We start from the raw sequence: 121,896 nt of genomic DNA, 5'->3' as shown, positions 1-121,896 counted from the left end.
CAATCACCGAGTTAATATAGATGTTATAATTGGTGCGTTCGCAGCCCGGGGTCAACCGTGCAGGAGAGAACCTGCTGCTAGAAGATGGCGGCACTATATGGCGGTATAAGTGAACTCAGTGACTTCACTGAGTCGCACTGAAAAGAACACGCTGTGCCCTGTTAGCATCACAGAGGAACACAGCTAACTGCTGAGCTGATGGCAGTCAGTGGTCACGCACACAGAGAAGCACACAAACACTCCTCTCCGGTGGAACCGGAATTCTAGTGGCTGTTAGCCAGCCCTGAATACATTCATACAAACTCCTCACCGGAGGTGCTGGTATTCTAGGGGCTTATTTCAGCCAAACCCTATCCACATACAGGCGCGACCACAAATAGCAAGCTCATAACATGAAGTGATACTAGCGCTGGGACCGACGTCGAGCAGGCTCCACTGTGGCTGATGTAGAATGGGAGACCGCAGCGGAGATGGTTCGAGATTCCCCCTGTGCAGAGGCGGGAACTCGACCCCTAGCACTTAGGCTGTGACTATGTGGGTTAGAGATACCAAAAGCTGTGGGCCAACCAAAAGCTGGGAGACAGTGGGAATCACCTGGTACGGGGGTACGGAACTACCGATCCAGGGTTGGGGTCTTGTGGACTGAGGTCATTGTATTTTGGCCTAGAGTTGCAGGATGACCGTGGACGGAAGAAATAAAACCAATTGCATCGTCAACCTGCCTAGGTGATTAATATAACCCTCAACCTCACATCTTCAGTCATATGTGATTTTTTTTTACAATTTTCCACACTTGATGCAATTTATGGGGGAAATGTGCACATAAAACTCACTGAAATTGACAGGTTGTAGGTCTGATTACACTGCGTAAAATAAAAAATAAATAAATCAGCACAGTGGGCATGAGTGGTCTATAAACCCCATACGCTCTGCTGGGACTGGAAGACCATGATTTTTTATTTGTTTTTTTGCACAGAAAAAAAACGTAGCGTCAAAAACTCATCGTGTGAACGTCGCCTAAGAGGTTGGAAGGGGGATAAAAATCTAAATTCCGAGTCGCTGATTTCTGGTTAAAGAAATGTAATAAAAACCGCCCAGAAAATCGTATAGACGCAAAGGACATAATTCTATGGACTGAAAAGAATTTAAAAAAAAAGTTAAAACTGGAGGAAAAAATAAAAGTGAAAAGGAACCAAAATAAAGCTCTAGAACAGTGTCCTGACAGGAATCTCTCCATAATCAGCGCCCACAGAGCTGCACAACGCGGAATGCGCAATTGCTGCATGAGCGCGCATAGACTACAACTCCCGGCATTCCATCCGTGCTTTGTCCCGAGTCACTTCCGCTCTGCCGCTTTGCATTCTGGATCACCGAGTTCGTCCTTCGTTAGTTACAGTATTCTCGTGAGTATAAAAAACTACATTTCCCGTCGTACCTTTCGTCTAGGGGCGAGCCGGCTGGTGTGCGTAGGCCGCGGTGCGCGCTGGAACTTGTAGTCTTTGACTGAGCTGTGGCTTCCCGACCTACGCAGTGACCGTCTACGCCACAGGACTACAACGCCCAGCATGCCGTGCGACCATTAGGACTCCGCTGAAGGCAGCGGGGTAAGATGGCGGCCGCTGGAGAGATGGGGAAGCTGTCTTTGTTGTAAAAGCTGGGAAATCCACCTAGAAATCGTCCTTGGCCAGTGCGGGCCGTCCTAGCTGAGGCGGATTGTGAGCGGCAGGCGCCTGTGTGAGTCGGTGGATCCGGGGAGGCGGCGGCGGCGGTGGAGGACCGGGGGAGAAGGCCGGGGGGCAGGGAGGGGTCTGCTGCCGGGGATGGAGCTAATCGATGGCTGCAGCCGATCTGTGCGGCCTGCAGAGGCAATCACACCTCCACTGCAGGTATATGCTGCTCGATATGGGACATCTGTGTGAGATCGCTGCAGACTACAGCACAACTACAACTCCCAGCGTGCCCTGACAAGGCGCTGACAGCTAGGGCATGCTGGGAGATGTAGTTTTACAGCAGCTGGGTGCTGATCCCCCAGAATATGGGCAATATCTTTGTCATATCACATTACAACAGCCGGAGGGAAAAGTGTTGGAAATCGCAGGATCTGCAAATGGTGACCACGTATTTTCCAGACTCGGACGTCAGTGATTACAAAGGCGCTGCCAGCAGCGGATCTTGATGATTTGTGGCAGAACCTTCCTCAGACGACCATTAATGACCCCAAGGCTGGAGGTGCCAGGATTTCTGCACTGACAGGTCTCCATCCTGAGAATTCCATCATGCCATGACTTGTCGTCTCCTTGTTGAGGAGTGGACATTGCAGATTTCGGCCTTCGCTTAGGTCTACGATGGCGGGAAGACGTAATTCACACTTGGAATCTCCGTAAATGAAGGATTTCAGGTTCAGATCGTTCTCGATATAAATTGGGTCAGTGGAAACTAAACTCATCAAAGTGAGAAATTGAAATTTGAGGAGGATTTTCATGATGTGATCAGTAGTGTGTGCCTCCTACCATGTCTGGGCAGGCTGCTGATGGGACCATGGATGGTGACCTCCTCCCAGACCTGGAGCAGATGGGTATCCGTGAGTTCCTGGACTGTCTGTGGCACTGCTAGGTGGCGTCTGGACGTTCTCAGTTGGGTGAAGAGCAGTCAATGGCATCATCCAGGAGCTGCTCCCACCGTCTGACCACATGAGGCCAGGATCGTCCTGCACCAGGAGGAACCTCTAATGGTCTGACCCATCGTGGTGGTTGGTGCGGCCTCCCCAGACCATCACTGTCCCACCACAAACCATTCAAGCTGGATGATGTTGACGTGGACCTTGTCTTATCATGAAGACATTCTGGAGGTCTCGGGGCCACCATCGATGACTCTGAGAGACTCTGGACTGGAGGTCATGTCGTACATGTTTCCCCTCACACAATGGAGCAGATATTGCTGTGAGGTTGATGCTCTCTTCTTAACATGGCCCATGTCCTGATATCTGCTGATCTCTCTTGAGACTTTCCTGGGAGACGCAGCAAATCTTGTGACTTCTCGTATAGAAGTCCCGTCCTGGACGACCTGGGCAACCCGGATGGGCTGCAGGTATCATCTCCTTCTACAAGTATGGACAAGGATACTGACCAAGTCCAGAAGGCTAGCGAAAGAGAAACTGGGGGTCGTCTTGCTGTTGATTTAAAGGGGTTGGGACATGCCCTTTAATGGGTAAAACGGGAAGTGACATCATAAGGCAGAGAGGGGTCGCCGAGAACGATCGCTTAAAATACAGCTGACGGCATCAAAGCTTTTATAAGGAAACCCGATCTAAAACCCATACCAGGCTGGTGAGACACAGTCATTAATTGACACTTAAAGGGGTTGTCTATGACCTGACGGTAGATCGATGGAAAGTAATACTTTTAATTAGCTTATTGTTCAGCTCCCGCAAAATTAAGAATCTTTATCATTTACTCCATGACTTGATTTTGCTTCCTTTTCTCTCAAACACCTTGCTGAAAATGTTCTCTTAAAGGGGGTCTCCACTTTTATAAAAAAAAAAAAAAAAGTTTGCAGCTATTTAATACAACAAGCACAACAGGTGCTCATTGTCGGCTTACTGCCGCTGCGCCAATCTCTTCTGTATTGGCTGCAGCCAATCTACGAGCTCAGCGCCTTGTGCCTTCTACACCAGCAGAGCTGCTGGAGCTTAATGATTGGCAGCAGCAGTGATATGATGTGGAGCAGCAATGAAGAGCCGACACTGGAGTACCTGTTGTGTCAAATGCCTGCAGTCATTTGGGGACCATTTTTGTGACAGTAGAAGTAGATCCTGCTTAGTTCATGCTCCTTTACAAGCTGCTTTGAACCGCTGCTCTGGGCGGAATCCATTCTCAAGCACTATTTACGAACACTTGTGACCTTTGCTGCCTCCCTCATCATGCTCAGACAGGGACTGTTTGTAAATAGTGTTGGAATACCAATTCTTTCTAGAGCAGCAGTTAAAAGCGGCTTCTAAAAGAGTCTGAACTAGGCAGATAACACAGCACTTTCTGTATGGTATTTGAGAGAAGAAACCAAAATAAGGTCATGGGAGTTTATTACAAGGATTCTTAACTTTACAAAGACTGATCAGTAATTATTTTTTTTTTTTAACTCTATCATTAAAATGTTAGCGCCACTCACGTCCACGTCAAGGGCTGAGAGTTGCTTACGGCACTACATCTACGTGTGCCAGCCAAATACTTTGCTATCGTCCCAGAATATTCCCTAGGACCCTCCAGTTACTCCCATCATCTCCAGGAGGGCATTGATCTATGTGCCGATGTATCCCACCATGTTTGACCTCCTAAGTCATCATCCGTAGCCCCCATGTATTTTTTTCTGCCCTTATAGGTGTGTAATTTCACACTGCAGTAATGGCCGAAGACCACCCGGAACAGAAACAAAGCAAGGAAGAGGAGGTAACGAGAGAACCCACAATATCAGAGGATGAAGACGAGCCCCCCGCCGACGCCACCGAACAGGATCCTTCCGAAGTGCTCTGCCCCGGACACATTATTCTGGTAATCATACATGGGTCATTCCTTATTAGTATGCTTTTCTTATATAGCGCCATCACATTCCATAGCGCTTTACACACACTTTTATTTCCAGTTTCGAAAAAACCTTCAATTACGCTTTACTCACCCTCCCCGGGTCCAGCGCAGAGTCTCCTCCGCTGCTCCTTGTGTCTGTTACTGCCTGCAGCTCTGATGTTACGTCGACAGCACTGCGGCCAATTGGTGAGCCATCGACACGACGTCAGCGCTGCAGACAATAACAGACACTTGACAGTGCTGGACCTGGGGAGGGTGAGTTTGGCGTTTTTTTAAATCAAACTGCAGCTGGAGGACAGAGGTTTTTTGAAACCAGAAATGTAAGACCTTGTCAAGAGTGGGAGCACCACGGTGGGACCTCCTGAAACTCATGTTTTGTTAGGGGTCTTCAACCTAGTGATGTGTAGTCGTGGATCATCCAACGTACCATCTCGACATCTTTGTAAAGGATTTTTTTTATTGCAGAAAGCTTTGCAGCAAGTCGTCAGTGAAAGCAAGAAGTCGCTTCGCAGGGTTACAGGTATGTTACCCACAGTAGACCCCTGAAACCCAGTATGAGGGGCCAGCTGAAAGCACAGGGTGGATGGCCTTGTAAGTTTGGCCCATAACTGCCCACTATTGCAAGGGAACATCCTAGAGGGACTAGGATGCCCTACTATAAAGAGGTCATTTTCTATTTATTTGGGGTATTATACCTTTTTTTATTTATTATTATTATTATTATTATTATTTTATAGATCTAAAAAAATCCAAATGTTCAAAACCGAAAAAGACTTGTAAGAAGAAACCATCGAAGAGACCCGTGGATGCAGAAGAGCCCAATAGTCTCTGTGCCGAGAACGAAAACTCTGTATGTATGATGGGACCTTAGTTATTTGCATATTATATGCATATTGTGTTGGAAACCTGCGACACTCGTCGTAAGGCTACACTATGCCATCCAAATCTGACATTTACCTTCCAAGTGAGCCTTAGTTGGCGGAATTGGGCATCTGTAGTTACATTTTCACTTTATCACCTGTAATTACTGTGATCTTAGCGAAGCCGTCATGTCAATGCAGCTGCTCCTCTCAGATAACTGTAATTACCAGGTCCGTGCACTAGTGCTGCAGAGGTGACTTTATCAGCTGTGATTACGCGTCACTGGATGAAATTATCCCTGCGGACCTGGTGAGGGCTTTAAGGTAATTACTGTGATCTTAGCGGAGCCGTCATGTTAATGCAGCTGCTCCTCTCAGATCACTAATTACCAGGTCCGTGCACTAGTGCTGCAGAGGTGACTTTATTCAGCTGTGATTACACATCACTGGATGAAATTATCACTCCAGACCTGGTGAGGGCTTTTAGATAATTACTGTGATCTTAGCGGGGCAGTCATGATAATGCAGCTGCTCCTCTCAGATCACTGTAATTACCAGGTCTGTGCACTAGAGGTGACTTTATTCAGCTGTGAATTACATACACGTCACTGGATGAAATTCTCTCTGCGGACCTGGTAAGGGTTTTAAGGTAATTACTGTGATCTGAATGGTGCAGCTGCAGTGGCATGATGGCTCCTCTCAGATCACAGTAATTTTCCTCTGAGCTGCGTGTCTACTTTTATCATGTGTGATACAGTCTGCTGAACTGTGAACTTACTGTCAGCTGCAATGATATGACTGCTCCACTCAGATATCTGTAGGCATCACTGCCCCCCTCCCTAACACCTCCTCCTGTTGCAGCAGTTGAAGATCCCAGTGTCTGTTCCCGGGACCAGCTTTCCTGACATGTATTTATAAGGAGAAAGAAACGTGGCATCGCTGCACCCGTAAAAGTCTATCAAAATATAAAATGAATATCCCCCCCCCCGTGAGAAATACCATTAACAGAAAAATAATCAAAATTGTGTCTTTTTGGTAAAAAAATTAAAATTGAATAAAAAAAAAAAAACATCACAATCTCTTTGCAGTCACCTGTAATGTCTCCTCACTGTGATCCTAAACTCAATCCTCCCTTATCCTTTTGGAAACGCCCAGAAGGGGAGGAGTGACGTCAGATGCATGACCAGATCCCGCCCACTTTTACTGCAGTCGTAAAGCGAGCTATCAGTACTTTAGCTTTTCATGACAAATGTCAGCGGCTGCTCCCCCTAGTGTTGAAAATATCACTTTTTTTAAAATTATTTTTCAACTTTTAGACCATTTTATACATTTTTTATATATATAAAAAAAAAAAAAAAAAAAAAAAAATGAATAACTGTAAACTGGAAGGTGAACCGTGACTTTTGGCAACTTTTCCAACTCGTGAGTTAAGATCGCTACTTACACAGTAATAAATCCTTTTCTGCCATGTTTTCTTTTCACTAGTAGGTAGATTTAGACTTTACCAGTGTTTAACCCTTGTTGAAAAGAATAAGGCAGTGACATTTTTGCCTATTTTGTCTTTTTTTAGGTTCCTGAAGCCACGACAGATCCGCAGTTTAGTTTGTCTAACGCATTGGAATATGCTCAACGGACTTGTAGTACAATCGCCGCACCGGGATCTCGTCTCCAGTCTTTTGTAGAGGAGAGTCTAGAATATGAAGATTTGTAGTGAGTATCTGCCGCAATATAATAAGTCAACTGGATCTACTGTAGCGGGAAATCTTTGGTGATAAAAATTATGCTTGTCTGTTTCCAGAAATCCGTCAGCAGGGGTTTGTTATGAAATCCGAGAATAGCATGATGTAGAGGCAGAGACCCTGATTCCAGCTGTGGGCTGTATTTTGTTGTTTCAGTACAATCAGTGTTTTATCAGCAGGAGATTATCACTACAGGACTAGGTGTCTCCTGCCTCCTGGTCCAACTACACCCTCAGCACCGATACAGTGTACACAGAAAGCAGCCAATCAGTGGTGTGGGCGGGGTTATACACAGCTCAGCATTCCGAGCTCTGCTAGATATGTGGTAAAAAAAACTGTGATTCTATCACAACTGCTGCACCCAGTAAACTAAGTGATACATTGCTGGAATCAGGGTGTCTGCCCCTATGTCAGATTACATAGCAAAAAGCTGCTGACAGATTCCCGCTCCACTCACCCGTAGCCCAAAGTGTGACGTACGTTTACAGTGCATCGGCAAACAGTTAAACAGGTGCTATGTAATACTCGCTGATGTCCTGAGAGCGGATTATTGGGGTCTTGTCCAAGTAGACACCCCCTTTTTATGGCCACACTTCTTCAGAAATAATGTTTAGACACCCTTGATCTTAGGATAACCGAGAATCCAATATGTTATCAGCGGTTTCTAATTTAGGCAGGGTCTAACATTTAGTCGCACACGATCTACTGCAGTTTTTATCAATTTTAATAACCGTTTTACTTGTTTTCCCTCCCCTTTAAGTTCGATGGAGGAAATGGACGAAGTCGAATTTGTGGCGGAGGTCAGACTCGGAGACGTTGAAGCTTATTCAAGTACTCGTTCAGGAATCTTTAGAGGAGACAGACGCTGGAGATTTCAGAAATCGGGTGAGTGTACACGGTGATGAGGTTTTATTAAAGGCCTTTCCCGTGGTCTTCTGATTTCCGATTATTGGTGAGTTCCACCTGTTACTGAATGGGACAGCGCTGCAATCCCCTGCACGTTTCTGTATAGTGACAAAAACCATGAAGGGGACGCACCACCCGCACTAAACGGCAAGCGATAGGCCATCAATATCAGGATAGTGAGGGCCAATCTCAAGTCTAGGCTTTCAATATTGTGATCCTGGAAAAGCCTATAAACGTTTTACTGTATTGTGCTACTTCTTATATCCTGCTGATATATTTCCTTATCTTTTTTTCCCCTGTGCTTGCAGTGTGCCTAAGTACCTCAGGGCTGCAGCTCACAGAAGGACAATCAGCAATCAAAGAGACATTATCCGGGCCCCCAAGAACTGGAGAAATTCTGGAACCCCTTAAATGCCCTCTAAATCTAAAATCTTGCACGTCCAGGACATTGCACAGAGCCGGCTGGAGCGCAAAACGGGATGTAATACAGATCTCAGAGCATGTTCAACACAATGACCTGGACAGGACTTTACAGCAGAAAAGTCCTGCAGTACCGGGATTTCTGTGGCCTGACAAAGGTCCATCAGATGCCTTCTCCGGGTCTAGGGTACAAAATAAACTTTGCTCAAACAGGACTAATCTGATTAATAGCAATAATCAATGTATGAAAAATCAACTTGATGCTTTAGTGTCTTTAGGATTAGCTCTAGGAAATGGCACTGGGCCAACTGGCGGACAAGAAAGACCACTTGGTGGAGAAGGGTCCACGTCCAATGACCAGCATTCACAACCTGCAGGCGCTTTGGAGAAAACAGATTCAAGTTCCTCCTATTCATCGTCCTCCTCACAGAATCCCGCACTTTCCGCTGGCGACAGCGGCGGCACGCAGTCCAATAGATCACAAGACCTAGATATTTATGACCCTTTTCACCCTACAGACGAGGAGAACGTGAACGGAGATTACATTTATGAGGACTCACCAGAGAAGGAAATGGAGGAGCAGGAAGATCAAAAATATGATCCTTTCGACCCCACCGGCTCTAATCCAAGTTCCTCTGAACGCAGCCCTTCACCTTACGAGGACGACGATGATGATGACGAAATAGGCAGCGAATCCCATCCTGAAGGGCGAATATCGGTAGCCCTGGCTGGTATTTACAATGAAAATAGCTTAAGCCAAGAATTTCCTGGCGTTGACAAAAACAAGGAAGAAGCAAATTCTGCTGAAAGTGAAAAATTGAAGGCGGTTGACGGGGATGAGGGTGGTAATGAAGTGGACGATAATAAAAAGGAGCAAAGACTTTCCAAAGATTCCTCTGATTTGGCTCCCAGAAGTGTTTCCAAACTAGATTTTGAACCTTATAGTCCTAGCTCCAGCATAGATCTGGACACCACAGATGAAGTGGAGGTAAAGGAACCTTCACCGAAAGTACCCGAGGAAAATACTGTAGATGAAGCACCAGCTGCAGATTCGACCCTGAACGAAGCCAGTTCACCAGATACTTCTGTGGAGCCAATAAGACGAGTATTTACTGTAGATGTTGGAAAAGACTTCAACCGTAAAACAGACTTCACGTCCGAAGCAGAATCCATATCTAAGGTCGAAATTAAAGTATCGCTAGAGTCTTTAGCAAAGCCAGACATGAAATCCTACTTACGGTTAGAAAAAATTGCCAAACTCGGAAGCGAGTCGAGATCACGCCACAAACGCAGGCATTCCTCCGAAAGGAGGGATCGCGATGACGACTCGGATCGGAAATACGATTCCGAAATCGAAGAAGGAGAAATTGTCCAGCCGGATGAAGATTGTTTCAGTCCATTGCCTTTGTTCCGCAGCCGCTGTCGTGTCATGGAGAGACCACTCAGAATGGTGGAAGGAGATGACTTTCTATCTTTGCATGCAGATTCAGACGAGGAAGGGGCACTGCAGATCGATTTTGGCGAAAATCAAATGGATAACCGATGGAAAGGGCTGGACCTGAGACGAAAGATCACAAATCAACGAAGAGAGAGGTATCGTAAAAAATCAACATCGCCCTCGAGGCCTAAAAAGAAGTCAAAATCGCGTTCGCCTTCCAGCTCCCGTAGTCGTAAAAAAAACAAACGAGAGCGAAAGCGATCAAGAGAGCGGAAAAGATCGAAAGAACCAAGGACATCAGTTTCCTGGTCCAGTACAAAAAAACTGGCAAAGGACGTGAAGGAGCGGAAACATTCTAGATCGCGCTCTTACAATAAGAACAGTAAGGTTTCTCGATCTCGGTCTAGAGATCGGAGGAGATCACGCTCTTGGTCACCTTCTATTAGCACCAGCTTATCCGCTGTAGGGTCTTCTCGTATGTCAGCTGAGAGGAGGAAAAGTCGGAGGTCGAAATCAAAGGAGAAAAGGCGTCGGTGGTCCCATTCTGGTAGTACTGATCGGTCTCGAAAAGATAAACACAGGGATAAACATCGGTCAGAGGTGAAGAAAAAGAAAAAAAGATCACGTTCGAAATCTAGAGAAAGGAATAGAGACAGACGGACTTCCCGTCACGCTAATGAACGGAAGGATAAAGAGAAGCCAAGATCAAGGCACTCATTGGATGAACCCAAGATCGAAAATCCTCCGCTGTTAGAACGGAGGAGGCGAGACAGTCGATCAGTAGTGCCTCCTTCCATACAGGAGCTCAATAATGCCGATCTTTTTACTATTAAGCGAACTATCACAGTCAACCCAGCAGAGAAATTGGATAGGGATGAAATGCTTCACACGCCTGAGCTGTCAGGAAAAAGAGAAGTTCTCTACGATTCTGAAGGACTAAGCTTTGAAACCTATTCTGACCGCGAAACTCTCGATGACCGAGATGGTAAATGCAGTCAGCCTTTTCACAGGCATTCGGGGAGATCAGATTCTGGCAAAAGGAGGTTGCCCATGGAGTTTGACTCAAAGCGGGTAGAGGTAGATCGACAGAGTAGGCAGAAAATATCGAAAGAACGGGATAGGAAGCGGGATAGATCCTACACTGATGACAGTCGGGAAAGGTATAAAAAGCGATTCAAAGATGTCCCTGATCCAGAACCAGAGCCTATGAAGTTAGACCGAGAAAAGGTCCGCTCCGAAAAGGATAAGACGCCGAAAAAAATTAAGACCAGTCATAAAGACGGCAAAGGAAGTTCCACCAGGAAGGTCAAACTTCAGTCCAAAGTGGCTGTTTTGATTCGTGAAGGAGTCAGCAGTACAACCTCTGTGAAAGAGGCCGGATCCATCGGGGTGAAATTCAGTCGGGATAGAGAGAGCCGTTCTCCGTTTCTTAAATCGGAAGAAAAGATAGCTGAGATCAAGCACATTCGGCCCAAGCCTGAAACGGAAGACTTAAAAGAACCTCTCTTACGGCCGAAGAAAATTAAAGGCTTAAAAACCAAGACCGGTATTAAGAAAGTAAAGACCTCGGGAGCCGTAGGAACTATGGTAAAAACCAAGGGGACACTAGAGAAGAAGAAAAAGAAGCTGAAAACAAAAGCCTCACTGAAGAAATCTAAGGCAGATAGCTGCAGTCAGGAGATCCTAAGCCCGATTGAAGCCAAAGATGAACCAATCTGGTCTGACACTGAGCAGACAGAGATGAAGGTGAAGCCCCCCAGTCCTCCCAAACTGGCCAACGAGCAGGAGCTCACTCCTGACTCGCAGACTGTAGACAGTAGCTGCAAGACTCCAGATGTGTCCTTCATGCCAGAGGAACTGCCTCCAGACCCGGATAGAAGTACCGACCTGGAGGTTGACAGTATGTCAGAACCTAAAGAAGAAACTCCTCGTCCAGCCCCTCCACCTCCGCCACCTCCTGCGCCAATGTCGTGGAACCTGCAGTCAGGAGTGGACTGTACCACCAGTGGCGTTTTGGCATGTAAGTACATTTGCATTACTCCAGTTCCCAACCATCGATCTTGTGTATACAGGTTTCTAGAGGGGTTGCAAATATGTGCGAGTTATGACCTAGTGTCCCCAAAAGGCTGGCGTAACCCCATGCTGGCTGATGTTTAGCTTCTGTGCACGGCCGGCTTTAAAGGGAATCTGTCACCTCAAATTGTTGGGCTATGTAATTGCCCTGTGTCCGGTCCGATGGGCGGCGTTTCGTCTTCTTTTCCCATGGGTCTTGATGCCCTTTTATCACTGCGTCATTTTATCGCTTAGGGATATAGTTAGTTTGGGGTGATAATTCCTGTACAAATTCACATCAAGGATCTTAGTTTCCACCCAACATCCCCTGAAATAGGGGACGCTGCGAAACACCTGAGCTGACATTTTGGTGACAAAACTAAGAAAAATAATAAATATCAATGTATTTGTATAAGGGTTACGTGCTGCATCTCCCACCAGTTATCCATTTCACTGAATTTTTCTAGTAGTATAGAGTGGGTTCAGTTTATGAGCAGTGGGGGGAGGATCCTGCTGCAGCCAGTTGTTTTAGTCTGGATTTTTTACAATGAGGAGTTTTTGTAGGGAATAAAAAAAAAAAAACTTCTACGGATAGGGGAGCAAATATTACATTATTGGAGCCCTTTATTCTGTATTTGATGATATGATAAAATCTAGAAATGTTAGGGGTTGTAGTGAAGTGTGTGTATATGAAGTAATTTTATTGTGTCCTGCTTTTTCAGTGACAGCTTTGCTTTTCAAGATGGAAGAAGCTAACATGGCGAGCAGAGCCAAGGCACAGGAGCTAATCCAAGCTACCAATCAGGTAGAGATGCATGTCGTTTTTGTTTTTAGATTTTTTTTTATCATTTTTTTTTATATGTATGTAATTGTGGCTGTGTATATATATATCTCATCTTTATTCTTCTATATATAATCTGATGTATGTATGTGTGTAGAGAATATATACAGTGGGGCAAAAAAGTATTTAGTCATTCAGCAATAGTGCAAGTTCCACCACTTAAAAAGATGAGAGGCGTCTGTAATTTACCTCATAGGTAGACCTCAACTATGGGAGACAAACTGAGAAAAAAAAATCCAGAAAATCACATTGTCTGTTTTTTTTATCATTTTATTTGCATATTATGGTGGAAAATAAGTATTTGGTCAGAAACAAAATTTCATCTCAATACTTTGTAATATATCCTTTGTTGGCAATGACAGAGGTCAAACGTTTTCTGTAAGTCTTCACAAGGTTGCCACACACTGTTGTTGGTATGTTGGCCCATTCCTCCATGCAGATCTCCTCTAGAGCAGTGATGTTTTTGGCTTTTCGCTTGGCAACACGGACTTTCAACTCCCTCCAAAGGTTTTCTATAGGGTTGAGATCTGGAGACTGGCTAGGCCACTCCAGGACCTTGAAATGCTTCTTACGAAGCCAGTCCTTCGTTGCCCTGGCGGTGTGCTTTGGATCATTGTCATGTTGAAAGACCCAGCCACGTTTCATCTTCAATGCCCTTGCTGATGGAAGGAGGTTTGCACTCAAAATCTCACGATACATGGCCCCATTTATTCTTTCATGTACCCGGATCAGTCGTCCATGGCCCCTTTAAAACAACACATATGAGACTCATTGGGAATTCCCCCAGGCTCCAAAGAAGAGGACCAAGATTTTTTAACAATACAAATCAAGTTTTATTAGAACATGTAAGAGATAAAAAATACAGGACATAAAATCCAAATAATACCCAGGGAAACAATGAGTCACCACCCAAATATATATTCTATAAAGTATACTGAAAAGACACAACATATCATAACATGCAGTATCCCCTTGTTTATCTTCGCTGGTTATGTAGAGTACATATGCATATATTCATTTAATGTCCCATTCGGGTATATTTATAAAGATACTCCCATATAACTCCCAGCAAAAGTTACAAAAGGACACTGCATGAAAGGCAAGACTAAAGTAATGGAACACATGAGCTCCACAATGCAACAAAGTTAGCAAAACTGGTGCTGCGATGGTATATCATATGAACTGATCTAATAAATAAGGTAGCGCTATCAAAGCATCCATTTAGTACGTGGCATCAATTATTAAAGACATACGAAGTGCTCCCAAAATTATCCACATGAAGCCCATGTAATACACAGTTTATGAAGTCAAATTGCGCTTAGCATATTACCTGATATCAGTGACTCAGCCGGTATAAAGATAGAGAGTGGTGGCGTGTTCCCCTGTTCGCCCCGACGCGCGTTTCGCCCTTAGCTTCTTCCGGGGGTGTGCTCAAAGGATGGAAGGTATGATTATTTATATCCATGGCTACCAATAGACGCCCGGGGGAGAGGTGGATCTAATTCCCTGTCAGTATACCACCGGATGTGCGTGTGTTGTGAGTCCGCGCTAAAAGGTGACCTCAGTGACCCGCTTGTGGAGCGCATAGCATCTTGCGTCTAAGGAGTGGGCGGATCCAAATCCCAGCCGGTATTCCACCGGGTATACACGTATATTATAGGTCCGCACCAGATAGTGACATCAGTGACCCGCTTGTGGAGCGCATAATGCGCAAAATTATATATGATTAATACAAAAAAGAAGAAAGAAGGAAGAATGATAACATCGGCGCATGCGGTGATCATCACCAGACCATATAAGCGCATTTACACATCGGCGCTCCTTGGGCTCTGCCTGACTTAGTGCAAGAACCCGAGGCAGAGCGCCTATGTAAATGCAGGGTGATGTGATACACCACGCATGCGCACTACCATTCCTATGCAGAAAGCTCGACTTATAAAGATACTATATGGTATTGTCTAAAATATAATGTGATTATTATATAAACGTGCTACACTTGTGGAGAGTGATACCATATATTTAATATAAAGTAATTATAAATAGTGATGAATATGAGAGACCCTGATAACCCGTAATAATAAAGCTGGCCAAGCGTAATACAGCCCAAACATATTGGGTTTGCAATCACAATGCAATATTTCCGTGACCGGGTGAGTTAATTAACCGTGATAGAGAAAGTGCAATAGTGATAAATATTTTAATTATAAAATTATAAAAAGTACCTCTATATAGGACCATAAATATACCTGTATAACCGAAGGAAATATCTCCTATATATAAACCCTAAACCACAATATACATCTATAGCTGGGCCAGGGGCAGGGAGTGATCCAACATCATAATGGTAGTGATTAAAACATGAATAAATATTATAACCATAAAAATATAAAGTGCAAGAGAATCTAGTCCATATGACAAGTTACTCCCCATCAAATAAGGGTTTACACAATCCCATAGGAATCTTGACCAGACGCTTGGTCTTCAGTGGCTCCTTCATCATTCACAGCCACCCTTTGTATTTCACACGACTTCCAGGAATGAGATACTGAAAAGAGCATCCTCCAAAGCATCAATGGAGCCATGGTATTAGGACCGATATTAGGGCATAATAAATAATCTGATATCAGTGACTCCTGGCCCCTTTGCAGAGAAACAGCCCCAAAGCATGATGTTTCCACCACCATGCTTTACAGTAGGTATGGTGTTTGATGGATGCAACTCAGTATTCTTTTTTCCTCCAAACACGACAAGTTGTGTTTCTACCAAACAGTTCCAGTTTGGTTTCATCAGACCATAGGACATTCTCCCAAAACTCCTCTGGATCATCCAAATGCTCTCTAGCAAACTTCAGACGGGCCCGGACATGTACTGGCTTAAGCAGTGGGACACGTCTGGCACTGCAGGATCTGAGTCCATGGTGGCGTAGTGTGTTACTTATGGTAGGCCTTGTTACATTGGTCCCAGCTCTCTGCAGTTCATTCACTAGGTCCCCCCGCGTGGTTCTGGGATTTTTGCTCACCGTTCTTGTGATCATTCTGACCCCACGGGGTGGGATTTTGCGTGGAGCCCCAGATCGAGGGAGATTATCAGTGGTCTTGAATGTCTTCCATTTTCTAATTATTGCTCCCACTGTTGATTTCTTCACTCCAAGCTGGTTGGCTATTGCAGATTCAGTCTTCCCAGCCTGGTGCAGGGCTACAATTTTGTTTCTGGTGTCATTTGACAGCTCTTTGGTCTTCACCATAGTGGAGTTTGGAGTCAGACTGTTTGAGGGTGTGCACAGGTGTCTTTTTATACTGATAACAAGTTTAAACAGGTGCCATTACTACAGGTAATGAGTGGAGGAAAGAGGAGACTCTTAAAGAAGAAGTTACAGGTCTGTGAGAGCCAGAAATCTTGATTGTTTGTTTCTGACCAAATACTTATTTTCCACCATAATATGCAAATAAAATGATAAAAAAACAGACAATGTGATTTTCTGGATTTTTATTTCTCAGTTTGTCTCCCATAGTTGAGGTCTACCTATGATGTAAATTACAGACGCCTCTCATCTTTTTAAGTGGTGGAACTTGCACTATTGCTGAATGACCAAATACTTTTTTGCCCCACTGTATATAATATAATTTTTATTTTTTTCCTGTTGCATTTTACTGTATGAAGAATTCTTCTTCCCCAACAGATCCTCAGTCACGGCAAGCCTTCTACCTCATTGATGAACCAGCCTCCACCCATCATGGGTCATTCGGCACCTCCGTATCTTCTCGGCGGTCTACCCCTCAGTAGTAGCTCCAGCCCTCCTACCCCTACTGGAATCGCAGGCTTAAACACGCAATTATTGCCCGGCCCGACCTGCAGCTCCTTCTTCAACACTACTTCCATCAGTGAGCTGGGAAAACGGGAAGGCAGCACAAGCTCCGAAGGCAGAGGAGACACGGACAAGGTAGTACCAAGCACTCATAATTTATTTTTATTTTTTCTTTCATTTTATTGAATCCTTTTTTTTTTTTTTTTTTTTTTTTCTTCTTTTCCCAATCAGTATTTGAAGAAGCTGCATACACAGGAGAGAGCCGTGGAAGAGGTGAAACTGGCTATTAAGCCGTATTACCAGAGGAAAGAGATCACAAAGGATGATTATAAAGATATACTAAGAAAGGCCGTACACAAGGTGGGTTCATCTGTTCTTCTGTAAGTGCAAATACTCTAATAATCTAATTATATCAAGACGCGCTGGACGACGCCAGCTTAACTAATCTCCTAACTATATCTATCTATCTATCTATCTATCTATCTATCTACTTCACAAAAGCAGGCAGCACTCCATATTCTCAAGCTTGAGAAAGGCTCATTCAGAGCTGAAACGTTGCACGGAGATGTGGGTTAAATAAATTCCTGCACATTATCTTAAAGAATATGGAGTGCTGCCTGCTTTTGTGAAGTATATGGACTGAAAGCAACCAGAGGACAGGTTGTTTGGGCCTTGCACCTGAAGATAAGTAGAGGATTTGTGCTGTTCCATTTTTTATACTATTATCTATCTATCTATCTAATGGGAAAATGATTCTTACATGTTAGTAGCTAGCTGGGTGTGAGCTCTGTGTATATCCAACGTGCTGCTGTCTTTTAGCTAATATGTCAGCTCAGCTTCTATCCTCTGCTTATTTTCCTGTCACATACACTTATCCTTTACTCTTGTGTGAGTGTCCCTCCCAGTAATACAGGCTGGATGTGAGCTCTGTGTATATCCAAGGTGCTGCTGTCTTTATTAGCTAATGTCAACTCCTCTTCTATCCTCTGCTTATTTTCCACTCATGCACATTCATCCTTTACTCTTGTGTGAGTGTCTCTCTGAGTAATACAGGCTGGATGTGAGCTCTGTGTGAATCCAGGATGCTGCTCTCTTTATTAGCTAACATGTCAGCACAGCTTCTATCCTGCACTTATTTTCCCAACATGTACACTAATACTTATTTGTATTCTGTTTTCTCTGTCGTCCATAAGACAGTAGGTATTTACCCCCCATGTTTCAAGTGTGGAGATCTGTGTAGACCCCCTCTCTGAAAGCACACAGGACTGAGGAGGAGCACTTCAGATTCGTACCAGTTTTGTAAAAGCATTCAGCTAGAAAAACTACAGCAGCAAAATAAAACTTGCTTAACTACGCATTTATGGAACAAATGAATAATTGCCGCAAATACTGTGCAAAGCCCTTACAATGTTTCTCACCTTGGCTTTTTTTTTTTTTTTTTAATTCTTCCACTTTAGGTTTTTTTTTTTTTTTTTTCTTCCCTTCTTCTAAATTTTTCCATCAGTGTAATCAAAGGGTTTTTTTGCCGGACGACAAGTTGTAAAGGGGAACAAAAATGCAATTCCGCCTTTTTTTTTTTTTTTTTTTTTTTTTTTAGGTTTTGTATTTCTGGCGTTCATTGGGGTGGTAATAAAAACTTTATAGTGTTTTTTAATGTACTATTTAAAAAAAATATATATATTTTTTTGTAAGTCCCCCCCCCCCCTATGGGGGACTTGTTCTTTTATAGTGTGATACTACCGTATTGCAGTATGTAGACAAAACAACAATCCTCTTTAGCTGGGCGTCTTAGGAGCACAAAGATGGCGGCGATGGGGAACTTTCAGGATTTGATTTAATATCTGCATGTATCAGTAGAAGTCATGTAACTAATTGTTTTCGGCCCTTACAGATCTGCCATAGCAAAAGTGGAGAAATTAACCCGGTGAAAGTAAATAACTTGGTGAAAGCCTACGTCCAGCGGTACAAGTACTTCCGGAAACACGGCAAGAAAATGGACGATGACGAGAGTTACCGTAGCGGAAAGGATCCGGGGGGGGCCATACTCCCGTTACCGTTAATTTGAGCTGGAGAAGACTATTATAACTTGTTGAAATATTGTCAATTTAAATGAATTAAAAAGAAAAAGAAACGAAGGAAGAAAAACTTTTATGCAAATATTTGTGGAATTTAGAGATCCTTATCTTTAGAAATAAATCTATGTGACTCCTGACAATTCGTCCCCCCTCTGCTCACAGACCTGTCAGAGCCGGAAACTCCTAGATAGCCGTGCACAGGCCACTTGTTTGCTGTGCGATCTCGTTTTAAAAAGTCGTCTCTTGTAAATATATTTTTGCTTCACAGATTTGCAGCTTTATTATCCATATTCTCAGTGGGATTTTAATTTTTAACACCGTTTATCCCCCCTTTTCCTCCCTCATATTACCCATTATTATTATTTTTATTTTGCATGATTTTACACATCTCCACGGTTTCATCTCCAGGGTAGTAAGATCTTGTTAAAAAAACAAACAAACCTCTTCCTGATAGCTGTATTAAAATGCCATCATGTACGCCTCTCTGCCTGATTCTTCATATTGTCTGTGTGTTTTCTTTCCTCTTGTCTGTGGGTTCTGCATTACAAAGAGGAGGGATATGACTTTTTTTCGTTAATGCATTTTTTAAAGTAACCGATTAGTGATGAGCGAGCATGCTTGGGTACTAACCGAGTGTCTTCGGCGTGCATGAATAAAATGTCAGAGTCCCCGCGGCTGTTCGACAGCTGCAAAACATGCAGGGATTTCCTGCATTTGTTTAGAGACAACTTCTATGTCCTATTGCAGGGTACCGCTATGGGTACCAATCTGACGCCATGCTAACATTGTTGCGTGCCCTTGAGGAGGACTTTGTCTATGTGTCCCACCACTTCAGCAATGTTCTGATGTGTTAAAGGTGCCGGCTTGTTAGGCAATCCCTTCGTGTGTTTCGACTGTTGAACATATTATTCAAGCACGTCGAAGACACTCGATTAGCACCCCATCATGTTCGGATAATACCTTATCCCAGCACGTTCGCTCATCAGTAGAACCTGTCATTAGATTCATGCTGCCTGAACCGCTGTGCCATTGCAGGGTAAATATACCTTTGAAAAATTGGGCTGCGACTATATGTCTTAGGGGATGGTGGCTTTTCCTTACCCCCATTGCAGTTCATTGACAGGAATGAAGAGAAGACCTGTCAATCAACTGGAGCGTTGCAGATGGAAGACTGCATCAGCCAAGACATACAGTCTATGGCATCCGTTCCAAAAGCGTAAACCCAAACTTGCTGCAATTGCACAGGCAGCATGAGTCTAATGATAGGTTCCCTTTAAGTATGTAATCCAGAAATAATGCCTATAATTTTTACATGTAACATGGCATGAGGATGTTGAGCTAAGTCCAGAATCCTTGATTCATTTATGTAAACAAAAAAAGCCTGGTAAATATTCCTTTTTTTTTTTTTTTTTTTTTTTTTTTTTTTTAACAAATTCCTGATAGCAGTATGTAAAGGGATGCTATCATCAGAAAATTACCTATTTTTTCATATCATGATGTTTATTGAAAACAAAATTAGTTATCTTTCAATTTTCACACTGGCATTGCCCCCCCCCCCCCCCCCCCCCTTTTGAATTCCTGAAGAGTTTTCAGCAGAGGCATGTTTACTGTTAAGCTAATAAAAATAAGCAATGTCATAGCTCCCCCCTCCTTTTACAATGGTTTTTGCACACGCTCATTAGATGCTTCAATACAAAATATGGGGGCGGAGTCTGTTCACTGTGGCTAATATACATGTGTTGTTTCCTGAAACAGCAGGAAGTTAATCTAAAAAAAAAAAAAAGCCCCATTGGCGAGTGTGAAAATTGTAACGTTTCTATTTACTTTTAATACAGATTGTGATACTTTGTCATTTATACAAAACGGTAAAAATACCATCCAATGAAAAATATTTGAAATGCTTTTTTCATTTTCATTCCACACTATTCCCAAACTATTAAGCTCCCAAAAATATATATATAGGACTGTTTTTTTTTTTTCCCAATCCAGCAAAATCTGAGCTCCAAAATTATGATTCTTCCATTCTGAGCCATCATGTGCCCTATCAGTAGTTTGGCATACTCAGAAGAAATTACTTGACAAGTTATCCCGTTAATAAGAAACTTGGAGCTGAAACAACAACTTATTTGGAAAAAAATAGAAAAAAATGTATTTTATGGGGTCAATGGTCCAAGATAAATTATCAGAAGGATGCAATTTCCAAATCTTTCAGAGGATGTTTCTTATGTCTTGGCAAATTAAGGCTTCTGCTAACTTATACTAGTGCCTAGAAAAAAAAGTCCAAAGCTTCTTCAGTCATGTGTTTGAGTCGTAACCCGTTACATTTTATAAATATTCCGTATCGGGGGTAATAAATCTGGAGTGATGTTACTCTGAGCACCTGCTGTGTTACTGAATAACATGGATTAAAACTGAATTTGCAAAAAGATGTGAACATTGGAATTTTTATTTTACATTCAGATGTTTTTTCCCAAATAAATGCAAGACATATCGAACCAAATTTAATGCATAAAGTACAATGTGTCACAAAAAAAAGACCCGAACAAACTCAAAATCAGTGGCTTCGTAAGAAGTATTTCACAGTTATTAAAGCGGTATTAGCATCTCCCAAGATCCTATCCCAATATATAGTAGGTGTAATAATATTAGCAATTACCTCCAGTTAGAAATGTATAGTTCCTCTGATTTGTTATGTCTCTTACCCCATGTTCAGGGCACTGCAGTACCTTAGATATCCATGGTTACGACCAGTCATATGGTTGTTAGTGGTAGTTACCATGGATACCTAAGCTACTGCAATGCCCTGCACATGGGAAAAGTGACATAGTGAATCAGAAGAACTATACTACATTTCTAATTAGAGATATTTGCTAATATTATTAGTATTACACCTACTACATATTAGGATAGGATTTTGGAGATAGGAATACCCCTTTATCACATTACAGCCATTTATGGACTATTTCTAAAAATGACAAATCAGGTATTAAATCTGGAGTGATGCTACTCTTATCACCTGCTGTGTTACTGAAAAACCTGGATTAAAATTTAATAACTGTAGCAAAAACTACATTTATGAAAATAGGACATTTTTCTACATTAAATGCAAAACGTATCAACCAAATTTTAATAATAACATAAAGCACAATGTGTCACGAAAAAAATTCAAACTCCGTGGGATTGTAAGAAACGTTTCACAATTATTAACCATAGTTATTTTTTTTTTTTTAAATGGGGCTTGGCTAAAAATGGCGGTGGATGGAAGGGTTAAGGATGCATGGATGTGGTTAGTTCTCAGTTTTCCCAGTCCATCATGTCCTCGATGCTCCTCAGAAGTGAGAGCAGGTCGTTTGTGGTGGGTAAGGAGGTTGAGATTTCCAACTTGATGTCGCTGTTGTGTAGAGAAGAGGCTCCGGTGCTGTAGCTCATCTCATGCAGAAGTCGCATTGCCACAGGGGTCACCTACCATAAAGAAAGGAAGGACTACTAATACAATATCGGATATTCACACCGTGCAGTACTCAGGGCTATATTCCCATTGTTTTCTTAGACCCCAACTGGAATAAGTAAGAAACGGGGATACCAGAAAGTGTTTTATTTCTATGCTTCCTGCAGGGATATCTTATCATATCCAGAGGAAAATATGCAAAATAACTCCTCCAGAATACTACTTCATATAATCCAAACCAGAAACTTCATCAAAAGAAAAAAAGATCAATCTGTTTTAAGTTCCATTTAGGGGACTTGTCACTTGCTCCAAAATTTTGAGTTAAATACCTTATACCTGAGCACCACCGATTCTGCTGCTGTTTTCCGTTTTGCTCTGAGTCGCTCCATTGCTGAGATATTCATGTTTGTTGCTTTTGGAGCGCAGTATGCGAAATCTCTGCTCGTAGTGCAACTGGGCATCTCTTCAGAGTCTTCTCGGGGTCGTGCGCTTTTACCCCTCCCAGATGCTGCCAATCATATCTCAAGTGTCTGAGACTGATAGCTTGCTAGATCAGATGCTGAGCTGTGATTGTCACCATCTGGGTGGGAGGGGTGAAAGCGCATGACCCCAGAGAAGACTCTGAAAAAATGCCCAGTTGCACTATAAGCAGAGATTTCAAATACTGCGCTCCAAAAGCAACAAATGTGAATATCTCTGCAATGCAACAACGCAGCGCAAAACGGAAAAGAGCGTCAGAATCAGTGGAACTCATGGAATTTTACAAGATATTTAAGTCGACTTTCTTGATCAAGATGCTTTCTTGGACATGATGGATTAGAATAGACTAGAATGGATTATATCAAGTATGATAGTTTTTTTTATTCTTGTAACTAATCTATCAATCTAATATAATATAACTCAGGAAAGTATACACATTATTTGCCCTCCAGCAGAAAGAAATCTATCTCATGCCAGCCAAACTCATCACCACACAGAAAGGAAGAGAGACCGATTTCCTTCTGGAGGAGAGCTGCTTTGCATACTTTTTCCCTTGGAGCATTGTTCCATACTCCTGCTCGGTTCCTCCTAAACTATATGCAGGAAAAAAAAGTAAAAATCTAACCTACTCCAGAATTGTTTTTCCTGAGAGCAGAATTTCTATACAATTTTAGATTTTCCATTCACCTGCACCATGATGAGCTTCTTCTGCCATGGTTTGTCATCCGGCCATTGTTCCCCGAGACAAATCCAGATGGAATACTGTGGAGACTCTGTTCTCCGTCGTTCCACAAAATCAATCAATTCTGACCCAAGAAACGAAGAGAAATAATGTAACATACAGTGGCCTACACACTTAAATCATCTACTTAAAGGGGTTTTCTACTACTGTAAAAATTAAACTTAACGAGCACAGGGTTGTTTAAGAAAAAGAAACCTACTGGACCGGCGCTGCTCCTCAGCAGTCTTCTGACATCAACCTAGGGTGCAGGGGGCATCATGTGACCGCTGCAGCCAATCGGCATATTGCCAAACAGGCTTGGGAGACAAAATACAAGTGTGGAGGAGCAACGTTGATCTAGTAGATGGGTATAGATTTGTTGTGTTTGTTTTTTTACATCATTGAGTTTAACTTTTATAGTAGTGGAGAACCCCTTTAATATGGTATTGTACATGGATTCAAAAGTAAGCGTAATCTCTAGTAGATATTCCCTCCAAATGTGGAATCCAATTTCAGGACATCAGGAAGAACAATCATCACAGAGATCAGGGCTCTTTGGGGGCCGGACCATCACTTCCAGGACTCCTTGTTTTTCTTTACACTGAAGATCGTTCTTAATGACATTGACTGAATGTTTGGGGTCATGTAGAAAAGAACAAGGAGTCTTGAGAGTGATGATCCGGCCCCCACAGAGCCCTGATCTCACATCATCCAGTCTGTCTGGGATCACATGAAGAAACAGAAGAATTTGCACAAGCGACATCCACAGAAGATCTGTGGTCAGTTCTCCCAGATGTTTGGAACCACCTCATGCCGAGATCGATCAAAAACTGTGAGTAAGTGTAGCAAGGGAGGTCACAAAATAATGATTTTGATTTATTTTTTGTTCATTTACTTTGTTTCTTGTTATATGATAAAAACAAACTTCTATTTATTTTTTTTAAAGCATTCTCCCTTTGCAGCTTTTTTTCCACATCTGCCTATAATTTTTGCACAATGCTGTATACTTCTCGTTTAAACATTTTTTTGTCTAGATTTACTGTTCCTTTAATTCAAGATAAAAGTTGAACAATCAGAATTGATTACCGGTAATAAACTGATGAATGCTGTACAGGACCGAGTACTCTCTTTTGTCAATCTGATTCGATATTTTTGTTTCTGGTGTGTTTGTTAAACTCCAATAACTTCTACAAAGGCCAAACCTCTTGGCACATATCACTCCTTCTCGGACTTCCACAAGGGTCCCTTCTTTCAGCTTTGCCAGGAGGAGTCCGACAGCCTTGGTCAATAACTGATCAGTCACTACTGACGCTGGCTGGGGCAGATAGACTTGGTCAACATAGCCATCGTGACCCGGCTGTTGGTCAGTGGTGATGTAGAATCCATGTGGGTTTGTCACCACTGATGTTTGGACCAGCTTTCCCCGGTAAAAAATGTTGACTTCAAAATCTGTTTCTGTAGTACAAGAACAACGAAAAAAATATTTCATAGTATTGTGCTTAATGCGGGAAAATAATAATTATTATACATGTTGCAGCAAGTTTTTGTAATCTGAGAACAGCATACATTAGGAGCTGAGAGTCTTAAGGTACCGTCACACTCAGCAACGCTGCAGCGATATAGACAACGAGCCGATCGCTGCAGCGTCGCTGTTTAGGTCGCTATAGAGACGTCAAACACAGCAGCTCCACAACAATGCAGGAGCGATCCTGTGACATAGCGGTGACTCATTTATCGTTCTCACAGGTCGTTAGCTCCATGTTTAACATTGCTGACATCGTTGCTTTTGCTGTCAAACACGACGATACACGCCGACCTGACGACCAAATAAAGTTCTGGACTTTAAGCTCCGACCAGCGATATCACAGCGGGATCCAGATCGCTGCTGCGTGTCAAACACAACGAGATCGCTATCCAGGACGCTGCAACGTCACGGATCGTTGCCGTTCTCGTTGTAAAGTTGTTTAGTGTGAAGGTACCTTTATGTGTCATTTGCTCAAGTAGCTTTTGTGAGTTTCAATACAATCTGTTTTATCAGCAGGGGATTATCACTGCTGACTAGGTGTCAAGTGCAAGCCAGTCCAGCTAATTTGTATAACCCCGCGCCCACCACTGATTGGTAGCTTCCTGGCAATGTAATCAGGAAGCTGCCAATTAGTGGTGTGGGCGGGGTTACACAGAGCTCAGCACTGCTACACCTACAGCAGAGTAACTAGGGATTTTATCAAAACTACTGCAAGCAGTCCAGTAAGTAACGCATCACTGAATTCAAGCTCTCTGCCCCTACATCTTGCTCCGTATGAATTCCCTTTAATGAGCTTTCAAAGATTCACTTTCTTGGCCAACATCTGGCAAGTACCACCTACTGCATCCCTGCCGACTTGTAGAGATGCTCCAGTCCAGTCTTCTAGCCACCAAAGTTTTTCCTTTGTCAGAATAGATCGGATCATTTTTCTTGCCCGTTTTTCCTGCTCCCAATATATCAGTTTCCAGAATTGACTCTCCAATGGCAGCTTTATATATCCCAGCCCTGCACGGGTACTATTGTCCCGAGATGATCTATTTTCTTAAACTTACTTGTGGGTGGTCTGATTGGAGAATTAACTGGACGTCTTGTCATTGAGTGACCATTGAGTTTTTCTTCAATGCCCTCTAATTCTTCCACCGTTACAATGAGATACTTACGAAATGAATTGTAGCTGAAATGTTTAAGTATCTTCTGTTGGAAAGTCTCCTGGTCTTCATCTGGCTGGGGCCAAACTTGTCCTGCAAAATATAATATATATATAAAATGACAAAAACATTCTAATTATTGTTGTCTGAGCCTGCAGATCCTACTGGGATCTAATGTGTTTTGGGAGCTTGCAAACATCACCCGACAGATGAAAACACATGCACACTTGGCTAAGTCGAGCGTTCATGTGTATGGGTTTAAGAGATGTAACTGTTGATTGAATGAACCTTCATCTGGACACCTGAAGGCTATGGGCACATATGAGGATGGAAGTTCGGGTTGGGAGACCCGCAGTCTGTATACGAACCTTGAAATATGTCCGCCTATTGGTTGTAGTTTTGTTTAGCCAGATGTCTCAGTCCAAATTTTTATAAACATTTTTGTGGAGTACAAAATCCATCCAATTTTTCTTTTACGCAGTTGAAGATTAATGTGCAAAATTTTAAGGCTTACTGAAAGGATTTTGCGATTTATTACCCTAACGAGCCCCCCAAAAATTAGCCTCTTTGAATTTGTGCCAAATAAATCACACATTGAGAGCTCGTTTGGATGGATTTGGTGGAGAACCTGCCAGGGAAGAACCTACCAACATGGACTCCAGGATCTGTATATGATGGAAAATCACTGTAGATTGCATGAGCACCTTCTGGAAAAACAGGGTTGGCCGAAGGGGCGGCTGCACCCTCTATTGGGAATGTATCATTGTATGACACTTGTTCCGCAAACAGTGACTTATCGGGATCCATCTCTTCCGGGATGAGCTTAAAATCTTCATAAGGACGGTACAACTCTGTAGAGAAAATAGAAAGAAAGGACCTGTCATTTATATAGATCCCAATTCCTACCAGTAACAGGATTCAGTTCTTCAACATTTTCAAGATCTCCGATTGTTGTAAATAAATGGAATTTTCTTATTAAAAAAACAGAGGTTCAGAAATCGTCCCCTGCAAATGAGCAATGGTTACAATACAGTGCAGGCGACAATTAAAAACAAAATGCTACTTTTATAATATAAAACAGAGTCTATTGAAATCATATTCTTAATGGGAAAAAAGTGATAAACCAGTACCTTCCTCGTCTTGGTAAAGATCCAGATGCTCCAGTTCTTCAAAAAGAGTTTTCTGCAAAAGAGAGATAAATATCTTTGTCCCGTGATAGCCAGTAGATAGAAAAATATTACGATTTAAGAGTCCTCAGTGGTTGTTACCTTTAAATGGCTAACTGAAAAGAGGGTAACAAACACGGCCCCTGAGGAAGCGATAATAATGCGAAACGCGCGTCGGGGAACGTGACCGTGGTCTTGGCAGGATCTACACAATACATTTCTTCAGGAGCGCACTACTTCCCTGCCTCCCGGATTCCTGCTTGATGGTAATGGTGTGCTGCTGATGGTTCGGATCGGGGCTGTGCTGCCGACCTAGACTGTTTGCTTTCCAATGCTGCGAGCAGAGACAGTTTTATCTCCGCAGCACCGGAGGCTACAGAGGTAAAGCAATCCAGTGATCCGGAGTCTCCTCTACCCCTAGACAGAAGTCCTCTCCATCGGTCTCAGATGACCGAATCAAAGCTAATAACATTACTCATAGGTGGTCCGCTGTCTCTACATGCCCTCCACTTCTTACATGGCCTCCCCTTAATAATTCTTCCCCAACATGGCGCAATACTTAGAGCTGGAATACCGCCCTTGCTTTACCAATTTCTAATGGGAGTCTGGAATCCACCATCTGTCTGCTCAGAGGCGTACATATTCCCTCCATGCTTTACACAGCAGCTCTGCTTGTTTAGATCGGCTGCTACCAAAGACAAGCTCCGTAGGAAGTCAGTACCTTATGAGATGATTTACATTACACACAACTAAGCAACCAGTGAGAAAAATATGATCACCCACCTGCATTGAGGTCAATGAGGAGGAATGCTCCAATACGCTTTAACCTATAAACTCACCGTTGCATCTTGGTTATTGGAAGAGGCCGGAGGTAACGTCGGGTTTGCAGAAGCGGTGCTATATTGGCCTCCACAAGATTGGTCTACGAACAAGAATAGGATGTAGGATAAAAAATATATATATATTAACAATATTTCATGATACTACCACTAGGGGGCAACAGACTAATGATATTAATTTTTTGGGGGGTTGCACAAAGGCCTGGGACAACTTAATGGACTGATGTGGTATCAGGTCACATAAAAGAAGAGGCCCCATAGCAAAGATCAAACTGGGCTGTCCAATATAGTGGTGGGTTTTTGCCACCAAGAATAAAAGGGTCTAGTTTTTGTTTCCCCTTCTCCAACTTTTCGACCATGATTGACAACTGCAGGGACAATCTAAGAAGTTAGTCCCAAACATGAGTGTCAGTTCTTGACGGTCTAAGAGTCAGGGGTAAATTTTCACAGGTTGGGAAATTGAACTACTGGTAGATATGTCTTTGAACCATTATTCGCCCCCTAACACAGCTCCTCAGGGGCGGGAACTACTTTATAGCAAACGTTATGGGGGTGACCAGGGCTGGGTGTCCTCCTCTTTCCTCTTAGCCCCTCCAGGATATACTGCCTCGTCTTTAGCTACAATTACTAAGTAACACTGAAGGATGACTTACTGGTGAACTCATAGATTTTGTACGGATTGGTATGATCTGAGCCGTGGTTTTGAATCATGCGAATTCCTTCCTTCCGAATCAAAGCAGAGCGAAAATTCCTTTTCCATCGTGCTGGATCAGGGTGGTCCTTCAAGGGATCGTAGCAGCCGCTGGCTATGGCCCATTCCTGGAGAGACAATAAGACTTGGGTCACAGTACGGTATTAACCACTATGTGATGCAAAGATTTGGCCCTCAATGGTTATTATTTAGCACTGTATGGTGGTATTATTTTTGGACTTAGTATCATATGGTGCTGTTATTTGTCAAGGTGTAAAATGGACACAATAAGATGCTGTGCTATAGATTCAGAACATACTATGGGACTAGGTTCTGAATTGCCATATTATTTGGCACTGTATGGTGGTATTATTTAAGCCCAGCTTGCGACAAAGTAATATAAGGTACTGTTATTTATCAAGTTGTAAAATGGACACAGTATGATACTGGGCTATTGTTTCCAACCATTCTATGGGGCAAGGCACTGTATGGAGGTATTATTTGGCACTGTATGGTGGTATTATTTAGGCCCAATTTACGAGTAAGTAATATAAGGTACTGTTATTTATGAAAGTGTAAAATGGACACAGTATGACACTGGGCTATTGTTTCCAACCATTCTTTGGGGCTAGGCACTGTATGGAGGTATTATTTGGCACTGTATGGTGGTATTATTTAGGCCCAGTTTAACACTAAGTAATATAAGGTACTGTTATTTATCAAAATGTAAAATGGACACAGTATGATACTGAGCTATTGTTTAAGATCATACTATGGGACTAGGCACTGTATGATGATATTATTTTGCACTGTATGGTGGTATTATTTGGCACTGCATGGTGGTATTATTTAGGCCAAGTTTACGACTTAGTATTACATGGTACTGTTATTTATCAAGGTGTAAAATAGACACGTTATAATACTGTTCTATTGTTTAAGATCATTCTATGGAGCTAGGCACTGTACGGAGGTATTATTTGGCACTCTATGGTGGTATTATTAGGCACTGCATGGTGGTATTATTTAGGTCAAGTTTACCATTTTTAGTATTACATGGTACTGTTATTTACCAAGGTGTAAAATGGACACAGGTGTAAAATGGAACAGATACTGTTCTATTGTTTAAGATCATATTATGGGACTAGGTTCTGTATTGCCATATTATTTGGCACAGTATAGTAGTATTATTTGGGCCGTGTTTAGGACTTAATATTACACGGTACTATTATTTACCAAGGTGTAAAATGGACACAGTATGATACTGTCCTATTGTTTTGAAATTATACTATGGGAGTAGGTTCTATATTGCGATATTATTTGGCACAGTATAGTAGTATTATTAGGTCCAGTTTAGGACTAAGTACTGTTATTTGTCAAAGTATAAAATGAACACAGTAATATACTGGTCTATTGTTTCCAACCATACTGGGACTAGGCACTGTATGGTGATTTTATTTGGCACTGTATGGTGGTATTATTTGGACCCTATTTAGGATTAAGCTCCATATAGTACTCTTATTTGGGGGCACTGTCTACTATAGGCACAGTGTGGGACTACACTATTTCTTTCTATAGGACTATACAACGAGACTGGGCACTGTATGTTACTGTTATTTGTCACTATATAGTGGTATTATTTAGGCCTATGCACTACATGGCACTGTTATTTCGTAAAGTATGAAATAGGCACAGTATACGACTATTATTTGGTCAGTATGTTCTCCCCGTGTTTGCGTGGGCTTCCTCCGGGTTCTCCAGTTTCCTCCCACACGCCAAAGACACACTGATAGGGAATCTTTATTGTGAGCCCCAATGGGGACAGTGATGATGATTTCTAAAAAGCGCTGCGGAATATGTTGGCGCTATAGAATAATAAGTACTATGGTGGTATTAAACATTATTGCCCTTCTTAAAATAAAAGTAGCGCACAAGAGTACACTGTTTAGGCAACGTGTTTCTGACCCGTGCGGATTAACATTGCCTAAACGGTGCGCTTTTATTGATGAATTTTGCATGTATTTTTTATGTTTTTTGTAGCCTGGCATAGACTAAGGAACACAAAGATCAGAAATGAATATAAATGTTTAATATGATCACAGAGTTAGTTTCTTACAGAGGAAAATAAGTGTTGGCTATAACTTTTCGCTGTATAAATGTTGGTTTGAAGTCCTTTTTGCCTTGAACCCCCCCCCCCCCAAAAAAAAAAAAAATGTATTGTCAATCAAGTTAAATTTCTATATACAAAATTATAACAACACACGTCTGTAAAAAGAAATGTAATCTATAAACTATCAATAATCAGTAAAAAATATTTTACCTTAAAAATTTTAAAATCATCATCCAAATCCAGGTCCTGCCTTAGTCCATGCTTCCAAGGTACCTGGAATTGGGTATGCTCCCTGTTTAACCATTTCAACCCTGGGTATGTGTTGCTGTCAATCTGACTGATGAGCCAAGGGATAATTCGGGGCTTATGGGAACTCATTTTCAGACGTTATGGGGAGTGGAGTCAGACACTGAAATGGAAGGAACGACACGTAAGGAGATGAGAAAATAAATCTTAACAGGGAATATGGAAAACTAGCAAAAAAAATAATTAAAGGAAAAATGAAAGTACAGCTCAAACAATAAAGGGGACTAAAGAAATGCAAATAACATATGTCTATAAAAATAGAGACAGACAAGAGTACTCTACATTGTCCTACCCTATTAAGTAAAATTGTGCTTTTCCTCACCTTTCCTTTTCTTTTACATCCCTTTAATTATTTTTACATTTTAAAATTGTTGTCAACTACTTGGACAGTGTCTTCTCATACCCCATGCTTGGACCCCATAAAATAATAAAAGCTATACTCACCTGTCATGACAGCGACGTTCCTGTGGTGTCGGCACTCGCGGTCCTGGGGTTACCATGCGGTTGTTGTGACGCGTGATGCCGGCGCCCAATCAGCACTGGTGTCACTGTCCCCGCCTCCTGTCGAATTGAGCAGGAAGAGGAAGTCAGAGATCAGCTGTAGCCCGGACTTCCTTTTCATGTTCGGTTTGTTTGAAGGCGGAGACAGTGATGACAATGCTGATTGGGCACTGGGGTCACGTGTCACAACAGCCGCATGAGAGCCCTGGGACCACACATGCCGACACTACTGGAATGGCACCGGCAAAGGAGATGAATAAAGGCATTATTATTTTATGGGGGCCAAACATTTTGATCAAGAAGGGGTTGTCCTAGTAGTGGATAGCCCAAATAAATAATAATAAAAAAATATTATATATCTACAGTACAGACCAAAAGTTTGGACACACCTTCTCATTTAAAGATTTTTCTGTATTTTCATGACTATGAAAATTGTACATTCACACTAAAGGCATCAAAACTATGAATTAACACGTGTGGAATTATATACTTAATAAAAACGTGTGAAACAACTGAAAATATGTCTTATATTCTAGGTTCTTCAAAGTAGCCACCTTTTGCTTTGATGACTGCTTTGCACACTCTTGCCATTCTCTTGATGAACTTCAAGAGGTAGTCACCAGGAATGGACTTCCAACAATCTTGAAGGAGTTCCCAGGGATGCTTAGCACTTGTTGGCACTTTTGCCTTTACTCTGAAGTCCAGCTCACCCCAAACCATCTCGATTGGGTTCAGGTCTGGTGATTGTGGAGGCCAGGTCATCTGGCGTAGCACCCCATCACTCTGCTTCGTGGTCAAATAGCCCTTACACAGCCTGGAGGTGTGTTTGGGGTCATTGTCCTGTTGAAAAATAAATGATGGTCCAACTAAACGCAAACCGGATGGAATAGCATGCCGCTGCAAGATGCTGTGGTAGCCATGCTGGTTCAGTATGCCTTCAATTTTGAATAAATCCCTAACAGTGTCACCAGCAAAGCACCCCCACACCATCACACCTCCTCCTCCATGCTTCACGGTGGGAACCAGGCATGTAGAGTCCATCGTTCACCTTTTCTGCGTTGCACAAAGACACGGTGGTTGGAACCAAAGATCTCAAATTTGGACTCATTAGACCAAAGCACAGATTTCCACTGGTCTAATGTCCATTCCTTGTGTTCTTTAGCCCAAACAAGTCTCTTCTGCTTGTTGCCTGTCCTTAGCAGTGGTTTCCTAGCAGCTATTTTATCATGAAGGCCTGCTGCACAAAGTCTCCTCTTAACAGTTGTTGTAGAGATGTGTCTGCTGCTAGAACTCTGTGTGGCATTGACCTGGTCTCTAATCTGAGCTGCTGTTAACCTGCGATTTCTGAGGCTGGTGACTCAGATAAACTTACCCTCAGAAGCAGAGGTGACTCTTGGTCTTCCTTTCCGGGGGCGGTCCTCATGTGAGCCAGTTTCTTTGTAGCGCTTGGTCGTTTTTGCCACTGCACTTGGGGACAATTTCAAAGTTTTCCCAATTTTTCGTACTGACTGACCTTCATTTCTTAGGCTATGTGCACACGTCAGGATTTCTGGCAGAAATTTTCCTGACAAAAACCGGACATTTCTGCCAGAAATCCGCATGCGTTTTTAGCGCGATTTTTTGTGCGTTTTTCCCCAATGCATAGAATAGCGGGAAAACGCGAAAAAAACGCAAAATTAATGAACATGCTGCTTTTTTTAGGCTAGTTTCACATTAGCGTTTAAATCTGCAGCGTTTAAAACGCATCCGCAAGTGGTGGAAAAAACGCATATAAACGCGTTTTTTAGACGCATGCGGTATCGCATGGGGTTAAAATAAAACGCTTGCGTTTTTGGTGCGCATGATGAGAAATTTCACAAGAGAAAAATCAAGATAACCAGACACCGCCAATGGGACTACAGAGGGCGTGTATTATGGTATCTCTATATATAGACCCTAGGGCTACTGAAATCTTAACAGTTTGCTATTGTATCCTGTGTCATGATGGATCTTCGCATGGAGAGCTTTTATTTCAACCTGGATTTAAGCATCAAGCTGTTTCTTGCCTGTGCTTTTGCTTGGGAGCAAGACAGAAATAGCGAAAGATGGAGAAGGAGACAACGTAGGTGTTTTTGCAGGCACCCCATTATCGAACTACGTGAGAGCCGTGGAGCCTATCACACGCTGTATGGCGAGCTTAATGTCAACCCGGAGAAATTCCAGGAATACACAAGGATGTCGTAAGACTCGTTCCGGGATTTGCTTGCTCGTGTGCAAGGAGCCATACGGCGACAGGACACCCAGCTCCGTAGAGCGATTCCATCAGAGGAACGTCTGCTGGTTACATTAAGGTACGTTCCAAATCTAAACCAATGACAGTCCAAATTTTTTGTTTTCTGACATGTATGTTTTGGGTATTTTCCTTTCTTTCTTTAGCGTAACCACACCATAAATAGAATAATTTGTAATTTTTTTTGGTTTGTTTTTCTTACAGATTTCTGGCAACAGGAGAGAGTTTATCATCCCTCCACTTCCAATACCTGCTTAGAATATCCACCCTGTCCGGAAGAGTTGCGGACACCTACCGGGCTTTGTGGAATGTACCCCGGGATGAGTTTATACCCCTACCCACCTTGGACATGTGGCTTGAAATTGCGGAAAAATTCTGGAGTGTGTGTGATTTCCCCAACTGTTTAGGAGCGGTGGATGGAAAGCACATCCGCATTATCAAACCTGCCAGAACAGGATCGGAGTACTTCAATTACAAAAAATATTTTTCTGTTGTGCTCATGGCAATAGCTGATGCGGACTGTCGCTTCATCGCCGTGGACATTGGAGCTTTTGGCCGTGGCAACGATTCCCAGACTTTCAAGAACTCGGATATGGGCCGCGTGTGTATGGCAAAAATTTCAATTTTCCCCTGCCACAACCTCTCCCCAACACTCAAGGTCCACCGATGCCATTTGTTATGGTTGGGGATGAGGCCTTTCAGATGTGTGAAAACCTACTGAAGCCATATTCCAGTCGGGACTTGAACCACACTAGAAGGATCTTTAACTACAGACTGACCAGGGCCCGAAGAACAGTAGAGTGTACCTTTGGCATTCTGGTCGCTAAATGACGCATTCTTGCATCAGCCATAAATCTAAAAGTGGAAACAGTCGACGAGGTGGTCAAAGCCTGTGTGGTTCTGCACAATTATATAATGGCTAAGGAGCAACCCAACATTGAACTGGATGAACCAGTTGCACACCCACTGCCCGATTTCCAGCATCACCCGCTGCGGTCAACTGCAGCAGTTGGTCACATGCGGGACCAATTTGCTGCCTTTTTTGATTCAGATATTGGACGTGTGTCATGGCAGGACAATGTTGTGTATGTAAATGTCCTGTTGTAATTAGATCTGTATCAGTAATTTTCTGATATGAAAATAATATTTCTCATTAATAAGCTTTAGTTTTGGTTGTGTTGACCGTGTCTCCTATGTTTTTCCTCTACAAACCAAGGCTGTCCTAAAACTGGCAGTATTTGGTCTGTATTTAATATCAGTATTTGTAATCCAATCCAGGAGTGGGTGATAAAGGCAGAGGTGCTAGTTATTATGTTAATATCATAATTTACCTCTAATTGTTCCACTCCTTGTTTTGGCTTACAAATACTGATATAAAACACTGGCCACATACTGCTAGTAATGGCAGCCATGTTGCTTTATTGGTAAGCTTGTTGACGTCATTGCGTCCTGATTCTGTTCTGCAGTATCCATTGGACACAGACTGAAGAGACAATGATTGTCACACTATCTATACTCATCAAGTCAGGTGTCAGAAATAATGAATTCATGATGCACATATAACAGCCTCTATTTCTGACACCTGTGCAGGTGAGCATAGATATGCAATGTGTGACCACCATTGTCCCTTCAATTTGTGTGTAATAGATTATGTAAGAAGAAGAGAAAATGGTGGTTATACAAGGCAGTTCTCTACTCACCAGGTCAGGTGTCCTAACTAATGAGTTTTTTGACACCTGACCTGTTCAGTAGAGTTCTGCACTGTATTTCCACCATTTTCTCTTCAGACTGCCACACTAGTCACAGACAAGAAGAGATTATGGAGATAATACATCTAATATTTTTTGGCCCACCTCATATCTGTATGCTAGACACACAAAGCTGCAGTCTTTTTTTTTTATAACTACTGGAGATATGATGTGGCCCAAAAAGTAAGTGTGTGGCGAAGTTTCTTAGTTGGCGCACGGTGTGTGTTGCCAGCGGTGGAAGACACAATAAACCAAACATAATTGTGGCAAATCAATTTTTTTTTATTGTTTAACAACCCAAAAATGTATTTACTGCGCCGGCTTGGGGTAGAGTGATGTAAACGGGGGGTGTGAAGCACTGAGGCCTGGCTAACCGTGGACGACGCAGAGGTGGCAGGAGAAGGGGCAATGAAACTAGAAGGGTCTGGAAGTTCGGGGATGGGGCTTGACACATGAGAGGCTTGAGACGCACTGGAAGGGTGAGACAAACCTGACATTACAGACAGATTGGGAGGTGAAGGGGGAGGAATGCTAAGAGTCCTCTGTTTGTTTTTTTGTGTGTGTTTTTTTTGGTTTGCCTGGTTGTGGGAGGTCTTGGTGGGCTCATATGGCGTGGCGTGGTGGTGGGTGACCTGTCAGGGTCCGGCTGCACTGTGTCAGAGTCCATAGTGCTTGTAGATCGTGCAGCCATGCCAGAGTCCATAGTGCTCATAGAGCATGCAGCCATGCCAGAGTCCATAGTGCTCGTAGAGCGTGCAGCCATGCCAGAGTCCATAGTGCTCGTAGAGTGTGCAGCCATGCCAGAGCCCATAGCACTTGTAGAGCGGAAGGCCATGCCAGCGTCCTGCTGCATCGTGGTGGTGGCGGTACGGAAGGCCATGCCAGGGTCCTGCTGCATCGTGGTGGTGGCAGTACGGAAGGCCATGCCAGGGTCCTGCTGCATCGTGGTGGTGGCGGTACGGAAGGCCATGCCAGGGTCCTGCTGCATCGTGGTGGTGCCGGTATGGAAGGCCATGCCAGGGTCCTGCTGCATCGTGGTGGTGCCGGTACGGAAGGCCATGCCAGGGTCCTGCTGCATCGTGGTGGTGGCGGTACGGAAGGCCATGCCAGGGTCCTGCTGCATCGTGGTGTCAGTGGAGGAGGTCCAAGCAGGAGCAGCGGTTGTCATGGTGGTGGCGGTGGGATGTCCAACTGCACTCGGCATGGTGGTGGTGCTGTAGTGGTGTCCGGCTGTGGAAGGAATTGAGGTGGCCGTGCAGTGGGATGCAACAGAGGTCGGCATTGAGGTAAGTCGTGACAGTGAAGGCACAGGTGGATATGCCGCCACTGTCTGCTGGAAATACCGACTCTGCTGCATAGCCTGCATGTAAGCAGCATTGCAGGCCTGCATGACACTCAGCTGGAGATCAGGAGTATGGTGTTCCGACATGCCCTGCTCAATTTGGTTAAAAAAATGATGTGCTGGCCTCTGGAGGTCGGCTTTCACTTGATCAAGGCTTTTGCTGACCTCCTGGATACGTGCATTCAAGAGGCTATATGAAACATCCATTCGGTCACCCAAAGCCTTGATTGCTTCGTGTAAAACCGAGCTCAAGTGCAAAAACTCGGGCATGAGTGACCTGTCCGAAGCCCTCTGCCTCTGCCGGGAGGAGCCCCAAAAAAAAGGGGCAGTGGAAGAGGACTGGGGAAGGGGATCACCTGATGGACCAGCTCCCTGGTCTCCAGTTAGTGTGGAAGGCCCACTTGCTGCTGCGCTACTGGATGGCTGGGATGGGTCCGTGGCTGTCGGATGAAGGACCGCTCCAGAACCTGGGCCAACAGTAGAGCTGTATGTGCTGTGAAAAAAGGAAAAAGAAAATTAATACCAAATATTAACCAGACGCAAAATCCTGTGGAATATAAAAATACAGATTATGGCAATACAATACAACCTAATGCACGTGATAAATACTTACGTTCTCTGGGCAAGGACCGGTCTTAAAAATGCCAGAACTCGATGGTATTTGTACTTTCTGATCCTCCTCCTGAACCACTGGGAACACGGCTCTCTTGACGCAGGTCCTTGTTGAAGCGGTCCTTCATCGAACGCCAACGTGTTTTGACTTTGGCCACTGTTAAAAAAAAAAAATTGTGGTCAGAAAAAGGACTTTTGGCCGTGCTCACACAACTGTGTGTGATGACAGAAACTCCTGAGAGTTTCTTTCATCACACACAGTCGAGTGAGCACAGCCAAAGTCTCAATAAGATCATCCTCCCGTTGTGAAACCTAAAAATTAAATAAAGTCATTAAAGTTTGCTCAATTAACATAAGGAAAAGATAGAAAAAAGATGCTGAGAAATGGCATGAATAGGAAAGTCAACATACAAAAGGATTCCAGAAGAAAAAAGTAAAGAAATACGAATGGAAAGAAAGGAAGATTCCAGAATATTACACTGAGGATACAGTAAACAGTCAGCCTTGTACTAGTACTCGCTGCCGTCTTTCCACCGGACCTTGACTCCGCTGCTCCTGCCCTGTCTCTGCCGCAGTAGAAGAAGAGCTCTAAAAAAAAGAAAAATTCAAATTGTAACGTGTAGATGTGACAGTGAATACTTACCAATCTGACGAGGCAAGTACTCACCTTACTGACATGCTCGACTTCTGACGGCCCAGGACGAAACTCCTCATCAGAAGAAGAAGAAGAAGACATTCTGATGCATGTAGAAAGAAACAAATGCAAGAAATTAGGACATGTAGAGAAAGAAAATAGAAAATAAAGGCATTGGCTAGGATATACTCACATTGTTCAGAGGCTTGTTTTCTCAAAGGTGCTGTGGTCTGTATGCTCTGCTTGGCTGTCCGCTGTGGTCCGTCTGCTCTGCTTGGCTGTCTGCTGAGAAGTGACCTGCAAATGTCCCCTCCCTCCCTTTATCACCTTGTATGTGGGGGGTAGCTTATCAGAGTCTAGACATGTTTTTCTCTTGTGGAACGCATGCGTTCATGAACGCAACCAAACGCATGTGCTTGTAAACGCATGCGTTCATATAGACAGCAATGCGGTTTTTTTGTCGCAATCCATGCGCAATCGACCGCATGCGTTTCCAGGCGGCAAATTGATGCCTCTAAAAATTACTACATGTTGCATTTCCGCGCCAAGCCGCAAACGATGAAACGACGCATGCGTTGTCAAACGCGGCAAAACGCGAACAAACAAAAACGCATGCGTCCCTAATGTTAAATATAGGAATACACAACGCATGCGGATATATGCAGCACAAACGCTGCGGACACAACCGCAAATGTGAAACCAGCCTTACCGCGATGCGTTTTTTTTTCGTGGAAAAAAACGCACCATGCACAAAACATGCAGAATGCATTCTAAATGGTAGGATGCATAATGTATGCGTTTTTAATACAGGAAAGAAATATATCTTGGTACCGTGTTAGCCAGTAGATAGAAAAATATTTAGAATTGAGAGTCCTCAGTGGTTGATACCTTTTAATGGCTAACTGAAAAGATGGTAACAAATTGCAAGCTTTCGAGACTACACAGGTCTCTTCATCAGGCAAAGACTAAAACAAATTCTGAAGAATCACATATTTATGCACAACATAGTATATACTATACTATGTTGTGCAGAAATATGTGATTCTTCAGAATTTGTTTTAGTCTTTGCCTGATGAAAAGACGTATGTAGTCTCGAAAGCTTGCAATTTTCTATGGTAGGCGAGAGTCTGATGTGCTGGGGTAGAGAGTTCCAGAGTATGGGGGAAGCACGGGAGAAGTCTTGGATGCGGTTGTGGGAAGACAACTTGATAACCCGCAGCACTATGTTGCCCTGCCTTTTGACCCAACTCTAGTCTTTAAGGCCAGCTTGGATAGACTACTCAATTGTGCCTATGATAATGGTATTATCAGCAAAAAGGAACTGGACTTCCTGACGGTGGGACACCCAGTGGTTCCGACGTTCTATATGTTACCAAAAGTACACAAATCTCTGTCGGAGCCACCGGGTAGACCCATCGTATCGGGGATTGGGAGTCTGTATGAAAAGTCATGCATTTATCTGGACTTTTTCTTGCAGCCCATGGTGTTAAAATTGGATTCCTATATACGGGATTCGTCATTTCTTATCCAACAGTTGGATCCCTTGGTCTTACCCGATGACATTATCCTGGCCACATTTGATGTGGAGGCGTTGTACACCAACATCAACCATGACCTAGGTATCGCAGCCGTGGGATACTTTTTGGATAAATTTACAACCGGAAGCAGGGGTCATGACTCGTTTGTTTTAGACCTTCTCAGAATTATTTTGGAGAAGAATTATTTTGTTTTTGATAGGGTCTATTACAAACAGGTGTCTGGTACAGCTATGGGGGCGAGGTGTGCGCCCCCATATGCGAACCTCTTTATGGGGTGGTGGGAGGAGACCCAGGTGTATAAGAATCGTGATTATCGGGAGCACGTCTTAAAATGGTACCGCTTCATTGACGACATTGTTGTCTTATGGACAGGTACAGCGGAAGCTCTGGAAGACTTTGTTAAGGATTTGAATACCAACCAATGTGGTATCCGGTTGACATCATGTCATTCCAGTAAGACGGTGGACTTCCTGGATTTAAGGATCATGATCAAGGACCATCGTATTACCACGACTCTCTTCCGCAAGAAGACGGCCACTAATAACATCTTGCATTACTCCAGTTTCCATCCACACCATCTACGCAACAGTATCCCTAAGGGCCAATTCCTGCGTGCCAGGAGAAATTGTAGTACCATGGGATGCTTTCAGGAACAATCTAAATTACTTACCAATCGCTTCCGGGAACGGGGGTATCCACGGAGAGTGGTGTCAAGAGCATATGAGTTCTCTCGGCAAAAACCAAGGGAGGAGGTCCTCAGGATGCAGCAAAGAAGCAACAGGAATCAACTTAGCCTGATCACGAGGTATAATAACCAGTGGAAGGACGTGTACCGTATAATGGAGTCCAACTGGGGGATTTTACTTAGTGATATGAGACTGAAGACCATTATCCCCAACAGGCCAAGTATGGTGGCAAGGAGAGCACATAACCTGAAGGACAACCTGACCAGGAGCCACTTCAAGCGACCCACGACGAGAACGCTTACAGGTAAAACAATTATTGGGTCTTATCCGTGTGGCAGTTGTTCGGTCTGCCCCTTTATGTTGGCCGAGGTGGGGATTCATATTCCATCTTTATCTTTTCGGGTTAAGTCAAAATCATATTTCAACTGTCGCACCAGGAACTTGGTGTATGCCCTTATTTGTGGATGCCAACAAATTTATATTGGTCAGACCACTCAAGAACTACGCCGTAGGGTACAAGAGCATATTTCAAATATCACCACGGCCAGGGCGGATGGGGCGAAAGGGAAACAGATCACCTTCGTGGCAGCTCATTTTTTAGAACATCACAATGGCAGCCACAGGACCCTCCGGGTGATGGGCCTCGAGGGGGTGACCCCTAGTATTAGGGGTGGGAGGCTGACAGATGAACTGTTGAGGAAGGAGTCCCGCCTGATTTTCGAACTGTAGAGCCTAGCACCGGGAGGTCTGAACGAGGAGTTGTTGTACACGGGGTTCTACAAGAAACTATAGGTCCTACCTGTGGCCTTCTTGTGTTCTCCGTGTACTGTGGTTTATCGATTTGGGTGTACTGTGGGCACCATTATGTGTTAAACTTATTCCTGGTTTTATTATAGGTGTTATAGGTGATTCCATTAGCTGTTGGCGGCCTGACCGGGTTCTATGGACGTCTAGTTCCATTCCTCATGAGGATCTGTTGGAGATGAATTCCTGAAGTTGAGAAAAACTGTAGAAGAACTAAAGTCCATTACCGCTGGATTCGAGGGCTATATCATAGTGGTGATGCCACTATTCTGATGTTTTATCATCTGTCTTCTATGGCCTATGAATTTGCACCATAGTCACTCTCTTCCGCTTTGTAAATAAGGAAATTAGCTCTTTATTGATTTTTTCTTCCCATATGAGATATAACATAACTAATAGGCTAGTGTTACTTGGTGGGTTGTCTATGGGGCTGTAACTGTGTTGCAGCCCCGTACTTATCTTCTGAGTGGGGGCAGTGGTTTCACCAAACAAAGTGGGGGTATCCTTATCCCGGGTATGCTGATATGTATGTGGTGGAGTGTGTACCTTGGCCAGGGCTATTGCATGGTTAAATGTGTGCATCACTCTGCCTTTGTACATCACATCTGTCCGTGTATTGCTGTGTTGCTGGGTAGATTGAGTTCCCCATGGGTCTTTGGATTTAGATCACTAACTTGCCTGAGGACCGTACTTTTGTTATTATATACACCTAACCTAGTGTTGCAGTGTCATTTAGGTGCACGATATAGATAACTGGCACGGACGGTGATCGGAGAACCATGTAGTTATCAGGCACAGGCATATTACCGAGCCGATATGTGCCTCAAGCATGGGGTAGATTGTTCCCCTTGTGGGCGCATGCGCAGCTCGCGGTGAGTAGGGATATGAAAAATATCCTCACACCCTGGTGGGCTATTTGCCTACATGTCGGAATACCGTACCGGTGCTTTCAATGCCTTGTGGCCTGTTCATCTGATGACATTCTACTTACATTTGGTGCTGGCGGTTTCCATGGTCACCAGACCCGGGGCATGGCCGTACTGCGCATGTCCTGATGCTCACGCACAGCATTCTGGGACTTTGCTCTGCCAGCGCCTGCGCACTTTATCATCCACAATGCCGGGTGGAATCTCTGCCACCGCCATGCCCCTGTACAGCTGATAGGCGCTCCCCCCATTACCTGGGACTTCAAATATCGGGGAAGAACGTGAGTAATATCACATTGACCTTGAGAAAGACGCCGTGTGCGTCGATACGCGTGGGTCTTTCACCCACACAGCTTTGCTGATTCTGACATGCCTGTTGATTGAGGATCGTTTTCCTGAGGGTTTGCACTAGGGCTGGGTAAGAGTCATTCGAGACTACCAAGTAGGTTATAGGTTATTGGGGATTTTGGTGTTATATTCCCACCAGTTATCAGTACGTGTGGCGTACCAGTGCCTATCCAATTGCCCAATTGCCCAATATTTTGGTAAAGTAGTTATGGTGCACTCATGTACAGGGGATACATTGTCAGATTCAGTTGCGATTTATGCTAAATGTTGTTAGAGGATGTGCATTAGCTGTGTAAGGTGTATAGTTTTTGCAGCATTTGTCTGTTAATTGGTTGGACCCATTATTTCGAATTGTGTTTTTAGATGTTTTTAATTGTCTTTGTGTACGTTGTTCCTTGAATAAAGATTTTTTCTACCATTAGCTATGTTGTGGTGATCCCTATTTCTGTGCATACGCTTGCTCTTGTTTGCTGTTATTGCCTATTGGTATGCACATGGTGATCCCCTTTTCGTATGAAGATTTGGATGGTGCCCGCTCAATAAAGTATTTATATAATTTCATGGTTCCTGGGTATATAAAAATTGGACGGCATACGGATGGTCCTTATGATGTCCGATATTTTTCTCGCACCCATTGACTTGAAAACAATTTATCACCTATTCACAATATAGTTGATCATTTGTTGATCGGTGGTGGTCCAACCGCTGGGACTTGCACCGATCTACAGAATGGCGCACTTTTACCTCTATTATACCATAGCAGTGCGCATGCTCCACCACCACTCCACCCACTCTCTATGGGGCTGCGCTGCTCTCTGCTTTTTCCGGCTGCCCTGTAGAGAATGAATGGAGAGGCAGATGGGCGTTTTGTAACAGGGATACAAAGATCCCTGTTCTACCAATCGATACGGATCAGTACGTTATCACCTATCCTGTGGATAAGTGTTATATTTTTCAGAAGACCACCCCTTTAAATACATTGAGGAATATTAGGCAGAAAAACACGTATAGGCAGATATATTGATAAGGTAGAAACATGACCGATATAACACAACCAGCTGTAACATCCAGACCCCTGTTAACGGGATTCTACTGAACAGGACTTAGATAACCACAGAACCCTATGGTAAGTCCTGTCCAGAAGAACCATAGCATGATCTGTAACTTTTGAGCAAAATACACACCCAATATATGTGGAACTGTACTAAAGCTTTCACTTCTGTTTTTGCCTTTTTTTTTTTTTAAGAGCTATCAACATATTCTAATGATTTGGACCTTAATTCTACAAGTTCAAAACAGAACCTTTTGCACAGTCAAATATCGGAGCAAATACTGTTTTTGTAAATGTTTGAAAAACTAATTAACTAATTTGTATAACAAAAGAAAAAAGGGATACAGAAAATGATGGCTAATAATTCATGCCCCCCCTCCGCTAAAGAAGCTGGACAATACTGACCCCAATATATTGTAGATGGCAAGATCTTCGAGCCGTATCCTCTAGCACAGTCTGTATAGGTTTCAGATTCTCTGAGAAGTGCCTTCTCTTTATATCTCAAGCCAAGTTTCATTTTCCAGATCTCATCCTCATTATCGCTCCACCCTCTCCTCTTCTTCTTCTAGTCCAGTAGGTTCTTTGCACCTGTAGATGGCGCTATAGACATTAGATTTTTTTTTACCATGTTCATTGTACAGCAAAAATTACCTATGATTACGGTAATACCAGTTCGTTTTGTTGATTTTAGCGTTTAGAAAAAAAATGTAGGGCTTTGTAAACGAAAAATTGTAAAAGTCGATTTATGTCGCCATTTTTTGAGACATGAGATATAGAAAAAAAAGATGATCCCCTAATAAACCCATCCCCAGAAATTTGCAATTAATGATCCAGTGGAAATACGTGGCAACTTGAATCAACTTGTTTGCAGCCACACCGCTATCCCCGCCAGATGCTACGTGATACCCTAGAAGGCCTCATTCAGATATCCTTTTATTTATCATATGTGAAGAAAAAAACGAACCTCTTTAAATCCGTGTGCTGGATCCGATTTTTATCCATTTTTGTAATGTAAAAAAATTCAAAACTTTTCTTACACGTTAATCAGTAAAAACTGAAGAGCACTCGGATGCATCACAGACAGTATCTATGAGCTACGGGTGTTTTTGAAATTTTTATGTATTTTTTTACAGTCTCATTCACTCGAGTGGTTGATTTTTGATCTGCAATTTGGATCAAAAGTGGGGAAAATGAACATATCTCTGGTATCTTTTGTGTGAAATCGGACCACAAGAAAATGGACTTGTGAGCAGCCTCATAGGCTATAACGGGTACATCATCTATCCTTGAAAATTGATGTTTGAATGGGGCCTAATTACAATTTAGGTTCAGTACTGCTCTTTATATTCAGCAAAAATATTTTCCTACAAAATTTAAAGGGGTTGTCCACTACTCAGGCAACCTTTTTTCAATCACTATATTTCCCCCATTTTATAATCTATATAATTGTCTAAGGGGTACTTCCGTCTTTCTGTCGGCAGCTTCCGTCACGGAAATCCTGCGTCGCTGATTGGTCTCGCCAGCTGCCTGTCATGGCTGCCGCGACCAATCAGCGACGGGCACAGTCCGATTAGTCCCTCCCTACTCCCCTGCAATCAGTGCCCGGCGCCCGCATACTCCCCTCCGGTCACCGCTCACACAGGGTTAATGCCAGCGGTAACGGACCGCGTTATGCCGCGGATAACGCACTCCGTAACCGCTGCTATTAACCCTGTGTGACCAAGTTTTTACTATTGATGCTGCCTATGCAGCATCAATAGTAAAAAGATCTAATGTTAAAAATAATAAAAAAATAAAAAATCATTATATAATCACCTTCCGCCGCCTTTCCCGCTGCTCGCGACACTCCGGTGACCGCTCCATGCAAGCGGCAGGTTCCGGTGGCAAGGATGGTATGCGAAAAGGACCTGCCATGACGTCACGGTCATGTGACCGCGACGTCATCACAGGTCCTATGCGCCTGCGCGAGAAGAACCTGCCATGACGTCACAGTCATGTGACCGCGACGTCATCACAGGTCCTGCGCTCATACCAACCCTGGGACCGGAAGCTGCCGCGTGCACCGCACACAGGGGACAGGACTACAAGGGGCCCTCGGAAGGTGAGTATATGTTTATTTTTTAACCTGTGACATACGTGGCTGGGCAATATACTACATGACTGGCCAATATACTACGTGGCTGGGCAATATACTATGTGGCTCTGTGCTGTATACTACGATGCTGTGCAATATACTACGTGGCTCTGTGCTTTATACTACGTCACTGGGCAATACACTACGTGGCTGGGCAATATACTACGTCACTGGGCAATATACTATATAACTGGGCAATATACTACATGGCTTGGCAATATACTACGTGACTGGGCAATATACTACGTGGCTAGGCAATATACTACGTGGTTGGGCAATATAGTACGTGGCTGGGCAAAATACTACGTGGGCTGTGCAATATACTATGTGGCTGGGCAGTATACTACGTGGGCTGTGCAATATACTACGTGGCTGGGCAATATACTACGTGGGCTGTGCAATATACTACGTGGACATGCATATTCTAGAATACCCGATGCGTTAGAATCGGGCCACCATCTAGTCTATATATATAATTGTCTAAGGGGTACTTCCGTCTTTCTGTCCTCATCTTCAATCACGGAAATCCCGCATCGCTGATTGGTCTCGCCAGCTGCCTGTCATGGCTGCCGCGACCAATCAGCGACGGGCACAGTCCGATTAGTCCCTCCCTACTCCCCTGCAGTCAGTGCCCGGCGCCCACATACTCCCCTCCAGTCAGTCAGTCACCGCTCACACAGGGTTAATGCCAGCGGTAACGGACCGCGTTATGCCACGGGTTACGCACTCCGTTACCGCCACTATTAACCATGTGTGACCAAGTTTTTACTATTGATGCTGCCTATGCAGCATCAATAGTAAAAAGATCTAATGTTAAAAATAATAATAAAAAAAAAAAAACCTGCTATTCTCACCTTCCGTAGTCTGACGATGCGCTCGCGCCTGCAGGTTCCAGTGCTAAGGATGCTATGCGAGAAGGACCTGCCATGACGTCACGGTCATGTGACCGCGACATCTTCACAGATCCTGCGCTCATACCAACCCTGGGAAGCTGCCGCGTGCACCGCACACAGGCGACAGGACTACAAGGGGCCCTCGGAAGGTGAGTATATGTTTATTTTTAATTTTTTTACCTGTGACATATGTGGGTGGGCAATATACTACGTAGCTGGGCAATATACTACGTGACTGGCCAATATACTACGTGGCTGGGCAATATACTACGTGACTCTGTGCTGTACACTACATCACTGGGCAATATATTACGTAACTGGGCAATATACTACGTGGCTGGGCAATATACGACGTCACTGGGCAATATACTACGTAACTGGGCAATATACTACGTAACTGGGCAATATACTACGTGGCTGGGCAATATACTACGTGGTTGGGCAATATACTACGTGGCTGGGCAATATACTACGTGGCTGGGCAATATACTACGTGACTGGGTAATATACTACGTGGTTGGGCAATATACTACGTGGCTGGGCAATATACTACGTGAGTGGGCAATATACTAAGTGGCTGGGTAATATACTACGTGACTGGGCAATATACTACGTGGTTGGGCAATATACTACGTGGCTGGGCAATATACTACGTGGGCTGTGCAATATAGTACGTGGACATGCATATTCTAGAATACCCGATGCGTTAGAATCGGGCCACCATCTAGTTGTCCATACTTGCCTCCACTGCCGGCTCCGTTTTAGTGATGTCAGTGCTCCACTCACATGTCATTATGATGTCCTCTGAACCCTGCAGACAATCAGTAGCCGCCTCACACTCATTTCTTTCGGACAGAGCTTGGTAGTTATACTACAGTGGCATGGAGCTTGGTGATAACACTACTATATAGTGGCATGGAGCTTGGTGGTTACACTACTGTACAGTGGCATGGAGCTTGGTGGTTACACTATTGTACAGTGGCATGGAACTTGGTGATAACACTACTATATAGTGGCATGGAGCTTGGTGGTTACACTACTGTACAGTGGCATGGAGCTTGGTGGTTACACTACTGTACAGTGGCACGGAGCTTGGTGGTTATACTACTGAACAGTGACATGGAGCTTGGTGGTTACACTACTGTACAGTGGCATGGAGCTTGGTGGTTACACTATTGTACAGTGGCATGGAGCTTCGTAGTTACACTACTGTACAGTGGGATGGAGCTTGGTGGTTACACTATTGTACAGTGGCATGGAGCTTTGTAGTTACACTACTGTATAGTGACATGGAGCTTGTTGGTTATACTACTGTACAGTGGTATGGAGCTTGGTGGTTACACTACTGTATAGTGACATGGAGCTTGTTGGTTACACTACTGTAAAGTGACATGGAGCTTGTTGGTTACACTACTGTACAGTGTCACTGATCTTGGTAATTTCACTACTGTACAGTGACACAGAGCTTGGTGGTTACACTATTGTACAGTGGCATGGAGCTTGGTGGGTACCCTACTGTACAGTGGCATGGAGCTTGACAGAACAGTGGGGGGATTGATCAAACTAAATGCTCCAGAATTCTGGCACAATTTGAGCCAAAACCCCGTCTTTCATGTTTGCAGCATATTTATTATGTGTTTTAGTCACTTTATGTGGCTTACTTGAAAAAGGTCAGTTGCCTCACTGGCAGTTGTCGCCTTATATGTAGTTGTCTGGGAGTAGTCCGCAACCATATGTTGTTTCAGAACCGCTTTATGATCTCCATGTATCTTCCCAGCAGATTCTACCATTGCAGAATCCCCAAGTGGTCTCAGGAAAGATATATATTTTGGTACCGTGTTAGCCAGTAGATAGAAAAATATTTAGAATTGAGAGTCCTCAGTGGTTGATACCTTTTAATGGCTAACTGAAACGATGGTAACAAATTGCAAGCTTTCAAGACTACTCCGGTCTCATCATCAGGCATAGACTAATAGAAATTCTGAGGAATCACATAGTGGTTTCAGAGACTCTCACTGTGTTAACTGCCATCTACTTTGCCTGACCACCTGATACAATCGCTCCCTTGTGTTATATTCCTCGTTTTCCAACCAGCCTGCGTACCTATTGTACACAATATGCAACAAAGTGCTCAGATCTTAGATTTATATAAGCATGGCTCCCTGTGGGATGGGCACAGTATTTGCGCGAGTCATTGCTTATGTAGGTTTATGTAGGCAGTGTCTGCCTGGCATTGTTATTATAGTCACTGCACTATTAACGAGGGCACTCTTTACCATCACTACTGATGGCGGTGTTCTCTACATGGCAGTATATATGTATGAGCATTCTCTGACTTGCATTGTTAAGGAGGACATTGGCAATGGGGGCATTCTCTGTCTGGTGCTGTCAATAGTAGAGATGGTAGGAATTTGCATGTTAGTAAATGGGCGTCCACGGAACCATGGCTCGACATCATTGTTGCGGCGTGACGCAAATGTGATGTTGCCCCAGGCTGGCTAATAAAAAAAAGAGCCACAGATGCCGTAAGGTAGGTGGAGGTTCTCCAGTCCAGCGGCCACAAATTACTGTTCTGGCCAATGGACCATGTCCTGCGAATTGGTTTGCACCAACTCGAGTTAGCAGGGATAATTTTTTTGGCAAGGAGTTGTCCACTACTGGACAATCCCTTATTAATGGCCCCATGGAGGTGAAAAAAAAATAAATTTTCACTTCCCAGACCATTGCTGAACTAATCGCTGCCTTCTTAGAGATTAAATATAAATGCTGTGACCGATCAGTACCACTGATTGGCTGCAGTGTTCACGTGATGACCCACCAGTTGTTGATCCTAGGAGACCAGTGAGGAATGCAGAACTTAGTATGGAGGAGCGACACAGTTAGTATCGATTTGTTTTATTTTTTCTTCACCCTTGGCCCATTAATAAGGGATTGTCCGGTGTTGCACAGCTCCTTTTTATAAGGACACACCATAAGAGGTACTCCGTCTTTGAACTATAATTTCTCTGGCTCTGGTAATGAGAGCTCGCTATTGTTTCCGAGAAATAAGTAGCTTTTAAAGATATGACCTGAAACCTGTTCTTGAAAGCATATTTATTGGAAGAAATGGAAACAGTTTCTCCTTTAAATATCTTTAAATTCATGGCACTTTGAGCACCGTCGATAAAGAAGAAATTGGCGAACATCACATAGATAAAATGAACATAAGTACACAAAGAAGGGGTTGCATTAAGTTAGGTGCGAATCTTTTGGAACCTGAATTCACAAGCTTCTACCAGGAAATTTTTCAATTCAATTTTTCATATCAAAAGTTCTCCAAAACCTCAAATTGTCCTGGAAAGATCTGCGGTCTCCTATCTCTCTCCATATCATCAAAATCTGCATTATTCTCTTTTTATTACACAGTATTTTTCTTCTCTGCTGTCACACACTATCTGTACAGTTTCTTTAGTAGTCTATAGCTTTCTCTCTATTTATATGGTTAACCTGTGACGTCCTCTCACTGTTCAGATTCACCACAAAATTACTGCTGCATTCCCTGCTTTGGCTTTTATACATTTATTGTTCAAATTCACTGGGTTTGGCAAGTTTCAAAAAATTCAGTATAAATTAATTTTGCATCCACTCAATTCGCTCATCTCTAGTCGATTCACATGCTTGATCATGGCAGCCATGTTTGTTCATGTTTAGTTGATTGTTCTTCGGTAACATACAAGTTCCTCAAATATTTCAGAAATGGCGGAGAAGAATGGTGAACATGTCCTTAGACTACCTCCACTGGAGTAGGCACAGACATAACTAAATTAATATGGCGTACGTCTTCAGGATCTAGTCTCGTGTATCTTCTTACGGCTCTTCTTAAGGTTACTGTGACTTCAGATTGGCTCTTAACTGAACAAGAACATGTATACAAGTCATTACAGCACATTCTATGTGCTATACAGCAGCCTGCCTCTGAGTGCTGCACAGATTTGAATTTAGAACAAGCAATAAATAGGTTGGAGGGTGCAGAACCATGAAATATATACTATGTGCTTCCTATGTATTGAAAGGGAAGCGGGGGGGAGCAGCGGCGTGACATGATAGTCAGCAATGAGTGATGCAAATCATAGTTGTCATCCGCGCGACGGCCCGTGTAATCAGAGGATGCGCTGTTGACAACATGCACGCTATATTGGGACACAATGATATGTGAGCCTTTAAGAAGCGCTCATTTATGGACAGAAATTAAGACAAAACCAAGGCAGGATTTTCGGAATGCGGGGGACCACCCTGAAAGTAACATTATAGCTTTGGGTGGGTGATCTCGTCAATGGGGTTGACCGACGAGCAGCATTTGCCGTCTGCCCAAGTCTCTCGATGGAAGATCAAGCTTGTGCGTTTCTAAGAACATTCCATCTTTTCTTCAAACTCTTTAAGAAAAGTCAGCAGATCACTAGTACTGTGCAGAGACAGCGAGTCGGAAATTTGCAGGTTGACCTCACTGCTGCGTAACGACGAGGCGCCGATATTGTAACTCATCTCATGGAGCAGTTGCATCGAGGTTGGTGTGATCTGAAAAAAAATAAAATAAGAGAGTAGTAAAGTACATAGAAATCATGAGGCTCCATAGAAGAAGTCTTAATTGAGCAGCCCAGACCTCCAAAAAAAAGAAGAGCATCCCATAATTTTGCCCCTGTTAAAGCCCTTCACACTAAGATAACCCTTTCATGGTGCCCATAAAGTAGGATGCCAACAAATGTTCCCCTCAAACACAGTAAGACACCCCCACAATGAATTCCTCCATGGGACCTTCACATATACGGTATGATGACCCTACAGTAACCCCTACAAAGTATGATAACTCCACAGTGACCCGCACACAGTATGATAGCCCCCACAATCCCCCCCACACATAGTACGATGGCCCCCAATATGGCCCTTTACACAATATGATGGCCCCCACACAGCCCTCCATACAGTATACTGACCCCAACACAACTCTCCAAAGAGTAAAATGGTCCCTGTACAACCCTCCACACAGTATGATGGCCTACATACAGTATAATGGCCCCCACTAGCCTTCAAACAGTATAATGATACCCCATACATAGCCCTCCATACAGTATAATGGCCCCCACACGGTATGATGGCTTACATACAGTATAATGACCCCACTAGCCTTCAAACAGTATAATGATACCCCTACATAGCCCTCCATACAGTATAATGGCCCCCACATGGTAGGATGGCTTACATACAGTATAATGACCCCACTAGCCTTCAAACAGTATAATGATACCCTACATAGTTGTCCATACAGTATAATGGCCCCCACATGGTATGATGGCTTACATACAGTATAATGGCCCCCACTAGCCTTCATATAGTATAATGATACCCTACATAGCCCTCCATACAGTACAATGGCCCCCACTGGAATTCAAACAGTATAATGATACCCCACATAGCCCTCCAAACAGTATAATGGATCCCACACAACCCTCCAGTGCATAATGGCCCGCGTATAACCCTACACACAGTATAATGGCCTACATACAGTATAATGCCCCCCAGTAGCCTTCAAACAGTATAATCATAGCCCTCCTTATAGTATAATGGCCCCCACATAGTATGATGGTCTACATACAGTATAATGGCCCCCACTAGCCTTCAAACAGTATAATGATACCCCATATATCCCTCCAAACAGTATAATGGATCCCACACAACCCTCCAGTGCATAATGGCCCCTGCATAACCCTACACACAGTATAATGGCCACCACTAGTCCTCTAAACAGTATAATGATACCTCAAATAGCCCTCCAAACAGTATAATGACACCCCACACAACTAGAGTATAATCCATCCTGTGTTTCACGGCTGCCATCAGTGAAGAGGTGGTCAATGCATGTGGAGCTCTCTTCATTGATTTTTATGGGAGTTTTATAATACAGCGCCCAAAATAGATTCAAGAAGTCAATTAAAGGAAAATAATGGCCGACATCCAAATTAGGTTAAATTAAGATGGTAAAACTCATGTATAGTAAATTACGACACATTTACAGGTTTCACAGATAGGAAACTCACTTGCACCATAATTAACTTCTTTTTCCATGATTTTCCATCTGGCCAGGATTGCCCTAAACAGATCCAAATGGAGTATTGGGGAGATTCTCTCCTCTTTTTTTCTATGAACTCAATTAGTTCTGAAAAGAAAAAGACAATTGAAGTTAAAAAAAAAAAAACACTTAAAGGGGTTTCCCAACATCTAGGTGAAACTTGGAAATCCCCTTTACTGTGCACAAGAACAATAACTAAAAACTTTTTTTTTAAATAATTACAGTCAGAAAAGAACGGCCATTGTCTACCCCGGATCTACAGATAGTGACATCACACTAACATCACACTAGCTTGAAATTTCATATGACTAAAGCAGAAAATTATGGCACAAGGCCGTGCTGTTGTGCTCACAAGCCCCCACCATGACTGACTGGTTGTGTGACATTGAGTGTTTTTTCAAGACTATTTCATTATGCTCTGCATAGTTTGGGGGATATTTGAAATCCACCTGGATTTAAGAAATTCCTTTGAACTTTACAAAAAAAAATACAAAATGTCTTCCTTTAAATCAAGAGGTGACTTGTATCAGTAGTCATCATTGCTATTCTACTGACGCTGATGCTTGTGACTAGGCAGAGTGGTCAGGACTCCCAGAATGTTGGGTGACAACCTTTGTAGGAACTGTAATGGTGACCATACTGGCTGTCAGGCAATTTTTCCACACTCATACACCACGAAGAAACTTGAATCTTACTTTAAGGCTACGGTCACACATTCAGCATTGGGTCAGTATCTTAGATCAGTATTTGTAAGCCAAAATCAGAAGTGGAACAATCAGAGGAAAAGTATGATAGTAACACGTGCATTACTAAAATAGAATACTGGCAAAATACTGAATATCAGGTCATGTGTGGTCATTTTTTATCTTATTTTATTCCCACCGCTCCATTGAGTATTCCAGTTTTTGTTCTTTTAAAATCCATCTTACGGTTCCAGAGATATTGGCATTTTTATTTAGCGTTAATTATTCAGTTTTTTATTAAAGGGCGTGGCTCACAGGATCCTCGGGGGCGTGTTTTGGTTGCTCTGCATAATTATCCTATGAGCACCGCCCACTTGATGCAGACTATAAAAATTAGCACTAAATCGAAAGGTCTATATCTCTGGAACCGTATGACGGATTTAAGAAAAACAAAAAACGGAATACTCAGTGGAACAGCGGGAATAGAATAAGAGCAAAAATTGGTCACTTTTGACCTGGTAACATGTTGTGTTTAACAGTATTTTTCGCATTCAATATCAATGATCAAGAGCATTACTACTACAAAATAAGACCTATATCTGTTTTTCCCCAAAATAAGTTTTTTGGACAGTCAAAACCAATTGTTTTATTGACGTGCCCATACAGTACATGTAGCAAACATTACCATCCATAAACAATATTCATGAAAAAGAATCTAGATCATACCTTTCACAAATTTTTGACAGTTATACAGAACACTATGGCCCGTTTTGCTTATAGGGCTCTCTTTATTTGTGGTTGGCTCGTCCGTCATTGCCCAGAAGCTCCTGCACTTGCCCAGCCTTTGAGCACATATCGACCCCTCTCGCACTTCCACCTTTGTGCCTGGTTTTAGACTGTCTAGAATTGTAGCTATTTCAGCAGCTGCTTTTTGGTCACGTATCATGGTGGGTGGGGGCAACATCACATCCTCTAAATAACTTTCGGGATTTGGCTGTAAACTTGAAGTTAACTGGAAGCCATTTGCGTTCTTCACCAAGGTGTTCTTCACCAGATTGCCACGATAATAGACCTTAACATCAAATTGTGTTTCTATAGAAAATAAAAAAAATTAAATCAGCAAATATAAGGTAGTCAGGTTTATTTGAGTACAGCCTTCTGCTTCATGACTTAACTACAAAACCATCGTTTTCGTTTTTAGTTCATAAATTAATAGAAAACGTGAAAATAATTAATAGTGTAATACATCTTATCAGAGAAATTTGCTTTTTTTTTCTCCTTTTGGACTGATCTTTAACTCAACTATTAGGTAAAATCTCTAAAATCTGTCTTCAGTGAAGACAGATTTTCCCATTACTGAGATAGGAGATGACAGTTGGTGCTTTTAAAATTCTATGGAGGAAGGCGGAGCTAGAGGAGGAGACACATTCAATTTCCTCTGAAACAATAGTTACACTTCTTCATAGAACTTTATGAGCACCAACTGTCATCTCCTATCTCAGTAATGGGAATGTTAGTTTCACCAGAGACACATTTTTCCCCATGAATTGAGAATTTTGAGAATAAAAGATCAGTCCAGGAGGAGAAAGAAGCAGATTTCTCTGATAAGATATATTACAAAAAATTTTCTATTGGTTTACGAAAGAAAAATTAAAACAATGTTTTCACTGTTTTTCCAGGAGAGAGAAATTGCATCAGTTTTTGGCTGTATAATTTGCTAAAAGCTGAAATCTGTAACAGACAGAAGCGGTGATAAACCGCTTCTGTCTTCTCCAAAGGTTATGTTCACACGTAGCGTTCTTGCTGCTGTTTTTTTTAAAGAAAATTTAAAGCTGCTTTTTTACAGTAGCAGCAGAAGCTACGAGATTTCAGAAATCTCATGCACACATTTTTTTTTCCTGACTGAATTGCAAAAGCTGCAGCGTTTTTGACATCTGCAGCATGTCAATTCTTTCAGAAAGGAGAAGTCTCAGACATTCTCACTGTGCGATGGTGAAGGTTGCCACCTTATGCGAGTGCCTTGGCTCTCTGGGCTAAATGCTTCCCAACTGCCCCGCTCAGTTTTTGAGTGACAGCCCTAAAGTTTGGCCATAAGGCAGCAAGAGTGGTCACGAAGCGGCATAAACTAGAAACAAGGGCGTAACGACCGCGGCCAGCGCAAAATTAAACTGGATGTGCGTGTCCTCGGACACACATTCAGCTGAAATGTATTGCGGTGCAGAGACCTGTTGGGTTCGTGCACAGCAATACACGCTGCTCGTCAGAGGCCAGCAGCTAACGTCGATGTGCATGTAACTAGGGGTGCATGGAAGTGACATCATGCGCTTCTGTTGCTTGCACGCTGAAGTCAGCTGCCGGCTTCAGAAGAGGATGCCGAGTGGCGGGAGCACAGGGAACATGAGTATAATAGTTTATTTCTTACTAGGCATTAAAGAACAGCGGCAGAACAGGGGACATATACCAGGATGGGGGATATATATATATAGCAAGATAAGGCCCAGGATAAGGGACACATATACCAGGATGGGGGATATACAGTGGGGCAAAAAAGTATTTAGTCAGTCAGCAATAGTGCAAGTTCCACCACTTAAAAAGATGAGAGGCGTCTGTAATTTACATCATAGGTAGACCTCAACTATGGGAGACAAACTAAGGGTACCGTCACACAGTGCAATTTTGATCGCTACGACGGTACGATTCGTGACGTTCTAGCGATATCGTTACGATATCGCTGTGTCTGACACGCAGCAGCGATCAGGGATCCTGCTGAGAATCGTACGTCGTAGCAGATCGTTTGGAACTTTCTTTCGTCGCTTGATCACCCGCTGACATCGCTGGATCGTTGTGTGTGACAGCGATCCAGCGATGCGTTCGCTGGTAACCAGGGTAAACATCGGGTAACTAAGCGCAGGGCCGCGCTTAGTAACCCGATGTTTACCGTGGTTACCAGCGTAAAAGTAAAAAAAAACAAACCGTACATGCTCACCATCTGATGTCCGTCCGGTCCCTTGCCGTCCGCTTCCCGCTCTGACTGTCTGCCGGCCGGAAAGTGAGAGCAGATCACAGCGGTGACGTCACCGCTGCACTCTGCTCTCACTGTACGGCCGGATCTGTCAAAGCAGGAAGCGGACGGCAAGGGACCGGACGGAGATCAGATGGTGAGCATGTACGGTTTGTTTTTTTTTTACCTTTACGCTGGTAACCACGGTAAACATCGGGTTACTAAGCACGGCCCTGCGCTTAGTTACCCGATGTTTACCCTGGTTACCCGGGGACTTCGGCATCGCTCCAGCGCCGTGATTGCAACCTGTGACCGCAGTCTACGACGCTGGAGCGATAATCATACGATCGCTGCGACGTCACGGATCGTGCCGTCGTAGCGATCAAAATTGCACTGTGTGACGGTACCCTGAGAAAAAAAAATACAGAAAATCACATTGTCTGTTTTTTTATCATTTTATTTGCATATTCTGGTGGAAAATAAGTATTTGGTCAGAAACAAACAATCAAGATTTCTGGCTCTCACAGACCTGTAACTTCTTCTTTAAGAGTCTCCTCTTTCCTCCACTCATTACCTGTAGTAATGGCACCTGTTTAAACTTGTTATCAGTATAAAAAGACACCTGTGCACACCCTCAAACAGTCTGACTCCAAACTCCACTATGGTGAAGACCAAAGAGCTGTCAAAGGACACCAGAAACAAAATTGTAGCCCTGCACCAGGCTGGGAAGACTGAATCTGCAATAGCCAACCAGCTTGGAGTGAAGAAATCAACAGTGGGAGCAATAATTAGAAAATGGAAGATATTCACGACCACTGATAATCTCCCTCGATCTGGGGCTCCACGCAAAATCCCACCCCGCGGGGTCAGAATGATCACAAGAACGGTGAGCAAAAATCCCAGAACCACGCGGGGGGACCTAGTGAATGAACTGCAGAGAGCTGGGACCAATGTAACAAGGCCTACCATAAGTAACACACTATGCCACCATGGACTCAGATCCTGCAGTGCCAGACGTGTCCCACTGCTTAAGCCAGTACATGTCCGGGCCCGTCTGAAGTTTGCTAGAGAGCATTTTGGATGATCCAGAGGAGTTTTGGGAGAATGTCCTATGGTCTGATGAAACCAAACTGGAACTGTTTGGTAGAAACACAACTTGTCGTGTTTGGAGGAAAAAGAATACTGAGTTGCATCCATCAAACACCATACCTACGGTAAAGCATGGTGGTGGAAACATCATGCTTTGGGGCTGTTTCTCTGCAAAGGGGCCAGGACGACTGATCCGGGTACATGAAAGAATGAATGGGGCCATGTATCGTGAGATTTTGAGTGCAAACCTCCTTCCATCAGCAAGGGCATTGAAGATGAAACGTGGCTGGGTCTTTCAACATGACAATGATCCAAAGCACACCGCCAGGGCAACGAAGGAGTGGCTTCGTAAGAAGCATTTCAAGGTCCTGGAGTGGCCTAGCCAGTTTCCAGATCTCAACCCTATAGAAAACCTTTGGAGGGAGTTGAAAGTCCGTGTTGCCAAGCGAAAAGCCAAAAACATCACTGCTCTAGAGGAGATCTGCATGGAGGAATGGGCCAACATACCAACAACAGTGTGTGGCATCCTTGTGAAGACTTACAGAAAAATGATAATTACTTACGGGTAATTTGATTTTCCAGATCCATGACAGCACCGGTACATGAGAGATGGTCCCGCCCCCAAGAACAGGAAACCTGCATAGGAGATAAAAGATGGGGGCGGCACCTCTCTCCTCAGTTTGTTTACAGAGAATGTAAGGTAACCGCTATGTTAGTTTTAGGCATATAAAAAATTATATTTAACTCTAAGACTATTTATCTATTGTTATGTTAAGTGGTTATTACCCCATCTTTCATTTGTGTCTCGTTTTTTTTTTGTTTTTTTTTAGATTTTTTTTTTTTTTTTTAAGATTTTTTTTTTTTTGTGAATCACACACCATCACCAAGATAGGGCGGGAACTAGAGCGGTGCTGTCATGGATCTGGAAAATCAAATTACCCGTAAGTAATTATCATTTTTTCCCTTCCCCATGACAGCACCGGTACATGAGAGGAAGAAATAGAAAGAACCTCTAGGGTGGGACAACAGCAGATAGTACTTTCCTACCAAAGGCAAGATCTGATAGCCCCAGATTCAATCTATAATGGCGGAAGAAAGTAGAGGGAGAAGACCATACTGCTGCATTACAGATTTGCTCTATCGATGCATTTGCCCTCTCTGCCCAAGATGTGGAAATAGCCCTCGTAGAGTGGGCCGTAACACCAGGTGGAGGGACCTGTCCCGAAGAGGAATAGGAAAGTGATATAGCCATACGGAGCCAACGTGCAATAGTCGATTTTGTGGCGTTTTTTCCCCTGTTTGCCCCCTGAAAGGAGACAAAAAGGGCTGTAGACTGTCGCCATGGTTTTGTCACTTCTATATATTGAAGAAGGCAACGTCTGACGTCCAAGCAATGGAAGGTTTCTTCTCCCTGGGATTTTGGATTGGCACAGAATGAAGGCAAGATTATCTCCTGGTCCCTGTGAAATTTCGAGTTGACCTTAGGTAAGAAGGCCGGATCAGATTTTATAATTACCCTATCCTCCAGAATTTCAGTATACGGAGGGTCAATAGATATAGCCTGAAGCTCACTAATGCGTCTGGCTGAGGTAAGGGCAATCAGGAGAACTGTTTTTAGAGTTAGCGCTTTTTCCGATATGGAGGAAAGAGGCTCGAAGGGAGAGGAGGTCAAGGCATTTAAAACTAAATTTAAATCCCAGGGAGCGACCTTTGGACGAGGTTTGAATGGTCTGGCTGTAAAGGAGGCCCGAATGAACCTACACACCCAGGGGTGATCAGCCAATTTTTGGTCAAACAAGGCGCTAAGCGCCGAAACTTGCACTTTTAGAGTGCTGGTAGATAATCCCCTCTCCAGACCCTTTTGGAGAAACTCTAGGATTTCAGATATAGGGACCTTCTGAACGGTATCAGTTATCCCTCGGCCTGAGAATTCTAAAAATTTTCCCCATACCTTTTGGTATTTATCAGTTGTGACTTTTTTTCTACTGGACAGTAGAGTAGTAATTAACGGATCCGAGAACCCCTTTGCTAGCAGAAGTCCCCTCTCAAGTTCCAAGCAGTGAGGTGTAGGCTGTGAACCTGAGGATGTGTCACCGGACCCTGGTGCAGAAGGTCTGGGACCTCTGGAAGTATCCACGGGTCCGAGATGGACATACGTCTGAGCCAAGTGAACCAAGCTCTCTTTGGCCAGAAGGGTGCGATTAAGATTATGCGTGATTTCTCTTCTCGGATCTTCTTCAGGACTGTAGGGATCAATGGGATCGGGGGAAACGCATAGGCTAGTTGGAATTTCCATTGGTGTAGTAACGCATCTACTCCTTCCGGGTTCTCTTTCGGGTTTAGAGAGTAGAACCTTTTTACTTTTCGATTCTGCCTTGTGGAAAAAAGATCCACTTGAGGAAGCCCCCAGACTGCACAGATTTCTCCAAATATTCTTTGATTTAGCGACCACTCGCCCTGGTGCAGGACGTGACGACTCAGAAAATCTGCGACAAAGTTTTCCGACCCCTTTAAGTGTGTACTTGTGAGGGATAAAAGGTGGTTTTCGGCCCAAAGAAATATTCTTCCTGCTTCTTCCATTAGGGAACTTGATCTGGTTCCTCCCTGTCGATTTATATACGACACCGTTGTGCTGTTGTCGGACAATACTACTAAATGTTTTCCTTTGAGGTCTTCTTCTGATTGAAGAATTGCTTGCCTTACTGCTGTCAATTCCCTCAGGTTTGAGGAGGCTGATTGCATCTGTGGATCCCATAGACCCTGTAGGATCCGATCTGATAGGTGTGCTCCCCAACCTAACGGGCTCGCATCCGTGGTCAGTACCACCGGATTCTGGATTGACCATGGGACCCCTTTTTTTAGATTCCCGGAATCTAGCCACCAGCTTAGAGAGTCCCAGACATGTTGTGACAATACGATTTTTCGGTTTAGATTGTAGGGTATTCTTGTTTGTTCTGACAGGATCTCCCACTGTAGGTCTCTTGAATGAAGTTGTGCCCATTGGACCGCCGGAATTGTTGCAGTAAGCATGCCTAGGAGAGACATGGCTTCCCTCACCGAGACGTATTGGGCCACCTGTATTTGTGTTATTCTTTGTTTTATGACCTCGATTTTCCTGTCTGGAAGGATACAGATCTGTTTGATTGAATTTAATTGGATCCCCAGGAACTCCTGTATCTGGGCCGGAATCAATCTTGATTTTTTTAAGTTTATTAACCACCCTAGTTTGGTTAGTAGCTCTCGTACTGTCGTAACTGCTTTTATGCAATCTTCTTGATTGTCTGCTATCAAGAGGAAATCGTCTAAATAGGGCACTAGCAGAATGTTTTCTCTCCTTACGAAGGATGCTACTTCCGAAATTATTTTTGTAAAAATACGAGGAGCTACCGATACCCCAAAGGGGAGACATTGGTATTGTAGATGGGTGTAGACCTGCCCCAGCTGCACAACCAACCTCAGGAATTGTTGATGCTCTCTGCTGATTGGCACATGATAATAGGCATCGGTAAGGTCTATCACTGCCATATAACATCCTGGATACAGCAGTTTTACCGCCATTCTCAGAGTCTCCATTTTGAATTTTTCTACTCGGATGAATTTGTTTAATTCTTTTAGATTGAAAATAGTTCTTAAAGATCCATCCGGTTTTGGAGTGAGGAAAAGGGTGCTGTAAAATCCCCTTCCTATTTCCTGTGAAGGTACTCTTACCAGGACTTTCTTGTCTAGAAGAAGACGAACTTCTTTTTCGAGAACTAACTGGTTCTTTTTGGCCACACGAGTAACTTTTATTCGGTGGGGAGGAAGGGAGATGAAATTTAACCGTAGACCGTCTGATAACAAGTTGATTATCCATTGGGACGGCTGTAAGGTTACCCACTGATGGACAAAAAATCGTAACCTTCCTCCCACCTGGAATATGGCGTCATTGTTTAGGATCTGGTTTTGGGGGTTTATTGAAAAGAAAACCTCTTTCTCTTTTCTCACCCCAGGGTTTCCCCCGTGTGGTTCTATCCGTTGGGCGGCCTCGGCCCCTACCTGATCCTCGAAAGGACCGACGATTGTCATACCAACGTCGTCTAAAGAAGGGAGGTGGAGGAAAGTGTTTTTTCTTGTCCGCCGCTTTTTCTAAAATCTCATCTAAAGCGCTGCCGAATAGATATTGACCCTCACAGGGGAATGCACAGAGCTTCACTTTGGATTGGAAATCAGCATTCCAGTTTTTTAACCATAACGCCCTTCTTCCTGAATTTGAAAGGGCACTAGCCCGGGCAGCAAACCGCACAGAATCAATGGCAGCGTCCGCCAGGAATCCCGCTGCATTTTGAAGTGGAGGGATGACTTCTAGAAGTCTGTCTCTTGGACATTTGTTTTTTATTTGGTCGCCAAGTTCCTCCAGCCATTTAACCATGGCACGGGCAGTACAAGTAGCCGCTACTCCAGGTTTAAACGCCCAAGTTGAGGCCTCCCAGGTTGATTTTAGAAAGGCATCCGCCTTTTTATCTAGGGGGTCTTTTAGGGCCCCCATGTCCTCGAAGGGAAGTGCTATGCCCCTGGAGGTACTTGCGATAGCCGCGTCCAACTTAGGCGCCTTTTCCCATTTCTCGCAAATTTCCTCACTAAAGGGATATTTACGTTTCAAGGCCTGGGGAACTGAAATCTTTTTATTCGGTTTTTTCCATTCTTTTTTAATGAGATTTAGAATGTTATCATGAAACGGGAAAACTTTTCGTTTCTTATCCTCCAAATTACTGAACATAGAGTCCTGAACTGTTTGCTTCTCTTTTGGCGTCTCAACCCCCAGGGTGGACCTGACCAGTTTTAGCAACTTCCCCACATCTTCTGATAACACATAAGGCCGGCCACACTCTTCATCTGAAGAGTCCAGGTCCGAACCCTCGTCGGGCGGAAGCTCACCCAGTTCACCCTCGGATTCTACGTCAGATGCCTGGGCAGACGTAGGGAATGGGTTTACGGAGCTCTGCAATCCATGATGTTTTAACTGCTCCTTTACAGTGCTTTGTACTTCGCTTCTAACAATATCTTTTATATTCTGAAGCAAAGATGAAGACTCTTCAGACACCGTTTTTTCTATGCATGAGCGGCACATACGCTTTTCATACGTTTTGGGGAGGCTTCTATCACAGAGTGCACATACTTTATGCTTTTGTTTAGAGGTGACTTTTTTTCCCTGCATATATACAAAAAACACAGTGTCACTGACATGTTTTTTGCCTTACAAAGGCACTCACCCACCGGACCCTTAGTACCACGACAGGCTGTGGGATTTCAGCTGGGATCGTCGATTCCTTCAGATCTGCCATCCTGCAGGAGACTGTTCCCAGCGCCTGCTTGCCGCCTTGTACTTTTAAATATGGCGGGCAGGAAGCGGTGTGTGCGTCTCTGAACTTTCTCCCCCCCGGGGAGTGTCAGCACACCGCTTCTTCAGCGTGTAGCGTCACTTCCGGTTCAATCCCGGAAGTTCCCCCATTCAGTCGGCGCCAGCGTCGTGATGGGTACGCTCACTTTTCTCCCTCGGCCCAGCCTCCGGCCAGGAGCGGACGCCGGGGAGTCCCCAGTGGGAAAGACGCATCTGCAGCTCCAGGTATGGAGGCGACGCGCACACGCCGCCACCGCTGCTCCCACCGCGGACCTCGGTCAGAGACCGGCAAAGCAAGGGAGACCTCTCCCCATGCAGCACCGCAGGTTCCCCGCAAGAACAGGAAACCAAACTGAGGAGAGAGGTGCCGCCCCCATCTTTTATCTCCTATGCAGGTTTCCTGTTCTTGGGGGCGGGACCATCTCTCATGTACCGGTGCTGTCATGGGGAAGGGAAAAACGTTTGACCTCTGTCATTGCCAACAAAGGATGTATTACAATGTATTGAGATGAAATTTTGTTTCTGACCAAATACTTATTTTCCACCAGAATATGCAAATAAAATGATAAAAAAACAGACAATGTGATTTTCTGTATTTTTTTTTCTCAGTTTGTCTCCCATAGTTGAGGTCTACCTATGATGTAAATTACAGACGCCTCTCATCTTTTTAAGTGGTGGAACTTGCACTATTGCTGACTGACTAAATACTTTTTTGCCCCACTGTATATACAGGATGGGGCCCAGGATAAGGGACATATATATACCTGTCAGGACTCTGAACATTTTTTATTACCTTTTTGTGCATTACTGCCCTTTTCCAAGATGGCGTCTTTGGTCTCATGTGCACTGTCTTCCTGTTATAAAACTCCACCCCAGCCTTCAGTCTGTGCTAGAGTATTTTGCCTTGCATCCAGCTCCTGACCTCTGATTACTCCCTGGCTATATACCTGCTCCTGTGAACCTGTGTGGTGATCCTGCTACTCTGCTCTGAGTTCCTGCTGTATACACCAGTTCCAGTAATCCTCCTTCATCTGCTGCTCGTGTTTACTTCCATCTGCATTTGCCGGACATGTAAGCTGTTCCTGCTCTGCAAGAACCTGAGATTATTAACCAGGCCTCCCTGGTTGAGCTAAGATATTATTTGAACTGCCTTATAAGCATATCTATCTGTGTTTGGACTAAGACAAGGATTTATTCGTGTCAAGTATCCTCAAGAATAATTGTGCTTCATAGACTTTCTGTGTGATTGCATTTTCCTCTGAAGTTTCCTATAGACTGCTGAGCTGCATTTGATATTTACACCAAGTGTTGTGGACTTGAGTTTCTCTCTGCACCTGTTTGAATCACCGTGTGATAATATAGACTTTACCACTTATAAAACTGTGTCCTGTAGTTGTCTTGTTCCACGCAAAGAGTCTCCTGAGTTATCCCCTATAATTGTTACAATACCAGGATGAGGCCCAAGATAAGGGGGGGACATATATACCAGGATGGGGGATATATATGCCAGGATGGGGCCCAGGATAAGGACATATATACAGGATGGGGCCCAGGATAAGGGACATATACCAGGATGGGGGATATATATACCAGGATGGGGCCCAGGATAAGGGACATATACACCAGGATGGGGGATATATATACAGGATGAGGCCCAGGATAAGGACCATACAGTTGGGTCCATATATATTTGGACAGAGACAGCATTTTTCTAATTTTGGTTATAGACATTACCACAACGAATTTTAAAAAAAACTATTCAGATGCAATTGAAGTTCAGACTTTCAGCCTTCATTTGAGGGTATCCACATTAAACTTGAATGAAGGGTTTAGGAGTTCCAGCTCCTTAACATGTGCCACCCTGTTTTTAAAGGGACCAAAAGTAATTGGACAGATTCAATAATTTTAAATAAAATGTTCATTTTTAGTACTTGGTTGAAAACCTTTTGTTGGCAATGACTGCCTGAAGTCTTGAACTCATGGACATCACCAGACGCTGTGTTTCCTCCTTTTTGATGCTCTGCCAGGCCTTCACTGCGGTGGTTTTCAGTTGCTGTTTGTTTGTGGGCCTTTCTGTCTGAAGTTTAGTCTTTAACAAGTGAAATGCATGCTCAATTGGGTTGAGATCAGGTGACTGACTTGGCCATTCAAGAATATTCCACTTCTTTGCTTTAATAAACTCCTGGGTTGCTTTGGCTTTATGTTTTGGGTCATTGTCCATCTGTAGTATTAAACGAGGACCAATCAGTTTGGCTGCATTTGGCTGGATCTGAGCACACAGTATGGCGGCTCTGAATACCTCAGAATTCATTCGGCTGCTTCTGTCCTGTGTCACATCATCAATAAACACTAGTGACCCAGTGCCACTGGCAGCCATGCATGCCCAAGCCATCACACTGCCTCCGCCGTGTTTTACAGATGATGTGGTATGCTTTGGATCATGAGCTGTACCACGCCTTCGCCATACTTTTCTCTTTCCATCATTCTGGTAGAGGTTGATCTTGGTTTCATCTGTCCAAAGAATGTTCTTCCAGAACTGGGCTGGCTTTTTTAGTTGTTTTTTTTAGCAAAGTCCAGTCTAGCCTTTTTATTCTTGATGCTTATGAGTGGCTTGCACCGTGCAGTGAACCCTCTGTATTTACTTTCATGCAGTCTTCTCTTTATGGTAGATTTGGATATTGATACGCCGACCTCCTGGAGAGTGCTGTTCACTTGGTTGGCTGTTGTGAAGGGGTTTCTCTTCACCATGGAGATTATTCTGCGATCATCCACCACTGTTGTCTTCCGTGGGCGCCCAGGTCTTTTTGCATTGATGAGTTCACCAGTGCTTTCTTTCTTTCTCAGGATGTACCAAACTGTAGATTTTGCCACTCCAATTTCTCGGAAGGGTTTTTTTCTGTTTTCGCAGCTTAAGGATGGCTTGTTTCACCTGCATGGAGAGCTCCTTTGACCGCATGTTTACGTCACAGCAAAACCTTCCAAATGCAAGCACCACACCTCAAATCAACTCCAGGCCTTTTATCTGCTTAATTGAGAATGACATAATGAAGGGATTGCCCACACCTGTCCATGAAATAGCCTTGGAGTCAATTGTCCAATTACTTTTGGTCCCTTTAAAAACAGGGTGGAACATGTTAAGGCGCAAAAAATCCTAAACCCTTCATCCAATTTTAATGTGGATACCCTCAAATGAAAGCTGAAAGTCTGAACTTCAACTGCATCTGAAATGTTTTGTTTAAAATTCATTGTGGTAATGTCTATAACCAAAATTAGAAAAATGTTGTCTCTGTCCAAATATATATGGACCTAACTGTATATACCAGGATGGGGGATATATATACAGGATGAGGCCCAGGATAAGGGACATATACACCAGGATGGGGGATATATATACCAGGATGGGACCCAGGATAAGGGACATATTTACAGGATGGGGGATATATACAGGATAAGGGACATATACACCAGGATGGGGGATATATATACCAGGATGGGACCAGGATAAGGGACATATACACCAGGATGGGGGATATATATACCAGGATGGGACCAGGATAAGGGACATATATACAGTATATACCAGGATAAGGGTTATACAGTATATACCAGGATGGGGCCCAGGATAAGGGACATATATACAGTATATACCAGGATAAGGGATATACAGTATACACCAGGATGAGGGATATACAGTATATACCAGGATGGGGCCCAGGATAAGGGACATATATACCAGGATGAGGGATAAACAGTATATACTAGGATGGGGCCCAGGATAAGGGACATATACACCAGGATGGGGGATATATATACCAGGATGGGGCCCAGGATAAGGGACATATATACCAGGATGGGACCAGGATAAGGGACATATATACCTGGATGGGGCCCAGGATAAGGGACATATACACCAGGATGGGGGATATATATACCAGGATGGGACCCAGGATAAGGGACATATATACTAGGATGGGGGATATATATACCAGGATGGGACCAGGATAAGGGACATATACACCAGGATGGGGGATATATACCAGGATGGGACCCAGGATAAGGGACATATATACCAGGATGGGGGATATATATACCAGGACGGGACCAGGATAAGGGACATATACACCAGGATGGGGGATATATATGTGGCGCCCCCACTGCCGCAGGGCCGAGGGGTACCCGGTACCGGGCCTCCGAGTCTCTGCTCTGGGGTCGTCACGGCGGCTAGGCCCCGGTCCGTGACCCTGCCGTGGGGCGCTCAGTGAATAACAGGTGTGGATGATGGTGGTGACGCTGTAGTGGTGCAGTGCAGTAAATAACGAGGACACCAGGTTGCAGTCTCTTTACCTCTTTACTGAAGATCTCTGAGTCCTCAGTCCGGAATACGGTTCACCAGGCTGCGCAAGTCCGGCCGTTCCAATGGCACCTCCAGAGTTCTCTTCACAGGTGGAAATCTGTGCCTTCCTTCTAGCGCTATGTGTTGTGGTCCTTCCCTGCTGTGCTTACAGAAAGTCCCCACAACTGTTGTGTCTGTTTCTTAAGTTCCCTCACAACTCGATTAGATGATGTTCTGCTAATCCTCCGTCCCTCCCTGGTGTTCTGGTCGGGACGGCACCCGTTTGACGGGTAGGCTCGGAGCTCTTCCGGGACCCTAGAGTCGCCCCTCTCCACAAGTTGCCCCCCAAGACTGCATAGGTGATATGTGTTAGACAGCCCGCCTTAGACTGACTGTCCTGCCGCTGTTTGGAGTATTGCTTGAAGCTGAATGTTATTCTACTCCCTCGGCGTTCCGGCCACCGGTAGTGCGCCTCAGTAGGATGTTGCTCCGGTCTTACAGCACGACTCCTACTGGTATTCTCCTTTGCATGATCTCGTTTCTCACTCAGCACAATCTATCTCTCTTCTAATCCTTTCTTGGGCACCGCCGCTACCCGGAGCAGGCACGGTCCCGTTACGTTCGTTCTTGTTGCCAAGCCCCTGTCAGGATCCCACCCCTGACAGAGACCCTACTGTATCTTCCCCTACAACACCCTCTGCCACAAGGTGTTGCCTGGTTCCAACCCAGTCAGCTTTCTGATCTAACTTCCTGCCTGACCCCCAGTTTACCCACTATGGTGGGGAGTGGCCTAATGAATAGAACCCTTAGCTCCCCCCGGAGGCCCGACTGTGAAATGTATTGGTGTCTGTGATACCTGATCAGATGAACTCCTTCAGTGCCATCAGACGCACCATAGCTCCCCATAGTGGCGGAGCCACAGTACTGCAACGGCCAGGACTCTGGGGCGCTGCATATATACCAGGATGGGACCCAGAATAAGGGACATATATACCAGGATGGGGGATATATATACCAGGATGGGACCAGGATAAGGGACATATACACCAGGATGGGGGATATATATACCAGGAATATATACCAGGATGGGGCCCAGGATAAGGGACATGTACAGCAGGATGTGGGATATATCTACCAGGATGTGGCCAAGAAGGGGAACATTTATACCAAGATGGAGGACATATATATCAGGATGAGGTGAGGGCTCGGTCCCAAATCTTGCATCGGGGCTCATCGGACTCTAGCTACACCACTGCCTGGAGTTAGTATAGGCCAAAATACTTTATAAGTTATCTAAAAACTCTAAGATTTGAATCAGGAAATAATTACCAAAAGTGTTATTTGGGAAAAGTTGATTCATTAAGTTCTGCTGTGCGGAATCCTGTGTCTCAGATGGAACGGGCTGAACTGGTCCTGTAAATATAAAGTGGAAGAAAAGACATTATAGAAACTGAGACCTAGAAGTTACTGATAAATACTATCAGAGCACAAAATATACGGTAACACACACAAATTAGAAAAACAGGAGGGCAACCCTATAGTGGTGGAGAATTAAAGGGATTGTCCACCTTTGTGGACATTTTTTTCTTTTTACAAAAATGTTTGTAATTGGAACAGACATTTATTTTTGCATTTGGGTTTTGATAACAATTTGGAACCGTTTGCTGTCTCCTGCCTGCGTGCTGCATTGTCTATTGCTGGCTGCAGAATGAGTTAATTAAGAACCCGTCAGTGAGCTCATTCAGATTGAGATAGGGAGTCTGTAACTCTTTTATCTGTCTCTTCTCAGCTGACTGAATAAAAGCGAGTAAGAAGAAGAAGAAAGAGTAAGAAGAAATGTCGACAACCTGGCAGGAAAATTCTGCATAAATGATACTATGAATGTAGAGATGTAGGTAAGGCGTACAAAAAATGCTAACATTCTGGTTTTACTGGGTGAAGATCACAAACCCAAGGGAATGCAGAATTCTTCTCTTTGACCTCTTAAAGGGAATCTGTCAGGAGGTTTTTACTTGTGTAATCTGACAGCAGCATGATGTAGGGAGAGAGACCCTGATTCCAGCGATGTATCACTTAGTTTTCTTAGTGCAGTAGTTGTGAAGAGCTAGCAGAGCTTTAAATGCTGAACTTTTTATAGCCCCACCCACATCACTGGCAGTATACTGCGTATACTGTGCATAGGCAGAAAACTGCTAATCAGTGCTGGGGGCGTGGTTGGTCTAGGAGACATGTGACACTTAGTCCTGTAGTGATAATCTCCTATTGAAAAAACACTGATTTAATTGAAACAACAACACACATCATAGTAAGTAATATATCACTGGAATCAGGGTCTCAGTCCCTACATCATGCTTCTCTCAGATTATATAGCAAAAACCTGCTGAGAGATTCCCTTTAAGAGCTTATGATTATTTCTGTGTGTACCCTTCCCAAAGGGTATCGGATGTAATTCCTGCCCCGTCTTATTTAAAGGAATAAAATCCCCTTTATGTAAGTAGTACAGCTACACCAAGACTCAGCAAGAAAATGTTTGCCCACTGGAAATACAGAAGAAGTTCTTACTAAATGACAGCAAGCAGAGGTCTTGAAAATTGTCAAGTATACATACAGTATATATGTATCAATAATACAAAAAAAGTAGAGCACTATATTTGCTGTGGATTTTTATAGGAGGGGTGATTGTTCCTACACCACTTACCAGGTTGCTCTTCATAAACTGTATATGATAAATTGTTATCAGGACTGGAAACAGCACCAGCAAAATACTCATCGGGACACAGGTTATTATACCAGTCTTGGTCTTGGGTTACAAAAGAGTTTTGCAAATCTTCAGGAGCACGGTATAGATCTAGAAATAATGTAAATGTACAGTTATTTGAGTATTGTGCATAGGGGTCAGTATAAAATATTTCTGAAGAGGTTGGTATAGCTTGTATGTGGAGCTGAAAGTTCAGAGCTCAGTTGTGAACCTACAAGTTCAGAGCTCAGTTGTGAACCTACAAGTTCAGAGCTCAGTTGGGAATCTACAAGTTCAGAGCTCAGTTATGGAGCTGAAAGTTGAGAATTCAGCTGTGGAGCTGAACGTTTAGAGCTCAGTTGTGGCGCTGTACGTTTATGGAGCTACAAGTTCAGAGCTCAGTTGTGGAGCTGAAAGTTTAGAGCTCAGCTTTGGATCTGCAACTTCATGGTTCAGTTGTGAAGTTGCAAGTTCAGCACTCAGTTGTGGAGCTGCAAATCCAGAGTTTAGTTGTGGAGCTGAAAGTTTAGAGCTTAGCTTTGGATGTGTGCAGCGCCCCAGAGTCCTGGTCGTTGCAGTACTGTGGCTCCGCCACTAAGGGGAGCTATGGTACATCTGATGGCTCTGAAGGAGTTCATCTGATCAGGTATCACAGACACCAATACATTTCACAGTCGGGCCTCCAGGGGGAGCTAAGGGTTCTATTCACTAGGCCACTCCCCACCATTGTGGGTAAACTGGGGGTCAGGCAGGAAGTTAGATCAGAAAGCTGACTGGGTTGGAACCAGGCAACACCTTGTGGCAGAGGGTGTTGTGGGGGAAGATACAGTAGGGTCTCTGTCAGGGGTGGGATCCTGACAGAGGCTTGGCAACTTGAGCGAATGTAACGGGACCATGCCTGCTCAGCATAGCGGCGGTGCCCAAGGAAGGATCAGAAGCGAGATAGATTGTGCTGAGTGAGAAACGAGATCAAAGCAAGAAGGAGAATACCAGTAGGAGTCGTGCTGTAAGACCGAGGCAACATCCTACTGAGGCGCACAACCGGCGGCCGGAACGCCGAGGGAGTATTACAATATTCAGCTTCAAGCAATACTCTAAACCAACGGCAGGACAGTCAGTCTAAGGCGGGCTGTCTCACCTAAATCACCTATGCAGTCTTGGGGGGCAACTTGTGGAGAGGGGCGACTCTAGGGTCCCGGAAGAGCTCCGAGCCTACCCGTCAAACGGGTGCCGTCCCAACCAGAACACCAGGGAGGGACGGAAGATTAGAAGAACATCATTTAATCGAGTTGTGAGGGAACTTAAGAAACGGACACAACAGTTGTGGGGACTTTCCGTAAGCACAGCAGGGAAGGACCACAACACATAGCGCTAGAAGGAAGGCACAGATTTCCACCTGCTAAGAGAACTCTGGAGGTGCCATTGGACCGGCCGGACTTGCGCAGCCTGGTTATCCGGATTCCGGACTGAGGACCCAGAGATCTTCAGTAAAAAGGTAAAGAGACTGCAACCTGGTGTCCTCGTTATTTACTGCACTGCATCACTACACCATCATCTACCCACATCTATCACTGTACGCCCCTCGGCAGGGTCACGGACCGGGCCTAGCCACCGTGACAACCCCAGAGCAGAGACTCAGAGGCCCGGTACCGGGTACCCCTCGGCCCTGCGGCAGTGGGGGCGCTACATGTGCAAGTTCAGCGCTCAGTTGTGAAGCTGCAAGTTCAGAGCTTAGTTGTGAAGCTGCAAGTTCAGAGCTCATTTGTGGAACTGAAAGTTCAGAGCTCAGTTTTGGATCAGCAAGTGCTCAGTTGTGAAGCTGCAAGTTTAAAGCTTGGCTTTGGGTCTGCAAATTCAGTGCCTTCTTCCAGGCTAAAACGCCAAAACGTAGGGATTAAGAAGCAACGTGGTATGAGGAACTCTGCATATTTTTATTAGTACTTTCTTGCTAGGTGTATGCATGTTTGATTAATTTAGCACTACGGCACTTTATTAGGTCTCTGGCAGTGTCTGATATTGGTTGTTCCTAATAGGATATATTTATTTTGTATTTTATTTTCAGCACTATAGCACTTGTTGTGGATTTGTTTACACTTTGTGCAATAATATTATTACAATTTTTTGCATTGTTGCACATGTTGTTAGGAGATATCTAACACTGTCACAATATTATGCATTTTAGTGTGTTATTATTTTTCTAAGATACCTGTTGGCACTTTATTAGGCTTCTGGCAGTACCCGACTCCTAATAGGATACACTTTTTTCATATTTTTTGACCATTGCAGTTTTTGTGGTCTTTGTTTACACCTTGTGGCACTGTGGCAACAATATTATTAATTTTTGCTGTACTGTCACAATATAATGCAATTTAGTATATTTTTTTAGGGAGATTTTTCACGGTTCTCTTATTTATATTCATTTATATTTTTATATTTTTTTGCATTACCTAGCATGTTATAATATATTATGGATTATCGCATTTTCCTTTACCTGTATCATATATGATCATATGTGCTTCTATTATCAGCTGTTAATTATTTTAAATACATTTTATTATTATTATTTTCTCTATAAAATAATTATTTTTTTAATAGAATATTGTCTTTTTTTGCACAAATTTTTTGGAGGATTTCTTTGCTAATTAGTGCAAGACATAATTTGATTGTACATACGATTGGTTTCTCTTCTGATTGAGAAGTTCAGAGCTCAGTTGTGGGGCTAAAGGTCAGAGCTCAGTTGTGGAGCTGCAAGTTCAGAGCTCAGTTGTGGAGCTACAAGTTCAGAGCTCAGTTGTGGAGCTGCAAGTTCAGAGCTCAGTTTGCATTCTTTGTTAAGTATACATTCTTTATATCCCCTGCCTTGACTTGTGTGCCTGATATCCTACCTCTCTCTTTTACTGGCATGGTTTTGCCAATATCACTACTTGTCAAGGTTATTTAATATGCTGTGTGTGAACAGCACTGGACACAAATATCTCTCCAGCGTTCAGTAGTATGTTCACTAGTAGTAAGGATAGAAGGAGGGGATGAATACATGACCACATCAGGCTAGATCAGCTTACAGTGTGCTTGAAATCCTGATCTACGGAGCTGCATCAACCTAGTTCTGTATAGGTGCTGTATACACAAAACGGTGATATATTTTTAATCAAGACTAATTGCAAAGTCACCTTATTTTTAGTGTTAGATGCATTAGAGCATGCAAAAGGGTTGTAAAGGTGAATATAGTTTTCAGTTACCTTCTTCATCAGTAGAGATCTGCATCTGTGTCATATCCCGTGCCAAACTTCCATCCTGCGAAACACACAAAGATCAATATTAGCAATGTTCTTACCATCACGGCCACCATGACCGTGATATTGTACCATCGGAATAGTAATGCCAGCTTGAGATTTCTAATGGAGAACGTCGGCACAATGGCAGACCAACCATAAAGAGGTCGGATGCCGCAACTGTCTTGTGGAAGTTACGCTAAGGTTAATAGAAACGGAAACGCAAATCAACTAACCGCAGCGATCTGGCTTCCTGGGCTGCTCCAGATGGTTGCGTCAGTAGTTGGACTGATGCTGTCACACATGCATAAATCTTCAGGCACAGCATCACCTGCAGAGAAAACACTTATTATATTGATTATATAGTATCTTGCCTATTGAGACATTTGTCTAAAAAAAATCCTTTTCATTTGACCACTGGGGGCGCTGTTCTTCGATTTGAGAACAAAAAGCAGTTTTGTAGGGAGAGCAAATGTTTTTCATGGGTCAAACAATCACTACGTTTTACACTATGCTTTTAAGATTTAGACTTGCATTTTGCAGGACAAGTTGCACTTTTGAATGACACTATGCATTTTATCATGTAATACACCGGAAAGCGTTAAAAAAAATTCAAGCGCGTTTAACCCCTTTACCCCCAAGGGTGGTTTGCACGTAAGGCTACTTTCACACTGGCGTCGTACGACGCACGTCGCCATGCGATGTGCCAATGTACCGACGCATACTGTGAAAAAAAAACACAACGGGGGCAGCGGATGCAGTTTTACAACGCATCCGCTGCCCCATTGTGATGTCCGGGGAGGCGGGGGCGGAGTTACGGCCGCGCATGCGTGGTCGGAAATGGTGGACATGACGCACAAAAAAACGTTACATGTGACTTTTTTTGTGCCGACGGTCCGCCACAACACGATGCATCCGTCACACGACGGATGCAACGTGTGGCAATCCGTAGCAATGCGTCGCTAATGCAAGTCTATGGAGAAAAAACGCATCCTGCAGGCAATTTTGCAGGATGCGTTTTTTTCTCCAAAACGACGCATTGCGACGTGCGTCGTAGGACGCTAGTGTGAAAGCAGCCTTAATGACCGGGCCAATTTTTACAATTCTGACCACTGTCCCTTTATGAGGTTATAACTCTGGAACGCTTCAACGGATCCCGGTGATTCTGACACTGTTTTTTCGTGACATATTGTTCTTCATGATAGTGGTCAAATTTCTTTGATATTACCTGTGTTTATTTGTGAAAAAAACGGAAATTTGGTGAAAATGTTGAAAATTTCGCAATTTTCCAACTTTGAATTTTCATGCCCTTAAATCACAGAGATATGTCACACAAAATACTTAATAAGTAACATTTCCCACATGTCTACTTTACATCAGCACAATTTTGGAACCAAATTTTTTTTTTGCTAGGGAGTTAGTCGCGTTAAAAGTTGACCAGCAATTTCTCATTTTTACAACACCTTTTTTTTTTAGGGACCACATCACATTTGAAGTCACTTTGAGGGGTCTATAAGATAGAAAATACAAAAAAGTGACACCATTCTAAAAACTGCATCCCTCAAGGTGCTCAAAACTACATTTAAGAAGTTTATTAACCCTTCAGGTGTTTCACAGGAATTTTTGGAATGTTTTAAAAAAATGAACATTTAACTTTTTTTTTCACAAAAAAATTATTTCAGATCCAATTTGTTTTATTTTACCATGGGTAACAGGAGAAATTGGACCCCAAAAGTTGTTGTACAATTTGTCCTGAGTACGCCGATACCCCATATGTGGGGGTAAACCACTGTTTGGGCGCATGGCAGAGCTTGGAAGGGAAGGAGCGCCGTTTGACTTTTCAATGCAAAATTGACTGGAATTGAGATGAGACACCATGTTGCATTTGCAGAGCCCCTGATGTGCCTAAACATTGAAACCCCCCACAAGTGACACCATTTTGGAAAGTAGACCCCTAAGGAACTTATCTAGATGTGTGGAGTGCACTTTGAACCCCCAATTGTTTTTTTTAAAGTTTATAATATAGAGCCGTGAAAATTCAAAAATCTTTTTTTCCCACAAAAATGATCTTTTCGCCCCCCAATTTTTTATTTTCCCAAGGGTATCCGGAGAAATTAGACCCCAAAAGTTGTGCAATTTGTCCTGAGTCCCTAACTTTAGCTCCAACCCTAACCCTAACTTTAGCCCCAACCCTAACCTCAACTTTAGCCCCAACTCTAACTTTAGCCCCAACCCTAAACCTAACTTTAGCCCCAACCCTAACCCTAAGGGGAAAATGGAAATAAATATTTTTATTTTATTTTATTATTTTCCCTAACTAAGGGGGTGATGAAGGGGAGTTTGATTTACTATTTATAGCAGGTTTTTATGTTTGGCAGCCATCGCACACTAAAAGACGCTTTTTATTGCAAAAAATAGTTTTTGCGTCATCACATTTTGAGAGCTATAATTTTTCCATATTTTGGCCCACAGAGTTATGTGAGGTCTTGTTTGTTGCGGGACGAGCTGACGGTTTTATTGATGCCATTTTCGGGCACATGACATTTTTTGATCGCTTTTTATTCCAATTTTTGTTAGGCAGAATGAACAAAAAACAGCAATTTATGAATTTCTTTGGGGGAGGGGGGCATTTACACCGTTCCGCATTTGGTAAAATGGATAAAGTAATTTTATTCTTCGGGTCAGTACGATTACAGCGATACCTCATTTATATAATTTTTTATGTTTTGGCGCTTTTATACAATAAAAACTATTTTATATAAAAAATAATTATTTTGCATCGCTTTATTCTGAGGGCTATAACTTTTTTTTTTTCCGCTGATGACACTGTATGGCGGCTCATTTTTTGCGGGGCAAGATGATGTTTTCAGCGGTACCATGTTTATGTATATCCGTCTTTTTGATCGCATGTTATTCCACTTTTTGTTTGGCGGTATGATAAAGCTTTGTTTTTTGCCTCTTTTTTTTTTATAGTGTTCACTGAAGGGGTTAACTAGTGAGATAGTTTTATAGGTCGGGTCATTACGGAAGCGGCGATACTAAATATGTGTACTGTTATTGTTTGTTTGTTTTTATTTACATAAAGAAATGTATTTATTGGAACAATATATATATATATATTTTAAATTTATTTAGGATTTATTTATTTATTTATTTTTTACACATGTAGATTTTTTTTTTTACTTTGTCCCGGGGTGGGACATCATGGTATAGTGTCAGATCGCTGATTTGACACTTTGCACAGCACTGCGTCAGATCAGCGATCTGACAGGCACTGCAGGAGGCTTGCCGGCCCCAGCTCTCAGCAGGCACAGACAAGCCATCTCCCTGCAGGACCCGGAAGGACCCCGTGGCCATCTTGGATCCGGGGCCTGCAGGGAAGTGGACAGAGGAGACCCTCGGAACAACGCGATGTGAGTCTCAGGGAAGCACGCAGGGAGCCTCCTCCTTGCATGATGCTTCCCTATGCTGCCGGAACGCTGCGATCATGTTTGATCGCAGTGTTCCGGGGGTTAATGTGCCGGGAGCGGTCTGTGACCACTCCTGGCACATAGTGCCGGATGTCAGCTGTTATAATCAGCTAACACCCGGCAGCGTTTGGCCGCGCTCCCCCCGTGAGCGCGGCTGATCGGTGATGACGTACTATCCAATCGGTGGTCATACGGGCCCAGGCCACCTCGACGGGTTAGTACGTCTGATGTCAGAAAGGGGTTAAATTGCAAAAAAACCCTGCAATTTCACAATTTTTTTACTCTTTTGTATTTACCATGTTCACTATACAGTAAAACTGATCTCCCAATATGATTCTCCAGGTCAGTACGAGTGTGCAGATACCAAACAGAGTTTTTTTTTTATTTAAGTGGTGAAAAAATTTCGGAAATTAGTAAAAAAAAAAAAAAAAAAAACTTTTCTTGTCGCCATTTTCGAGGCCCGTAACAGTTTCATTTTTTGGGATCTGGGGTTGGGTCAGAGCTTATTTTTGTGCCCCCTGCAGACGTTTTTACTGATAAATTTTTTGGGGTAGATATGATGTTTTGATTGTCTCTTATTGCGTTTTATTACATTTTTACGGTGGACAAAAAACAATCATAACTCTGGCGTTTGGATCTCTTTTTTTGTTAATTCGTTTGCTGTTGAGATTCATTTATTGTATATTTTGATAGATCGGACATTTACAAAAGCAGGGATACCAAATATGCGTATGTTTAATTTTTTAACATGTTTTATTTTTAATAGGGCAGAAGGGGGATGATTTCACCTTTTGTGTTTTTTTTATTTTTCATATTTTTAAACAACGTTCTACTGTATTTAATAGTCATCTTATGAGACTTAAAGCTGTATATATATATCTAATATATAAAGCTGAATGTGTGTATGTGTGTATGTGTGTATGTCCGGGATTGGCATCTGAACCGTCGCAGCTACAGTCACAAAATTTTGCACAGTCACACTTCTGGACCCCGAGAGCGTCATAGGCTATGTTGTGTGGTGAAATTTTAACCCCGCGCGTTCCAATTCACCAAACAATTTTGCCCCTATCTACATAATGGGGAAAAAGTGAAAGGAAAAGTGTTGGAGGCAAATTAACAGCTGCCAGATGTGAACAAGGGGGACTTAAAGAATGAGAGCGATGGCGCCAAAGAGTATATACTGTACAGTTGCTAAGGTGGGGCCCCGACATGGGATAATCACCACACCACCACGGGGATATGAACACACACACAAAATGCGCCACACACTACCACGTGCTCGAACACATATACCACCCTCAGCGCACATTTCACCACACATACACCAACCTCGCCACATAAAAGTCGAAACACAAAAGTCGCCGCTCAAAACTCGCCACGCGCAAAACTCTCCACATGCAAAACTCGCCACATGTGCAAAACTCACCTCATGGAAAACTCGCCACACGCAAAACTTGCACACGCGGAAAAATTGCCACATGCACAAAAGTTGCAACACATGCAAAAGTTGCCTCACACAAAACTTGCACATACTCAAAAGGCACCACACATAAAACTCGCCACGCGCAAAACTCGCCATGCGCAAAACTTGCTGCACACAACTTGCTACACTAACCTGTCACATGCAACTCGACACACAAAAAGTTGCTACACGCATGTCGCCACACAAAACTCATCTCACAAAAGTCGCTACATGCATGTCGCCACACGCAACTCAACACACACAACTTGACACACGAAACTCGCCCTAAAACACACACAAGTCTGGTATTGTCCTTCAAAAATAAAAATCTGATTAATAAGCAGACAAACTACAAGAGCAACAAATGTACCATATAGGAATCCGGCAGCTGTCAGTCACATGACCAGTCTATTATGTGTGAGCTAATATATACTGCCAGGGGGTGGGCTTACTGTTGGCTGGGGATTTATCAGGCTGCCAATTTAGCTTACAAATACTGAGGTAAACATACTGACCAAATAACGTGTGAACGAGGTCTAATACAGGAGGAGATGACATACAGATATATACTATTTACAGGGGAGATGACACACAGGTATATACTATATACAGGAGGAGATGACACACAGATATATACTATATACAGGAGAGATGACACACAGGTATATACTATATACAGCAGGAGATGACACACACATATGTACTATATACAGGGGAGATGACACACTGGTATATACTACATACAGGGGAGATGACATACAGGTATATACTATATACAGGAGGAGATGACACACAGGTATATACTATATACAGGAGCAGATTACCTACAGGTATATAGTTGTTGTGAATTCTGTTCTCGAACTCCCTCCTGTGGTCATGAATGGTACTTCGGCGAGTTCTGTCCATGGACTCCCTCTGGTGGCTGTGAGTGGAGCTGCTGGTTCTGAGGTTCCTTCTCCAGCTGACCTCATTTAGTTCTAGTCTGGCTGCTCTATTTAACTCCACTCAGATCGTTACTTGATGCCAGCTGTCAATGTTCTAGTACTGGTTCAGTTCTCTCTTGGATCTTGCAGATGACCTGTCTATTCCAGCAAAAGCTAAGTCCCTGCTAGTTAAATTGTTTATCTCTGTTTTCTGTCCAGCTTGCTATCATGTTTTTGCCAAGCTAGCTGGAAGCTCTGGGATGCAGAGTGGCACCTCCGCACCGTGAGTCGGTGCGGGGGTCTCTTTTGCACACTCTGCGTGGTTTTTATAGTTTTTTGTGCTGACCGCAAAGTTGCCTTTTCTATCCTCAGTCTGTTAGTTAAGTCTGGCCTCCTTTGCTGAAACCTATTTCATTCCTGTGTTTGTGACTTCCATCTTAACTCACAGTTAATATTTGTGGGGGGCTGCCTGTTTTCTTTGGGGAATTTCTCTGAGGCAAGGTAGGCTTTATTTTCTATCTTTAGGGGTAGTTAGCTCTTAGGCTGTGAAGAGGCGTCTAGGCAGAGTCAGGTACGCTCCACGGCTATTTCTAGTTGTTGTGATAGGATTAGGGGTTGCGGTCAGCAGAGCTCCCACTTCCCAGAGCTGGTCCTGTATTACTAGTTTGCTCATCAGGTCATTCCTAGTGCTCCTAACCACCAGGTCACCATAACATATAGTATATACAGGAGGAGATGACATACAGGTATATGCTATGTATAGGAGGAGATGACATACAGGTATATACTATATACAGGAGGAGATGACACACAGATATATACTATATATAGGTGAGATGACACACAGGTATATACTATATACAGGAGGAGATTACATACAGGTATATACTATATATAGGAGGAGATGACATACAGGTACATACTATATACAGGGGAGATGACACACAGCAGGTATATACTATATAAAGGGGAGATGACATACAGGTATATACTATATACAGGAGATGACATACAGGTGTATACTATATATAAGGGAGATGACAAACATGTATATACTGAGGTGAAAATGAGAGGTGTGAGGTGAAAATGAAAAGGTGTGAGTGCAAAATGAGGAGTGAGGGAAAATAGTGAAGTGATCGGAAAATGACAGATGTGAGGTCGAAATGACAAGTGTTAGGGGGGAATGAGAGGAGCGAGGGGGAAAATAAGAGGAGTGAGGGGGAAAATGAGAGGTGTGAGGGAGAAAATGAGAGATGTGAGGGGGAAAATGAAAGATGTGATGGGGAAAATGAGAGGCGTGATGGGAAAATAAGAGAAGTGAGGTGCTATAACTAACTACAGATATTTACTATGCCCAGGCAACGCCGGGCTCTTCAGCTAGTATATATATATAATGAAAATCTCAATCTCCCATGAACGATAGCTAAATGCTGGCTTTCACAGGAGGACCTTAATAACAGGCACCAAGGTCTAGAGCAGACCCCTGGCTGTCATAAAAATCCATCAGCGCCCTGAGATCACATCATGGGCACATCATGGAATGATGGAATGATGCGCCGCCCTGCTGTCAGAGATCAGTAACAGTCAGATAATAGCCGCGGGTAGAGCTCCACTCCCGCTGTGGCTGTGAGAGGCACCTGATAGCTGACCAGAGTTTGGCTACCTTGATAAGTGTTCGAATTTAGGTACAAGACAGAAACTGAGGGTCAGAAGTCAAAGCCATATCGGCATCACCATCAAGGTCATCACCAGCATTGGCAGTAGTGATATACTGTACATTCAGGACTTGCTCCATTTTGACATGCTGGATGCAATATGCATGGACTGCCTAACATCTTGGCTAGGCATGTCCTTCACTTCCAAAGTTTATGGTGGTTGGACTTATAGGACATGAGAGATGATGTCAAACAACCTGCACAGATCGCTTAGCACAAGAATGTTTTTAGGATTTAGTACAGACACAACGTACGAAGAGAGCAATCACTAGAGAAGGACATCATGGTCGGAAGAAGAGAAGGAACAAGCCAAGAGGAAGACCACCAACCCAATGACCACCAACTATCAAGATAAGGCAAAGAGGAAGACCACCAACTATCAAGATAATGGTAGAGAAGAACCTGGTGGACCTAGCTAGGCTTTCACAAGATCGATCTTCCTACAGATCGTTCATTCATCAAGTCGCTATGGCTCGAGATTGAGCTGAAGGCCGTTAAATAATAATAGACACTTACTAGTCATTAGACCCAGTCTTCCTACCATGAAATATAAACCAGAAACTCCAATCAGGAATATGCAATATGCCTACTAGAGGAAGGAGCAGCCCACTGTAACGAGTACGAAAGCTGAACTTACCACCAGCAACATGTCCTTTGAGGATCTCATAAATTTTATGAGGGTCTTTAGAGTCTGAGCTGTTATCCTTCACCAATTTAATTTCATTTTTTCGATTCAAGGCAGAGCGGACATTTCTTTTCCACACAGCTGGGTTGCGTTGGTCCTTGTTGGGGTCATAACTTCTGCTGGCAATAGCCCAAGCCTATGGAGATAGCAGACAGATCCACCACAACACTTAGAAGTTTCTACAAGGCACCAGACAGATCCAAAGTTTAGAACCTGACAAATTCATAGTGCCTTCCAAAATGCTAGATTTGCACTCAATTTTCAAGTTTTTAAAGTCTGAAGAACACTCAAAAAGCTGGCCGAAAATATTTTACATTTTTACTAGATCACCGCACAGTTACCTCAAATATTTTGACATCATCATCACAGCAGTCCTGCCGCAGGCCATGCTTCCATGGAATTTGAAACTGGGTTTGTTCTCTGTTGCTCCATTTGAGACCAGGATATTTCTGACTGTTGATCTGTTCGATGAGCCAAGGGATAATGCGCGGTTTTTCAGATCCCATCTCCGCGTTCTCGGAAATGGTCTACCCTTCAATGACCTGCCAAACAATGCGACAATTGGAAGGTGTATTATACAGTGGCTTGCAAAAGTATTAAACCCCTTGGCTTTTTTTTACCTATTTTGTTACATTACAACCTGTGTTTAAATATTTTTCTAATCTGATTTGTGTGTGATGCATCAACACTAAATAGTCTAAGTTGGTGAAGTGAGAAAAATCTAGGCATAAATCACATTTATGGGATCGAATACCTAAAAATCAGCAAGTGCATATGTATTCACCCCTTTTGCTATGAAGCCCCTAAAAATATATGGTGCAGGCAATCACCTGTCTGCATGTGAAGCAGAACGATCTCACCCAGATGTCAGGCCTGTGTGAGTGCAGGGGGGCAAAATACCGCACACGCTTCCGTGCTTCTCAGCAATCTGCATCCTGCGCATGTTGTCAGACCTGTGAGCGCGCGCCGGGAGCATCTCACATATGTTGTGTACACTGGTGGTGGGGAGATAGGGGAACTTTTTTATGATGACAGGTACTGCACATGCTCAGCCAGCTGATTGGCCACTGGGAGGATGGATAAAGCTTGCAGAAGATGAAAAGTTTATATTTTTTTAACATAGCATAATTTTTAATAACTGTAAATTGCAAAACCATTTATATCCATATTTTCTACTTAGTTAAATGTATGGTGGCACAACCTTTTTAACCAAGAGGCACCACTAACCAAACAACACCATGAAGACCAAGGAGATCTCCAAACAACACCATGAAGACCAAGAAGATTTCCAAACAGAACCATGAAGTCCAATGAGATCTCCAAACAACACCATGAAGACCAAGGAGATCTCCAAACAACACCATGAAGACCAAGGAGATCTCCAAACAGAACCATGAAGACCAAGTAGATTTCCAAACAACACCATGAAGACCAAGGAGATCTCCAAACAACACCATGAAGACCAAGAAGATTACCAAACAGAACCATGAAGACCAATGAGATCTCCAAACAACACCATGAAGACCAAGGAGATCTCCAAACAACACCATGAAGACCAAGGAGATCTCCAAACAACACCATGAAGACCAAGGAGATCTCCAAACAGAACCATGAAAACCAAGAAGATCTCCAAACAAGTCAGGGACAACTTTGTTGAGAAGTACAAGACAGGGTTGGGTTATAAATAATATATCCCAATCTCTGATGATCCCCGGAGCACCATCAAATGCATTATGGTCAAATGGAAAGAACATGGTACCACAACAAACCTGCTAAGAGAGAGATGCCCAACAAAACTATCAGCCCAGGCAATGAGGGGAATTAAGACTGTTTCAGACCAGCAGTGATTTGAGACTGGGACGGAGGTTCATCTTCCAACAAGACAATGTCCCAAAGCATACTGCTGAAGCAACACTCTAGTGGTTTAAGGGTAAACGTATGAATGTTTTGGAGTGGCCGAGTTAAAGACCAGACCTTAATCCGATTGAGAATCTGTGGTCAGACTTGAAGATCGCTGTTCACCAGAGGAAACCATCTAACTTGAAGGACCTGGAGCAGTTTTGCCTTGAGGAATGGGCAAAAATCCCAGTGGCAAGATGTGGAAAGCTCATAGAGACGTATCCACAGTGACTTACAGCTGTAATTGCCACAAAAGGAGGCTCCACAAAGTACTGACTTTAGGGGAGTGAATAGTTATGCACACTGAAGTTTTCGGTTATTTTGTCCCATTTGCTGTATTTCTCATGGCTATCCAACTGTTGCAACACATGGAGGTATTGCTTGATTTTGCTTAGAGACAACTTATATGTCCTATTGCAGGGTACCGCTATGGATACCAATATGACACCATGCTAACATTGTTTTGAGTGCCCTGGAGGAGGGCTTTGTCTATGTGTCCCACCACTTCAGCAATGGTCTGATGTGGTGAGGGTGCATAGATAATGTCTTTCTCATCAGTAAGGGCACTTCATGTGAACTTTTGGATTTTTACATTTTTTTTAAATAATATGGTTCCTGATATTAAAAACTTGTCCGGGGCACAGATCAGTAGGGTTTCGACACCAAAAGCCCCAACCAATCAGCTGTTATTTGTTCCAGGACTCAGCAGCATTGTTCAGAGAGTTTAAATATGGGGGTCACCAGATCAAAGAGATGATCGGTGAGGGTGCTGGTGATATGATATTGATTACCTATCAAATTTTAAATTTACACTTGCTTTGTCAAAGGAACATATACAGTTCTTAGACATTCTAAAGACTTTGAAGGAGTCTTAATTGATCATCAGTCTGCAAGAATATAGACAGGAATAACCTGTTGATATTTAAGAGCAACCACCCATCTAATACTGTATGCTCCACTCACTGCCAGTTCCTTGGGGTTAAACATATTGTGAAAGATTACTTCCTTACTGAACCTGTGTCTATTTTTCCCCTCTTCCCTTCTCGACTCAGTGTTCCCCTTTTGTGTATTGACTCGCTGGTTTTGACTTGGCTTGGACCCTGACCTGTGGTTTTGTCTCTTGTCTTTGGCATATATGCTCCTATGACTATTCTGCTGCCACCTGGTGGTGGCCTCACCGCTGCATTGAAGGTCTGGTCTTGCTGTGTGCAGTCCTTCCTCCACTCTATTGCCACCTAGTGGAGCTTGCATTTACCTGCATTGCAGCGGCGTGACATTATAACTGAACAACACAGACACAGGTTCAGTAAGCAAGCAGCAGGACAAATCAGGGTAAATGGAGTCAGCTACACATGCCATAGGCAGAAACTATAACTGACATGGTCTGCAGGACACAGCAGAGCTAAATAGCAAACCTGAGACCAGACTGAGGCTGAGAAAGTTAACCCCTGGCATGACCAGACCGGAAAAAGGGAAAGACAGGACTCAAAACTCGGTCTGGATCATGACATATGTCCAGATCATTGCCCAGACTAATCTGACAGAGGTGGGAAAGGGTATCATTCTTGCTTTGCTTAAACTCTTCTTTATTAAAGGGGATTGGTTTAGACATCCCATAATACAATGTGAGTATGTAGTTAACCCTTGTTTGACGTGCATTATTGAATATGTGGTGTAGATGTTACAATGCCCCTGCAATTTATGGAACTTCGGTGAGAAAACATGAGATTTCAAAGTATGGTTGCGTAAAGGTGTTAGTAGGATCAACCCACCCAAGCCATCTATATGGGCATGCAGGTTATAGAAAGTTGATTAAATTGTTACTTGTAATATATGCGATTCAACATCTTAATCCATATAAATCCTTGTTTTTCTTAATATGAAAATGAGCAGTTAAGATCTATGGGGTGGACATAGATCTCGTTGAGAATCTGACTGCAGAAATTATTCTAAATGAAAGAGCGAGTTATCTCAAACTTTGTCTCAAAATTAGTAAAGTCCCCCCCTCAGCAGTGATTTTATGTGCACTAGAACGTATTCATTTTTTATAATTTTAGTAAATTTTAAAAAACGTGGAACATTTTGCTTTAATAAGTACAAAAAAAAAGACATTTTTTACTTTTGCAAAATTCATGAATCAAGTTTTGATGAATTTGGCACAAAAAAAACCATCAGCGAATTGTGCAAATGATCAATCAGACGTCAATATCTGGAAACCTTAGAATACGTCCACAGTGGCGAATGAAAAAAAAAAAAAAAACAACAACAGGCGGAAACAAATAAAACAGACTTTTTTTAAAAAGGCGCAAGTGGAAAAATGAAGTTTGTGCGAATGAAAAAAAAAAAAGGAGCAAAATACCGAAAACTCGAATTGCAATAATAAATGGGCAGTAAGAATGATCCTTTTGTAACGACTGAACGATAATAATCAAGTCGATCATTCTAGTATCATAAATATAATAATACGGGTCTTTTTAAGACCTGACGTAGCGTGGAGAAGTTCATTGGGCAGAACCAGTCCGAATCCAGCTATACTGGTCACGGGAGGGTGCAATCAATGAGAACAAGTGTACAGTTGATCTGGCCGAATTTCAACTGCCCCTCTAACTTGTGCAGACCCTTCACTTATATTTAGGGTACAGTATAGACTTAATATCCTAATAATATCATACACCGGTTTTGCTTACCTGAATATTTCACAGCTGTTTGCAATGGCTTCAGCTGTCACTGGTTTCAGTTTCAATTACTGAAAACGCCTCCCTCCCTATTGACTTCCCACCGGTGACTGCGACCAATGACTGAAGCAGCGTCTGATCTCACTGTGGAAATCCCAGCTGCTCTGCTCACTGCAGGGATGTGCACCATACCAGGGACAGGATAGGCTTCTCTAGGTGTATAATATCTATGCCGTACTGGCCAACAGGCCCTGCCAACCGGACTGCGGACAGACCCAGAAGCTATTAATCTGATCGGTGTAGGTACCAAACCTGCCGCCAGATTACAAGCTCTTAATATAGACATACATAGCAGGGTCCTCACTCCTCCTGTACCAGTTATGACTTGTATTGTTTAAGATTATTGTACTTGTTTTTATTATGTATACCCCTCCTCACATGTAAAGCGCCATGGAATAAATGGCGCTATAACAATAAATAATAATAATAATAGTCCTTCAGATGAGCTGTAGACCCAAAACTGTACAATTTTCTTTCAAGTGTTGCTTATTTTTTACTTAACCTGCAGAGGAGTAATAAAAATTGAATAAAAAGGTAGCCTTATGGATTCATTGTGGGTTTTCATCATATAACCACTATGTGTTGCACTATTGCCGGCGTCCCTGCTCGGTGTTCCCTTCCCTCTCCCTGCAGGGACGCCGGCTTACTCACCGACCCATCCCCGGGGCGTGGTCTCCCGGCATGTCCCTCCTGCTTCCTGATGTGCGCTCTTCAATTCCTAGCGGCTCACCTAGTAAGCGCGTGAGCACTCTCCCCTGTTCTTAAAGGGACAGCATATACTATACACTCTCAGCTTTTTGCTGAGAGGCATTTAGTAGAATGTAATGCACCTGCAAGATGGTTCCCAGCCAATAGCTGGGAGGCGTCTTGTATAAAAGACTCCCTCTCCCCTAGTTAGTCGCCAAGCAATGCATTAAATCATTAGTTAGCAAGGTGACTACTAGTGAGTTGTGAGGACCCCTGGTCCCGATGTTGCCAGAGCCTTAACGTTATCCCCTGGTTCTAGTGTGGACAATCCTGTATCTGTAGTCCCCTGGTCCCGGAGCAGCCAGTGCCTGAACTTCGTCCCCTGTTCCTGGAGTGGCCAGTGCCTGAACCTTGTCCCCTGGTCCCGGAGTGGCCAGAGCCTGAACCTCATCTCTTGGACAGAGTGGTGAGCTCCTGATCCTCACCCCCCTGGTCCTGGAAAGGCCAGTGCTTAAACGTCGCCCCCTGGTCCTGAAGCTGCCAATACCTGAACCTCGTCCCCTGGTCCTGAAGCTGCCAATACCTGAACCTCGTCCCCTGGTCCTGAAGCTGCCAGTACCTGAACCTTGTTGCCTGGTCCTGGAGCGGCAAGTGCCTGAACATTGTCCTCTGGTCATAGTGGGGCCAGTCCTGTACCCAAAGTCCCTTGGCCCCAGTGTGGCCAGTTCTGTTCCCAAAGTTTCCTGGTCCCAGTGCATGAACGCTATTCCCCGGTCCATGGGTGGCCTACCCCATATCCAATATCCTAGACCAGCGTGTCTGAACTAAGCCCTAAATCAGTGTCAGCGTACCAGACACCTGAGGTCAGCAGCTGTAGTACCTGATTCTGCCCAGGTGTGGTATCTGGTGGCTACCTGCTGCACATGCCTGATCTCACCACTAGAGGTTCCCATGAACACTAAGGTAGCTGCTCAGTTAGGCCCTTTCCTTGGTAGGCTCGGCCCTGTGGCACAATCCACATGTGCCACGGTTAGGTGTAACACTATGACATTACAAGTGTGTTTCAATGAGGTATCTACTGTGACATCACAAGGGTGTTTCCATCAGGTAACTCCAGCAAAGAATACAGCAGCAAACTGTATATGCTGCAATGTATGCAAACACTGATTATATGACATTTGGACTGTATTACTCCTATATAGACTTTATTTATAAAATGAAGGTACTTAGTGCATAAATTGGTTATTTTGTATGTGCTCACCAGTCTTGTCAAGGCGTACCTTTCTCTGATAAAACCCCAAGCTGTTGTTTTTAATTAACGCTGGTTCCTACCTGCCTTTTATATTTGTAGAGGCATAGGGTAGACTCCCATCAGAGAAAGGTTCGCCTTGACGTGGCTGGTGGGCTCTGATGAATTGGCCAATTTCTATGCTTAATGCCTTCATTTTATAAGTATATTCTGTATAGCACTAATGCAGTTGACATGTCATATTTACAATATTTCCATACACTGTATACAGGGGGCAGCTGCACTCTTTGTTTTGTATCCATCTATCTTGTTTCTATATATTTATGTATCCATCTAGTTTTCACAAATGGGAGAGAATTAGGAGTGTTGAGTAGATTATTCCTATATCATTCCTGTTCTATTTAATAAACATTACTGAATTGCTGATGCTTTTGTTTTAGTTTCCAAGGAAGTTTAGGGCAGTATGAGACATTACGAGCGCGGGCGCAGAATCCACCACAAGCACCAAAAATTATCGAAATTAATAACTAGAATTTCGTTTGAGATATTTTGAAAAGTCATTCAAGGGTGAAACCATAAAAATCAAGTTACCGTAATTCTATAGAACATATGTTAGAGGACGTCTCTTACACACAAAATGCAGATTCAGCTACTTACACATTGCTATTGGGGTCTTAGCCCCTAAAAAAAATCATTCCGGGCAATTCATAGTCCATCAAGGTCCATGTAAGGTCTGGAGTGGTGGGACATCCCATAGGACTGTAACAGGAACAATAAAGGAACTGGAGAAAAGACAAAAGAAAGTAGCAAAACAATAGAAACACGTAAACAAAGGAAGGAAAAGTGGTGGCCATTTCCAGAGGTTAGGTTCACATATCATTATGGGATGTCCCACGCACCTTGGTTTGATAACCAGATAATGTCAATATGTGGCAACTAGGTAAAAAATGAAACCAGTCCAGTGATCAGGACTGTGGGTATGTACTGTAGGGACTGGGCATCGTAGTAACAGGGACGCAAGACGCATCACTGGGGACAATGCCAGTCCACTGTGCTGGTCATTATAGATCCAGGCCGACAACGGAGGTCTTCAGGTAAAAGTGGCAGCAGCACATACAGTGGCATGTACAAGTTTGGGCACCCCTGGTCAAAATGACTGTTATTGTGAAGATGGAATGATCTCTAAAAGGCCTAAAGTTAAAGATGACACATTTCTTTTGTATTTTAGGCAAACATATATATATATATATATATATATATATATATATATTCAATTTTTACACTTTAAAAATTGCAAACAGAAAAATGGGCCAGTGCAAAAGTTTGGGCACCCTGCATGGTTAGTACCTAGTAGCGCCCCGTTTTGCAGGTATCACAGCTTGTAAACACTTTTTGTAGCCAGACAAGAGTCTTTCTATTCTTGTTTGAGGGATTTTCATCCATTCTTCCTTGGAGAATTCCTCCAGTTCTGTGAGATTCCCGGGTCGTCTTGTATCCTCTGCTATTGGTCTAGTGACAGATTTTCAGTGATGTTCACATCAAAAGTGCCTGTACTGTCACATTGCTGTGTGTTCTTGCCTGTACTGTCACATCACTTTGTATTAATGAATGTAGCGTGATATGACTTTGTATTTATGCCAGCACAATGACATCATACATGTGTGTATTACTGCCTGTACTGTGACATCACTATGTGCATTACTACCTGTACTGTGACATCACTATGTGCATTACTACCTGTACTGTGACATCACTATGTGCATTACTACCTGTACTGTGACATCACTGTGTGTATTACCTCTGTACTGTGACATCACTATGTGCATTACTGCCTGTACTGTGACATCACTATGTGCATTACTGCCTGTACTGTGACATCACTATGTGCATTACTGCCAGTATTGTGACATCACTGTGTGCATTACTGCCTGTACTGTGACATCACTGTGTGCATTACTGCCTGTATTGTGACATCACTGTGTGCATTACTGCTTGTATTGTGACATCACTGTGTGCATTACTGCCTGTACAATGACATCACTGTGTGCATTACTGCCTGTACTGTGACATCACTATGTGCATTACTGCCTGTACTGTGACATCACTGTGTGCATTACTACCTGTACTGTGACATCACTGTGTGTATTACCTCTGTACTGTGACATCACTGTGTGCATTACTGCCTGTACTGTGACATCACTATGTGCATTACTACCTGTACTGTGACATCACTGTGTGTATTACCTCTGTACTGTGACATCACTATGTGCATTACTACCTGTACTGTGACATCACTATGTGCATTACTGCCAGTATTGTGACATCACTGTGTGCATTACTGCCTGTATTGTGACATCACTGTGTGCATTACTGCTTGTATTGTGACATCACTGTGTGCATTACTGGCTGTACTGTGACATCACTGTGTGCATTACTGCCAGTACTGTGACATCACTGTGTGCATTACTGCCAGTATTGTGACATCACTGTGTGCATTACTGCCTGTACTGTGACATCACTGTGTGCATTACTGCCAGTATTGTGACATCACTGTGTGCATTACTGCCTGTACTGTGACATCACTGTGTGCATTACTGCCTGTATTGTGACATCACTGTGTGCATTACTGCTTGTATTGTGACATCACTGTGTGCATTACTGCCTGTACAATGACATCACTGTGTGCATTACTGCCTGTACTGTGACATCACTATGTGCATTACTGCCTGTACTGTGACATCACTGTGTGCATTACTACCTGTATTGTGACATCACTGTGTGTATTACCTCTGTACTGTGACATCACTGTGTGCATTACTGCCTGTACTGTGACATCACTATGTGCATTACTGCCTGTACTGTGACATCACTATGTGCATTACTACCTGTACTGTGACATCACTATGTGCATTACTACCTGTACTGTGACATCACTGTGTGTATTACCTCTGTACTGTGACATCACTATGTGCATTACTGCCAGTATTGTGACATCACCATGTGCATTACTGCCTGTACTGTAACATCACTGTGTGCATTACTGCCAGTATTGTGACATCACTGTGTGCATTACTGCCTGTACTGTGGCATCACTGTGTGCATTATCTCTGTGCATTAGGGAAAGATACATGACACAGATAAAATAAAGATTAAACTATTCAGATGATGTTCACGTTGTGCACTTGATATTGAAGAAGGCCATGGTGGGACCCCTGTTTGTGTTGTGCAGTGGGGCCTCTGGGTTCTTGTTACTTCCCGCCCCCTTTATTAGATATAAGGCCGGCGTCAGACTCAGCGTATGAAATTACGGTCCGTTTTTTACTGCCGTAATACGCAGAAATGTTCCCAAAATAGTGATCCGTATGTCATCCGTAGGCAGGGTGTGTCAGCGTATTTTGCACATGACATCCTCCGTATGTAACCCGTATGGCATCCGTACTGCAATATTTTCTCGCAGGCTTGCAAAACCGACATCTAATGGATTTATGTGCTCAAATGTTCGTTAAAACATATATACAGTATATATATATATATATATATATATATATATATATATATATATATGTCATTGAGACACATATATATATATATATATATATATATATATATATATATATATATATATATATATATATATATATATATATATATATATATGTATTTATTTATATTTAATTCAGCGCTAGATATAATAAAAGCCGGTAATTCAATTGCCGGCTTTTGCTATCTCCTTCCCAAACCCGATATGATATGAGAAATGATTTACATACAGTAAACCATCTCATATCCCTTTTTTGCATATTCCACACTACTAATGTTAGTAGTGTGTATGTGCATAATTTGGGCCCTCTAGCTATTAAATTAAAGGGTTAAATCACGGAAAAAAATGGCGTGGGCTCCCGCACAATTTTCTCTGCCAGAGTGTTAAAGCCAGTGACTGAGGGCAGATATTAATAGCCTAGAGAGGGTCCATGGTTATAGGACCCCCCCCTGGCTAAAAACATCTGCCCCCAGCCTCCCCAGAAAAGGCACATCTGGAAGATGCGCCTATTCTGGCACTTGGCCACTCTCTTCCCACTCCCGTGTAGCGGTGGGATATGGGGTAATGAAGGTTTAATGTCACCTTGCTATTGTAAGGTGACATTAAGCTAGATTAATAATGGAGAGGCGTCAATTATGACACCTATCCATTATTAATCCAATAGTACGAAATGGTTAATAAAACACACACACATTATTACAAAGTACTTTAATGAAATAAAGACACAGGGTGTTTTAATATTTTATTAGACTCTTAATCCACCTGAAGACCCTCGTTCTGTAAAAAAGGAAAAATAAAAAAAAACAATATCCCATACCTTCCGTCATTCTGGTCACGTCCCACGATGTAAATCCATCTGAAGGGGTTAAATAATTTTACACCCAGGAGCTCTGCTAATGCAGTGCTTGTGGCTGTAAAACCCCGGGGAATGAATGGAAAGCAGGGGAATGTCCTGTAGTTACCTTGAGTCGCGGTGATGCGCCCTCCTGGGTGTAAAATGATTTAACCCCTTCAGATGAATTTACATCGTGGGACGTGACCTGAACGACGGAAGGTATGGGATATTGTTGTTTTTTTATTTTTCCTTTTTTACAGAACGAGGGTCTTCAGGTGGATTAAGAGTCTAATAAAATATTAAAACACCCTGTGTCTTTATTTCATTAAAGTACTTTGTAATAATGTGTGTGTGTTTTATTAACCATTTCGTACTATTGGATTAATAATGGATAGGTGTCATAATTGACGCCTCTCCATTATTAATCTGGCTTAATGTCACCTTACAATATCAAGGTGACATTAACCCTTCATTACCCCATATCCCACCGCTACACGGGAGTGGGAAGAGAGTGGCCAAGTGCCAGAATAGGCGCATCTTCAATAGCTAGTATATATATATACAGTATATATATATATATACACCTATTCTATGTGTAGACATTTATTCTACCTATTCTATTCTATTCTGTCAGTGTGATTTTACTGTACACCGCACTGAATTGCCGGCTTTTCTCTATAACACCGCTGCGTATTTCTCGCAAGTCACACGCATGGTCCGTGTGTAATCTGTATTTTTCACGCCCCCATAGACTTTCATTGGCTGATTTTTTGCGCAATACGGTGACAAACGCAGCATGCTGCGATTTTCTACGGCCGTACAAGACCGTATAATACGGATCAGTAAAATACGGCAGATAGGAGCTGGGCCATAGAGAATCATTGTACCGTATGCAATCCGTATTTTCTGCACCTCTCATACGTCCGTAAAACACACCAGTGTGACGCCGACCTAAGACAATCATATGTTTGAACTACAAAGAACAATAAAAACTTTGCTGGTAAAGTCCTTCCCTGAGGCATAAAGAGCCATGAAATGTCCGGGGTGTACTCTATTGTTTCAGCAGCAGCACACATCTATGTGTCCTGGTCCCTTGCGATGTCTTTGCTGACAATACCAAAGTAACAATGAATAATTAGATTCTGAAATGAAATGGTTCGGAAAATCACTGAAGGGCAAAACCATAAAAATCGAGATATCTATCTCTGAAAACAGCTGCTAGAGGGAAGTGGCACCAGACGGAGACTGATTTGCGGAAACCATGGACGCTCCCTTGAGCACACACCTGGGAGATGTGGTGGGATACGTTCTGCACTTTTTTTTAGATTCTATACAAATTCGGCTGCATTGTTGCCTATAGGCTGGTTTTTGGCATTGTAGTTTGGCAACAATTAAAGGGAATTTGTCATCAGATTTCATTGGGAGCAGATTTGATCAATTTAGGCTGAAGACATACTTGCCAAGTGTCCCCTAAAGTCCAGGATTTTCCTGGAGAAAGGGGGCCTTCTGAGAAGATTTGCTAAATCTCCCAAGCACAACATATCCCTCAAAGACTCCTTCACACGTCTAATTTTTCCACGTACGAGAGAAACGGACTGATTATTCTGATCAGACTCTGAGTGGCCTGAGTGTTATCTGTTTTTCTTGTAAGTGGTGAAAGGAAATATTCTCCTCCTTCTTCGTTCTGACAGTCTGTGAAAATCGGGCTGCACTCAGATGTCATCCAAGTGCAGTCCGATTTTTTTCACAGACCTATTGACTTGCATTGCCGATTTTGATCCGATCCTCGCATCAAAATCGGACATGTCTCTGTGATTGATCACAGCCCCATAGACCATCAGTGAAATCTCAAACGAGACCCTTTCAATCAGAGCCAAGCATGCCTCAAAAGCAGACGTCATCAAAAGAATCAAGCCCATGAAGGTTACGGCCCTAAACAGGAACGGCGTATATATCACTTGCCTAAAAATTAATCCTCAAACACCTATAGGGAACGTCACATTTTTGCATATACAGTAGCTCCTACTTATAACATTCTGGAATTGTTATTCATGCAATTACCTAGATCTCCAGACTGTAAAAAAAAAAAGTGTATAAAATATTTGTTCCTCTTTATGAAATCCAACAGGATAACCCCTGGCGATACGAGAGTACACAACGCGTTTCGGCCTGGTATTTAGTGCGGCGGCTGGGTAAACATTTTTTTAATTAACATCTCTGTGACAACCTTTTTAAGTTCCCATTAACCTATCGATATCAAGACCCTCTCTGGCCTTTGACTTCCTGTCTGCGTCTCTTTGCTGAACATGTTTGAACAGATAAGAAGCATTAGGTCTTCAAACATTAAGCCGCCTGATACCATTTTTTTTTTTGGGACAGATAAAAAAAATGGAAGTCATATAATGTGGGCGACTGAATTCGTAGAAGAATCTAAAACATAATAACAGCAGATACTTATATCATTATGATTTTCTGCCACATTCACCTTCTGTTCTAAAAACAAAAAAAGGACACCGATAGTGGTGGTCTCAGCGCTGCACAAAAATCCATCGTTACCCCTTCCCGCCAAGGTGATTTTCCCTATTTCAATTTTGTATTTTTCCTCCACTTCTTCCAACATCCATAACTTTTTTATGTTCATGTCCACATAGATGTATGAGGGCCTATTTGTTATAGTTTTGAATTATACTATTCTATGTATTGGAAATGTATTATTATTATTATCGGCCTTTGGCTCGATCCCGAGCCATGGTGACTTTATGGATGAACGCTGTGTAGGTAGATCGATCTTGTGTAAGCCTAGATAGGTCCACCATGGTCTTCTCCACTGTTATTTTGATTGTACCAAGCCATTGAGTTGCTGGTCTTCCTCTTCATCTTGTACCTTCTATTCTTCCGACCATGATGTCCTTCTCCTGTGATTGCTCTCTTCGTATGATGTGTCCAAAGTAGACAAGTCGTAGCTTGGTGATCCTCGCCTTGTTCCTTCTATTCTTCCATCCATGGTGTCCTTCTCCAGTGATTGCTCTCTTCGTATCATGTGTCCGAAGTAGACAAGTCGTAGCTTGGTGATCCTTGCTTCCAGTGACATGTCTGGCTTGATTTGTTCCAAAATTGATTTTTTTTGTTCTTCTTGGTATTGATGTTTCATATATCTTGATATCATTTAGCCATCGTTTGCTAGTCTTCCTCTCCTTCCAGTTCCTTCTATTCTTCCATCCATGATGTCCTTCTCCTGTGATTGCTCCCTTCGTATGATGAGTCCAAAGTAGACAAGTCGTAGCTTGGTGATCCTTGCTTCCAGTGACATGTCTGGCTTGATTTGTTCCAAAATTGATTTTTTTTGTTCTTCTCGGTATTGATGTTTCATATATCTTGATATCATTTAGCCATTGTTTGCTGGTCTTCCTCTCCTTCCAGTTCCTTCTATTCTTCCAACCATGATGTCCTTCTCCAGTGATCGCTCACTTCGTATGATGAGTCCAAAGTGGGCAAGTCATAGCTTGGTGATCCTCGCTTTGTGTGACGTGTCTGGCTTGATTTCTTCCAAAATTGATTCCTTTGTTCTTCTTGCCATCCATGGTACCGATAACATCCTTCTTCAACACCTCACTTTGAAGGCATCAATTCTTCTTCTGTCTTGTTTCTTTATAGTCCAGGTTTTGTATCCGTATGTTACTATATAAAAGACCAGACTATGAACAAGCCGTGTCTTCATCGCCCGAGAAATGTTCCTCAATTTGAAGACCTTGTCCAGTGACTTCATTGTTGATTTGCCCATAGCTATTCTCCTATTGACTTCCAGTGTCATCGCTTCATCTTGAGTGATCATTGATTCGAGTAGGTTGAAGTATGTTGTATTGAAAAACAGGAAAAAAAAATTGTTAAAATTGTGTTGAAATTGTGCAACTGATTTTTTTGGGTTTTGTTTTTATGCCATTCATAGTAAACTAAAAATGTCGAGATTATCCAGATCAGGGCTTGCTGCAGGTTTTTGAGGGCCCCGGGCGAAAGAGTCTCAGTGGGCCCCCTCTTTAACACATACCACGATTCATGATCGCATATAAACACAGCCATGTAGTATATAACACTGCCCACGTAGTATATAACACTGCCCACGTAGTATATAACACAGCCCACGTAGTATATAGCAGCCCACCCCACGTAGTATATAGCAGCCCATGTAGTATATAGCAGCCAACGTAGTATATAGCAGCCCAGCCCACCTAGTATATAGCAGCCAACGTAGTATATAGCACAGCCCACGTAGTATATAGCAGCGCAGCCCATGTAGTATATAGCAGCCAACGTAGTATATAGCACAGCCCACGTAGTATATAGCAGCCCACGTAGTATATAGCAGCCCACGTAGTATATAGCAGCCCATAGTATATAGCACAGCCCACGTAGTATATAGCAGCCCACGTAGTATATAGCAGCCCAGCCCACGTAGTATATAGCAGCGCAGCCCACGTAGTATATAGCAGCCCACGTAGTATATAGCAGCCCAGCACACGTAGTATATAGCAGCCCAGCACACGTAGTATATAGCAGCCCAGCCCACGTAGTATATAGCAGCCCAGCACACGTAGTATATAGCAGCCCACGTAGTATATAGCAGCCCAGCACACGTCGTATATAGCAGCCCAGCCCACGTAGTATATAGCAGCCCAGCACACGTAGTATATAGCAGCCCAGCACACGTAGTATATAGCAGCCCAGCACACGTAGTATATAGCAGCCCAGCACACGTAGTATAGAGCAGCCCAGCCCATGTAGTATATAGCAGCCCAGCAAGCGTAGTATATAGCAGCCCAGCACACGTCGTATATAGCAGCCCAGCACACGTAGTATATAGCAGCGCAGCCCATGTAGTATATAGCAGCAAACGTAGCATATAGCAGCCCACGTAGTATATAGCAGCCAACGTAGTATATAGCAGCGCAGTCCACGTAGTATATAGCAGCGCAGCACACGTAGTATATAGCAGCCCAGCACACGTAGTATATAGCAGCCCAGCACACGTAGTATATAGCAGCCCACGTAGTATATAGCAGCCCAGCACACGTCGTATATAGCAGCCCAGCCCACGTAGTATATAGCAGCCCAGCACACGTAGTATATAGCAGCCCAGCACACGTAGTATATAGCAGCCCAGCACACGTAGTATATAGCAGCCCAGCACACCTAGTATAGAGCAGCCCAGCCCATGTAGTATATAGCAGCCCAGCAAGCGTAGTATATAGCAGCCCAGCACACGTCGTATATAGCAGCCCAGCACACGTAGTATATAGCAGCGCAGCCCATGTAGTATATAGCAGCAAACGTAGCATATAGCAGCCCACGTAGTATATAGCAGCCAACGTAGTATATAGCAGCGCAGTCCACGTAGTATATAGCAGCGCAGCACACGTAGTATATAGCAGCCCAGCACACGTAGTATATAGCAGCCCAGCCCACATAGTATATAGCAGCCCAGCACACGTCATATATAGCAGCCCAGCCCACGTAGTATATAGCAGCCCAGCACACGTAGTATATAGCAGCCCAGCACACGTAGTATATAGCAGCCCAGCACACGTAGTATATAGCAGCCCAGCACACATAGTATATAGCAGCCCAGCCCATGTAGTATATAGCAGCCCAGCACACGTAGTATATAGCAGCCCAGCACACGTAGTATATAGCAGTCCAGCACACGTAGTATATAGCAGCCCAGCACACGTAGTATAGAGCAGCCCAGCCCATGTAGTATATAGCAGCCCAGCAAGCGTAGTATATAGCAGCCCAGCACACGTAGTATATAGCAGCGCAGCCCATGTAGTATATAGCAGCCAACGTAGCATATAGCAGCCCACGTAGTATATAGCAGCGCAGTCCACGTAGTATATAGCAGCGCAGCCCACGTAGTATATAGCAGCCCAGCACACGTAGTATATAGCAGCCCAGCACACGTAGTATATAGCAGCCCAGCACACGTAGTATAGAGCAGCCCAGCACACGTAGTATAGAGCAGCCCAGCACACGTAGTATATAGCAGCCCAGCACACGTAGTATATAGCAGCCCAGCCCACATAGTATATAGCAGCCCAGCACACGTAGTATATAGCAGCGCAGTCCACGTAGTATATAGCAGCGCAGCACACGTAGTATATAGCAGCCCAGCACACGTAGTATATAGCAGCGCAGTCCACATAGTATATAGCAGCCCAGCACACGTCGTATATAGCAGCCCAGCACACGTAGTATATAGCAGCCCAGCCCACATAGTATATAGCAGCCCAGCACACGTCGTATATAGCAGCCCAGCACACGTAGTATATAGCAGCCCAGCACACGTAGTATATAGCAGCCCAGCACACGTAGTATATAGCAGCCCAGCACACGTAGTATATAGCAGCCCAGCACACGTAGTATATAGCAGCCCAGCACACGTAGTATATAGCAGCCCAGCACACATAGTATATAGCAGCCCAGCCCATGTAGTATATAGCAGCCCAGCACACGTAGTATATAGCAGCCCAGCACACGTAGTATATAGCAGCCCAGCACACGTAGTATATAGCAGCCCAGCACACGTAGTATATAGCAGCCCAGCACACGTAGTATAGAGCAGCCCAGCCCATGTAGTATATAGCAGCCCAGCACACGTAGTATAGAGCAGCCCAGCCCATGTAGTATATAGCAGCCCAGCACACGTAGTATATAGCAGCCCAGCACACGTAGTATATAGCAGCCCAGCACACGTAGTATATAGCAGCCCAGCCCATGTAGTATATAGCAGCCCAGCACACGTCGTATATAGCAGCCCAGCACACGTAGTATATAGCAGCGCAGCCCATGTAGTATATAGCAGCCAACGTAGCATATAGCAGCCCACGTAGTATATAGCAGCGCAGTCCACGTAGTATATAGCAGCGCAGCCAACGTAGTATATAGCAGCGCAGCCCACGTAGTATATAGCAGCCCACCACGTAGTATATAATACAGCCCAACCAGTATATATAAGAGCCCATACCTTGTCCTCCCAGCCAGGCTCTGCATCCCCCCGGCCCCCGCAATCCTTTGTTCCAGGTGGCAGGTGCTGCACACTTCCTGTTTGGCGACGCTCGGCTCATTCTCCAGGCACTGGACGGTCGGAAGTCACTCTGCTCTGCGTATCCATGGCGACGGATTGTGGGCGGCTCTCCAGCAGCTGCAAAAGTCCCAGAGCTCCGTGCTGCCTCTGCCTCCTCTCTTCTCTTCTAGCGTGCACCTCAGACCGCAGATGCCTGCCTCAGGGGCCGCATGCGGGCAGCCTGCCCCTAACGCCGGCCCTGAATGGGCCCCCCTGTCTCGCCAGGGCCCCGGCACTTGCCCGGGTACGCCCGCCGGCCCTGATGCAGATCAGTACCATTAAAGCAATACCAAACATGTAAAGTTTTTTTTTTAATTCGTGCAGTGACAACATTTTTTAAAAATTGTTAATTTTTTTATTCACTTTACGTCGCTATTTTCCGAAGTCCATAACATTTGTTTTTTTTCCTTTGTTGGAGCTGTGTGAAGTCTTGTATTTTGCATGATGAGCTAACAGTTTTATTAATACCAAATTGGGGTAGATGCAAACTTTTCTTTTGCATTTTTATTATTATTATTATTTATTTATTTATATAGCACCATTAATTCCATGGTGCTGTACATGAGAAGGGGTTGCATCAAAATACAAATATCACTTACAGTAAACAAACTAACAATGACAGACTGGTACAGAGGGGCGAGGACCCTGCCCTTGCGGGCTTACATACTACAGGATTATGGGGAAGGAGACAGTAGGTCAAGGGTTGCAGTAGCTCCAATGGTGTTGAGGTGGCCGTGTGGTTTTTACAGGCTGTAAGCTTCTTTGAAGAGCTGGGTTTTCAGGTTTCTTTTGAAGGATCCAAAAGTAGTGGATAAGCGGATGTGTTGGGGCACTGAATTCCAGAGGATGGGTGATATTCGGGAGAAGTCTTGGAGGCGATTGGGTGAGGAGCGAATAAGCGCGGAGGAGAGGAGGAGGTCTTGGGAGGACCGGAGATTACGTGAGGGAAGATATTGAGAGATTAGTGTGGAAATATACGGAGGAGAAAGATTATGGATGGCTTTGTAGGTCAGGGTTAGTAGTTTAAACTGGATATGCTGGGAAATTGGGAGCCAGTGAAGGGATTTGCAAAGAGGGGAAGCAGGAGTGTAGTGAGGAGAGAGATTAGTCGGGCAGCAGAGTTAAGGATGGACTGGAGGGGTGCGAGAGTGTTAGAAGGTAGGCCACAGAGGAGTATGTTGCAGTAGTCGAGGCGGGAAATGATTAGGGCATGCACGAACATTTTGGTAGAGTGTGGGTTGAGGAAAGGACGGATTCTGGAAATATTTTTGAGCTGGAGGCGAAAGGAGGTGGCGAGAGCTTGGATGTGCATTTTGAAGGACAGGGCAGAGTCAAGGGTTACTCCGAGGCAGCGGATTTTGGGGACAGGGGAAAGTGTGATTTCATTTATTTGATAGATAGATCAGGTAGGGAAGATATGCGTGATGGAGGAAAGATAATGAGTTCAGATTTGTCCACATTGAGCTTGAGAAAGCGAGAGGAGAAGAAGGAGGATATGGCTGATAGACACTCTGGGATTCTGGAGAGCAGAGAGGTCACATCTGGGCCAGAGAGGTAGATCTGAGTGTCATCAGCATACAGAGGGTACTGGAAGCCATAGGACCTTATGAGTTGTCCCAGGCCGAGTGTAGATTGAGAAGAGTAAGGGTCCTAAGACAGAGCCTTGGGGGACTCCAACAGAGAGGGGGCAAGATGAAGAGGTAGTATTGGAGTAGGAAACGCTAAATGTGCGGTTGGCAAGGTATGAGGAGATCCAAGATAGGGCAAGGTCTTTGACCACAAAGGAAGAGAGGATCTGTAGTAGGAGGCAGTGGTCAACTGTGTCGAAGGCAGAGGACAGGTCTAGGAGGAGGAGTATAGAGAATTGTCTGTTAGCTTTGGCTGTAAGTAAAGGTACCTTCACACTAAACGATATCGCTAGCGATCCGTGACGTTGCAGCGTCCTGGCTAGCGATATCGTTGTGTTTGACACGCAGCAGCGATCAGGATCCTGCTGTGATATCGCTGGTCGTTTAGGAAAGTTCAGAACTTTATTTGGTCGTCAGATCGGCATGTATCGTCGTGTTTGACACCAAAAGCAACGATACCAGCGATGTTTTACAATGGTAACCAGGGTAAATATCGGGTTACTAAGCGCAGGGCCGCGCTTAGTAACCCGATATTTACCCTGGTTACCATCGTAAAAGTAAAAAAAAAAAACAGTACATACTCACCCTCTGATGTCCGTCACGTCCCTCGCCGTCCGCTTCCTGCACTGACTGAGGGCCGGCCGTAAAGTGAAAGCACAGCACAGCGGTGACATCACCGCTCTGCTGTTAGGGCCGGCACTCAGTCAGTGCAGGAAGCGGACGCCGGGGGACGCGAATGTAAGTATGTACTGTTTGTTTTTTTACATTTTACACTGGTAACCAGGGTAAACATCGGGTTACTAAGCGCGGCCCTGCGCTTAGCAACCCGATGTTTACCCTGGTTACCCGGGGACCTCGGCATCGTTGGTCGCTGGAGAGCTGTCTGTGTGACAGCTCTCCAGCGACCACACAGCGACGCTGCAGCGATCGGCATCGTTGTCTGTATCGCTGCAGCGTCGCTTAATGTGAAGGTACCTTAAGTCGTTAGTAATTTTGGTCAGGGCAGTCTCAGTGGAATGGTGGGGACGGAAGCCAGATTGTAGGTTGTCGAAGAGAGAGTTAGATGCAAAGTGAGAGGAAAGTTCAGCATGGACGTGCTGCTCAAGGAGTTTGGAAGCAAATGGGAGCAAAGATATGGGGCGATAGCTGGACATACCGCTTTGGTCAAGGGATGGCTTTTTGAGGATTGGTGTGATTGTGGCATGTTTGAAGGCAGAGGGGAAGGTACCAGAAGTTAGTGAAAGGTTGAAGAGATGGGTTAGGGATGGGATTAGTGTGGTGGTGAGGTTGGGGAGGAGGTGGGATGGGATGGGGTCAAGTGCACAAGTGGTGAGGTGTGATTTGGAGAGAAGATGAGCAAGCTCCCCTTCAGAGATTTTGGAGAGTGAAGTTATGGGGTTTGGGCATTGGTCTCTCATACAAAGGGGTTGTGGTGGTTGGACAACAAAGACTTGCCTTGTTTGGTCTATCTTATTTTTGAAGTGCGTGGCAAAGTCCTCGGCAACGATTAGGGAACTCGGAGGGGGCAGTGGTGGGCGGAGGAGGGAGTTAAAAGTGTTGAACAACTGTTTGGGCTTGTGGGATAAGGAAGATACGAGGTTTGTGAAGTAGGCCTGTTTAGCAGAGGTGAGAGCTGATTTGAATGCCAGTGTTGCTTGTTTGAGTGCAGTGAAATCATCTTGTGAACGCGTTTTCTTCCAACGCCGTTCTGCAAATCTCGATACTTGGTAAAGCTTTTTAGTGATGTTATTGTGCCAGGGTTGTCTATTGGTTCACCGCACTCTGCAATGCATGACAGGGGCGACCGTGTCAATAGCTGATGCAAGAGTGGCATTGTAGAAAGCAGTGGCAGTGTCTGTGTCGTGGAGTGAGGATATAGAGGACAGTGGTAGGATAGAGTCAGAGAGTGTGTGGGTGTCTAGGTATGCGAGGTTCCTGCATGGGTGCGCATGGTGCTGGACATGGGTGACAGGTGAGGAGGACAGGGATGAGAAAGTAAGTAGATGGTGGTGAGATAGAGGGAGAGGGGAGGTGGTGAAGTTAGATAGGGAGCATAAACGGGTGAAGACCAGGTCTAATGTGTGTCCATCTGTGTGGGTGGCTGAGGAGGACCACTGAGTAAGTCCAAAGGATGAAGTAAGGGACAGGAGGTTGGAGACTGCTGACTGGTGGGTGTCAATGGGGATGTTGAAGTCACCCATGATGATGGTGGGAATGTCAACAGACAGAAAGTGAAGGAGCCAGGTGGAGAATTGGTCAATAAAGGCAGTGGTCGGGCCCGGAGGTCGGTATATGACGGCCATTTGTAGGTTGTAGGGGGAGTAGATGCGGACAGAGTAGACTTCAAAAGAGGGGAGGATAAGGGAGGGTAGAGGTGGGATTGGGTTAAAGGTACAGTTGGAATAAAGGAGAAGGCCCACTCCTCCACCATGTTTGTTGCCAGGACGAGGAGTGTGGGTGAAGTGGAGGCCACCGTAACATAGTGCAGCAGGGGAGGCTGTGTCAGAGGGTGTCAGCCATGTTTCGGTGATGCCCAGAAAGAAAAGATTACAAGAGGTAAAGAGGTCATGAATCATGTGGAGTTTATTGCAGATGGAGCGGGAATTCCATAGTGATCCAGAGAGAGGGTGCAGGGGGGTGGGCGTCATTGGCACGGATTTGAGGTGGGCAAGATTTCGGGTGTTTATATTGGGTTAGGAGCGATAGGAGGGTGTAGTAATGGGAGGTATGAGCTATGGGGGTCCAGGATTGGGAGATATGTCGCCAGCAGTGAGGAGAAGCAGGTGGAGACAGAGCAGGTGGGAGAAGGAGAGTGGGCGGCTTGTTTTGTGTGTTATTAGGAGAGATCTGAGGTTGAGGAGGAGGTTAGCAGAGGAGGTCAGGTGGGGAGGCAGGAGGGAAGGAGAGATTATTACTTGGTTAGGGGTTGCTGGGGTTTCAGGATAGCGAAGCAGAGTGAGGAGTAAGGGAGCCAAAACTGTTAGAGCGTATGTCAGCATGATGAGAATAAGTGTGGCAGAAAGGGAATGAAATTTAGTACAGTTATTAACAGTGGTTAGTCTTACCTTCTTTTCACTTCTGGCTAATTTCTGGCATATTTCTGCTATAATATTTGCTGTTATCCTTTTAGAGACATCCTTATAGAGACAGACCAAGATCCAGAGAGACCTGTGTCTCTGAATTTATAACAGGCTAAGGGTACCGTCACACAGTACCATTTTGATCGCTACGACGGTACGATTCGTGACGTTCTAGCGATATCGTTACGATATCGCAGTGTCTGACACGCAGCAGCGATCAGGGACCCTGCTGAGAATCGTACGTCGTAGCAGATCGTATGGAACTTTCTTTCGTCGCTTGATCACCCGCTGACATCGCTGGATCGTTGTGTGTGACAGCGATCCAGCGATGCGTTCGCTTGTAACCAGGGTAAACATCGGGTAACTAAGCGCAGGGCCGCGCTTAGTAACCCGATGTTTACCGTGGTTACCAGCGTAAACGTAAAAAAAACAAACACTAAATACTTACATTCCGGTGTCTGTCCCCGGCGTCTCAGCTTCTCTGCAGTGTGAGCGCCGGCCGGAAAGCGAGCACAGCGGTGACGTCTGACGTCACCGCTGTGCTTTCCGGCTATGGCGCTTACACAGTGGAGAGAAGCAGAACGCCGGAGGACAGACACCAGAATGTGAGTATGTACTGTTTGTTTTTTTTACGTTTACGCTGGTAACCAGGGTAAACATCGGGTTACTAAGCGCGGCCCTGCGCTTAGTTACCCGATGTTTACCCTGGTTACCGGGGACTTCGGCATCGCTCCAGCGCCGTGATTGCAACGTGTGATCGCAGTCTACGATGCTGGAGCGATATTCATACGATCGCTGCGACGTCACGGATCGTGCCGTCGTAGCGATTAAAATGGTACTGTGTGACGGTACCCTAAGGGCTCATGAAATAGGCCAGGTGTGATCAGGAGGGAGGGGCAGCAGGAAGACTGGTCACAGACACAGGAGGGGATTAATTAGAAGTAAGAAGGGAAAATGCAAGGGGAAATAGATCCAAATGGAAAGATAAAGCCAAACTGTGTATTGGCATCAAGGAATTAAAATGAGAAAACATGCAGGGGAAGGGAGAAAAAAAAAAAGAGTCATAGCAGCCAGCGGACATACCAGGAAGAAATAGCAGGGTGAGGAAGATCAGGAAAGTTGGGTGTTTTTTCATAGTATTACGTTAACCCAAAGACCTCAGTTGGGTGTTTATATATTTTTTTCTGTTTACGGCTTTTACTGATTGGGTTAATAATGTCACGGGGTTACCGCGACGGAGCGGAGCCAGGAGACCACAGCATCTGGCTACTCCTACTCCGGCACTGAGAAGAAGCACTTCTCCGGCGTATTAAACATGTTTATTTCTTCTAGCAGAACAGGGGTTAATTGGCCATGTTGGAAATCCCTGTGCTTAGCTGTGCTTGGTTAGCCACTGCTTTTCTCTATATAATCTGGGCTCTATTACTAATCCTTGTCAGAGCTAGCATTTGCTACATGGCTAAAGAAGGGAGAGTATTTGGTTTGAGAAGGAGAGCTGGAGTAGTTAGAAGCAACTGTTGTTTGGTTTGTACTCTTGGTAATTCCTTATCCTTCCCTGTTTTGCTTTCTTCCCCTTCCTGCACACCCCGGTGGATTCCTCTGTTATATGTGAGAGAATATTTTGTGTGTGTGGAGTTTTCATCCTGTTTGTCGAGTTGGTGTACTGTGGTGCACAGAAGCGCCCCCTCTTCCCTGGGTGGGGGAAGGGGACAGGCAAAGGGATAAGGCAAGGGTTCAGGCCCCGGCATGTTCACCATTTGAAGTGTTCCGGGGAGCAGGGCGAGCTAGTATTAGGGCCAGAAAACGAGCCCCTGGTCCCGGGACACGCAACAGCTGTGTCGTGACAAATAATTTAATATTTTTTAGATTGTACTTTTAAGGATGTAGAGATTGGACTAAACTGAAGTGCCGTGACTAAAAAATTCCTAAATGAAAGGCTCACCTAATGAGGTTGATTCACTAAGTCATAGGTCAGGATGGACACACGGACAAAGGGCGTTGGAGGAGCGAGGACTTAGACACACTGGAACCACAGAACCAGGAGGGCAGATGAAGAGGGAAATGGCAACACACAGAGGGAGGCAGAGGAGCAACAGGAGTTTTGCAAGCATGAATGCACAATTTGAACATAGTCCAATAACACATTTTCTGAGGTGGTAAGTACATGGTTTATCGGCACGATTGAAGGTATGCAGGAACGGAAGAGTTTTGCAAAGATGAATGCACAGTGTGAACAGATGATGAATCACTCCAAATAACAGCTGAATATGAGTCTAAATACTAAGACTCAGGAGTGTTTCTATCTGGGACTAGAGAGTAGGGAGATGATGTCACTGAGTGTTAGGCTCTTACAGAGATACTGTAGATGTCCTTTTCCCCTCTTCCCCTACTGTTTTTGAGGGGAGCTGTTAGGTTCACCTGGTGAGGTGAATCCTCCAAGGTCCGGGTGGACACACTTGCCACCAGTGTTGGTGTAGCAGGCAGGTGATGCAGGCAGAAACTGGCAGCAGAAATACTGGATGCCGTAGACAGATAGCAGAAGTACTGGAAGCTGCAGGCAGACAGGAGACATCCTGGAGACCACAGACAGGGAAATTTGCACAAACTAAAGTTTTCATACCAAGACACAGCTGTGTGTCTTGGTGAGCCTTACATAGACCCAGGCAAATGATCTCATAGGATCATGTAAAGCTTGAAGTGGAGCACAACAAAGTTTAGTGGACCAGGGTGAGGGAAGCAAAGCCTGGATCTGAGACAGGTGTGTAACAGGAGATTCTTATTTACCCTCTTTATATGTATAGTTTTGTGGTGTTAATTGGGTGTTTTAATGAGTCTATCTATTAAAGATTTACTAATTTCTAAAAGGGTAATTTTTCCTATTGATAAATATCTGGATATCAGGGAAAAAAAATGTAACATGTCATAGATACATGTCAGAAGTTTTGATCATTTGGGTCAGAGTACCCGAACCTCCTACTGATGGCTTAAATTAAGGGGCAGAAGCCTAGCGCTGCTATCCTCCGAGACTGAAGAAAGTATAATAAAAAGTTTTTAGCTCCTTCGTTTCAGTGATCAATGAGGGGCTTCATTGTGGCTCTGTTGCTCAAGGGTCCACATCGCTTTAGACGTCCCCAGGTTTATTCCTATTTATACATTACTGTCTGATAATGAAGAACATTCATTAATGTCCCATCTCTCCGGCCCTGAGCCGTATAATACATAATCGTATCCTCAGCACTCTTTGCAGGGATATTTTGCAGATAAATCAGTGTAAGCTCCCCAGACTGATATGCAATTAAAATGAGGACAAGCACGGAGCGCACATTGCTGGATTTTATACCTCCCTGTGTGTAATAATAGATGACAGAACATCATCAAAGGATACAATTATCCAATTCAGGTTGAACTAGAATCATAAAGTGATTGGATAATTATTCTGACACAGCACATTTCTTGGAAATTCCTCAGGTGCATGAATACATATATTCTGATACACATACGAAACAATGTTGGCCAAACCAATTTCGGCGGCAGCTGACAACTACCCTATGTGTATTGGGTTTTTCGACTTTCACCTCATCAGATTAAATCACGGGAAACAAGGATTGAGCATGTTGAATTTTATCCACCCACAGTCTCCCAGAATTTTTTTTTTCGTGCTGCACCACGTCTCTAGAATGCGCTACCCGGACAATCAGGTTAATTCTTAATATACACTATTTCACATGTGCCTTAAAAATATATCTTTATCGGTAGGCCTAAAAACAAAGGCTTAGGCAATATTATTACTGTACAATGCACAACTATATGAGGGGACAATAGAAAGATCTTCCTATTGATCTTTTTTACACCTTGGCCTGCAACGATGGCAAGGGGGCCTCCTCTACGTCTAGAGGAAAGAAGGTTTACTGTAAGAGCAGTGAGACTATGGATTCTTTACTGTAAGAGCAGTGAGACTATGGATTTCTTACTGTAAGAGCAGGTAGCTAGAAGGAATATAGAGCGCACATAGGGTCTTATCCGAGATAAAGGGAATATTCGTGAGAGATAGTATAAATTCACTCACCTATTATGGTTGTGTAAGACACAACCACTGCACTTAGCATTGGCGGCTGCTGCAAGCCCCGATGTGATGATCCTTTGCTAGGTGAAGAGAATGGGGCATCAGACTGCGCTGCTCGCCTGTCAGGATAATGTACCAGAGAAGTCCAAATAGATGTAATAGAGAATAGACTTTATTTCTACGCGTTTCGTGGTGATCACACCACTTCCTCAGGACAGTCTATACCGGTATGCCCCCGGATGCCCCATTCTCTTCACCTAGCAAAGGATTACTGTAAGAGCAGTGAGACTATGGATTCTTTACTGTAAGAGCAGTGAGACTATTGATTCCTTACTGTAAGAGCAGTGAGACTATGGATTCCTTACTGTAAGGGCAGTGAGACTATGGATTCCTTACTGTAAGGGCAGTGAGACTATGGATTCTTTATTGTTAGAGCAGTGAGATTGTGGATTCTTTACTGTACTAGCAGTGAGACTATGGATTCTTTACTGTATGAGCAGTGAGACTGTGGATTCTTTACTGTAAGAGCAGTGAGACTTTGGATTTCTTACTGTACGAGCAGTGAGACTATGGATTCTTTACTGTAAGAGCAGTGAGACTATGGATTCTTTACTGTAAGAGCAGTGAGACTATGGATTCTTTACTGTAAGAGCAGTGAGACTATGGATTCTTTACTGTAAGAGCAGTGAGTCTATGGATTCCTTACTGTAAGAGCAGTGAGACTATGGATTCCTTACTGTAAGAGCAGTGAGACTATGGATTCCTTACTGTAAGGGCAGTGAGACTATGGATTATTTATTGTTAGAGCAGTGAGATTGTGGATTCTTTACTGTACTAGCAGTGAGACTATGGATTCTTTACTGTATGAGCAGTGAGACTATGGATTCTTTACTGTAAGAGCAGTGAGACTTTGGATTTCTTACTGTACGAGCAGTGAGACTATGGATTCTTTACTGTAAGAGCAGTGAGACTATGGATTCTTTACTGTAAGAGCAGTGAGACTATGGATTCTTTACTGTAAGAGCAGTGAGTCTATGGATTTCTTACTGTAAGAGCAGTGAGAATATGGATTCTTTACTGTAAGAGCAGTGAGACTATGGATTCCTTACTGTAAGAGCAGTGAGACTATGGATTCCTTACTGTAAGTGCAGTGAGACTATCGATTCTTTACTGTTAGAGCAGTGAGATTGTGGATTCTTTACTGTGCAAGCAGTGAGTTTATGGATTCTTTACTGTTAGAGCAGTGAGACTCTGTATTCTTTTCTGTTAGAGCAGTGAGACTCTGTATTCTTTTCTGTTAGAACAGTGAGACCATGGATTCCTTACTGTAAAGGCAGTGAGACTCTGGATTCTTTTCTGTAAGAGCAGTGAGACTATGGATTCTTTACTGTATGAGCAGTGAGACTATGGATTCTTTACTGTATGAGCAGTGAGTTTATGGATTCTTTACTGTTAGGCTACTTTCACACTAGCGTTAACTGCAATACGTCGCAAATGCGTCGTTTTTGCGAAACGCCGCATCCAGCAAAAGTTTTTGCTGGATACGTTGTTTCGTCATAGAGTAACATTAGCGACGCATTCGCGACGCATTTGCGACGCATTTCCAAACGGTGAATGCGTTTGGCGGCGTTTGGGCGTATGGTAGCGGTCCGTCGGGAAAACAAAACGCTACATGTAACGTTTTTTGCTCCCGACGGTCCGCTTTTTCCGACCGCGCATGCGCAGTCGGAACTCCGCCCCCACCTCCCCGCACTTCCCCGCACATCACAATGGGGCAGCGGATGCGTGGGAAATATGCATCCGCTGCCCCCGTTGTGCGGCGGAGACCACACTAGCGTCGGGAACGTCGGCCCGACGCGCAGCGACGGGTTGTTCCCGACGCTAGTGTGAAAGTAGCCTAAGAGCAGTGAGACTCAATATTCTTTACTGTTAGAGCAGCAAAACTATGGAATCTATACTGTATGAGCAGTGAGTTTATGGAGGTCTCTTCCACATGATGTTGTAATGGTTGATTCAATACAAAACTTCAAGGAGGGCCTGGATCCATTTCTTGAAAAATATACTATTACCGGTTATGGGCACTAAATTCCTTGATTGGATGTTAATTTAGGTAACTAGTCTGACTCTAGGTAACTCAATCTATTCATATCCTTAAGGCCTAGCACAATGTTAGGTGAAAAGTCAGCAGGAGATTATTTATAATCCAAGACGAGGTAAGACTATGTGATGTAACCAATAATTAGCATGCCAGTTGTCAAGACATATGGGGTCATGGTTTGACTGGTTGAATGTTTATATTTACTGTCCTCAACATTGAAATTGCACGAAGGAAAAGTTGTGGAATGATGGAAATCACAGGATGGAGACGTTACTGATCTGCAAATGATGGAAAAATGTGAACACAATTTTTAAAAAATCTTGATTTATTCAATCTGGAGTCTGAGTCATGTGCAGAAATCCCGGCACTTCCAGCCTCGGCTGCTATCAGTGAGGTCATTAATGGTGGTCTGAGGAAGGTTCTGCTGCTTAATGCACTTGGGCAAATCATCAAGATCCGCTGCCGGCAGCTCCTTTGTAATCTCCAACCAATGATGTCCAAGATGTGCTCAATGGGAGACAAGTCTGGAGACTCTGCAGCCATGGGAGCAGGTTTAGGCCACACAGGCGGCTCAGAGTAGCGCCAGCAACATGTGGTCTGACGTTGTTGTGTAGAAAAATGGCTCTAGGGTCACATGAACAAAAGGGAAAGCATCAGGAAAAAATATATATTAATATTTATGAATAGTTTTATCAGATTTGGCATAGACTCAACTTTTTTTTAATTTTCTTTATAAATCTTGCAACCCTTTTTCATAAATATTGCAAAATTCATAAATGATGTATTTTTTTTTACTATCATTTATTTATTTTTTTCCCAGTGCAATCTAACATTTCTTGAATTTAATAACTTTTAATAAATCTTGCAAAATTCATAATTTTATTTTAATTTTTTTCCTCTCTTTTTCGTTCTTGGACAGTCTAAAATGTCCAGAATTGAACAAATTTTGAATAAATCTTACAAAATACATCATTTATTTTGTTTTTTTCTTTTTTTTTTGTAGGACAGTCTAAAATGTCTTGAATATAATAACTTTTTAAATAAATGTACCAAAACTCATGATCTACCGTATTTTCCGGCGTACAAGACGACTTTTTAACCCCTGAAAATCTTCTTAAAAGTCGGGGGTCGTCTTGTACGCCGGGAATCGCCTTGTACGCCGGGTGTATATGGTGGGTGGGGGGGGGAGTGATCCTGATGACGACGAGGGGGCGTCTCACAGGAAAGTGAGTATCCCCCATTACCTTATCATAGCGCTGCAGCGTGGGGTCTCTGTGCTGGGAGCGGCGGCTGCTGTGCTGTGCTGTGGCGGCTCCTCTTCTGCAGTGTGGGGCCTCTGGTGCTGTGGGGCGGTGGCGGCGGTGGCGTATCTTCATGCAGTCGGGGCTCCTCCGGCATCTCAAAGCCTAGAAGCCCCGCCGGCAACTCCATCGGTGTAATGCGCTGGCCTCCGGGAAAATGGCCGCTGCTTAGATTCAGATCTCGTGTCCCGAGATTTCGGGACGAGATCTGAATCTGAGCATGCACAGCCCCCAGCGGCCGGGCCACCGCATCGCACCTATTGAGCTGCCTCCGGGAAAATGGCCGCTGCTCAGATTCAGATCTCGTCTCCCGAGATCTCGGGACGAGATCTGAATCTGAGCAGCGGCCATTTTCCCGGAGGCCACCTGACCGCATTGTACCGATGGAGTTGCCGGCGGGGCTTCCAGGCTGAGATGCCGGAGGAGCCCCGACTGCATGAAGATACGCCGCCGCCACTGCCCCACAGCACCAGAGGCCCCACACTGCAGAAGAGGAGCCGCCACAGCACAGCAGCCGCCGCTCCCAGCACAGAGACCCCACGCTGCAGCGCTATGATAAGGTAATGGGGGATACTCACTTTCCTGTGAGACGCCCCCTCGTCCTCATCAGGATCACTCCCCCCCCCCCCAAAAGGCACATATTCACCGGCCCTATAAGACGACATACGGTGTATAAGAAGACCCCCAACTTTTAAGAAGATTTTATTTTTTAACTGGTAAAGTTGGGGGGTCGTCTTATACGCCCAGTCGTCTTATACGCCAGAAAATACGGTATTTATTTATTTCTTTTCTTTTTTTATAGGACAGTCTAAGATGTTCCGAAGTAGCTAACTTTTTAAATAAAAACTCATCTATCTATTATTTATTATTATTTTCATTTTTTGCAGGACACTCTAAAATGTCCCAAATTTAACAACTTTTTAATAAATCGTGCAAAATTCATCATTTATTTATTTTATTCTCTTTTTTTTAATTAGACAGTCTAAAATGTCCCGAATTTAATAACCTTCTTAATAAAGCTTGCAAAACGCATCATCTATTTTCTACTTATTTTTATTGCTTGTAGGACAGTGTCTTGAATTTTAGCAACTTTTCAATAAATCTTGCAAAATTCATCATGTATTTATTTTTTTTTATTCTTTTTTTTTTTTTTTATCGGACAGTCTAAAATTTCCTGAATTTAATAACTTTTTAATAAATCTTGCAAATTTCATCATTTATTTATTAATTTTATTCTTTAATTTTTTTTTATGTAGGACAGTCTAGAATGTCCCGAATTTAATAACGTTCTTAATAAATCTTGCAAAACTCTTTAACTATTTTTCATTTATTTTTATTTTTTGTAGGACAGTCTAAAATGTCTTGAATTTAACAATTTTTCAATAAATCTGGTAAAATTCATCATTTATTTATTTATTTTATTCTTTTCATTTTTTTTTTGTAGGACAGTCTAAAATGTTCCGAATGTAATAATAGGTGTGCGCTTTTTAATAAAACTTTCAAAATTCACTACAATTTTTTTTCTTTATAGACTGGTTTATTCCTTGGCCTTTAACATGCTTTTTCCGCCATTTTTTTTTTTCAAAATATTGTAATTATAATCATCAAAAGTGACGGGCTGTCGCCATAAAATTTAGCATATTTCATAAGTCACTCCTCGGCTCAGGGGCTTCAGCATCCTGTATTCCTGATAACAGATCATTAAGGATGTGAATTGATTGAGCAAACACCCCCTCCTCACCTCCTCCTAGATAACTATGTGTACAGAGGGTGGAGAAGATAGAAAAATTAAGTGGGTGACCACACACTATTACAGTATTGACTTGCGCCCTACATTTAGCTCGCGCACCTTATCTGTTCATACGGTATATTCTATTAATGCTTAATTATAATGTAATGGCGCAATCATTGCACCAGTGACTAATCCTGGAGGTGGGGAACATGTGGCACCATGAAATACGGCACCGTCCCCAATAATGCACCAATCATGTCCACAACCAGTATAAATAGAGAAATGTCTGTTGTGTCTTTCCTGTTATCCTCATCCAAGACAAGCAGTGAAGCCTCTGAGAAATAGTCCTTCGTCTCCCGAAATGTAAGTACGGCTTCTTTATCCTTCATCTCATTTTTACTTTAAGCCAGTGAGAGAGGAGACAATATGGCCAAATCTCACCATATAGTCACCACGCACCATATATGCTGATTACAGTCACAGGTGAAACTTTCCTCACCAGAAATACTAATCACATCCGAAATTTTCATTTTACCATTTTCATTATTTCTTTTTTATCTTTTTTTTACCAAATTAATCACAGCTCTTTGTGCTTTTTTCTTTTTAGTCCTCGTCAGTTTTAGGTATTCTTGACAATATAGTCCTGTTTTTCATTGAGCCGATGTTTTTGACTAATTTATCATCTGATACTTTTTGAAATGTCTCCAAAATTTTGGCACAATTGCAGGGCACTAAACTAGCCGAACCCAAAAATATGACATTTTTTTTTTCTGCATAGAAGACTACGGTAAAATATGATATTTTATGGTTTCTTAAAAGGGTCATTCAGCATTTTACTGAAAAAAAAAAAAATAACGCAAAGAAAAATTTTTTTTTGCATTTGTATCAAATTATCAAACATTGTGCACCATATTGGTGAATTTTGGTGCAAAATAATATAAAAACAGCAAATGAAGTATAAATCAGGGTGTTTTTCAATTGGAGGAGCCTGATGGACAGGTCTGGTCCATGCTTCTCCATCAGCAGCCTAGAGGACAACATGACAATGGCTGCAATAATAAGGAGGGGAGAGAACCTGCAATATTAGTAAATGTCACAAAATTACAACCTTGTGTTAAAATAAGGTGTTATCTGAGCATGCTCGGGTGCTAACCGAGTGACTTCGTCATGCTCGAATAATATATTAGAGTCCCCGTGGCTGTTTGACAGCTCCACCGCATGCAGGGATTGCCTGTTATTAATTGAGGGGTTACCCCTTTCTTCAAAAGATTTAATGGATTTGTTCTCTGCATATTTACAGTTTTTGCATCTTTATACCCAAGAATTTTGCTTGAAATATTCCCCGATCTCTCCCTAGAATCATGCCTGTAACAATGGTGTTCAAAGCATTGATGGTTCTCGTGTTCTTCCTGCAATTATCATGTTCATCTTCACTATCTGGCAGGTAAGTGAATGCAAAACAGATTTAGGCTGGGTATAGTATTGATGTGTGTATTTGCTCAGGAAGTATTAGCATATCAGTGATGCACTATAAAGCATGGAGGATGCAGATTACTATATAGAAAATTACAGACCTTAACTGTAAAGAAAATGATTTCAATTGTGTCTTTAGCTTGGAATCAGATATGAACTTTAAAAAAAATAAAAAAGAGTATTTATAATTTTTGGTATAAAGGTTCTTGGGGTTCTGTGACCACTACTGAATATACACCTGACAATAAGTCTACATGGCGACTTTGGCTAACAAGACTCAAGGTCAAAGATTGCCGCTGCATCGCTTCATATGTTTATGCAAGTGAATGGGATTGTGTACCGCAAGGTTCTGCAAGCAAGTTGCAAAAAGCTGGGAACCATTTGAACTTTTTACAACTTGCTTGCTGGGGTATAGCATTGATTCTGCAGTTCTATGTTATACCTATAATGGGTATTTTGTGTCTGCACACAGGACCAGGAGGCACGTAGATGGTATGTTCACAAGTGAATTTAGTCGGGCCAGAGGATCAGCAGCAATCCGGAAAATTATAAATTCTGCTATAGCAGGAAAAAGGTAAGTGACAGACACACTCACTTGTGCTACGTTGTGACTGATGTGGGTGTGTGGCTAAAGGCTTTGTCCACAATGGTGTCATTGCCTCCGTTTTTTAAGGGTGCAAGACAGATATGACATTTTATCCTTTTTTTAGAGTCAATGAGACATAATAGTTGCAACTATTTTCCCTTATGCCCCCCCCCAAAAAAAACATTAAACAGTAAAAACTGATTGCATGACCCATGCATAGCAACTGCGCAGTGTCCGTTTTTCTTTTCTTCCTGGGCCAATTCATTTGAATTTTTTAGTTTAATTTGTGACTTGCATAAAAAAAAATAGAAACTAAAAATAAAAAAGGAGAAGCAGCACCCTCATTGGATAGTCTGCAATCATAGGTGGGTGATCCCAACACCATTTATAAGTTCCTTGCTCAGCTACAGGGCTCGTTCACACATCCAAATTTTCTATGTATGACTTTTCGGTTCTCGAAAAATCACGAACATGTGAAAGGCCCCATAGACTATCACAGGTAATAGTGCTATCCGTGAAAACCATGGATAGCACTCGTACAAGACAATAGAACTTGTGAATGAGCCCTAATAAGTGGTGCTAAGGTATAGGCAAAACTCTACTTTGGGCGTATTTGAACACCCAAGTCCAAAGGTTAATGTTTCTCCTTGCAGAGAGTGACATGTCAAGAGTGATATGTCATGCCAAGGTGAGGAGACTTTTATTTTCTAGGAAATATGCAAATTGCCTCTTCAAAGAGGAAGAGTCCTAGAACTCTAGTGCCACCTATAGGAAGTAGCAACCAAAAAGTCAATGTTGATCCTCTAACGAGCCTTGCCACATGACTTAGGTTAAAAGCCAAAACCAAAATCTCAATTTGTAGACACTGTGTTTCGGGGGTACTGCCCCTCATCGGTACAGAGTATGAGACCTGGTTTGGCTGTGTGAGGGGCGTCTGACCTGAATCCAAGGGGCAATGTTTGTCCATGCAGAGAGTGACATGTCAAGCTTGACATGTGTCTTCAACTTGAGATTTTGGTGTTGGCTTTTATCCTAAGTCATGTGGCCATGGCTCTTCGTTAAACAGTCGTTATTCACTTTTAGGATCACTATTTCCATTCGGTGGCACTAGAGTTGTAGTCCTCTTTCTCTCTGAAGAGACAATTTAACAAGGTAACGCTTCATCAAACTGAAGAGGCGCCTGTACTCCCCACGGTCAGAATCCATATCCAAAAAATGGCTAAAAGCGAACACAAAGAGAGTAGCGTTAAACGTTCATGTGTGATATGTCCAATTTTATTGGACAACTCATTTCTGGATACTCTCCAAAAACGGGTAGTCAAGTAAAATTGACATATGGATAGAAAATGGACGCCTCAACCCCCCCCGATCCTGAAAATAGCCCCATAGACAATAACTGGTGTATGTTCTATCTATGAAATGCGTAAAAAATGGATATCTGAATGAGATCTAACCAAAGATGATACTTTATGGAAGAGTCAGATGACCGTAAAACTCGGACGAGGATCGCAACGCAATACTCGGACCTACTGTATTGCGTGGGTCACATTGCATTGCGATCCTCGTCCGAGTTATACGGCCGTCTGACTCTTCTCTTAGAGTTTTTCATAAATCTGAATAATAGTGACTAGTCCTGCAACCTACTCAGAGATGCTTTCTCCGTAACAGCGCACCGTGTGGTTCGGCATGGCATTGCAAGCAAAATTTCCAATTTTTGCTAAGTCTTACATCATCACTCACTTATGTAATAATAGATGACAGAATCTTAGAAGATTTTGCTCTCCATAACTACTAAAGTGGAGATTCTTACTCTTTTATTCTATGGTTTTTCCAGAGCTACTATGACTTTCAGGTTATCCGGAAGTTCTAAATATCCCCTGCTGCCTTCCTTCTGTTTCTATTGCGAAGCTTTACAGCCTATTAAGGACTTATAATTTATTTACATCATTTGGTTATGCAGCTGACGACGTCTCCCTAGAGTTATAAAGGCTCTGTTTTAATTATACATATACGCCACCCACAGAAATATTTCCATATTATGTTGGTAATGGGGGCACTGCATGGGGTAGTGACTGCAGAAAGTTGCTGAATAAATGCCCCCACGTGGAATAAATGAACTCGAAACATTAAAAGCTCAAAATAATTTGCAGCAGTAAATGTCGCCTATTGACTACCATTAAATAAATGGAATACATATTTTTCATGGGCTGCCTCTATTGAATAGCATGACTAAAAATAAGTACGCTACCATATGTTGCCAAATGTAAGAACGAGGTCTTAAAAAATTCACTTGAACGTAAAGCAGTTGTCCGGTGAAAAGAAGTAATTATCACCTATCCCAAAGATAGGTGATAACTTATTGAACGGCTGATCCGCACCGATCGGCAAAATGGGGAAGCGCACATGCTCATCTGACACTCCTTTCATTACCTATGGGGCTGCCGAGTGCTACGCTTGGCTTTTTCCTGCACAATTGCACTCAAGTACCCCCAAATATGTCTAATTTTTGTTTGAGCAGTATATGGACCTGACTCACTTTTTTTTTTCTTTTTTTAATGTTCCGGAATTCGTTGATGTTTTTTTTCTCCAAATTTTTCAAAATAGCTTGCGTGTTTCAAAAATAAAAACAAAATATTCTCTATTTTTGACTATAAGACTATTTTTGCGCTTTTTAGGTTAAAAAAAGTCACATGTTCTGAATTGTAAAGTGCTGCAGAATATGTTGGCGCTCTAAAAATAAAAAAAAATAAATAAATGTTTCTCTAAAATGGCACAAAATTGAAGCAAAAATTCCAGGAGTACTGGAATTAAAAAAAAAAAAAAAAAATCGCAATTACCGGTAATGAATCATCTGAAAACATGTGGAAGCCCCAGTCCCCAACCACAATGAGGAACATAAAAAATAGATGAAATAGACTTTAAAAAAGGCAAGAAACACAAAAAAACTAGACAAGGTGCAAATGCAATAAGGAATCAGGCACATAGTCTTGATAAAATTGTCCCTTTGGGCCAGGCTTATTAACAGGGTCGCAAACTTTCTCCCAGTTCAGTTTTCGCCAGATGTCCTAGTAAATGTTCATAATAAATTAATTGTTTTCATCACAACTCGTGTCTTCCATTTTTTTCAGACACATTCAGATAAAATGCTATAAAAAGTTGAGAAGAGGTTTCATAAAAGTTGCGCTCAGCCTGGCATAAGTCTATTGATAAATCATTATTACTAGTCGATTTTTATGGAATAAATGTTTTGATGTTGCTGGAAAACTCCATCACTGATGTAACAGAAACACTGCTCTAAGGCTTCTTTTACACTTGCCGTGTTTTTGCGGGCCGTTTTTGCGGCCCCAATAGATTTGTATGGGGCTGTAAAAATTTGTCGGAGCGCCGTATGCCGTATGGCCATGAAAACAAAATCGAGCCTGCTCAATATTTTTCACGGCTTATGGACACGTCCCCCATTTAAATCAATGGGGCTGCAAAAACAATGGAAGCTTGCCCAGTGTGTTGATTTTGCAGTACACCGTGAAAACCGCATTTGCGGAACTCCTTAATTTTACTAGGAGACTGCCATGTACTTCCTGTTTATTACTTCGAAGGCCGGCAGAGACACGAGATGGACCTATTCCAAACCAGAAAAAAATGGTGATCCGAGAAGATTTTTGCGGCAATACGGCCTGCAAAAATGGGCAGCAAAAAACACGGCAAGTGTAAAAGAAGCCTAACTGGTCTAACAGAATCACTGCTCTAACGGATCTAACATAATCACGGCTCTAACTGATCTAACAGAATCACTGCTCTAAATGATCTAACGGGATCACTGCTCTAATTGATCTAACGGGATCAGTGATCTACCAGACATTGCATGAAAGTGTTAAGTGTAAAAAAATTAAAACTTCTATTACAGCACCTTTGGAAATGCAGAGTCACTTTTTATAAACTATGGACAATCGGGGCATCCAGTTCTTAGCTTTCTTTCATTTTGCTATGATCATTGTTATTTCATACATAACGCAGTTGAACATCTATTGTACCATCAGAGACGTTGAAGAGAACAGTTACCGACCGGAGTCTACAAATCTGAACCTACCGGCTGATTCTCCAGCTCTTTCCGGATTGACTTACAAAATGGCATCGGAATCAAGGTAAACAATGTCCTGTAACAATGTGAAACATAACGGGGGAGACATTAAATTCAGAAGTAAATTGTGTTTCATGGAGTCTACAACATTGTGAAGCTAGTCACTACTTACAGGCAAGCGAGGCTTGGGTAGTCAAGAGGTCCAAGATCAGGTACCAAGAGGGCTCGTCATACAAAGGGGTAAGGCAAAGGCGTAGTCATGTAACAGTCCAAAGTCAGAATTCTGGGAAGGTAGTGGAACAAGACAAAAGGGCTAAATGGTCAAAGGCAAGGTTCAAAGTCAGGCAACAAGGATCAAATACAGGAACACAGAGAACAGAGCAAGCACACAGCATTTGAGCAAAGCTACAACTGGCACTATTTGGAGACAGAGATCCAGCTAAATAACCAGGTAATCACTCGAATAGCAGACACATGGAGGAAGCCCTGGCACTCCCAAGCCCTGATTGGATGGCTGAGCTGTCACTCAACAAACTGACAGCTCAGCATGCCGCTGTCCTAGATTGGATGGCTGAACTGTCACTCACTGCTTCCAGACACACCGATAGATGTAATCGTCAGAAACATCTTGGACAACATAAGCTCAGCTCTACATCTGGAGGCTTTGTTACAATATGTGCACACTGAGACTTTTTGATGTGTTTTTGGAGCACTAACTGAGCGGAAACTCTACGTTTTTGAGGAGTTTTGTGTTTGCGAGAAGGATTTGGAGAGTTTCTGCTCAGTTTCAGCTCCAAAAACTCCTGAAATAGAACCTTCAAAACAAAGCTGAAGGAGCCACGAGACTACATTACTAGTCAATGGTTTCCATTGGGCACCACTGGTGTTTGACGTGTGACATATCTGTCCCAGCACCACAGATGTCTGCTATGATAAAATAATGAAGGCTGCAGACGATTAGTGATAACGATTGGCTGCAGTGGTCATGATATAGTGATGTCATGTTACTGCTGGGAAACACAGTGCCGATGCCACTGGTACGGTACCGGTTTTGGATTTGAGTATGTGGATTTTTTTTAATGTTATTTGGGGGATATTAGTTGATGATAAAAGCTTGTCCAATAGTGGAAAACAGCTTTAAGTCTCATTTATAGGATTGTTAAATTATTATTTTTTTTTTATTTTTTTTTTTGGGGGGGGCAGAGTTAGTAAAACAGATACCAAAAAGAGAATAGGAGACTAAAAAATATTGCCAATGCAAAGCAAAAAAAAACTATCACACTATATCACTGACTTGTCCATTGCAAGAGGGTTCATACTGTACTATACTGTAAGTTTACCTTTTGGATATTCCGGTGCAGGATTTCTGTCCGTTTTTTAATCTATTTTGCACATTAATTATGTAAATGTTTTCTTCCTGCAGCAGATTAGAAGATAAGAGTCCTAATGATGTAGCAGATGGCCAGCTGTGCTCCGCAATCTTGGATCTTCTGTACAGGGCACCATATCCATCACAGCAGCAACGCCGGATCCAGGTAACCAAACCCAACACGTTCGATTAAATTAATTTATTCCTATTATTAGATTACTGATTTTTAGTGAACATATGATGTTTTGATCTATTTTTATAGAATTTTTTTGTGGCTAGAGCACCAACTGAGAAAAAAACCTGCTGTCCTTGTGTTTCAACTCTTTATTTCTTTTTGCCGTTCAAATTACGGTTAAAATAATTTTACATATTGATAGATTGAACTTTTACGGACACAGTGATACCAAATATGCTGATTTTAATTCATTTTTTAAGGGGTAAAAAGGAGATTAAAACTTTTATTTTTTTTATATTTTTTAAACCACTTTATGCTTTTAGTCCCCTAAGGGGACTTGAGCTTGCAATTGTTTGATCACCTATACTAAGAAGAATACTGCAGTATATAACAAAAATGACATTCCCCTATGAAGTTCATCCACAGGGTGGGCTTCACAGAGGCAGTTTGGGGGCCTTCTGCAGACCACTGGTACAATAAAAATCCATTGGTTCCCTGAGACGTCACTGCGGAGGACGATGCACTGACAATTGAGCTACTTCCATGCCGTTGCCAGAAATTGAAAGTGACATTTAAATAGTTAAACAGCTGGGAACGGAGCCAACCACAGCTGATACCATTACAGTTCCATGCAATCGTTGCGACCACATGCTGTAAATTTACAAAATGTGGTCGTGTTATATACTGCACATCTTTGTTGGAAAAGCGTATATACAGTGGGCACTAGGCCACCAGACATCCTCGAGCGACTGCCTCAACTAATGCCTAGT

General features: G+C 43.3%; 3 protein-coding genes and 1 long non-coding RNA gene across 7 annotated transcripts in view; 2 read left to right on the top strand and 2 right to left on the bottom strand.

The window, feature by feature from the left end:
* Positions 1-1,440: 1,440 nt before the first annotated feature.
* Positions 1,441-19,190, top strand: SCAF1 (SR-related CTD associated factor 1). Of its 2 annotated transcripts, none has more exons than XM_077259793.1 (11): positions 1,441-1,604; positions 4,375-4,544; positions 5,043-5,097; positions 5,315-5,427; positions 7,008-7,147; positions 7,937-8,061; positions 8,391-11,960; positions 12,715-12,797; positions 16,513-16,773; positions 16,870-16,998; positions 18,530-19,190. In XM_077259793.1, exons 2-11 carry the CDS (start codon positions 4,398-4,400, stop codon positions 18,701-18,703), a joined length of 4,797 nt encoding a protein of 1,598 aa, XP_077115908.1. In that variant the 5' UTR covers positions 1,441-1,604; positions 4,375-4,397; the 3' UTR covers positions 18,704-19,190. The 2 variants fall into 2 exon arrangements, with proteins under 2 accessions (XP_077115908.1, XP_077115907.1); XM_077259792.1 differs by having other exon boundaries at positions 1,441-1,734.
* A 2,736-nt stretch (positions 19,191-21,926) lies between these two features.
* On the bottom strand, positions 21,927-99,573 carry IRF3 (interferon regulatory factor 3). The gene is made up of 20 exons (XM_077256299.1): positions 99,445-99,573; positions 81,822-82,022; positions 81,433-81,616; positions 73,462-73,556; positions 73,193-73,247; positions 69,915-70,064; positions 68,546-68,629; positions 54,143-54,508; positions 52,702-52,820; positions 51,022-51,184; positions 50,403-50,521; positions 31,049-31,225; positions 28,694-28,859; positions 28,041-28,123; positions 27,166-27,217; positions 26,683-26,886; positions 26,048-26,128; positions 24,449-24,817; positions 23,329-23,447; positions 21,927-22,175 (listed from the first exon to the last, which is right to left on the bottom strand). Exons 2-20 carry the CDS (start codon positions 81,984-81,986, stop codon positions 22,008-22,010), a joined length of 2,919 nt encoding a protein of 972 aa, XP_077112414.1. The 5' UTR covers positions 81,987-82,022; positions 99,445-99,573; the 3' UTR covers positions 21,927-22,007.
* Positions 99,574-113,307: 13,734 nt separating this feature from the next.
* The window catches only part of LOC143770294 (uncharacterized), an 11,779-nt gene continuing 3,190 nt past the window's right edge, over positions 113,308-121,896 (top strand). The window contains exons 1-5 of one of the 3 annotated variants that reach the window (XM_077259787.1): positions 113,308-113,808; positions 114,803-114,889; positions 115,391-115,492; positions 119,542-119,646; positions 121,009-121,117. In XM_077259787.1, the coding sequence (XP_077115902.1) occupies positions 114,807-114,889; positions 115,391-115,492; positions 119,542-119,646; positions 121,009-121,117 (399 nt within the window). In that variant the 5' untranslated portion in view covers positions 113,308-113,808; positions 114,803-114,806. Of the gene's footprint in view, positions 113,809-114,745; positions 114,890-115,390; positions 115,493-119,541; positions 119,647-121,005; positions 121,118-121,896 lie in introns of all 3 variants that reach the window. The other 2 variants (XM_077259786.1, XM_077259785.1) reach the window with 2 other exon arrangements.
* The window catches only part of LOC143770295 (uncharacterized), a 3,334-nt gene continuing 983 nt past the window's right edge, over positions 119,546-121,896 (bottom strand). The window contains exons 2-4 of the long non-coding RNA XR_013214592.1: positions 120,923-121,896; positions 119,755-119,865; positions 119,546-119,658 (exon numbers count right to left, since the gene is read on the bottom strand). The exon at positions 120,923-121,896 is cut by the window's right edge and continues 418 nt beyond it. This is a non-coding gene — a long non-coding RNA (uncharacterized LOC143770295). The remainder of the gene's footprint in view (positions 119,659-119,754; positions 119,866-120,922) is intronic.

This window comes from Ranitomeya variabilis, chromosome 4 (assembly GCF_051348905.1).
Source record: "Ranitomeya variabilis isolate aRanVar5 chromosome 4, aRanVar5.hap1, whole genome shotgun sequence".
Classification (NCBI taxonomy): Eukaryota; Metazoa; Chordata; class Amphibia; order Anura; family Dendrobatidae; genus Ranitomeya; species Ranitomeya variabilis.
Note: the sequence above shows the minus strand (reverse complement) of the source record. Positions and strands in the feature narration are given on the sequence as shown.

What these genes read in the sequence shown, in the direction of transcription:
- SCAF1 (XM_077259793.1), top strand. Translation starts at nt 4,398, where the DNA reads ATGGCCGAAGACCACCCGGAACAGAAACAAAGCAAGGAAGAGGAGGTA. An exon ending in GCCCCGGACACATTATTCTG is followed by an intron (nt 4,545 to 5,042) that starts GTAATCATACAT and finishes TTTTTATTGCAG; the next exon opens with AAAGCTTTGCAGCAAGTCGT. An exon ending in GTCGCTTCGCAGGGTTACAG is followed by an intron (nt 5,098 to 5,314) that starts GTATGTTACCCA and finishes ATTATTTTATAG; the next exon opens with ATCTAAAAAAATCCAAATGT.
- IRF3 (XM_077256299.1), bottom strand. Translation starts at nt 81,986, where the DNA reads ATGGGATCTGAAAAACCGCGCATTATCCCTTGGCTCATCGAACAGATC. An exon ending in ATGATTTTAAAATTTTTAAG is followed by an intron (nt 28,860 to 31,048) that starts GTAAAATATTTT and finishes TTGTCTCTCCAG; the next exon opens with GAATGGGCCATAGCCAGCGG. An exon ending in CAAAATCTATGAGTTCACCA is followed by an intron (nt 28,124 to 28,693) that starts GTAAGTCATCCT and finishes TCTTGTTCGTAG; the next exon opens with ACCAATCTTGTGGAGGCCAA.